At 42.0% G+C, this 105,328-nt stretch overlaps 3 protein-coding genes across 3 annotated transcripts in view; all 3 read right to left on the reverse strand.

Moving 5' to 3' along the window:
• MYH13 (myosin heavy chain 13) overlaps positions 1-1,493 on the reverse strand; it is a 49,385-nt gene extending 47,892 nt beyond the window's left edge. Inside the window, 1 exon segment of the mRNA XM_034647280.1 lies at positions 1,290-1,493. Coding sequence (XP_034503171.1) covers positions 1,290-1,493 — 204 coding nt within the window.
• A 21,096-nt stretch (positions 1,494-22,589) lies between these two features.
• LOC100483607 (myosin-8) lies at positions 22,590-51,950 on the reverse strand. Its single transcript, XM_002921186.4, is given in 41 exon segments — positions 22,590-22,836; positions 23,879-23,974; positions 24,532-24,636; positions 24,822-24,992; positions 25,083-25,208; positions 26,195-26,398; positions 27,076-27,384; positions 28,267-28,391; positions 28,489-28,654; positions 28,738-28,921; positions 30,226-30,422; positions 30,550-30,668; positions 31,010-31,136; positions 31,550-31,939; positions 32,029-32,119; positions 32,201-32,346; positions 32,423-32,599; positions 32,693-32,716; positions 32,718-32,936; positions 35,355-35,610; positions 37,044-37,180; positions 37,276-37,399; positions 37,752-37,869; positions 37,951-38,038; positions 39,652-39,719; positions 39,840-40,149; positions 41,672-41,842; positions 42,925-43,074; positions 43,165-43,283; positions 44,480-44,618; positions 44,829-44,932; positions 45,024-45,122; positions 46,021-46,084; positions 46,219-46,311; positions 46,397-46,511; positions 46,606-46,633; positions 48,772-48,928; positions 49,012-49,155; positions 49,814-50,049; positions 51,665-51,707; positions 51,913-51,950. Coding segments are annotated over 39 exon segments (5,820 nt in total). The 5' UTR covers positions 50,024-50,049; positions 51,665-51,707; positions 51,913-51,950; the 3' UTR covers positions 22,590-22,686.
• A 17,231-nt stretch (positions 51,951-69,181) lies between these two features.
• LOC100483191 (myosin-4) lies at positions 69,182-92,378 on the reverse strand. Its single transcript, XM_034647010.1, is given in 39 exon segments — positions 69,182-69,334; positions 70,118-70,213; positions 70,317-70,421; positions 70,508-70,598; positions 70,600-70,676; positions 70,767-70,892; positions 72,252-72,455; positions 73,004-73,312; positions 73,980-74,104; positions 74,206-74,371; positions 74,451-74,634; positions 75,928-76,124; positions 76,248-76,366; positions 76,824-76,950; positions 77,983-78,372; positions 78,458-78,548; positions 78,805-78,950; positions 79,183-79,359; positions 79,664-79,906; positions 80,599-80,854; positions 80,984-81,120; positions 81,211-81,334; positions 81,648-81,765; positions 81,851-81,938; positions 82,336-82,406; positions 83,222-83,531; positions 85,022-85,192; positions 85,686-85,835; positions 85,934-86,052; positions 86,634-86,772; positions 88,907-89,010; positions 89,138-89,236; positions 89,378-89,441; positions 89,596-89,688; positions 90,193-90,307; positions 90,400-90,427; positions 91,409-91,565; positions 91,943-92,086; positions 92,175-92,378. Coding segments are annotated over 39 exon segments (5,817 nt in total).
• Between the last annotated feature and the right edge of the window lie 12,950 nt (positions 92,379-105,328).

Raw genomic sequence — 105,328 nt, forward strand, 5'->3', positions numbered from 1 at the left:
CGGGTTCCTTTGTCTGGACTATCTTCACTGAAATTATGTTCAGAAACCGTCAAAGTTCAGCTCAAGTGACTCCTCTTCCATGACCCGTTTCCTGTCTCCCCGTCTTTTCAAGGCTTCCATAATTCCTTGCAGCTCTGCTCTAATAGTTACAACATTTGACTTGTAGCATGGCCTGTGGCTGTACGGTATTTCTGAGACTATTACTTGGTCTCAAACCCTCCTCTGGGTTTGCCCCTCCCCCTGCTCCCCCATCAAATATACAGCTGGCTGTGCACTCCACTACTCAGGAGAGGTAGAAAATAGGGCAGAAAAGAGAAAGAGCTTATAAGGCCTTCTGGCTTCTGTTTTCCCAAAGCCTAAGTCCTTAGAAAAGCTTTGAGGGTTGTAGTGAAAAGACAAAAGGAAGGGGATTTGTTGGTACATGCCAAATCTCTTGAGGAAAGGAAACTCTTTTGCCCCACCACCCTACACCAGAGAGACATCCAAAGTAGCAGAGGGGAGATGGAAAAGTCTGTACGTCCTGAAGCTTCAAGCCCTGGGACTCGTTTCTTAGCAGATCATTTGGGGGTAGTGGGGTGGTTGTGAGACCCTCAGTGTGGTACTGTGTAACGTCCTGAAAATGAGGCACAACCATAGGAGGGGATCCCAAGGTGAGTGAAGAAAATTTATCTCCCTCCCAGTGAAAAGAGGCTGAAACGAGAGGTTAAGTTCAATAAACAAACAAGAACTAAAAGACAGATCTGCCTCATACGCCTGAGTTTGTGAACTGAGAGTCATACCTGCCAGACACACCTTGATTCCTACACTAGGTGGTAAACTTTGGGAAAGCAGGTGCTGAGATGTGCTTCCATTTGCAAAGGGACGGATGGTAGACGTGCGTGTCCAGTAAATACTGAATTGAACGATGTATTGTAATTCTCAACATTAAGCTAGGCATCACCTCCAGTGCTTCCTCAGGAGTCACTCAGCAGCATAGGGAGGGATATTTGCCTGGCCCACCCAGCAGTGATCAGCACCAATCTCTCCTTTAAACGGTCCAGCCTCTGCCACCCACACCTTCCCTTTTCTCCAAAGGAAACATCACAAAAACTCTCAAAGCCCAAGTCCTGGAAAAGTGAAAGAAGTGGGAGTGAAGGTGTTTGCAAATAGGTGCTTTCACCAGTCACTTCACTACACAATAGGTAAGTGTACATTATGTTCCGTCTTCAGATTCCTCTGGACCAGCATGTGAATTCCTAATACGCCACTCCAAAGGCAAGTGATCGAGGACATCCGAGATCAACACTTACCTGGTCATCCAGGGTCTTGACTGTGACTTTGTCATTCTCCCTGCTCTGGATCATACCTTTCACGTACATTTCCTTATCATCCACTGCAAAGCAGGCTTTCTTAGAATCAAATGGGCGGTTTTGTGCCTCGATTCTCTCCTTCTCTGGCTTCCGCAGGTAGGGAGCTGCTTCTCCAAAAATGGCCATTTCTGCATCGGAGCTCATGACTGCAGGGGGCGCTGGGAAGACCAGGGAGATGGTTGAGTCTGGAGCTTGCATGACTCCTGAATGGGAAGGGCCCCACCTTGTTATTTCTGTGCAGATGGGGGCCAGATCAAAACCTCCTGGGATTAATTTAGGTCCTGAGGAATGTAGGACCAGGTCTAGGGGCTTAGATTGTGCAAGTGGAAGTGAGCTAAAGGAGAGACTGTACTCTCAGAAAAACATTTGAGGGCTTGGTTTCATCCCTGAGTGCTGATTTGGGGGGGATATCTGTTAGTTCAGCCCCATGCTTGGAAGGAATTCTGAACCAACTAGAGTGAGCCCATTAAAGGGGAGCCCAGTGAAGAGGGATTTGAGAAGCACTTCCTTAATTATACATCATGTTTGAGCCCCATGATCTCAGCATCATCCCCAAATCTTAAGGGCATCTGAAAAGAATTATTGGGAAGTTGATAATTCCTAGTAGAAATCTCAGACGGCACAATGAATAGTAATGACTTGAATGTAAAGTCTTGCCACCCTTCCTTAGTATATTCTAGGTAGCAAGCTGATGGGAGGCATTAGGGCCAAATGCAGTGGTTCCAAACATTAACGTACGCCAGAGTTACCTGGAGGGCTTGTTAAAACACAGATGGTCTGGGGTTTTGATTCTTAGGTCTGGGATGGGGCCCGAGAATTTGCATTTCTAGCAAGTTCCCAGGGAATGCTGATGCTGCTGGTCCAGGGACCATATCTGGGAACGGCTGACCTAGAGCCTTCCTACAAGTGTGGTCCTTGAATCTGTTTATATCGTACCGCTCAGGAGTGTGTTAGAAATGCAGCATCTCTGACCCACCCCGGATTGCCGAATCAGAAGCCACGTTTTTAATGAGATCTCCAGGGGATTACATAGCTGACTGAGAAGTATTGGGTCTGGTGCAGTGGTCTCCAAACTTCAGTTGTGTAAAGCAATGCCAGAATGTGACAGTGTTTAATTAGATTAATATCTGCCTTACAACTCACTGGCTGGTGTGTGTGTATGCATGCGTGTGTGTGTGTGTGTGTGTGTGTGTGTAAGACCCTTTCTGTCTCTGCCTCTCCCTCTCTTCCACTTTCTCCTTCCCATCCCTCCTATCATTCCCTCCCCAAACCATCCCCCCTTTTCTTCAGCCCTTCTCTATTTTTCCCTGCTTAGAAGCCAGAAAATCTGGCTTTAAAGTCCCAGTGCTGAACTCGGCCAAACCACTTAGCCTCTCTGGGCCCCTGTGTATTTCCACTTAAAATGATGTAGCAAGTTGAGCTCATTTCTAAGGCCCCTGCAGATGGTGTGCTTCTCGGATTCTGCTTGTCCAGCTCCCTCTGGGTTCTGACCCCCGGGGCCCTCCACTTCTTTTCCCCACGTCGCTTCCCTTCCTTTTTCCTCCCCTTTCCCTTCCCTCTCGTTCTTCTGTAACTGATGATAGAGTGAAGTCACACACATGTATCCCCATAGCTCTCTTAAGAAAAGTTCATATTTTTTTAATAAGGCTTTTTACGTTTCCTATTAAAAGTAGGAGAATTGAACATTTTATGGTCCTCTCTTGGAAGCTAGTCCCCAAGCTCCTCCGTTATGAAATTGCTCTTCATTTGGTAACGTGTTTTATTATTCCTGCCTGCGCTGCTGTGGGGTTTTATTCCTATAAAGAGAACCATCTGCTTCCCTCTGGACCTTCTTCGGCTAAGTTACATTGTAATTTACTTTGGCCACTGTCTCTGCTGAACCTTGGTGGTTAGATTTTCAAAGAAGGAGACTGGAAGTCAGTAGCACTCCCAGAAAGAGGGCCCCTGGCCTGTGGCCATCGTGCCGGTTCAAACTTTCTCGGTTCCTGGATAGTGGATCAAGATGGATTCGTGCAGGGGCACCTGGGGGCTCAGTCGGTTAAGCATCTGCCTTCGGCTCAGGTCATGATCCCAAGGTCCTGGGATCGAGCCCCATGTCCAGCTCCCTACTCCTCTCCCCTGCTTGTGCTCTTTCTCACTCTCTCTTGCTCTCTCTTTCTCTCAAATAAATAAATAAAATCTTAAAAAAAAAAAAAGAATTTGTGCACATAGCTTTCCCATTCCCTAACGGTGGTCCCCAGTGTTGTGCCTTAAGTGGGTTTTACAATAATGGTGGTTTTCCAGCCCTGTGTTCTCAGAATCCCTTCACACTCTCAAACATAGAGACCCCAGCAAGCTTTGCTTTGTATCGGTCATATCTACGGATATTTATCATATCAGAAATTACATTGCATGTTAACATAAATAACATATTTTTATGAAAATGACTATTTTTCGAAAATGAAAATAAATTAGTGGGAAGGGTAGCATTGTTTCTCATTTTTACGACTTCTTTATTTTTTTAAAAAGGATTTTATTTATTTATTTGAGAGAGAGAAGAGAGTGAGAGAGCACAAGCGGGAGGGGGGTGTGGGGACAGGGAGGAGCAGACTCCCAGCTGAGCAAGGAGCCCACCACTAAGAGGATCTTGATCCCAGGACCCTAGGGTCATGACCTGAGCTGATGTCAGATGTTTAACCAACTAAGCCACCCAGGCTCCCCTTTAGAGCTTTCTTTAATGCCTACTGAATAAAAGACAGCTGGATTTTCATGTCTGCTTCTGTATTCAGTCTGTTACCGTAAGGCTTTTTGTTTTTTGTTGGTGTTTTTGGTTAAAGTAAATACAGACAATCCGCCCTTACACAGTTATGTAATCTGGAAAAGGAAAGAGTATTTTCATTGTCTTTTCTTTCAAGCATGTATGTTTGTATTTATTTATGTAATCTCTGCACCCAACATGGGGCTCGACTCATGACCCCAAGACCAAGAGTCTCGTGCCTCACCGACGGAGCCAACCAAGTGTGCCCCTTTGTTGTCTTTTCAAATAATTTTGAATATTCTTCTTAGATATTATGCCAGAACTTGACAAGTGGTAGTTTCTTAAAGGCTAGTTGCAATGTGGAATAAAATCTGAAACTGTATCCATGAATATTTTGTACTCTGTTACATTATAATCCATTGGTCTGTATTTCAACTTTGGATGGATCTTTCCCCAGGTATGAACATCATACATTAGTCATTTGGAAAATATTGGTTCATGGAGTTATACAGAACTTCTGAATGTTTTAAAGAAAGGGGGGGTAATCAGAAGGGGGAATGAAGCATGAGAGACTATGGACTCTGGGAAACAAACTGAGGGCTTCAGAGGGGAGAGGGGTGGTGGAATGGGATAGGCTGGTGATGGGTAGTAAGGAAGGCACGTATTGCATGGTGCACTGGGTGTTATACGCAACTAATGAAGCATCGAACTTTACATCGGAATCCGGGGATGTACTGTATGGTGACTAACATAATACAATAAAAAATATTATTATAAAAAAAAGAACTTCTGAATGTTGACACGTTTCATTATAGAATATAAAACAATCACAATCATTAATATCTCCACTGATTTCATTAGAAAATTCTTTATTAGTCTGTTAGTCTGGTTTGGTGCCGTGCCTTGATTTATAATAAAGCATCAGAAGTTTGATTTGCCTTTACTTTGCATCATTAGGTTAACAGAGTGAAAAAAGGCAGAGGGTCTAGGTATCATTATGAAAATTGTTTGGATCTCATGTTCCTCCTGCAAAGTTCTTAGAGATCTTCAAAGATCCAGGGGGCACTCTTGAGAATGGTGGTACTATGAGGGAATCTTGTCAGGGTGTAGGTTTATTTATTTATTTATTTTTAAAGATTTTATTTATTTATTTGACAGAGAGAGAGAGAGATAGCCAGTGAGAAAGGGACCACAAGCAGGGGGAGTGGGAGAGGAAGAAGCAGGCTCCCAGCGGAGAAGCCTGATGTGGGGCTTGATCCCAGAACGCCGGGATCACGCCCTGAGCCGAAGGCAGACGCTTAACCGCTGTGCCACCCAGGCACCCCTGTGCTTCTTTCTTAATCTGACCCGCATAGCATTCTATTCCGTGAATGTACCACACTTACTGTTAACGGACATTTGGGTTTGTCCCTTGATTTCTTCTTCTTCAGTGTCTATCGACCATGACGCATTTGATTTAAACTTCCTCTCCCACTAGCTACAGAGTCCTACTCTTTCTCAGGACTGGGAAAAGTAATGCCGTTGACACCCACAGACTAGAACCCAAACTGGATTTGGTACGACGTAGTATATAGCTATGTTCAATTTAACCACTCTCCATGTGGAATTTGGGGGCTCAAGACTTTTCCAGAAATATTCCTTTGGCCCCGCCTTCAAATTCGCTCCCCAGTCCCAAATTCTTTTTTTTTCTTTTTTTTTTTTTTTTAAAGATTTTATTTATTCGACAGAGATAGAGACAGCCAGAGAGAGAGGGAACACAAGCAGGGGGAGTGGGAGAGGAAGAAGCAGGCTCCCAGCGGAGAAGCCTGAATGTGGGGCTTGATCCCAGAACGCTGGGATCACGCCCTGAGCCGAAGGCAGACGCTTAACGACTGTGCCACCCAGGCGCCCCCTAGGTTGTAGGTTTATAACCGAATATGATTTAGCATGACTTAGCATTAAGCATGTACCCAAAATGTTAAAAAAGGATCTACATACAATTCATCTGCAATAGAATCTCTGTGGCTGGGACTGGGCAATTTCCATTTTTCCAAGAGCCTCAAACCCAGTGATGTTTGGGAATCACTAGCTTAGTCATGATTTTGCTTCCTAACACCATGGCATGGTCCCGTTGGTCATGCACAAAATGACTTCAGGCAAGTATTTCTTAATTTTAATAATGATGTGTTCATTAAATCTATTATTTTATCAAAGTCGAATTGTCATCAATTGTAAGAGAAATTATGTTGAGTTTCAGAAATAAAGAAAAAATGCATCTTAAGACAGTACTCGTTTCATTGATTGTAAAACGCTCTTCAAGTTCAGAGATAATATTTTGTGAAAAATGAAAAAAAAATTAAAATTGATCACGTAGGGTAACATATGTTGTATCCGTTTATGTTGGTGATATAAGGCAGTGTTTCTCACGCATTAGTGTGCATATGAATGCAACTGGGCGTCTTTCTGAAATGCGTGTTCTAATTCAGCAGGTCTGGGGTGGGGTTGAAATTCTGAATACCTAACAAATGTCTCAGCTGATGGTCCACATTTTCATAGCAAGCGTACAGGGTGGGGTGACTTTAAAAAACAAATCTAAGGAGGGGCATCTGGGAGCCTCAGTCGGTGAAGTGTCTGCCTTCAGCTCAGGTCATGATCTCAGGGTCCTGGGATCAAGTCCTGCATGGGGAATCCCTGCTCAGCGGGGAGCCTGCTTCTCCCTCTCTCTCTGCTTCTCCTGCTTGTGCTGTCTCTCTCTCTCTCTCTCTGACAAATAAATAAATAAATAAAATCTTAAAAAAAAAAAGAGAATAAAGCCTGAAGTTGGGGGGAAACCGTAATAGCTCTTGGTCAAGTTCAATTTTAGGCATCTCCGAGAAACAAGACTCTTGTGTGGGTTTCAAGTCACGACCCGTTTGGAGGTGCAGACTTTTCTCCTTTTGGCCGCTATTCTCACCAGGACTCAGAACCCAGTATCTCCCAATCTTACTACCTAGATGAGACACGAGTCGTGTCAGCAATGTTCTCGCAAAGGCGTTATCCCGCCTACTTGAACACCTTCAGGGACAGACAGCTCTTTTCCTTTTGGGCAGTTTTCGCAGGTGGAAGATTCTTCTTGCGTGAGATTGAAATCTGGCTTCCTGGAACCTGAAGATAGTCGGTCCTCATTCCAGCTCTCGGTACCGGCAGGAGGTCAAACCGCCTTCCCACAGGACGACTCTGCTCCCATGTGATGGCTTCTCTGTGTTCTCCTTCGCTTTATTTCTCCACGCTACACAGCCCCAGCTGTATCTTCATATGCTTCTTCCGTGATGTGCTTTTCCATCTCCTTTCCTGTCGTGGTGACCTCACTCCTGTTAATCTCCCAAAGTGTGGCATCCAAACCACATGTCGCCCTCCAGCAGCCTGTGCCCTCACCTCTCTTGACCCAGGTGTAATGCCGGAGGCGGTGACTGCCTTCTGGCAGTGTCATCCCACTGCTGACTCACTGCTCACCGTCTAGCAAAGCCCCTCAATCCTCCGCCTGCGTGCGGTTGCTAAGTCAAATCTTCTCGCCATTTTATGCACCTGTGTTCTGGGACCCAACGATAAAACCATCCATTCTTGGCTGATAAGCTTTGCCTTGTTAGGTCTGATCCAACTCTCCAGGTGTGACTCATGGTGCCCCTGGACCCTACCTTCCCAAAGTCCCCTAATTAGCTTCTTCTCAGTTCCAAAAGCTCGACCTGCTTATATCGCTGCCTAGCTGTGTCCCTTCAACGACCAACTCTGTTTCTGTCTTTAGGGGTCTTCTCATTGAGACAGCCATCCCAGCTCACCTAACCTCCATTTGCCACCTTCTGAGTGCTCCCCCTTCTTCTGTTTGCTGTCAGGGCACCTGACTTTGCTCTTGACTTTTGTCCCTCCCCTGGGAATTTCTCAGCCACTCTATCTTGTCAGCAATCAGGCGTCATGTCCCAATCATACTTTGCTTTCCTTGGTCCTAATTCATCCAGAATTGTCTCTAATAAACACACATTTTGCAGGAGAGGGGGCAGCAAAGAAAGGAGTTTATTTTTATTTTTTTTTTATTACCACCCTGAGTGTAGGTTTGAACTAATTTCTCTATTCTCTCAGCATTATTTGTAAGTAAAGGCACAGCTGGGTAGTTCAAGGGTGCAGATTCCTCTGCTCAAGGAACAGCAGGTTAGCTTGTGTGTGGAAACAGAATCATGACAGTATAAGCATTATGTTCTGGGCCAACCAACTATAGTGACCTGGAACTTGCAGGTCAAAAATCTGCACTGTGTTTTATGCTTATTAGTATAAGAAGCAAATTTGGGGAACGATTCTTCTTCTGGCAAAACTTACATATTTTGAAATCTGCCTTATGAATACTTAGGTACTTGGTTTTCAATTCCCTCAATTTCCTCAAAATCCAGCTTCTCATGAATGCAGTAAGAATGAAAATATGTGAAACAATATTTGCTAATTTCAATTACTGCATTCCCTAATCTGGTTGAAATTAACTCTTACCTTCTTGGTTTCCAAAGTGATGGTCAGTTTCCTTCAGGAACAAAGTGTCTTCTTGGGAGTTATTTCAGAAACCAAAACCAAACAAAAACAAAGACCAAACGAACCACAAAAAGTTTAAATAAATAAAAAACCTGTGTTTGCTCCAAGTTCTACTTTTAATTAGGTACACAGTAGATGTGGGATGGAATCAAATTGGCCATTTCCCCCCTTTGGTTAAATGATTATTCTTTAAATAATGGGTTAAATACAACATATGATTAATATTTTTTTAACAAAGTATCTCCCGTGCGTGCAAAGTACCACGTCAGCTCCTTAAGACGAGGTGTAGAGAAGAATAAAGACTGTCTCTGCCCTACATGAAAGCAAAATTTAGTAAGGATTAAGAGAAACGCTCAAACAAATCTTCGAACAAGGAAGAGTAACACCAATTCTCAACGTGCTTAAATGAAATGTTACGGGGATATGATGTTGCTTTAGGCTGAGAGTAGGGTGCTGTGAGTGGTCAGGAAAAAAACAAAGGAGGGAAGGGGGATGATCCAAATTGTAACCTGGATGCTTGGAGCCAGTCAACAAATTCTTTTGGCAGTAAGAGAAAGTGATGAATTGTAGGAAGGCTCCTTTAAGGGGTCTAGGGAGGGCACTCCTTTAAGTATTCTAAATCCTCCTAGAGAAGATGAGGGTAGGTAAGGCAGCTGAAAATTCATCTAGGACTAAGGCATCTCCAGTCCAGGAGTTTATAACCTACATGATGATATCCAGGAGCTGTGAGACTCAGAAAAATTTCAACATCAATTTTAATTTAAAGAAACTTCCCATTTATTATGCAGTGCTTTTGTGGAACCAAGGGGAACATGTCATGAAATGCCATTTGGGCAGGAAGAGACATTTCAACACTTGGCTTACTCTACTAGTTGTCCCTTCCTTCTCTTTCTCTTATGAGTCTCTGATAATCTCCAGCTATCCCCTAAAAGTCTTACCAAATTTTTCAGGGAAAAAATGAAATGGTTACATATTATACCCCGAATCCTTAGTTTAAAAGAAGTAAGACTTGGAGACAGAATTTCAGTCTCTTAATACCGGCTCTGTTAAGAAGCTCTTGTAATTTCTTTGAACTTTGGTTTCTTCTGTAAAATGGGACAGATGGACCAGAAACAGCTCCAAGATTCCTCTTAGCCCTGTGAACGTATGAGGAAAGTACTCTGGTAGAGATGGTGGCCGGGAATCGAAACGTCACAAGCCTCCCAAGCCTGGATGTTCCTACAGTGTCAGACATAACCCAGCCCACAATTCACAAGGCATGTCGTGCAAGACCAGTCTGGAAACCAGCCAATCATGACCAGACTATGGTTAATCCTGGGATGAATCAAATGCTTGGGAGAAATTCTTCCTGCAATCATCTCCCAGAAATCCTGACATGGGGACAAAATTTTCAGTAGCCATAAAAATTTCAAATAATAGTTCAAGGCAATTGCAGAAAAGATATCACAAATTAACATGTTTGGTTGGTAACTGCATGGTATAACACTGACCTAAACCATCAGGAGAGGGGGTGTTAAACATCATATTCTGTTTTATTCTGCAGGTTATGGTTATTATTTTTTGTTGAAAGGCAATTACCTGTCTTGCTGTTCCGTCACCCATTTTGCCCTTAACACCGGAACCCACACTTAGTAGGTCTTCAATAAACACTACAGTGTGGTTGGTCCTCCTTGACCAGTAACCTGATCAGGTTTAATCACAGCTACATGGAGCAAAAAGGGGGCACTTGTGGGCACTTACCTTGAGATGCTGTAGTGAAGCAGTTTCAGGAGTGTGGGCCCCCAGCTCTCTTTATACTCCCAAATCTGCCAGCCCAGCACTCTAACTTGGCTATATTTGGGGGATCACCATTTACTTGTGAGATGTAAATGCGTCGTAGCCCTGATCTCTCACTCTTGTTAAATTACTTGGATAAATGACCAGCGGAGGCCGGATAATGCCAAGTCAGCTGTGTAGGGATTTTGACGTTGGACACAGATCTTTGAGACTTAGAGAGTCCTAGGGGCTGAATGCACTGGGGCAGAGTGTGCTAAGAAGGTCAGGGAAGGGCAGAGCCACAGGACGAATTGTCAAGCAATGGGCGATCAATAGCACGGACCGAAACTCCATCTCAACCATCTAGCACTGACGTGAGATGGTGTGCACCTGTTCTCAGAAATTTCTGGAAAATTTAACCGGGGCCATTTAACATATCCACTGTTATTTATTTATTTATACAAAAAAAATCCACTGATGAAGGAGAGCTTTCTAAAATGTATTAGATATCATCTTGTGCTCTTAGCTGTATCTTGAATAGAATTTAACTTTTTCTGGGTCACTCAGGTGTCTGGGAGATGATGGAATGTGGTCATCTGGGATATCGGTTTTTTTTTTTTTTGTGGGTTTTTTCCTGCACTGATTGTTTCTGGATTGTTATGAATTGAGTTTATTTTTTAGTTTTTTATTTCTTCACCTTCATGGCCAGCCTCTCAGGTGTGGTTAGTACGCTTGCCTCTACTAGCCTGAGTTTACTTTTTCGAATCTGCCGTAGACCGGGAAACAGATTACAAAATTCACTGGGATTAGGCTGAAGTAAGAGTCAGTAAGTTTTAAGTAACGTTTTGGAGGTCTAATGAAAATACACGGTCTTTGTGACAACTTTTATGGTTGCTTGGGGATTTTTTTGTTTTTTTGTTTTTCGTTTTTTGTTAAAACGTAAGTGATGGTCGAATGTGTAGGAACTCACAGCCACTGACAGCAGTACAGAATGACCTATTTCAATTGTATCTGAGCAGTGTTTGCTGAATCAAGATTCTCATTCAGTCCTCCTGTGGATTGTCTCATACAGGTGGGGGGATTGCCAAAGGACAATTGGTGGGAGTCAAGATAGCATTGTCAATAGAGGAGGAACGAAGGGAATAGGACCTCCGCATGGTATTTTCCGAAGCGGGTTTGACAGAATGCTGGTTCCGAGGGAAGCTGTGAAATAAAGTAGTTAACTGAGTTTAGGAAACGTGGCAAACCCTGTTCCCTGCCTCAGAGATTCACTGCAAATATTCGCGTATTCAGGGCTCGGAGCTGCCTCTCAGTGAAGAAAGAGGAGTAACTTTTTCTCAACCTCTGACTTGAGAGCCTGTGCCTATAACCTTTCACTTTTGTAAGCACATCAGTTTGGAGCGCCTGCTCGGCACGGGGCTCTGCTCTTGCAGTGGGAGATAGGGGCGTGGAGCAGGGTCGGTGCCCCAAGGAGCTGATAAAGGACGTGGAGACAGAGCCCGTGGACAGGAAATATGGATGAGCCGGTTTTTCAAGGTCAACCTAAGTGCCAAAATGAGTGGGATGCGTGGTGGACTAGATGTAGGTACAGGGCATTTGAAAACCCGAAAGCATGTTGTGTATGCAAAATCTGATCAGAATTGTTATCGATGTAGTGATACTGCTTTGGAAGAGGAAGAGATCTGGACGGGAGTGGGAGCTGCAGAAGTCACCATGACCTTCTTGTAGTACTTCGCACAGCAGTTTTGCATATTTTATTATGTTTAAGTTTCTCTACAAGCCTGAGGGGTTTATAGCATTCATATTCAGGTTATTATTCCCATTTTCCAAAAGGGGAAACTGAGGCCAAAGAGGGTTAAGGGATTGGCCAAAAGACCCCACAGTAGGTGGGCAATAGAACTAGAACTGAAATCCAGCGTTTCTGATTCCAAAGCCTTGCTTTCTCCTTTATTCTCTGTGCTATCTTTTTTTTTTAAAGATTTATTTATTTATTAGAGAGAGAGAGAGTGAGCACAAGCAGGGGAGGGGCAGAGAGAGAGGGAGAGAGGGAATCTCAAGAAGAGTCCCAGCTGAGTGTGGAGCCTGACTTGGGGCTCGATCCTACCACCCTGAGAACATGACGTGAGCTGAAATCAAGAGTTGGATGCTTAACTGACTGAGCCACCCAGGCACACCTATTCTGTGTCTTGTCTTAAAGAAGGGGGACTATTACATGGGTGAGAGGAAGAGGGAGAAGGTTCTAGGCTTAGGGATCATGGATTTGAAACAAGACTGCCCCGGGTGTGTTTCGGGAAGGTTGGTCAGGCAAGCCTAGAGCAGAGGTTTGGTGGGGGGGTGGGTAGTATGGAGGTAGAGAGCTGACAGGTGAGCTGGGCTCGTCTTTGAAGAGCTTCCAAGGCCCAATGAAGTGTCAAGACATTGTTCTGCGATCACTGCGGAACGTCTTGAGTTTCTAAGTAGAAAACTGAACATATGTGTGTATATGTATTTGAAGGTGATTCTCGAACTGATGGTAGGATTTAATGGACAGGGGAGAACCCAGGGGAGCCTCGAGCCATTTAGCAACTATTTAAAAAACCTTGTTGTAGAACTTGTACAAACGATTACACAGGCTCATCAGAGCCTGTGGGGCAGGCAGACAGTTACAGAGTTGGAATTATCCCCTGGATGTCCCTATGATCTCAGATTTGTCTGAGAACTCTCTGCAGCACTGGAGGGCTGGCTGTCACAGTGGTTGTCTCTGAATCCAACCAGCAGATTCAAGGAGAAGACCATTATGTGGATCAAAGTTTTTCTTTTCTTTTTTTTTTTTTAAAGATTTTATTTTATTTATTTATTTGACAGAGAGAGAGACAGCCAGCGAGAGAGGGAACAGAAGCAGGGGGAGTGGGAGAGGAAGAAGCAGGCTTCCAGCGGAGCAGCCTGATGTGGGGCTCGATCCCAGAAGGCTAGGATCACGCCCTGAGCCGAAGGCAGACGCTTAACGACTGAGTCACCCAGGAGCCCCGATCAAAGTTTTTCTGCCTCACTGTGCCGTGTAAGCATAGCAAGAAGAGAAAACTTTAAACCCCGGAGGTGAAAGGACATCTGTGAGCTGTAGGCTTATTTTCTGAAGCCTTCACTCCATGTTATATCAATATATTAAAATCTACTTGCATTGAATACAAAAAATGATCATGGTGTCAAAGGAAGAGGGCCTTGATTAAGTAAGATAGAAATGAGATTTAAAAGGAAATTCCCTTTCCTTTTAAAGGCACCCGGGTGGCTCAGTCAGTTAAGTGTCTGACTGTTGATCTCAGCTCAGGTCTTGATCTCAGGGTCATGAGTTCAAGCCCCACGTTGGGTTCTGTATTGGGTGTGGTGCCTATTTAAGAAAAAAAAGATGAAAGGAAAGAGAAAATGCAAGGAATACCCTGAAGGCAGGATCCACAGGATTTTGATGACTGCCAGGCACCTTTCCTGCCTTTCTTCTGGCCCTCATTTCAGCCTGGGAATCTAGGAGCTATGACCCCAGTCCAGAGGAAATACAGAAGAGGGGAAAGATGAGTTTACATTTTTGCCGTATTGAGGCTGAGATGACAGGAGGGAGAGACAAGTGTTCAAAGTTTAAAGAAGTCAAGGTTGAAGAGGTAGGTCTATGGGGAAGGGGGCAGGGGTGGGGGGCTTTCATCTGTATGGGGCGACCCTTGAACTCATTAAGGAGGTTGAGCTCTCAGAGGAAGGCTGCATGTTTAGGACATGGGAGGAAGGAATGAAGACAGGAAGAATGGGGAGAAAAAGTTATTCTGTAGATAAGCAAATAACTGAGTGAGGTCTTGTTGGAGCCAAAAGAACCCATGCGTCCATATTTTACTTCTGCCATTTATTGACTTCGGCACATCACATTACCTCTTTTAGCTACTATGTTGTTTTCCCTGTAGCTGCAAAAACATGCAGATAATTCTGTTTCTGCCCAAGCAATGAGGATGGTGTGGGGGATCAAACGAAATACTGTCATCTCCATCTAGATATGGCTGTCTCTGCATGCAGTCTGTTTCCAGCCCATGCCAAACATTATGTTTCCATCTGTGTTGTCCTTGACATAGACTGAAGCAAATAATCCTTTAGTGTCAAAATCCCAAGTGAGCAATGTGGACTTTACTGAAGGTTTTGTAGGGGAGACATGGAAGAGGGTTATACTGCATACCCTAGAGTTAAGCATTCAAAGTGTGCATCAGAAATGTCACTCTAGGGGTGCCTGGGTGGCTCAGTCAGTTAAGTGTCAGCCTTCAGCTCGGGTCATGGTCCCAGGGTCGTGGGATCGAGCCCTGTGTCAGGCTCCCTACTCAGCGGGGAGTCTGGTTCTCCCTCTCCCTCTGCTGCTCCCCCTGCTTGTGCTCTCTCTTTCTCTCTCTCAAATAAATAGATAAATAAATAAATAAATAAATAAATAAATAAATAAATAAAAAGTCTTAAAAAAAGGAAGAGAAATATCACTCTGCAAAGTCCATTTTCCTTCACACAGATGCTGGTGGTTTATTTTGTTTCTTCTCCTGGGGTGTCTCCCCCAATGACTGCTGGTACTCAGCTGTCCCTCTGTTATGAGAGTCTTTTAGCTCTGCCATCGACCTCTATTCCTATTTTATTCATCTGGTTACTAAAAAAAAAAAAATAAACGTCCTCAAGTAAAGAAGACCTCTTTTGGCCTTAGCAAGTTTGGTGACCACCTATTTTTATACTCATACGCCCTTTGGAGGGTCTTATCTTTATCCCACTGCTATCCCCCATAGTCCATAGCTCACACAGCACACCATCTTCCCATCTCTCCCACACCTTAGACGAGTTCTGTGAACAAGGGCTTTCTCCCTTCTCGTTACAAAATCAGTTTGTCCACTCGAAGACGAAGGGAGCTTTATTATTAGCGTCAAAGGAAGTCAAGGGAGGTGATATTTTCAAGAGAGAGGATCTCACGGAGAGCACTGCAGAGAAGCCAGAGAAAAACAAGACCCAAAAAGGGCATTGGATTGGTCACGGAGGTGATCTTGACATTCATGTCAGCAGGATGGTGGGGGTGGAAGCTTTGAAGGCAAGGGATTAAGGAGTGAGCAGGTGTTAAGGAGGAGGGAAAAGGTTTCCTGGTTTTTCTAGGAGCAAATCTCTCCACCAATCACTACACAAGATGCATTCAGAGGAACTGTAAATTTCGATGGTGCAAGAAGGAGAGAGAGAGCAGTAGCAGGGCCAAATAGAGAGGACTAGGAAACAAGTGTGATGAAGGTCATTCCTCAGAGGGCTACTTGAGAAGAAAGGGCAATTAATTGTGCTGATGGTGGAATCACACCTTACCCCTCACAGCTATGTAAGAGCTTATGTAACAGATGAAATTTCAAAAAGCAACAGGAAGTTTCTCAGCCAGAAACAGAAATTTCTGGGTGAATGTCGTAGAACTGGTACATTAGTGAATGACACTAATGCCCATCGGAATTGCCTAATTAAAGATCTGGGTGAGAATATTCCAGAACCAGAGGGGACCCAGAATATTATCTAATCCAACTCTGACCTTACAGAATCAGAAATTCAGGTTCTGGGCAAAGTACCTAGTTAATGCTAAAGATAGAAACAGCCCCCCTTCCCATTCTACTTCAAACCCACTAGACCTAGTTCAGAACTTGTTCAGATGCAACTTATACCCTTCTTCCCCGCTGGTGTTTATACATGGAAATTTTGCAAAACACAGTTGATAGGGGATTATCAAGAGAATCATTTAAATAGATGCTCCTTAAATCTGAACAAGGAGATAGATTGATCAGTTTTACATGTGAGAAAACTGAGGCTTTGGCAAGGTTAAGGGACTAGTCACACAGCTAGTCAGTGGCAGAGTGGGAACTAGGACAAACATCTTTGTCTCCAAGTCCGGTTTGTCTTTAGTACAAGACAGCTGCTTCTGGCTTTGTAAGATCCTGTAAGACAAGAATGCTCTCAGAATTATACATGCTTCTCAGAATTACACACAAACCAGGCATCCATCTCTGAAACAACATGGAGAGATGGTGTGGATAGCCTGGGAACATGGTGTTTGAGGAAGAAATCCTACCGGCTAGGTCTGTTCGGTAACTGGAGACTTCCCTTCCTGGCCTCATAACCTGGATCAATGCCTTCGAGTGTTAGGGTTTCTTGTTATTTGCCTGTCATTTTTGTCTATTAGTTGTGTTTGGTCAGTTTCATTGCTGAAAGCCTCATTAGAACGAGGAACAGCATGACTACTTGCTTTTAGTAACTACTGTTGGGGGTCTGAAATGACATATCCTAAAATGTATACATTCTTTGCTGGACATAGCCAAAATGTGTTAATATGGCTAAATATGGTTAAAATCTGTCTGTAAGGTAATAACTAAGAGTGGACTGTGAGAGTCAGAATACTGAAGTCCAGATCCTCATGTCGTCATTTAAACTGTGAATTTCAGCAAGTTATTTAACTTTTCTGAGCCTGTTTCTTCATCTGTAAAATGGGGGTGATAATAAAACATAACTCATGGGGTCCTTGGGACAACTGAATTAATGGATACATGGTAGGGTATGCCATCATGGAAGTGAGACGGATGGTTTGGGAAAGGGAAGAGTAGATGGGGCCATGACACAAGGACAGCCTGAGATTTAGAAACCTGGAGCTTTCTCTAGAGCTCTCTCTGTCAGTGCCAGAGGGCCCTGGAAGCCAGGACAAGGTCTTTGTTGTTATTTCATGTCTTTTATGATGCTATTTGGTGAAGCTTGCCAGCTGACCACAGCCTGACCTTTGTCCATCCACGCCTCCCATCCTTCCCACTGTGTTTAGCCAAATTCCTGTTCAGATGGCTCAGAACACCCTCAAGTCAACAGCAACCCCCTCAAACACACATTCACACACACAGCAATAACATAAAAGAAGCAAGATGGAGCCTGGATACTGGAAAGTAGGGTAAGCAACCTTCCTAGTTTGTGTGGAATTATAGAGGTTCTTGAGACTTTCAGTTTTAAAATCAGTACAGTCCTGGGTAAACCCAGATAAGTTCATCACCTTATCTGAAAGGTTGTTGGGGGTATTATGGCAAAGCCCTCAAACCTGGCTAAGTAGGGCTACGTGGAACCAGCTTGAGATCTCCCACGGAGCCAGGGTGGTGACAAAATTCATACCTGGAACTATTAATTTTGAGGCTGTAACGCGCAGAACCAGCAACATACTGAGCATGCACTTACTCAATCGTTTATTCATCAAACATTCATCGAGCCTCTACTATGCGCTGGATTTTAAGTGCTGGGGAACAAAATAGGCAAAGTCTCTACCTTCGCGGAGATTCTGTTCGAGGGCCTATGCATTGTTGTCGGGGACAGACAACAAACACCTGTCTGATGTCAATGAGTGATAAATGCTCCTAAGGACAGGAAAAGCAGGATAAGGATATAGTGGCTGTGCAGTGTCTAAACAGACTGATGGGGAAAGGTTTCTCTGAAGGAGTGGTATTCGAGCAGGCACCTATTGAAGTGAAGGAGCAAACCATCAGAACATCAAAGGGAGACTATTCCAGGCAGAGGAAACAGAAGTAAAGGCCCTGGGAGGTGAGTGTGCCTGCACAGGAAGGCAAAAAAGGCCATTAGGGCAGGCGCTAAGGGAGCCAGGGAAACCCATAGCACTGAACGAAGTGGCAGAGATGGCCAGGGGCCAGATGGTTTAGAGCCCTGCAGGCTAAGGTAAGGACTTCGGGTTTTAAATGTCAGTTGTAATTATAATGGCAGCTTTATTCTTCTTTATTGTGCTCTAAGCATCGGGGCTATTAGCATCTCTGCTTCACTCTATCTGATGGACAGGAAGAATTTGGTGTTTGTTCTCCACTCAACAAATGGCTCATGAAGACACTGTGGTAGGCATTGGGGAGAAAAAGCTGGTTTTCATTGTATAATCTAGTTGGGGTTTCGAGGCAGGATGGATGATGGGTCACGGTTTTGAAAACGTGGAAAAATACACCTGCCCTGGGCTTTGAGACACACAGCGCTTTACTGGAAACAAACAATGTTTCAATTCCCAGAGAGGGGAGGGGTCACTTCCTGTGCGCCCCAGGGCATCATGGGAGGAGCCCGGTGGCCCGGTGGCCGGATGGAAAGGCCGGAAGTGACCCACCGCCATGGTTGGGACCTGGTGGGAGGAGACAATGGCGAGATCTGGCCGGTGAGTGTGCGTGTGTCGGGGTTTGTGAGGCGGGTGGGGTTTGCGCCTCCGCATCCCCAGGACCTTTTCGTGCTGGACGTGACAGGGAATAACCCCCTGAGGCCGTGCGGCGGGGAGGGGATGAAATTAGGACTGGGGAGCGAATTTGAAGGCGGGGCCAGAGGAATATTTCTGGAAAAGTCTTGAGCCCCCAAATTCCACATGGCGAGTGGTTAAATTGAACATAGTTATATACTACGTCGTGCCAAATCCAGTTTGGGTTCTAGTCTGTGGGTGTCAACGGCATTACTTTTCCCAGTCCTGAGAAAGAGTAGGATTCTGTAGCCCAAGGCAGCACCCTGCCCAACCATGGTCTTCTTACCCTGTCACCTAGTTTGAGCCCTTGGCCTTTGAACCCTTGAAACTAGGACCTCCCTCTCTCCCGAGAGAGCGCGCCTTGAACCCTAGTGTCTGTGAGGGGCTGAGAACACAGCCCGCCCTCCTGTGAAGGTCAGGCCGCTGTAAGCTAAGAAAAACCCCTTTCTGGTGCTTTCTCCAAAAGGGGGCTGTGTGGTTTTTNGGGGTTTTTTTTTTTTTTTTTTTTTTTTTAATATCACAGACTGGGTTTTAAAAAAAATTATTTATTTATTTGACAGAGAGAGAGAGAGAGAGCGAGCGAGAGAGAGAACACAAGCGGGGAATGGGAGAGGGAGAAGCAGGCTTCCCACGGAGCATGGGCGCTGGATCCCAGGACCCTGGGATCATGACCTGAGCCCAAGGCAGATGCTTAACGACTGAGCCACCCAGGCATCCCAAGGGGACTGTTTTTCTAACCTTCAGCACCGGTCAGGCTTTGTTTTTTCTTGTGGGCTCCGGAAGCAGCATCCTGGAGGTGGCCCTGGGAGCCAGGAGGGAGGAATCAGGCTGGTAAAGTCCATCCTTTCAGTAAGGTTCTTTCCATCTGCCCACGGCTGATTCTTGGGCTTCCCACTTAGGAAAATGTGACCTGTGAAGGCCGCTGTGAAGGTGGCCGGGGACGCTGGTATGTGTGACATGGGCCCAAACCGCTGCCACAGCCAGGAGGCAGAAGTTAGGTTTGCTCCCTGACAGCTGCTGTGTTAGCCCTGGAATGTTAATCCCCACGGAAAACTTGGATGAAGGGCAGAGGCTTTTAGCAGCTGTGCTAATGGGCTCATCCATCAAATGACCCTCTCCCTCTTCACCTTTCTGTAGTCAGTTATATCCACGTCTTTGATGAGAGGTGGATGTGAAATCTCCTCAAGGAACAGGTTACTTTTATTTCTTTATTAAAAAAAAATAAGAACCTTTAAAAAAAATTCCAAAACCAGGTCTTCTGGTTGGCTCGGTCTGTGGAGCTTGCGGCTTCTGATCCTCAGGGTCATGAATTCAAGCCTCACTGTGGGTATAGAGATTGCTTAAATAAATAAACTTAAAAAAATTCTCTTATAGAAAGACCAAAAAATAGAATGAAACCTCAAAGGAAGATTTTTAAATCACTCCTAAAATTTTAGCATAGAGTTTCTGTAAATTTGGGGCTAAACTCTTTTGCATTTTTCCCCATATTTGTGAACATAGACACGATTTTTTGAAACAAGTTTTTAAGCACACAACTGGGATATCAGCCAATAGATGTGATTTTGTGCCCTGCCTTTAAAATTTAAGAGATGATGAAAAGTTTCTTGTGGTATTAACCCTTCTTCACATCATGATTTTTTTAAAAGGATTTATTTACTTGGGTGGGGGAGGGAGAGAGGGGAAGGGAGGGACAGAGGGAGAGAGAGAATCAAGCAGACAACTGAAGAACTGAAAATGACCCTGATCCAATAAGTGTTTCACAAGAAGGAGTTCAATATCAAAGGATTAGGAAGGCCCTTAAAAATACTGATAAAGCCATCATATATTTTATGCAAAAAAGGACATTCTTTATGACTGCATTGCAAAAATTCAACAGAAGGGATGTCACAGCATGTAAGGCTGCATATTACAGTTTGGCTATTACAAATAATGGTGCCGGGCACACGGGGTGGAGGGGTGTGCGTATATCTTTTCAACTTAGTGTTTTCAGTTTTTTCAGGTAAATACCCAGAAGTGGAATTGCTGGATTGTAGGGTAGTTCTATTTAAAAATTTTTGAGGAACCTGCATACTGTTTTCCATGGTGGCTGCACCAGTTTGCATTTCCGATACCAGTGCATGAGGGCTCCCTTTTTTCCACATCCTAGCCAACACTTGTTGTTTCTTTCCTGTCATTCTGTCAGGTATGAGGTGGTGAAATGTTTATTTAAATCTTTTGCCTCTTTAGAAATTGGGTGATCTGTTTTCTTTTTATTGAATTTTTAGACTTTTTCAAATCTTCTGGATACTAGTCCTTTATCAGGGAGGTAATTTGCAAATACTTTCAGTCTGTGGCTTGTCTTTTCATCCTGTTTGACAGTGTTTTCAAAGAGCAGAAACTATATTTTGATGAAGTCCAATTTATCAGTTTTTTCTTTCCTGGCTTGTACTTTTGGTGTACACAAGAAATCTTTGCCAAAACCAGGGTCACGAAGATTTACTCTCATGTTTCCTCCTCGAAGTTTTTGTGATTGTAGTTTTGTTTTTCTCTTTCATCTAAAATTTTCCTTAAGAAAATTTATTTTATTTATTTTGATTTTTTTTTCATTTTAAACTTTTGTTAGTAATCTTAGACATATTTGAGATCATGGGCTGTACAGTTTGTAGTGTAAAAGACTGAAGCTGACAGGGTTGGGAGCTAGGGGGGAGTAGATGCTGGAAGAGGGACAGGAGCCCATAAAAATACGATCTTTGCCTACGTCACTGTTTTTGCTCTACTGACTCTCCTCTTTCTGGAGACCAAACTCCTAATGTTTGCACTCCACCATTTCTTTCTTGTCTTATCCTTTGTCCCTCCTTTCTTAAAATTTTTTTCACCTTTCTTTTCCTCTCTGACTTCCTCATTCGGTTGGTCAGAATGTCCTTGTGTGCTGCCTTCATAATTCACCTAGCATCCTGCGCTCTCATCGTTTCCCAGGGCTGTTTCTCCAGTCTGAGCCACTGCCATTTGTTATCTTTTATCTTACTGTAGGCTCCTAACTAGTCTCCCAGTTTCCATCTTTGCCACCTTCAGTCTTTTTCTCAACAGGGAAGCCAGAGTAATTTTTAAAAATGTGTGTTGATATGCCTTCTCTACTTTAAACCCTCCAAAGCTTTGACATCTCACTCTAAGGACATAAATCTGTGGAAAGGCCCTCAGACCCTGCATGATATGGCCCCTGGTTCCTTTCTTATAACTCTTTATCTTGCTCATTCTCCTCCCGCCGCTGAGACATGCCAGCCTGCCCCCGCCCCAGGGCCCGTGCATTTTCTGTTTTTCCCTCTGTCTGTAAGTATTCTGACCTCACATACTCACTTGGCTTACTCTCTTGGTTCCTGCAGGTCTCTGCTCAAATGTCTTTTTTTTTTTTTTTAAAGATTTTATTTATTTGAGAGAGAGCGTGCCTGCTCCTGCATGAGCAGGGCAGAGGGAGAGGGAGAAGCAGACTCCGTGCTGAGCAGGGAGCCCGACCCTACTTCTTTATTTCCCACTAGCACTTATCATCTGACATATTACGTTCCTTTTTATTTGTTGGTTGCCTTTCTGCCCTTGTAGAATGTAAATTCCCAGAGTGCAGACACACTCTTTGCTCACTGCTGTACCCACAGAGCACAGACTAGTGCCTGGCACAGAGTGGATGCTCAATGAGTACTTGTGGAGGGCATCAGTGAATGGATCCTTAGGGAGTGTTTTCCTTAGTGATTTATAACAATCTACAGAGGTTTAATAAAATCAAGTCCAGCAAAAGATACTTGTGTGTGTGTGGGGTGGTACGGGTGGGAAAGGCGATGCTGGGTGGTGATGGAGGTACAAAATACTGAATGGTCTACAAAGCCGTATATAGTATTAAAAAAAAAGCTAGGTGAGAACTGTATTTGAGAGTAAATAATTTTGCAAATGAAAAAATGAGTTTGGTTTAATTTAGAAGTTTACTAGAGTTTTTATTTATTCAACATTAAGAGAAAAATAAACATCAGAAGTGGCCCAGAATAGCACATTTTGTGCATTTCTTCAGCCCCATTGACAGCATCAGGCAGTTGTGTTCACTCTCCACTGATTTTCGTGTGAACCTCCCGGCTCTTTACCCGCAGCTTGTTGACCTGGGACTCGGCAATGTCAGCCCGTTCCTCGGCCTCCTCCAGTTCATGCTGGAGCTTGCGGAATTTAGCAAGATTAGCGTTGGATTGTTCCTCCTAAGAGGAAAGATAAAATTGTGAGAATTAGAGTTTGTGGTTCTCACTGCACTTGTCACCAGACAGGATCATTTCCTCAACTCAGATATGCCCTTATTTTGCCATGTCTGACTTCAAATCTGGACAGAACTTGTAACTTCAATCGTGTATTTTTTTTTTTTTCATTCTGAAGAATGAAAGAAGAATACTTTTGAAATGGAAGGACAGCCTTAGTGTGTCAAACCCATGTGTATGTGAAATCTGTTTGTGATGCATGGACTGGGTGGAAAGAAGGAAGAGGGCTATGTACCCAGACAGTGTAGTAAGTAAATGCAAGGTCAAATTTCAACTTTGAGACAACCTCACTTAACAAGTTTTGTCATACATTTTGACTCTGGTATACAGAGAAAGGGAAAAAGTGGGTCTGAGAAGAAACATGCATCTGTTGGTTTTACCTATTACCATTTGAGCCTCTCCCTTCCTTCTTCCCTCTCCTGACTTCCTGTCTGCTTCGACCTACCACATTGGGTCTGGAAGAATGGGGAACGGTCAGGAAAAGTGAGGGTGGAGAATCTTCCAGCATGTCCTTATTTGCCATAGTATATGTGGAGAGATGAGCCCCTGATGATACTGGTAGTGTGCGAAGGAGTCAGCTGGGGTAAAAGATTTATGTTTGCCTCTTGAGAATGCTTGATTTTGTGCATTTCTAGAGGGAGAGGAGTATTTATCATCGACTACAGTTGTGATGGTATAGCTTTGCAGCTATCAAGGTGGGTTATTTGGAAATTTGCTTTTTTCCCCCAACCCTCACAAAATGCTTAATGATAAAAATATCTCCTCTTAAAGTCTTATTCTGTAATCAGGATTTGAGGGTAAATTCATGTTTATAATATCTCTCTTAAAATATGAGTGGTATATTAATTGAATTTAAATTAAAAAAACAATTAAAAAATATGAGTGGTATTTTCTTACTTTGCTTTTTTTCTCATTGACACATTCTCTTATTATACTTTCTACCCCAAAAGAAATTTTCTTCCTCCTTCGAGGGCTTAAAAATACTCACAGCCTCCTCAGCTTGTCTCTTGTATGATTTCACCTTTGCCTGTAATTTATCTACCAAGTCCTGCAGCCTGAGAACATTCTTGCGGTCTTCCTCAGTCTGGGGGTTTGAAAAAAACAGTCTGTATTCAGTACAATGAAATGAGCCTCGTATAGGTGGTAAGATAAACCACTTTGGTATGATGGCAGGTGGGCCTGGGGTAAACTTGGTCAACTCTGAGCCTTCGTCCGTACTATTAACAGTAGCCACTCTTGCTGAATGTCCACTCTGTGCAGGCACTGTGTTAGGGAATTCTACACATCTCTGATCCTCGCCTCCCATGCTTCTTACTCTGTTTTATAGGGAATGAAACTAAGGTTTAGAGTGTTAAGTAACCTTCCCAAGTTAAAAAATTAAGAGGGGCCAAATTAGGGCTAATACCTGGTTTATCTGGCTTTAAAACCTGTATCATTTCCTCTGGTATGCTATTTTCTAAAGGCCTCTGTGCCTTTCCTAACTTAGGAAAGGGTCTGAGATAAGCAGTTTTATCATTTGCCCCTTATATTTATATATCGAGTTCAGGTGGATCTGTTTGTGAGCACCACATAAATAGTTACCAGATTCTCAGTCTCCCTTGGGCAGGAAGTCTGGGTATTCTAGAAAGTTATTCCCTTTACCTGGTAGGTGAGTTCCTTTACTCTTCTCTCGTGTTTCCGCAAACCTTTAACAGCCTCAGCATTACGTTTCTGCTCATTTTCAACCTCTCCTTCAAGCTCACGTACCTACAACCAAGAAAGATACGTATACAGCCAGTCTTGGGGGATATTAATTAGCTCAGGACCTGCTAAAAATATTGGGCGGATGTCCTCAGCCTCAGGACAAAGATGGGCATCAATACGTAGGGAGAGAGAATGATAGAGGGAGTGTCCTTTCCCCTTTCCAGATTCAGAGAGATTGAGAGACCCACCCTGGCCTCCAGTTTCTGGATCTGCTTCTTCCCGCCCTTCAGGGCCAGCTGCTCAGCCTCGTCCAGACGGTGCTGCAGGTCCTTCACCGTCTGCTCCATGTTCTTCTTCATGCGCTCCAGGTGGGCGCTGGTGTCCTGCTCCTTCTTCAGCTCCTCGGCCATCATGGCCGCCTATTTAGCAAATACACCAAGACAGTAAGGAAACCTAGTCATGGCAGATAACACATGTGTATTAGTGAAATCAATGCTTAGCTTGCTCACATCAGTGATGGCCTTCTTGGCCTTTTCTTCCGCGTTGCGTGATTCTTGAATGACTTCTTCCACTTCACTCTGGAGTTGTGAAACGTCACTTTCCAGTTTCTTCTTGGTGTTGATGAGGCTGGTGTTCTGTTACAAGTAGTCAATGGAAATTCGTGAGACTTGATATTTGCCAGTGTGGAATTTTACAGATGCCTTACTTGTTGGCTTGTACAGGGGACCTGACAGCAACAGTTTACTCAACTTTAAATATTTGTTCCGTGCAAAATACTAACCATATGAAAGGTTGGAACAGCCCCCCCCACTGTCCCAGTGTCTATCTAATTTATGCATAAGGACTTTCGAGATTTAAGAATGCCTATGTTAATTAATTGCTCTTTCAGTTATATTTCAATCAGACATTACTAGTATTCTATCCTTAAAAGAAGTAAAAGAAAATAGGAAATAATAGAAAATAATTGATTGTTTTTGTGAGTGCCTGGCATTGTGAGGTTTCAGTTAGAAAGGATCTATTCTCTGTTAACTTTCATGGTTTGCTCCCTGGGGGAATAGTGAATTAATCTTAGGAAAACATTTTATTAAAATTTTAACCCAGTGCTTCTCAAAGGGAATCAACACTGCCTCAACGGGTATTTGGAAACGTTTGGAGGGAAGTATTTTTGCTTGTTAAAATGACCCCCTGGTGCTCCTGCATTTAATGTCCAGGCAGATCAGCAATATCCTGCATGAGGCACAGGCAGTAAACAATGCTAAATGCAGAAGGACTCCTGAAGAGAAACGCTGTGTGGCACATTTTTGGATTCTGGTGTTAACAAATCATATTTATTCAAGTTTATTCTACATCATGGTTTTCAAATCTAATGAGTCGAACCTTATTTTTAAATAAAACTCTCTCCTTTTTTGGGTAGAAAACCTTAAAAAAGATATATAGGAACAGACACCAAAAAATTGCCTCCAATCCCATCATTCCAAGATAACTGCAGTTAATATTTTAGAGCATATCCCCCATCTTTTTTTTAAAATACATGTATTTATAAAAATGGAGTATTTCCATACTATCATTCTGATCCATGACTTCACAGTACTCTGGCATTTGTCTGATGTGGAGGTCTTACCTGAGTGTGCAGGAGCTGGACGCGCTCACTGGCATCCAGGAGCTCCTGTTCTGCGATTTTCCTGCACCTCTCTGTCTGCTCCAGAGTGGCCCGCAGCTCCTCGACCTCAGCCTGCAGCAGGTTGGCTCTGCGCTCCACCATGGCCAGCTGCTCCTTCAGGTCCTCCTGGCCACGGAGGGCGTCATCCAGGTGTAGCTGGGTGTCCTGTTTAAAAAAAAAAAAAAAAGCCTTAGACACTCTGAAGAGGATGTGAACATCCCAGGAGGAGAATTGGAAGAATGTACTGGCACCAGGAGCAGGAAGTGACAGGCCTGTCATTTGATTGAGTGTGGAAATGGTGATGTCACCAGCTTAGGTAAGCAAGAATGATCAGGAGACAGAGTCTCATTCTATTTATGCCATTAGCTGGTTATTTTTTCATGTGCGAGTAACTAATGTCTGTCACTTATAGAGCATTTTCCATATGCTCTCCCTAGTACTTGACATCTGTTATCTCATTTGGTTCTCACAGGAACCCTACGAAGTGGGTAATTTCATTCTTATTTGGTAGAAGCAGCAGCAGAGGTTCTGAGAGGTTAAATCATTTGCCTAAAATCAGGCAACCGGTAAGTAAGTAACACAACTGAGGCTCAGCCTCAGGCTTATTGGTACCAAAGTCTTGTACTTTCTCTCATATCAAAGCTTATCTCTGGGCTTCTGTTTGTTCTTTCATATAGCATTTCTGTAAAAATATATTCTGTGCGTATTTAATTTAGCTGTCTCCATACTGTGAGCTGTATAATTTGTTAAAAGAAAAAACTGGGTTGTTTAGCACAAAGGTGTTTTGCTGAGTGGAGCACGGGTCACTTCCGTGACTTAGCTGTTTATGTGGACCTGTCTACCTTCAAGATGCCTTGGGTGTTCCTGTAGTTCCTCAGGGCCTCTGCAGCCTGGCGGTTGGCGTGGTTCAGCTGGATTTCCATCTCGTTGAGGTCTCCCTCCATCTTCTTCTTGACTCTGATGGCATCATTCCTGCTCCTGATCTCAGCATCCAGGGTGCTCTGCATCGACTCCACGACCCTGATGTGGTTTCTCTTCAGCTGGTCAATTTCCTCATCCTTCTCGGCAATTTTCCTGTCAACCTCAGACTTGACTTGGTTCAACTCCAGCTGGATGCGCAGGATCTTTCCCTCTTCATGTTCAAGAGATGCCTTAACAAAACAGCGATCAATTAATAATGGAAAATAAGTTGAATATTTGGAGTGTATTCCCTTGTGAGCCAAACTGTTACTAACATCAGTTTTCTGATTTTACAAAATTCAATACAACAGTTACAGAAGCCTGCTAGGTAATCGTTTTTGTTTGTTTGTTTATTCTGTCATAGATTATCTAGGGCAGCTCTTTATAAAGTATGAAGTGCTATGTATTATTCATGTGAGTACTAACAAAACTTATAGTTAAGCTCATGTAGTAATAAACACGAACTCTCAATCTGTTTTATACATTAAAATGTTTGTGTGTTTGTAGAAATTCTCAATTTAATAATATTTTTCTGATTACAAAATATATGTTCACTGTAGAACATAGGGCAATATATAAAAACAAAGAAAAACCTCCTATTGTGCCCCCCACCCAAAGATGACCATTTTAATGTGGTACATTTTCCTAGTCTTTTTTTCCTACTTATATATACTTTTGCATGATGAAATTATAATGTATATTCACGTGTCTTTGCTTTAAAATTATTGTGTACCATGAATATAATAATATTTAATGGTTGTATATAACTGCATCATATAAATGTTCCATAGTTAGCTTCATCTTGTCCTTGGATTGGATATCTGTGCGCTTAAAGATTTACCTCCATTTAAGATAATTTTCTTGAGGTAGATTCTTATACAGTTGATGGGTCATAGTACTACATTTTTAAGGCTTTTGATAACTGTTGCCAAATTGTCCTTCATAAAGGCTGTACAAGTTCATACACAAGTTCGTATACACAAGTTCGTATACAGTCCACAAGTTCGTATACAGTCCATAGACAAGTTTTCAGCCATGTCTTTGATTTTCCCTCACGACATAATAATATGTACCTCTGCCTCCTCTAAGGCAGCCTGAATGTCACACTTCTCTTGTTCCACTTGCTTCTTTATTTTCTCCAATTCATGGATTTGCTTCCCTCCCTCAGCAATCTGTTCCGTGAGGTCAGAAATCTCCTCTGTGGGTGAACAGACAAGGGAGGAGTGGTCAGTCTCATGCAACATGGAAGGGTCTTGCCAGGGCTGTTGGAGGTATGGAAGTTCAGGAGCACTCACGCTGCAAGTTCTTGTTCTCTCGCCTTAGGGTTTCCACTTGATCCAGGGATTCCTCGTAGGCATTCTTGACCTTGAACAGCTCAGTGCTGAGAGCACGGGCCTCCTTCTGGGAGGCCTCAAGTTCAGCCTGAGTTTCCTCATACTTCTGTTTCCACTCCGCCAGGACCTGAAAAGCAGCGAATTGTCAGCCGCTGCAAGGAAAAAGGGAGACCAAGTAAACACTGACAAAGTTTAAGCAGGTTGGGCCACCTTGTCGAAGTTCCTCTGCTTCTTGTCCAGGGCGGCGCAGGCCGCGTTGGTTCTCTCCACGTCCAGCATGAGGTCCTCCACCTCATTCTGGAGCCGCTGCTTCGTCTTTTCTAGAGAAGCACATTTGGCGTTCACGGCCTCCACGTGCTCCTCGGCATCCTGCAGCCGCTGAGCCAGCTTCTTTCTGAAACGTTAGCCAGGCAGTTAAGGAGAGTGGTCTGGAACAGGGGCAAGCGATAACGTCCTTTGACAGTCCTGTTTCTATAATGGCAGATAACATATGGTTATCCAGACTGTGGCAGCCAGAACTGCTTTCTCCATCAGTCTTGTATGAAAAGGTCCGAAATGGTGAGTACCTGGATTCAGTTCTTATAGGCTGCTCTTAGTGCTTCATTGTATGTGTCTTACTACGTAAGTAATTCAGGGTTTTCAGGACTTCTGATTGAGTCTGGTTGCAGAAAATGATTATTCAGGACAGTTTTATTGATTGATTTATATATCTCATCTCATTCCAAAAAGGATTTGAGGCTAACTAGGTATTTTATTGGGCAAAAATGTACTGATCATATTCATTTGCTTTCTCAGACTTCCCATTTCATTTTATGTATTTTTTCCCTAGAGAAAAATAGATAGTTTCTTTTAATATATATTTGGGAGTTCTCACTAGAGAAAGAAATTGATGGATAAATCAGGACAATTTAAGCAAGGCAGGTTTTCTTTTTTCCTTCTGAATCGCCTACATTCTTCATTCCCCATTGTGTGCCAACTCTGCATCCTTATGGTACAGAAAAGCCTTTCGCCCTGAAGCCCAGGAAGATCTACTTGCAGGGCCTCTTTGGTCTATACACAGACTAAGGCTTTATTTTGTTTAGACCAACCCTGGACATTATATACAATTTGGTGGCCTCCAGCATGAGTTTAAAGAGCTCTGTCTTCCTACTGCGGTACTTAAGAAGGTAGGCTCTGGAATCGGAAGATCTGGTTCTAATCCTAGCTGTACTGTATATTTTTTTAAAAAAGATTTTATTTATTTATTTGACAGAGAGACAGCCAGTGAGAGAGGGAACACAAGCCCGGGGAGTGGGAGAGGAAGAAGCAGGCTCATAGCAGAGGAGCCTGACGTGGGGCTCGATCCCATAACGCCGGGATCATGCCCTGAGCCGAAGGCAAACGCTAAACGACTGAGCCACCCAGGCGCCCCAGTGTACTGTCTATTAATCATGTGCCCTTGGGTTAGTTGGTTAGCCTCTCACAGCCTGTTTCCTCATCTGTAACATAGGGATAAAACATGGTTGTTGCTACGAAAACTAAATGAGCTAATGTGTATATATAGTACTTGACACATAGTGTGCGTTCAGTAAATTTAGTGTCTGCTACCACTGTTATGTTACCCCCATCAACATCATCATCATCGTGTTTCTGGGAGTTGCTGCGTTGTGCAGCTAGGAAACCATGTCATTTTCCTCCCCCAGGGTTCACAGCACGTACTTGGCCTCCTCCAGCTCCTCTGTGCGCTGGATGGCGTCCGTCTCGTATTTGGTCCTCCACTGGGCCACCTCGCTGTTGGCCTTGGACAGCGCCCTCTGCAGCTCGGCCTTGCCCTCCTGCTCCTCCTCATACTGTTCCCGCAGCAGGTCACAGTCGTGGCGGGAGGACTGCAGGGCGTGGGCCAGGGCGTTCTTGGCCTGTGGAAAGACTAGTTCAGTGACTTAAATTCGTTTATTCAGTGACACATAATTTACATATCCAGAGTAGAAGCTAACTGGACATGCTCAGATTTGCTCAGCCAAGAAGATCTTTGGTAAAACTCACTTTAGTTTCTTCTTCTAGCTGACGTTTCAGCTCCTCAATCTGCTGTGTAGATGCTTGTTTGCTTCTTGAAAGCTGAGAGACTAAAGCATCTTTCTCATCTAATTGTCGGGAATATTCACCTAAGAGTAAATGAATTGGTTAATGGCATAAACATAAGCTTAAGCTTTCAAATGTATGTATACCTATATATTTATATACATATATATCAAATATATACCATATCTGTTTCTAAATATGAGTATAGAACTGGTTAGAACAGGAGGTAAAAAGCAGAAATGCCACGGAAGTGTAGCAAGTAAACTATTCCGCTGATGCTTGCTTTGCATTCTTTCTGACCTGCTCAGCAGATTCCACCAGTTTATTTCCCTCTAAAATGGGAGGGAGTATTCCTGTTTCTCCAGAACCTCTGGAATCCCTTTTATCCAGCATGTAGTTTCAGGGCCCAGGGAAAGGTCCTTACCTGCTTCCGTCTGCAGACGTGCTCTCTGAGCCGTCAGGTCGTTGATCAGCCGCTGCTGCTCCTCTTCCTTGGTCTTAAGTTCACTCACCTGATCTTCTAGGGTGCAACACATCTTTTCAAGGTTCCCCTACAGGACATGTAGCAGTGAAAGATGAGACACTGAACGCAGTAAAAAAAGTTAAAACTTGAGTCTTCAAGTATTTTTAGAGTGAATAAATTCAAGCATGTGTAGAAAGTTATGGCACCAACTTAATGGGACTGGCTAAGATTCAAGCATGGTAAGTGTGGAATGTCCCTGAAGTGGCCATTGCTGGAGCCCGTCATTTTTTCTGATGATACTGACAGTTGCTTAAAGTGAGCTTTGAAATAGCCTTAATAGGTCATAAGCGAGCACTAACAAAAATGAAGTAGAATGGAATATATTAGAATAGGAAATATTAGATTAGTGCTATAAACTGCCAGCAGACAATGTTCACTGACAGAACAGTGAATGTTCCATCAGGTTCTTAGTTACCATCATTTAGAGATGGTATTGGGTACCTTGGCTTTGGAAATGGCCTCTGCGTTACTGGCGAGATCATCGATCTCCATCTTCAGCTCGCTCTTCTCCTTCTCCAGCTTCTGCTTGACCCTCTGCAGGTTGTCGATCTGCTCCCCGAGCTCGGCCACGCTGTCTGCGTGCTTCTTCCTCAGGGTGGCCGCCGTGGCTTCGTGCTGCAGGGTGGCCTCCTCCAGGTCCCGGCGCATTTTCTGGAACTCGGCCTCGCGCTTCTTGTTCATCTCGATCTGGGCAGAAGTGGCCCCGCCGGCTTCCTCCAGGCGCTCGCTGATCTCCTCCAGTTCCCGGGAGAGGTCAGAGCGCTGTTTCTCTGCTTTGGCCCGGGAGGCCCGCTCTGCCTCGATTTCCTCCTCCAGCTCCTCGATGCGGGCCTGGGGGTGACACATCAACATTAACATAAACTCATCTCAATCTCAGGGTTTTTGGGGTACAGAAAGAAAATGAACATGCGACGGTTCACCTGCAGCTCTTTGATCTTCTTTTGTAGTTGAATTTCTACGGCCTGCTCGTCTTCAATTTTGCTTAGCAGATTGCTGATTTCAAATTCTTTCCTGTAGACAGAAGAACAGGACATATTAGTACTCATGAATTGAAAGATGATATCACGTGGAATTTTTTTCTGGAGTTCGTACTTTTTGAGTTTCTCATCAAGTTGCTGCTTGTCGTTTTCTACATCCATTGTGGATTCCTGGGCCAGTTTTAGGTCACCCTCTAGTTTCCTCTTTGCTCTTTCTAGATCCATTCGAAGTTTCTTTTCTTGCTCTAGAGACCCTTCAAGCTAATGAGAAAGGAAAATACATTAAACATTGAAAGTGTATTTAAAAAAATCCTTCAAATGGATATCAAAAACACACATCGTCCACTTGCTGCTCTAGCTTGATTTTAGCTTTGGTCAGGGTGTTGACTTTGTCCTCTTCTGCCTGCAGGTCATCCAGGGTCTGCTGGTGGGCCTCTTGGAGGGCCTTCTTCTCCTTGGTCAGCTTTGCAATGGTTTCGTCCAGGCCTGCCATCTCTTCCGTGAGGTTTTTCACCTTGAAAAATCAGAAGGAGAAATGGTATCTGCTCTAAAGCATTTTAGTAGCGTGGCAGAACCTGTGTATGGTAGAACAGAATATGATTCATACCTTGTTCTCTGTGGCATGCTTCTCCCTTTTCAACCTTGGCCAGGGTCAGCTCAAGGTCGTCAATGTCTTTCTTGAGCTCTGAACACTCATCCTCCAGTTTCCTCTTCTTGGCCGTCAGCTCGGCATTGATCTCCTCCTCATCCTCTGCTCTCTCAGTCACCTCCTTGATCTTGGCCTCCAGCTGGATTTTGTTTTTAATCAGTTGCTCACACCTTTCCTCTGCATCAGCCAAAGCGTCAGCTTCCTGTGGAGAGATTCGTTAAGGTCTTTAGAGAGCTTGTTACGATTTTGAACTTGTTCTTTGCACAAAATAGTAGTGTTTGCTGACTTCTGGTGACTTTTTCAGTATGAATATAAATTAAACTTAATTGAACATTATTACATGGCCTGGAGATATGGAGCTAATTAAAAGTGAGACTATAGACTTAGAAGCAAATTAATCTGAAAAATGATTGGATTGAAGCAATTGACTACAAAGTAGTGTCTAGAAGAGTGATAGGCCATCGGAAGCCTGAAGTCTTGTCTCAGTTTTGTCTCCATATGGATGAATGTAGGCAAATTACTTTATGCCTTTATCCTCAGTTTTCTCATATGTAGTTGGGGTGGGGAATAAATGATTGCTAGGGAACATTTCAGCTATGATAGTCAAAGTTTTTTTTTTAAGATTTTATTTATTTGTTAGAGAAAGAGCACACAAGCAGGGGAGTGGCAGGCAGAGGGAGAAGCAGGCTCCCCACCAAGCAGGGAGCCCGACAGGGGTCTCGATCCCAGGACCCTGAGATCATGACCTGAGCCAAAGGCAGACATTTAACTGACTGAGCCACCCAGGCGTCCCCAAAGATTTTGACTTAGATTGGTTAGATTTGGTTTTGATCATTCCCTGTTCACCTTAAGCAACTAGTTGTTAGACTGAATTTAAAAAGGAAAAGAAGAAGAACTTAAATAGTTTTATGCCTGTGAATACGTTTCCATGCACCATTTGTTATATGCTCACAACCCTCCTGAGAGTCCACAACAGTGCTGTGTCCACAGTTTTCATTTGCATTTTAAGGATCACCTATTAGTCTCAACATGAATTTTAGAGTATATAAAAATGTGTAATTTTGAGGCATTACATAGCTCCATACAGTTTTTATGAATGACTGAAGAACTCAAATAAAAATCAGCTTAGCCTTATTAGATTACTCTGGCCTGGGGAATTTCTTTAACTTCTCACTCAATGTTTTGTTCATAGCTTATGTTTTTTAAATGCTTAAATGGATGATACTAGGGGACTTCCCAGGGTTCCTTTGCTTTTATTTTTAATAGTGATGTATTAAGTAAATGTTTACTCACTGACTGATGATAAGAACTGTGAAGAGACGCTAGACTGAAGCGGCTCTTGGTCCTGTTTTTGGGAAAATGTAACCTTCACGTTAGTGAAGGTATCAGAAGGGAAAGTTGAAAATCGTTTAAAGATTTTAGGAAAACTATCCTTTTCACAGGTTTCTTCACGACACTGGTGGGCTTTTTGGACCATGGAAATGGGAGGTTATGCTTGGCCAGAGCCGTGGTCCAGACTGTCTCCCACCCTGATTACGATTTCTTCCTGAGCTAGTAAACAGAAGTCTTATGAACTTGGGATGTCTGTCAAAGGAAGAATCACAGAGGGAACTTGGCTCTACCTTATGCTCTGATTGTTCAGTTCACATAACTGCAAACAGATTTATTGAGCTAAATCTCAGGGGTTAGGGATGGAGAGAAATAAGAATAAGGGGCACCTGCATCCCAGTGTTTATAGCAGCAATGTCCACAATAGCCAAACTGTAGAAAGAGCTGAGATGTCCATTTGACAGACAAATGGATAAAGAAGATGTGGTATATATGTAGTGGAATATTACTCAGCCATCAGAAAGAATGAAATTTTACCATTTACATCGATGTGGATGGAACCGGAGGGTATTATGCTGAGTGAAATAGTCAGAGAAAGACAGTTATTATATGGTTTTGCTCATATGTAGAATATAAAAAACAGTGCAGAGGATCAAAAGGAAGGAAGGGAGGGAAAACTGAATGGGAAGAAATCAGAGAGGGAGACAAACCATGAGAGATTCTTAACTATAGGAAAAAAACAGGGTTGCTGGAGGGGAGAGGGTGGAGGGATGGGGTAACTGGGTGACGGGCATTAAAGAGGGCACATGATGTGATGAGCACTGGGTGTTATATGCAACTGGTGAAGCCCTGAACTCTACCTCTGAAACTAATGAGATACTATATGTTGGCTAATTGGATTAAAAAAGAATATAATGGTCTTTAATTTCAATACAGTCTTAGACTTGTGTTCAGGGAATAGGACGATCCTTGTAAGACTGGGAGGAAGCATGCAAGGCAAACGGGTAAGATATGTGACTGCAGTCCGGGGCCTCGCCTTTAAACTGCTTCCTTCATGGCTGCTAGATTTGTGATATTATTGAATATGTTCTTCAGTCCTCCCTTTTCCATTTGTAATTCGGAAGTCATTGTGCATATCTTCCTCATAGGACTACTGAAAGATAAGTGAAATACTAAAAAAAGTAATTTGAGCTTTTTCTTTTTCAAGACAAGGCTATTTGTAAATCCGAAGTATGTACGCCTTCCAGAAACGCTTCAGTAACTTGTTGCATTCAGAATACAGAATACTCACGGATTGAACCTGGAGCTGCAGGTCATTTTTCTCTTTCAAGAGAGTGACCATTTTTTCCTCCAGTTCCTTCCTTTTCGCCTCTGACTTGGCGAGCTCATCTTTGGTCTTCTGAAACTCTTCCTTCATGGTGGCCATCTCCTTCTCGGTCTCTGCGCTCTTGAGGAGCGGCTTGATCCTGAAGAAGAGCTTCATCCAGGGCCAGTGCTTGACGTTCATGAAGGCGCGGACGTTGTACTGGATGCAGAAAACGGCTTCTCTGAAATGACATAAAAATATCAGGGGCAGTGTTATTGTTGTCAGTAATTTATTTTACACACAAGTTCCCCTAGGTGGTAGTCCCCCAGGTGTAGATGATATATCAGATTTTGTGTATGTTACATGCGGTCTTCATACAGACACAGACACACTCATAGTAGTGCTCTGTGTAACCAGTTTGCTAATGTATACTGCTCATATGGAGTAATTCTGTGTTCTCAAGAGCCTTACCACGCTAGCAAAAGAGTAGACCTTAGAGTGGGAATACTTTGCACCTATGAGAAACACATACCAATTCAAGATCATCTGAGATATTACAGTATTAGTGATTTGGGAGCAGACGTGGCATTTGTGAGTTGGTTGTGCTGCTGGGCCATTGACCTACAGAGTGAGCTGTGAGATGACACTGGGTGCTTTCTGGGTTGCCCCACTTGAGGAATTCAGGATTTAGCACGTCTTTCTTAAAGCCTTTCCTCTTATTTTGATTACCACTGAATTATCCACTCGTAAACTTTTGTTAGCTTTTTCAGATAACGTACTGGCTTTCCTCAAATTCTTTGAAATGCCTCATTCTTATCTGCTTAATTAGATTGTTAATATCTGCAGGTGATTTATCATACATTGAGCACCCAGATTTGTTTTTTAAGCACAATTTTTAAATAGTAGTAAAAGATGCCCCTTCTGCAAACTGTAGCACCAGACTAGCAAGGTTTGCTGTATGCCTTTTCAAGCTTAATAAAATGTAAATTCTGTTTCTGTATAGGTCCAAATTACAAGAACCATGACTCTGAGAAGGCAAATACCTGACACAAACCATAATACAGACACATGGGAAGGACTTGGGAGCACTTACAATGCAAATCCAAATGAGCACAGAGGAGCAAAATGAATGCAAAATGTGTGTGTGTATGGGGGGGGCAGGGAGTGCAGCCGTGCTGAGCAGATGGAGCTGGAAGAGGCTCACTGGAGAGAGGAAAAGTGCAAGTTCTGAATGGGTAAATAGGTAAATTAGGATGAGGGGGAAAGGCTGGGGCAAACATGAACAGAAGATAAGCAAATTGTTTAGGCTGGCTGGAAAAGGCTGTGTGGTTGGGAATGACAGATGTTCTGGGGGAATCCAGAGAGCCTTGACAGCCATGCAGGGCAACACGGATTTGTCATGGGAGGCCAGGGGGAGCCACAAACAGGCACGGCATGATGAAAACTGTGCTAACTGCAGATTATTCTGGCAGCTCTGTGTGAGGCGGATGGATAGGGAGAAGTCGGAGGGATTCCAGGTGTGAGGGGTTAAGCAAAGGCGGTTGTGTTGTAGGGGTGAATTCTGAACCACACGAGAAGCATGTATTAGCCACAAAATGAAAGTTAATAAATGAGAAAGGCCGAGTGATAGTCCCAAAGGGACCTTATAATTCATATAATCTGCACTGTTGTTACCTCCTTTGCAACATCTTCTGATATTCGACCCTCATTAGGAATCCCCTGCAGACGGCTTGAGTTCTTGTTATAATCTGGGCCAACTTTTCATCTCTCATTTCTTCCAGAAGACCCAGAAGGCCAGCTTTGAAGAAAACCTGGAGAGAAGGAGAATCCCGAGTCTTCCCCGTGGTACAGGAGACACAGAAATGGCAGAAGGGATGGATCAGGTAGGAATAAATGACAGCTATACCTTGGTATGTCCAAATTTATACTGGGTGTGATCAATATCAATAGAGGCAAGAAGTTTCTCAGAAGCCTTCTTGCTGTCAATGAACTGTCCTTCTGGAATAGCACTTGCATTCAGAACTTTGTATCTGTTCAGTCAAACAAAGAAAAGAATGATTAGGGAGGTATTATATGGGGAAACCAAATGACCCCAAAAATCTGAGAGAAAAAGTAAAATTAGAAAATCCAGCTGTCCTTTAAGTTCAAATAGTAAAACAGGGTGATTTTTCTGTAGTCTAATGCATGTGTCCTTCCTATTTGTAAGAAATACCACCTCTTCGAACTGTTATCCTGTCTTACTACCACCAGACAGTGTTATTTGACTTCTTAATTTTACAGTATTTACTAAGCAGGGCACAGGAAATACAATGAACAGAGGACAACAGTTAAGATGATAAAATGTTCACAACATTCAGTGAAATACAACAAAGAGAGACTGACCTTTGTTTAAAATCCCCGTAAAGGATCCTGCTTGGGAACCCCTTCCTGCAGATACGGATCCCCTCCAGCACCCCATTACACCGCAGCTGGTGCAGGACAAGTTCATGCTCCATGGCCCCTAAAAGGCAGAATACACGTGCCTTACTTCCTGGTCTCAAGCAAACAGCCTGGAGTTGTTTGGGTGTCAGATGGGTCTTACCTGGAGTCTTGGTTTCGTTGGGGATGATGCACCGTACAAAGTGGGGGTGAGTGCTCCTCAGGTTGGTCATCAGCTTATTCAAATTCTCCTGGAAAACCAGACAGAAGGGACTTTATGAGAAAGTTGTATCTCAGATTGCTTTTTTTGTAATTATTTGGAGTGAACCTAGGCACTCCCTTAACTGTTCGGTATAAGCATCCAAGGCGTCAGTTGCTCCGTATTTTTAAGGTCTCCAGAGTTCTAGCCTGCCAGATAACCACAGGGCTAAAGTTCTTGGAAGAAATGCAACTCTCCAAGGTATTCATTTATAACACCTAGGATCTGTTCTATAAACAAACTGTAAATCCTGTAGCCTTGATGCACAGGAATTGTTCTCCACTGGGAATCAGAAGACAAAAGACTGTGGTCTCATTCTGCCACTGATGAGCTGCTTGACTCTAAAATCCCATTCATGTCTCTGGGCCTTAATCTGAAAAGAGTTGAGATTACCTCTAAGGCCCCTTCCATTTGTCTCAGTGCTAATAATCTTCACAGTTCTGATTTACACTGGGAACCTAGGTTAGCCCTTATCCCACCTTTCCCGTTCCTTCCTTGAGCTTATTATTATCCTTGGGACCTGTGACTTCTTGTTTGTACTTTTTTTTTTTTTTTTGAAGAGTCTAAAATCACGCAACTATATAATCTTGTGTGGGTGGATCTTGGGTGCCAGGGAATGATCCACAGCCTGAAGCATCTGGGGGGGCGTTATTCCAGAAATAGAGTAGTTGTTCATGACCGGTGATGTTGTTTTACTCAACTATAGAAAACTCACATGTAAATATTTCTCAGTATTTCTTAGGTATAGTCTTTGAGAACGCAGAGTTGCTTTTTTTTTTTTTTTCATATCTCAGTTAACTATTAGGAAACAAAATAAGTACTGTGGGCTTCTAATCTTGAAGACATATACAAGGTTAAGTTGATGAAGCAAGAGTGTACTTGGTGAGATAATTCAAATTGGTAGCGAGAAAGAAAAAGAAGAGGCCAGTTTTCCTGTTTCAGTCATGGGTTATATCCTTTAGTTTTAAAAGGAATGAGACTTAGCCATTCAGATTCTGACAAAGCAGCCATGAGTCCAGACGTTTCACACACTTCCCTTTGGAAGAGTCAGTTGTTAAGCTGCCTAACAAAATCACGTTATTTGTGGTAAAATTATTTGTTATTTTAAACTCTAGCTTAATCATCCATCTAAATCACTAGGCTTGGCTTTAGATGATTTAGCCATTCCAGAAAGATAAATCCACCTCAGATAAAGATGTGTATTGAGGGAAGGATGTGCAAAAGAGTGTGTCTCTGGTTCATTGTCAAAGAGGATCTCAGGAGCATTCTCAAAGGGCAACATTAGTGGAATAAAGGTAACAGCTTTCCTCAGGGACAGCTTTGAAGTTCAGGTATGCTTCTTTAAAAACCAGCCTGATTACATAATGAGAAAGCTTCTAAGGCTGTTCTGGCATTCCTGAACACATCAGATGGTCGTAATGTCAGTGATCGTAATGCGGAATAATGGGGAGAGCATCTGACCCTGGAGAAGAAGTGTTGCATTGGCTCTACCATGATAAGAGTGGGCATTTGAACATTCTATTCCCTCCTAGTTTATCCTAAGCCCTATAGTTATGATAATTCAGGGAAACAGAATAGAGTTGTTGGGTGAAATTTGTACTTTACCCTGAAAAGGGCTGACACAGTCTGAAACGAAGAACCCTTCTTCTTAGCACCTTTCTTTGCGCCACTGTCTGAAGTAGAAAAAAAAAAAACACCAAAACCCATCAATTAGAGCAGAATCTAGAGCCTGGAATGTTATATGAACATTTGGTGGGAATGGGCTTGATTTAGATTGAGGGCACAGAAAGTACCTGCTTCAGCACTAGCGTAGGTTGAAAAGAGAATTGCCAGAGTCTTCATCGCGGACTTCTGGTACAGCCCAACCACAGTGTCGTTCAGGGGGTCCTTGTTCTTGTCCAGCCAGCCACCAATGTTGTAGTCCACGGTGCCGGCGTAGTGGATCAGAGAGAAGTGAGCCTCGGCCTTGCCTTTGACCACCTTGGGCTTCTGGAAGTTGGCCGACTTGCCCAGATGCTGGTCATACAGCTTGTTCTTGAAGGAGGTGTCTGTGGCCTTGGGGAACATGCACTCCTCTTCCAGGATGGAGAAGATGCCCAGTGGCTGAATTCAGAAAGGTGGACATTAGTGTCAACCCATCTTTCCCAAAAGATGCAGACATGGTGGCTGTATCTGATTGAATTATCAGCATTGCCGTGTGTGTGTGTGTGTGTGTGTGTGTGTGTGTGTGTGTGTGTATGTGTATATATATGAAATAAACCAGGGTCATAGCTCACAAAGAAATCCTTTTATCACTGGAGTGACTTTCCCACCATTTCTTGTCATCTTCAATCCATAGCGACACTTTCAGTTAAAAGAATAGTGGAATACAAACTCCAGATGTCAGTCAACACAGCATATGTGCGCAGTTTGTTAAAATGCTCTGTATTACCACACTTTTTGCCTATTTAATGAATTAATCCACTGTCAGTGTTTTATTTTGTTATGAAAAGGATTTACTGACTTAGAGTGATGTCTACTTTATATGCAGTAGTTTAGGAGTATAAATAATCCAAACCTTTTTAATTCAATCTCCTTAAAGTTGGATTCTGGAAAAGTGTAAGCAATTAGACTTCTTGACTTCCAAACAGATTATCTTTCATAGAGGCCCTATCTGGGTTATGTGCGTACTAATTTTTATCTAGAAAAAAGACTTATTTATGTTCCTGATGTCTTGGATCATAATGGAGATAGATTCGGAACTAGTGAGATGGTTCTGCTGGTGGAGCAGATCGTCTCAATGGAGTTTTCAGTGCTGCTTTAAAATCAGCTTTGAGTTGCTATTAGAACAAAACTGGTTAGAACAGAATGAAACTAAACACTCTGATCCTTCTTATGTAGAAGTTGAAAGGAGGAAGTTAGTTCTAAACAGTCATTCTGTTTGTCCTAATATCCGTCTATCTAAGATCACTGTGATACTTACTAGAATTGCTTCAGACACTCGGGAAGGTTATCCTCGCAGCCCACCTTTCTTTAGAAGTCAGACAGACCAGGGTGCCGGGATGGCTCAGTGGGTTAAGTGTCCGACTCTCGATCTCAGCTCAGGTTTTTTTTTTTTTAATGATTTTTTTATTGTATTGNACCAGGGTGCCGGGATGGCTCAGTGGGTTAAGTGTCCGACTCTCGATCTCAGCTCAGGTTTTTTTTTTTTTTAATGATTTTTTTATTATATTGTGTTAGTCACCATACAGTACATCCCCGGATTCCGATGTAAAGTTCGATGATTCATTAGTTGCGTATAACACCCAGTGCACCATGCAATACGTGCCCTCCTTACTACCCATCACCGGTCTATCCCAATCCCCCACCCCCCTCCCCTCTGAGGCCCTCAGTTTGTTTCTCAGAGTCCATAGTCTCTCATGTTTCATTCCCCCTTCTGATTACCCCCCCTTTCTTTATCCCTTTCTTCCCCTACCGATCATCCTAGTTCTTATGTTCCATAGATGAGAGAAATCATATGATAATTGTCTTTCTCTGCTTGACTTATTTCACTTTCAGCTCAGGTTTTGATCTCAGGATTGTTGAGTTCAGGCCCCAAGCTCTCATGGAGGCTACTTAACTAAACAAATAAGAAGGTCCAACAGACCTTCTCAATGAGCTCGATGCAGGCAGCCAGGTCCATCCCGAAGTCGATGAACGTCCACTCGATGCCCTCCTTCTTGTACTCCTCCTGCTCCAGCACGAACATGTGGTGGTTGAAGAACTGTTGCAGCTTCTCGTTGGTGAAGTTGATGCACAGCTGCTCGAAGCTGTTGAACTAAATGAAACAAAAATTTCAACATGAAATGGATTTTTTAGCAGTAAAATTCATTACTGAAAAATTCTTTTATTAAAAAAATATGGAATACAGTAATGAAATAAAATTCAAACTGCTTGTTCTTTCAGAAGTCCTAAGGAAAAAAAACGATCATTTTTTTTTTTTTGACATGAGCCTTTATCATGAATTCTGGGGATTATTTAAAGGCACAGGTGTCAATTATACAGCAAGATTTCTGGTGGGATTTACCTCTCCCCAGGTCTAAGATTGCAAAGCAAAAGCATACATGAAAAATACAACTGTGGTCCTATGAGTTATGGTTTGAGTTCACGGGTGAAAGTAATTTATTGGAAAGCTTTACTTCTTTTACCATTCCACTCTCCAAATCAGGATAAAGTTTACATTTTCATTCTTGGCTGTTACCTAATAAGGAAAGCTTACCCTAAGACCTTTTAGTTGATGTACAAAGTGGAATAATAGGCAATTTTTTCTCCTCTTCATATCAAACATCTGGCAGATTCCCTGCCAGGTCTGTGAAAGTAGGGACCTGATATTGTGTCGTAATTGATGATCTAAAAGAGTCTTTGTAATAATTTACACCCACGTTTTACACATAATGCAGCTGATACCCCAGAGCTGAAATAGTACGTGTCAGATGAACCTGGAACGGGCGAGTCTGTGTGCTTTCTCCTCCATGGGAGATGCCCTGTCTGCACATCTCGGTTCTTGTCGTGGCTTTGCCTTAAATGGCTGTGGGATTTTTAGCAAGGGATTTCATTTTCTTACATCTCTGTTTCTCCACATGTAATTGGTAGTAATATTCGTTACCCTTTCATGGGTTGTTTTGGAGATTAAACGAGGTAACATTTTGAAGTGCTTTGTGGAGTGCCAGAAATACCCTGACTCCTCCACAGATGCCAGTTATGGGTGTCATTACATTTCTGTTACTGCCTTGGTCTGTGGGGGTGACTCCTGTTCCAGCTGCCGTGTTGGAGGAGGGCCCTGTACACGGACAGGGGTGCCTTGGATATCAGAGCCCACATTGCTTTCTCTCACTTTTTGTTAAAATGAAGACAACTCACATCAAAGATCTCAAAGCCGGCGATGTCCAGGACCCCAATGAAGTACTGTCTGGGCTGCTTGGTGTCCAGCTGCTGGTTGATGCGGGTGACCATCCACAGAAACATCTTCTCATAGACGGCCTTGGCCAGAGCGCCCACAGCATTGTACACCTTCGTGAACAGAGTAGTGATTATTGGCGCTACTAAAGACATGCTCTGAAGGCCTGGGATGGGGGTCATTCACTGAGGTCGTGCACTCACCTGCTGGACCGTCTGGCCTTTGGTGACATACTCGTTGCCGACCTTGACCCTGGGGTAGCAGAGGGCTTTGAGCAGGTCAGCAGAGTTCAGGTTCTGGAGATAGGCTGCCTTGTCAGCAACTGCAGAGACACAATTCAAGAAATATTTAATGGTGGATATCCCCTTTAACCTAATTTTCTATTTTTCTCCAATCCATTTTCTTTATTATTTAAATAAAAAGCTTTTAGTAATTCTGTAGAAGGTCAGATGAGGTTCCCGTGTACATCAGAGCACCTACTTGCTGATAAATAGTTATACTGGTCTTTGGGGATTTATTGCAAGTAGCTTTTGAGAAATTCATCAACAATTAGCAGATGGCCAGTGTTTATGGCAACATGATGTAAGGCAAAAGCCATACTGCCTGCTGTTAAGGCAGACGCATTAGGTGTGGTTGGAGGGGAAAAATAAATACATCTTAATATTTGCCGTTAGGGAGAGATAAAAGCCCCAATATTTGGATCCTTATTTCAGTTTTGCCCTCCCAATTTAAACCCACTTGTTCAGTTTCATCATCTGAAAATGTGGGTATTATATTTCACTGTGTGCCCCGTACGGAGTCTTTCTCAAATTCTAGCAAGGACCATAACGTAAATGCCACAGCTCAGGTACCACAGTAACTGCTGAAAAGTTTAGAGGATGGAGAGAATGTGTCAGATCTTGGGGGAGGCGTCAGGAAAGGCTTCAAGGAGCAGACAACTTTAGCTTCCTTGGTAGGTCCTTTATGTTCTACACACAGAATACAAGATTTTTCTTTCTCAGTTCTTTTTTTATCTGACTGCCTAGAGTGCCTCCGGGCTTATATATAGACAACGCACACATGTGCACAGATGTCTAAGGATGTGCACAGATGTCTAGGGACATCCTTCGCCCCCAGCTCTGTGTTGGGCAGATCCTGTCTCCACCAGCCACTAGTTTACCTTGCTAGTGCTGAAGTACGCTAATAGGCCAAGCTGTCTCATGTACGTAGCCACCATTGCCATGGCAGAGCTGGAGCACTGTGCCGTCTCTTTCTCTCTCTCATGATCTGGCCCCGGTTGTGCTTTTCAGATATGTCTTTATAAGCACCTATTATGGTTCATCTTAACTTACTTGGACTGTTTAGAAATGATGGAGATATGGACACACGAGGGAGGAAAGGGGGTGAGGAGAGCGTGCAGTGTGTGTACATATGTATATGCCCTTCAGAAGTTCAGCTTAATGGAGATGTGAGTTTAGAATAGACTTTTTTTTCCTGCCATATTCTTTATTCAGACCCAGAAGGAGGTTCATCTGGTACCTTCGGTGCCATCTGGCTCGGCCTGCTCCTCCCGCTGCTTCTGCTTGAACTTCATGTTCCCATAATGCATCACGGCCCCCGTGAGCTTGTAGATGGAGACTTTCTCTTCAGGAGTGAAGCCCAGGATGTCAATGGCACTCTGCCAGGAGAAATGACAGGACAAAAGCTAGAGCAGAAGAGACTAACTTATTTTGGAGAATTTATACTGTATGCTAAGGTAACTGCACCAGAAGACACTAATTTATTTAGGGGAATTTATACCATATCCTTAACCATGCCTATAGAGGGGTGTTATTGTCATTCCCATACATAATGGATTTGAAGAAAAAAAACTATGTATGTGACTTACATCTGTGGCCATCAGCTCTTCTTGGTCATCAATGCTGGGGACGGTGATCTCCCCTTGACTGACGAAGGCATAGTCATATGGGTTGGTGGTGATCAGGAGCATTTCTGGGGACATAGAATTTGGGGTATATATTTTACATTAGAAATTGTTAATAAAAATGTTAATGTTCATCCATGAATTTAAGTTCTTCCTTACCAATCAGATCTGGTTTCTTATTGGAAGTGATCTGATAAAAAATATGGTAGCTTCTTTCTGCCTTCAGCTGGAAAGTAACCCTAGACTTTTCTAGAAGATCTGGAAATAGAAATGGATATTAAATTAGAAAAAAAATCAATGCTCCTAAAAAAAAATATATATATATTATATAAAATATTTATAAAAATAATATATATATATTTTTTAGAGGGGAGAGAGTGAGAGGGAGGGAGGGAAAGGGGTGAGGTGGGGGGAGGGGCAGAGTGAGAGAATCTTAAGCAGGTTCCACATTTAATGCAGAGCCTGTTGCAGGGCTTGATCTTACGACCCTGAGATCATGACCTGAGCCCAAATCAACAATTAGACGCTCAACCGACTGAGACAACCCCGCTCGCCAATGCTGCTGAAATATTAAATGAACCTAGTGTCTTTGCTAAAACTGGGAGCATTACGTTAGACTCCATAGAGGTTTCTACCTGATGATTCATCCTCTTGGTGCTGCCTATAAGAATTCCAAATACATACGGCAACTGCCCAAGTTTCTTACCATCTATCTGCTCTAGTAAAAATAAATTTTTAATATGGGGGACCCATGACCTCCGGATTATAATCAGTCTATAATATCCCCTCCTTCCTTATGTCACCTGAGACTTCGTGGTGAGCGGTTACTTAGAAACACCTGCTAAAGCTCAGATGGAGAGCAAATCACAGAGAAGTACTATAAACCTATAAGTAAGTCATAGGAACCTAGAAGTAGCCCTACTGTTTGCCCTGGAAAAAAATATCAAAGTTGCTTCTGTGGCAGGAATTTCAGAATGTGCTCCAGAATCATCAGTCTGCATTGAGATTGACGGAGCACACCCAGTGGATTTATGGATAAGTCTGGCATTAGCTCTTGGGCAACACTGGCAGCAGGCTCAGCACATGCCAAGTGTTCCTGAATATCCTGCCCATGAAATCACTAGTCTCTCTTGATTTTAGGTGGTCTGTTACTCACATGTTTCGATATCTGCAGAAGCCAGTTTCCCTGTAGTACCAAAGTGGATTCTAATGAATTTACCCTTGGAAAGAGAAAGACTATTTAGTATTAAAAAGCTGAAGCACACAGAAAGATGCAATTGAAATGACAATTCAGACATGCTTTCTCTGGTATGTTAAAGGGCTGCAAAGACCCCTCTGTGACCAGGAGACTTACAAAGCGAGAGGAGTTGTCATTCCTCACGGTCTTGGCGTTGCCAAAGGCCTCCAGGAGCGGGTTGGCGCTGATGATTTGATCTTCAAGGGTCCCCTGCAAAGGCAAGAGCGGTCCTCACCTCTGGGGCTCCAGACTTCCTGAGAGCCCTGAGAGTCTTTAAGTCGGACCCCAGACCCACCTGCATTTTGCCAGAAGTAGCTTCCTCCTTCTTCTTCTCCCCAGTGACTGCAATTGTCGCAAAGTACTGGATGACACGCTTGGTGTTCACGGTCTTCCCTGCACCAGATTCTCCGCTGTCAAACAGACCAGAGAAGAGATGAGAACTACTACAGCTCACGTTGTCTGTATCTAAGACCATCAAAACCAGAGAAGGGAAGAATCACGTACGTGATCAGGATGGACTGGTTCTCACGATCTGTGAAAGAGAAATCAGGACCATCAGTTAAAAAAGGAAAAGAACATTCAATGTAAAGAATATTGAGTCGGTTTAGATCAAACACAGCTTGTTCTTTTAACATTTTGAAGATGTCACCTATGATTTTGGTTTTGTGGTTAGTCCCCAGAGAGCACTTGGTTCTTGGAGTAAAATTTGTGACGATGAGAGGTAAGCTTTCATCTGTTTCCTTTTGTATCTTATTAATTTTTAAAGACTTTGTGATGATAAATTTCAAATGCATACCAAGTAGAGACAATAACATAGAGAGCTCCCCATGTCCCCATCATGCAGCTTCAACAATTATTATCACTTGGCCAATTTTATATCCTCTATACTCCCATCTCATTCTCCCTGGATTATTTTAAAGAAAATCCCAGGCAGCCTATAGTGTCATCTACCAATACTTCAGTAAGAATTATAGAATTTTGAAGTCCCAGATGAAGAAGCTGAGGCTCAGAGAGGAATCAGTGACTTTTGGAGTAATAATTACATAGCTTGCTAAGGTCAAAGATATTCGGGTCTTCTGACTTCCACTTTATATATTTTTCCGCTACCTGGCTTCCTCCCAGTTCTTGATATGACTAATTTGAGTGCTGGTAACACTAAATAGGGAAGAGATCTGGAATTGTAAATGTGTTCATTTAGTCTTATGTTCCTTTAAGTTTTATATACATTTCTAAATAATAAAAACAGACATTGTCACTAGTTGTATGACTGATATTTTGGATTCATACCAATTTTCTGATATGTCAAATCTCCAATTCTATTTGAGTATATTCTCAAATCTAAAAATCAGAGAAATAGATACAAATCTGGATGTTATTTTGATGTGGTTATAGACTTTGGAGGACTTCAGAGTTCTATTCAGAGCAGTAGATACAGATTTTAGAACATACTCAAATTGATTTTTTTTCCAATAGCAGAAAAATTATGAAAGATCGTATCACATCTCATGGTAGCACTGATAAGAAAACAAAGTTCTAGTCTCTTTTGGCAAAGCAAGAACAACATGAACCAGGTCAGATGCCACAGTTCAGCGTGGTTTTATATGCGAATCACGTTTGGGAGCCTTAAGTGATCTTGAATTTGGAGCAGCCCCAAAGCATGGGGAGTGGAGACCTTGGTGTAGGGGTTGGTGGTGTGCATGGCAGAGTAAGTGCAGCTGCTGAGTATTAAACCCTCCAAAATGAGCCAGGCTTTGGATCATTTCTGGAAGGTAGCTAGCTTCTGCTGATGACCAAAGGACAGTTTACTGGCATGAAATCCTTGTGGAATTGTTGGCCAATTTGTAATGGAAGATTCCTATTTTATTCGTTTCTTTTCTCTCTTCTCCTTTAACAGACAACTTAAAAAAGTGCTGCAAAACAAACAAAAAGCAAAAAAGAACAAAAGCCTCTCAGTTTCCAAAACCCTATGGAACAACAGGAAACTCTGGAATTCAGAGTATTTCCAAAGGCAGTACAGTTGGTGTGTGAAGATAAAAGGTTTTAATGCTGTACTTGGGCCTGTAATGCATATCAAAGCTGTTTGTTTATGCTTTGATAAGACAGGAATAACAGACTTTGATTTCAAAAATATTTTCAGAGGAAGAGGTATTTTTATTTTCTTCCAGTCTAATAGGAAAATGCTTCAGAATCATCGAGAAGAAAGTGGTAGCTCTCTCCACCTGTTCTGTCCCAAAGGCTGGCACTAATGGCTGTGTCCTTTAACAATTAAGATGAGAATTCACAAAGCTTTCCAGCTGTAGCTGGTCACTATTTTCATTGATTGCCGTGGATGTGCTTATTTTTAAAATAATTGATTTGAACTGTTCTTCTGTTGAAATCAGAAATGAAAACCTACAGGAAAGCGGCAGACACGTTTACAGAGGCCGGCTGATTGTTTCCGCCCGGCTTCCGCTTACTGGCTGGGTTAGCTTGCGCCGTTGAGGGAGCTCAGCCAGTGCTCTTTCCTCTCTCTAAAATGGGGTATGTGATACTGTAGCTCTGGAAGTTCCTCGAACACAGTGAAGCCCCATGTAGCTGCAGTGTATTATTACAGTCAGGGCCCAGACAGCCTGTTTGTTAAAGGTTCTGTTTCTACGTTTCTGCACAGAAACAGCTGCGTCACTCACTCACCCGTCAGCATGAACTGGTAGGCGTTGTCGGAGATGGAGAAGATGTGGGGCGGGGCCTCCTGGCGCTTCTTGCCTCGGTAGGCGGCCACCACCTCGGGGTTGTACACTGGCAGCCACTTGTAGGGGTTCACGGTGACGCAGAACAGGCCCGAGTAGGTCTGAGAAAACCAGAAAATGCAACATGTGGATCTTGTCTTGACTCAGAGATAGACGGAATAGGGAGACGCTGAAGGGCACTCACGTAGATCATCCAGGCTGCGTAACGCTCTTTGAGGTTGTACAGCACTCCAGGCTCGTGCAGATGGGTCATCATGGCCATGTCCTCGATCTTGTCATATTTCGGAGGGTTCATGGGGAAGACTTGGTCCTCCCTGACTGTTAGAGTCTGGCAGGTAAAGTGAGAGACCACTTTGTATTAATGGTGGGACGTACGGTTGGTTTGTCTGTTTGGTTTGCTTATAAAACTATAATTACTGACACTTTTCATTTATTTAGTATTCTTTAAATAAAGGCATGGAATTATATTTGTTTCAGAGTCTGATGCTTAGAAAATCCATCTCCTGTGATGAACTAGGATACTACCTTTTTTTAAAGTTTTTTTTTTCTTCCCACATTCCCCTGTCCCAGGTTTATTTATCAGTTTATATCTTTATTTTTCTTGGCCATTCATTACAAGAAACTTCAATCTGGGGGGAAGTAATGGGGATGCTAATACATTATTTAGCTAAGTAAATAACAATACTTAACTGACAGGAGGAGCTGCCTTCTATTTCCCCCAAGTTTAGGGGTTTAGAGTGGGAAGTGGGGAGTTGAGGGATATGGTGGCAGCTGACTGTAGTGTGATGAAGTCCTGTGGGTAGCCAGGAAGGGAGAACCTGAGGTGACTGCTGGAACCTCCTTTGCCATCCAAATCGGGCATCCATAAAGGACCAGAATAGTGTCTGGAATGGCAGGAAGCTCAGAGCTTCCCAGCAAGGAGAGCTTCACCTTGAGGAGACCGAGAAAGATGACTGGGAACGCTTTCTCCCTGTGTGTTTACTTACTGCTCCACCTTCTGTCTTCACCGTTACTTTCCCTCCTTCCTTGCTCTGTATGGTGCTCTTCACGTAGGAGGCCTTGGGCTCCGCGACAAAGACCGATGTTTTAGCATCGAAGGGCTTGTTTTGGGCCTCAATCCGTTCCTTTTCTGATTTTCGGAGGAAGGGAGCAGCTTCACCAAAAACCGCCATCTCAGTGTCCGAGCTCGCACTCATGGCTGCGGTTTGTTTAGCAGAGGATTCTGCCTTGGGGAAGAACCGGGGCAGAGGGAGAAATAGCAACCAGAAGTTATACCTGTGAGCTAGGATGTGTCATGAAAGAGGTGTTGCGCCCCCATCGCTCGGGCTGTCAGTTCTCCCCCAGGCTGTCCTTGACCGGTGTTCTTATACAGGCCAAAGGACTGGTTGGGCATGAGGTTGTGACTAGAGGCTTCATTCTTAGTACTTTGCAGATTTCCTTCTGGGATCACATATCTTGGTCCTCAGCTGAGGCCAGAGTGCCTATAGTGGATTTCCACTGTAACAATATCTACAGCTGGTGGATTGTTCTCTAGCAGCCGTCTTCCTTTAATCCCTACTTTTCCTTTTGCATGATGTTTGCACCTGCCATATACCAGGACAGCCATATCATTAGGAGAGAAAGTTTGTCTTGTGCAAAGCAAGGTTGATGTTTCCAAAGCTTTCAAAAACTTGCTTTACCTTTATCGGTGGCCATTTTTTTTTCTCTTAAGGCTCGGATTATTATTATTTTTTTAAAGATTTATTTATTTGGGGGTGGGGAGCAGAGGGAGAGAGAGAATCTCAAGCAGAATCCCCGCCGAGCACAGAGCCCGATGTGGGGATCACTCTCACAACCCTGAGATCATGACCTGAGCCGAATCAAGAGACTGAGCCACCCAGGTGCCCCAAGGCTTGTGTTATTTTTAATATCTACTTTATGTTAATATTTAGTATTAAATCTCTCAGTGGGTTGTTAAAAGAACCTCATAAAAAATTCTTAGTACTATGTGGTTTTGTCATTTGGCTTGTTACCGAGAGACAGCGTTGCCTTAATTCCAAAATCTCTTTGACACTTTCTTTTTTTGCATGAGAGATTTCAACTGCCAGGTAACAGATCTAACCACAGAGAAACGAGAGCTTCAGCATGAAGAAGGCCCTTCTTCCCACATACATTCCCCAGGCTTCTTTTCTTTCCATCAATAAAAAGAAAAGAGACAGAAGTGTAAGGGTTCATCACATGTAAACCATTGTCCTCTGGTTGATAGATACGCCTCTGCTGGGTTAGCCTCTTAGATTGGTTGAGTCTTTCCTTTCCTTTCAGGTGTAAATTACTTGGGGAATGTCTAGGACCTCTCCTAAATTAGGCACGGTATTTAGCACTCTGTGGGTGTACCACTAGGGACTTTTTAGATGAGCAATAATCAGTCTTTTTAAAAACAGATAACAATGAATCATCAAAAGTAGCTAAAACATTATGGTTGTCACAAGATGTTTGTCTTTTCATTTTTTGATAAGGATTTTTCTGGGGTGTTTAAAAAATATCTGTAAGATGTCTAAGGGTCAGTGCTTTGCAGGAGAGGGAGGTTGGCATGGAATAGTCTGTTGCCCCTGGACAGGTCCTGTCTGAATACATTCTGTCCCAAATGGTCCTTCAACCCTGGAGCTCAGGTGAGGGGAGTGTAGAGGAGAAGGCATTCTGCAGCAGCATTTCCCTCTCATTTATAAGCAGTCATTCGGAAGCACATCCTGCTGAGGCAAGAGCGGGAACATGGAAATGGCCTTCAATTAAGAGTTGTTCCCAGCTTCGTTAGCCTGAATGCCCTGTGTCATCCACCCGCCCAGAAAGCGGGGGCTTACCTCGGGAGTTCCAGATGAAACGCAGGTTCAGAAGTGGCTGACACTGTAAAACGACAGGTCTCTTATTAGTGAAGCTCCGACATTCCAGTAAAACAGTTACAGAATTATAATTGCCCTGCTCTAAAGCTCGGCTCTGCGAAAATAAAAATCAGACTGGGGAGGGACAGTTTCATGCTCAGAGGTGGGCCATGGGGTCAGCTCTTCCTGTCCCTGGGGGTCCTTCAAGCCCCAAGGCCCCCATCACTCACCTCTGGGTCCTTGGTGGAGATAAGGCAGGCAGGGTCCCCGTGCTTATATAGGCACCAGTGTGCTGACGCTGCGGCTCTCTCCTCTTTGTTAGGGCAGGACATTTGGCAACATGACCCTCGGCATAATTTGTTCTGACATTTGGCATGTTTGGATATAATTAGAAGTATTCATATCATTTTGAGTATGTGAACCAATCTCCTATAAATAATTTGACAGGGACCAATCTGCCGGCAGAGAATGCTTTTTAGTATGCTGGGAAGGTGGTCTTTGACAGTGCCTGGTGGGGCCTCAGAGTCCGTTCCCACGAGCTACATTCGATTTGGCAAACTCTTCCACACATACCTGCGGTGACCCAGTGACCCCGTTCTTAGCGGCACACTGCTGTCAGGGCCTGATCCGCTTTCTTCATTTGTTAGCACAGGAGCCCTCCACTTCGTCCCCTGGGTCACTGCCAAGGCTCACCCTTGCTGTCTGGACTTGGGCAGCAGTGCCAGGGTGAGAGGAGAGTCTCCACTGAGCCTCCGCCGTTGGCCCAGTGCCCACCCCCTCAACACTGAAACACATTATTCCAGTACGAAATAGGGATGTATTCATTGTAGGAAAAAAACCGCAGTTAAGCCGAGAGAAAAAATGTCCATAATCCCAATATGCATAGATAAAATAAAATAAAAACGTATTAAGTGGAATCATACTGCATACGTGATTATAGGACATAGATGTCTTATAATCTACTTAAAAATTATATTGTAGGTAATTTTCATATCAGTGACACAATTTGCACCCTTATTCTTTTTTTTTTTTAAAGATTTTTTTATTTATTTATTCGACAGAGACAGAGACAGCCAGCGAGAGAGGGAACACAAGCAGGGGGAGTGGGAGAGGAAAGCAGGCTCATAGCAGAGGAGCCTGAATGTGGGGCTCGATCCCACAACGCCGGGATCACGCTCTGAGCCGAAGGCAGACGCTTAACCGCTGTGCCACCCAGGCGCCCCTGCACCCTTATTCTTTAAACAGATTATATTATGATCATTCTTTTAAAATTAAAATCTTTCCTTTTTAAAAGGTCCAGTATATTGGGGTTTAAGTTATATGCTGCAAAATTCACTCTTTAGCTCTCAATTGTATGAGTTTTTTTGCTGCTATTTAAAACATTTTTGACCTTGACGGTAAAATTCCCTTTCTCTATTGCATGGTTCTAGTTTTTACATGTGAACGGATTCTTGTAGCCACCGTCACAGACAGGTTACAGAACAGTTCCATTTCTATGAGTTTTGATAAATATGTGTAGTCATGTAATCTCTTACATTCAAATTACATGAAAAATTAAAGCCTTGGAGTTGAGGCTAAAATTCCCCTTTGATGAGCTCACAATGGAGGTACCTCCCTTCTCTCCGGAGGTAACCCCTTAACACCAGTTTGGTGTGTAATATTTCAGACCTTTTCTGTGCACTTAACTAAGTTATATTTGGGAAAATACAAATTAATAAAACTGGCCTAAGAAAATTGGCCCATAGAAAATACATAATGAGATGTTTACGTTAGAGATAGTATCATACTTTACATATTTACCAACTTTTTTTTTCATTCTGTACTCTTAGATCATTTTGCATGTTAGTATATAAATTAAAATAAGCAGAAATTTAAAACATACACAAAAATAGAGAAAATACTGTATGAACCCATCATAGTCATCATCCACCATGAGTAATTATCAGTTCATAGTTAGTCTTGTTTTGTATATACCCCAACCCACTTCCTATCCCTGGATTATTTTGATACTACTCTTTTAAAAATTTCTCTGTGGAATTCTCTTTGTTCTAGATTACAGTCACTTCTTCTTTGTACAAATTCCAGAAGGTTTCTCCTGGTATAATAGTGATCTTAACTTTGTTCTGTCATCTCAGTCTTGTGGAAGTGTTAAATTTTTATGTAGTCAGAGTTACAAATACTTTTCATTTGTATTTTTGCCTTTTTGTGTGTATTATAAAAGAAGCCCTTCTCTAACTCAAGGACTCAGGGTCATAGATACGTTCTTCTATATTTCCAATCTAATGCTTTAAAAATATATACTGACATTTGTAACCTAGCTGTATTTGTGTGTGTGTGTGTGTGTGTGTGTGTGTGTGTGTGTGAATGTAATGTTTATGAATTCCATATTTGTTTGTTTTTCCTTTCCTTTTTTTTTTGTTTTTTGTTATGTTAGTCACCATACAATGCACCATTGTTTCTGAGCCAATAGCACATATGCTTTGATATGTAGGGCACATTATCCCTAATTATTCGTTCATTTTAAAGTTGTCTTGACAATTCTTACATTCTGTTGTATACATTTTATGTGTTTTGTTGCTATGGTGAATGGAATTATTCTTCTGATTATCCTTCCCACTTGGTTATTACTGGCATGTGGCAGCCAGAACCTCAGGTCTGTCTGTGGTAGTTGTATGCCACCTCTCTTCATTTCCCGGATGCCTGTGGCATAGGGCAGCCATGTGACGCTATTTTGGCTAATGATGAAGGGCAAGCAGGATTTGCTGGGTGGGGCTTCCAGAAAAGAGAGCAGACTCCACTGGTACTACCTTTCCCTTTCCATTCTTACCCCTTTATGGTGTAGAACACAGATGTAATGGCTGAACTCTAGCCTTGAAAGAAAGATCAAGAGAATTTCAGAGACAGGATTGACATCTGTGAGTTGAATTTTAATATGTGAAGAAGAAAATGAACCACTGATATTAATAAGGTACCATTTACTCAGATTTTCTGTTACATACAAACTCAGCCCTTAACAGATGTGTGGTGTTTCAGAAAGTTGGTTTTACCGGTATCTTTCATTCGGCCCCCTTGCTGAGCTTCCTTAGCACTTCTGACAATTTATGTAATTCTCTTGGGTTTTTGATGTAATATGCACAAATAATAACAATTTTTTGTCTTTCTTTTATAATTTTTTTCTTTTTCTTATTGCATTGTCTGAGACACTTAGGACAATGTTGAATAGTAACACTAGGATACTTACACCCTAGACAGGGTCAGTGATCCTTATTTTGTTCCTAACTTTGGATTGCCTCTGACGTTTCAAGTGTGATATTTACTGTATACTTTATATTTAGTTTGCCAGTGATTTTAATCATAAAAGAATTAAACTGCTTCATCCCTAGGTACATGACGAAGAGAATTGAAAACTCATGCTTATACAAAATTTCATACACAAATATTCATAGCAACATTACCCATAATAGCCAGAAAAGTAGAAACAACCCAGATGTTCATCAACAGACAAATGGATAAACAAAATGTGGTATATCCATACGTTGGAATATTCTTCAGCCATGAGAAGGAGTGAAGTACTGATACATGTCACAGCATGATGAACCTTGAACCTCAAAAATATGCTGAAGTGACATAGTGCACTTATATTTGATGATTCCATATCTATAAAATGTCAACAACAGGCAAATCCATTGAGACAGAAAGGAGATTAGTGCTTGCCAGAGAATGGTCTGGAGAGGGGAGACTGGGGAGTGAGTGCTAATGGGATTTCTTTTTGAGGTGATGAAATGTTCTGAAATTAGATAGTGGTTAAGATTGTGTAACTTTGTGAATCCCTACTAAAACCACTGAATTTACATTTAAATGCTGAATTTGTGGCATGTGAATTATATCTTTAAAAATGCATTGGATTTTTAAAAAATTTAAAAAAATGCATTGGATTTTATCAGTGTTTTTTTTCCCCTGCATTTATTGAGATTATTTTTTTCTCCTCAAATTTATTAATGTAGAGAATTATGTAGTAGATTTTCTCACTTTTACTACTGAAGTTCATGAAATGAAACCTATAGAAATAACAGTTTAATTTCCTGCTGATCAAGTATAGTAATTTTTTTTTCTAATGTGGGATTTCTGCATCTGAGTTCATTATGGGACTACGACAGGGTTTTCTCTTATGCTGTTTGTTTTGGGTTTGTTATTGGCATCATGCTAGGTCTTGTAAAGTAAGTAGCTTCCCGTTTCTGTTTTCTGCAGCATTGTGTTTAGAATGTGAGGACTGTGTTTTGCGAACATTTGGTAGAGTTCCTTCATGGAATTCTTTTGGCCTGTAGCCTCTTTGGAGGAGGAATCTTTATTTACTCTTATATTATAAGCTTTTTAAAAAATGGCTATCGATTAATCTGTTCAGAGTTTCTTTTTTTCCCATTTAAAATCATATTTTCCTAGAAAATTGCCCATTTCATGTGAGGTTTCAGATATTTTGACTTTTTTTGTGCATATCTTTTTATAGTTAAAAACCTCCTAATTAATTCCACTGTATTTTTAAATCCTTTTTATTCCTCTTCTACACAGTTTAATTTTGTTCTTTTTATTTCAAATCGTATTTGCTAAAGTTGTGTGTTTGGTGTTGGTCTTTTAAATTTAGTTTTACCAAACAACTTTTTTCCCCGTTTTTCCTATTTTCTATTTTCTATTCTGCTTTTAATCTCATCCATTCCTTTCTTTTATTTCTTTAGGTTTATTTTACTGGTCTGTGCTTATCATCTTAAATTGAAAACTTCATTTATTTTCATTCTTTCTTATGGTCTTACAGGCTTATTTGTGGTTATAAATTTTTCTTTGGTAACTACTTTGACTGAATCCCTTCCACAGGTTGATATGTGGTGGTACTCTGCTTGTCCTTCAATTATAATTACTTTAAAATTTCTGTTTCCATTTCAACCCCCAAATTATCTAAAGCATGTTTGTTTTTTAGATTTTCAGGTGAACAAATCTGGGCATTGGGGTGAGGGTTCTCTTTTAGCTACTAATTCTTTTCCTTGCATGCATGTGCGTGCTCAGTTTGTTTCCTGGTAGACCCAGTACGGGTGGGGATGTTGTTCGTGTGTGTGTGTGTGTGTGTGTGTGTGTGTGTGTGTGTAAGTAATAAGAAAATTCAGATAGCATCCGGGTAAGAATATTATCAGTGCCCCAGAAACCTCTCAGGATCCTCCTCATTATAACTCTGATTTCCCTCATGTAAAGGTAACTATGATTTTTACTTTTATGATAATCATTTCTCTGCTTTTCTCTATTGTTCCATTATTTGTGTATGCGTCTGTAAATAATACATATACATTTTTCTACCTGTTTTTGAGCTTCATATGCATACAACTTTATTCTTTAGTATCTCTCTTCTTTTACCCAGCATTATTGTGGGATTTTTTTTCCTCATGAAGTTACATGTAACCGTATTTTATTTTTATTACTGTGCCGTATTTCATTGTATGATAATATTCTGTTGTAGACAAAATTTGGGGTGGTTCCCAGATTTTTGCTATAGCTTTTTATTTTATTTATTTTTTGCAAGATGAACACTGACTGTTACTTCTGTGATATCTTATTCTAGAAATAGTTGATATTTCTTTTATGGTTTTGTACATGGGTCAGTTGTTCTCCTCCTCCTCTTCTTTAACACCTTTATTCAGGTAGAATTTTATATACCTTAAAAGTTATCCATTTTAAATATGGTTCAGTGGGTTTTTACTAAATTTATGCAGTTGTATAACGTCACCATAATCCAGTTTTATCAACACTTCCTTGTTCCCTTGTGCCCATTTGCATTCAGGTGCTCTTCCAGCCCCAGACCACAGGCAGATACTGATCTGCTTTGTCTCTGTAGTTTTGCTCTTTCTAGAAATTTCCTGTAAATGGAATCCTACAGTGTGCATTCTCTTGTGTAGGGCTCCTTTCCCTTTGCTTGTTTCGGACTTCGTGCATGTTGTTGCTTGTGTCAGTAGTTTGATCATTTTTATTGCTGAGTATGAGTCCCTCGTATGGGTATGCCACATCACGTTTATCCGTTAACCAGCTGATGGACGTTTGAATTGTTTCCAGTGTTTGGCTGTTATGAATAATGCTATGAATAATGTGCCATACAAGGCATTGTATAGACATTTGTTTTCATTTCTCTTAGGTAGATAATTAGGAGTTGACTAGCTAGGTGGTTTAACTTTTTAAGAAACTGCCAAATTCTTTTCCACAGTGACTGTACCATTTTACACTTGCACCAATAATATGAGGGTTCCAGTTTCTTTACATTCTCACCTACACTTGTGTTGTCCTTTCTTTCTGCTTATGGCCATCCTCCTGAGTGTAATGTGGTATCTCATGAGGTTTTAATTTTCATTTCCTTAATAATGATTTTGATTACTTTTTCATGTGCTTATTTGCCATTTATATATTTTCTTTAGGTGAAGTGTCTGTCTGAATCTTTAGCCTGGGTCTCCTGGCTGGCTCAGTCGATTAAGTGTCTGCCCGTGGCTCAGGTCATAATCCCAGGGTGCTGGGATCGAGTCCCGCATCAGGCTCTTTGCTCAGCAGGGAGCCTGCTTCTCCCTCTCCTGCTGTTCCCCCTGCCTGTGCATGCTCTCTCTCTGGCAAATAAATAAATAAAATCTTAAAAAAAATCTTTAGCCCATTTAAAAAATTGGGTCATTTTCGTACTGTTTCCTTAAGTTGTTGATAGATTTATCAGATGTATGACTAACAGATTTTTTTTTTCTAGACTCTGACTTGTCTTTTCATTTTCTTAATGGTTTTTTTTGAAGAGTCGGTTTTAAACTTTGATGAAGCCCAGGTATTTTAAATTTATTTTTATTTTTTATTTAAATTCAGTTAGCTAACATATAGCACATCATTAGTTTCAGATACAGTGTTCAGTAATTCATTAGTTGCATATAACATGCAGTGCTCATCACATCATGTGCCCTCCTTAAGTCCAGTTTTTTTATGAAGTCAATATTTTCTTTTAGGGATCATGCTTTTGATACATTTTACAAATATTTCCTAATGCAAAGTCACCAGTATTTTCTTTTATGTTTTTTTCTGTATATTTTATATTTATAACTCTTATGTATAGGTCTATATTCCGTTTCAGGTTAGTTTTCACGTATGGTTAAGGAAGGGTCTGGGTTCATTTGTTTTTACATATAGATATCCAGTTCTTCCACTTGCCATTTGTTGAAAAGACTGTCCCTTTCCTACTAGATTACCTTGGTACTGGTGCCGAAAATTTTTGATGATTTTTTTTTTTAGAGGTTTTATTTATTTTTTGACAGAGATAGAGACAGCCAGCGAGAGAGGGAACACAAGCAGGGGGAGTGGGAGAGGAAGAAGCAGGCTCCTAGCGGAGGAGCCTGATGTGGGGTTTGATCCCATAACGCCGAGATCACGCCCTGAGCCGAAGGCAGACGCTTAACTGCTGTGCCACCCAGGCGCCCCGATTTTTTTCTTATTTTAACTTTGAAACTATTTGCTTTTCATGTAGTTTATGCATTTACAGCTTCAGAATTCTGGAAGCACAGAAGAACATACAATGAAAATCTTTTCTTACGCTATTAGTATGAGAAAACTATGTAGTTTTCTTCCCCATTGTCAACAACAGTTATCAGATCCTGTGTGCCCTTAACAGGTATTTTATGCATATGTTAACAAATACACATTTGTTCTTTTTTTCTTTTCCCTACATGGCTCAGTTTTTGAGAATTTTTTTTTTTTTTTAGGTAGATGTGGAGTCTAATGCGGGGTTCAAACTCGCGACGATGAGATCAAGACCTGAGCTGAGATGGAGAGTCAGACACTTAACCGACTGAGCCACCCAGGTGCCCCAAGAGTGTGTTAGATCAGTGTTTTTAGCCTTTTTTTTTCATTACTCCCCTTGAAGAGAAAAATTAATTAAATTAAATTAATTAAGTTTAATTCTTGCTAAGAAATCAAACACTAAGCAATAGTATTTTAATTAAATACATTTAAATTCAATTAATTTCTCCCTAACAAGAGCAGTCAGTTTTTTTTTCAGACAGGGTTGTATTTGGCAGGGGGAGGAGAGAGGCACAAGTAATATAATGCCTAAGATTTGTTTTGCTCTTCTAAGAACTAATTTTCACTTCTTAAAGAGTGATGTCTTTTCTTTTCTTTTCTTTTTTTTTTTTTAAAGATTTTTTAAATTTATTTGACAGAGATAGAGACAGCCAGCTAGAGAGGGAACACAAGCAGGGGGGGTGGGAGAGGAAGGCAGGCTCATAGCAGAGGAGCCTGATGGTGGGGCTCGATCCCAGAACGCCGGGATCACGCCCCGAGCTGAAGGCAGACGCTTAACCGCTGTGCCACCCAGGCGCCCCAAGAGTGATGTCTTTTCTATCGAAATTGCATGTATCAGGGCGCCTGGCTGACTCGGTGGAGCATGTGACTCTTGATCTCGGGGTTGTGAGTTTGAGCCCCTGTTGGGTAAAGAGATTACCTAAAAATAAAGTCTTCAGAAAAAGAAAAAAAAGGAATGTATATATTAGATGCATTTATAGTTTCTCATTGTTGTCTCATTGTTGGCTACAAAATTTACTATTTATTCAACATGGAGGTTGGGAAGAAAAGGTTTCACAGTTAGAGCCTTAGGAGACTGGGGCTGCCACTATTGCAAACTCTAGATTTTTTTTTTTTATTGAAATGTACAAAATTTAATATTTGTCTTGACAATTGAGCTTGTTATTTGTGTTATTCAGTCATCTATGTTTTTAGTTTGTTTACTTGGTCTGTAATTTCTCCAGTAGGCCCAAGTTAAACTCCACTACTGTTCTCAGATTTTTCAGATTTTGTTTGTGTAATTCAAAGATAGCTGCTAATAATACCATAGAAATTTGTGATCATTTTATCTTTCTGGTAAATTGTGTCTTTTAAAAATAAAATATGGGGGCGCCTGGGAGGCACAGCGGTTAAGCGTCTGCCTTCGGCTCAGGGCGTGATCCTGGCGTTATGGGATCGAGCCCCACATCAGGCTCCTCCGCTGGGAGCCTGCTTCTTCCTCTCCCACTGCCCCTGCTTGTGTTCCCTCTCTCGCTGGCTGTCTCTATCTCTGTCGAATAAATAAATAAAATCTTTAAGAAAAAAAATAAAATATGAACTATCCCTGTTGCATTTAGTATTATTTTGCCTTGAATTCTATTTTTTCTAATATTTCGGTATATTTGGCTTTAGTTTTTGGTAACATATAGATGGGTGATCTTTACCTGTATCTTTACTTTTGATCTTTCTGAGTTATTTTATTTTATATCTAACTTTTAAAAAACAAGTGGTAGCTACTTTAAAAATCCAGTATGAGAGCCATTTTTAATAGGTAAGTTTTAAAGGCTGCAAACTGGCTAGCATGCTTCTTATGATGTGTACAATGTTTTAAATATCAGCTTAATCAGATGTTATTTTGTATGATTTTAGGCAAGTCACCTAATCCCTGTAAGACTCAGTTTGTTCATCTGTCAAAGGAAAATAATTTTCTACCATCTCAAAAGACTAGTGTGAGTATTCAGTGAAAAATGTATGCAGAGCATCTGGCAGCACAAAGTATTCAAAAAATACTGGCTGCTATCACTGTGTCTAAAACGGTGTAAAAAATAGGGCTCTATCGTGAGTCGTGGACTGTCACGAGTCCTAACCAAGGAACTGACATTGTAAGATTTGCGTTTTAAGCACAGTTACGGTAGCAGCATGGAAGGTGGATTGGAGGAGTGAAGCAGAGGTAAAGAACCCACTTAAACGGTGGTTGTACTATTTTAGGAGATCTGGGAACCTGCTTTAAGCCAGCAGCTCTTGGAAAAGAAAAGAAGGGGATGTAAGCAAGTACTTGGGTAGTAGACTGACTGCTGGCTGCTGATGAAGTAGAAATAATTTTAGATGTTCAGGAATCATCTGAATTTATTCTACCTCAAGACAACTAAAATTAAACTGAATTTCCTGAGATTGGGGAGGGGGTAATGTTTCTCATGGAGAAGAACAGATTTAGAAGTACAAGACAGAAGAGAGATCTAACTCCATGGAGCATGCAGTTTCCGAGTTTGTGGTGAAAGAACGCAAGTTTCTGGGAATAAGAGTGAGCTTCCACGAGACAATGAAATAATAAGCCACCCTGTCTGACATTAAACGTTATTTCAAGAATATGGTGATTAAGATAGTATATAACATTAGTGTAGGTGAAGACAAGTAGATCATTAGAACATAATATAGTCCAAAATGGGTTCTTGCATGGATGGCAATTTAAAATATGATAAAGGTGGCATTTTAATCACAGGGGGCAAAGAAGGTCTAAGCAGTAAGTGGGGTTGAGATTTATCATTTGCAGAGTAATTCCATTAGGTCCTTGCCTGACACCATTTATAAAAATAAGTTCTAGGTGAATTGGAGTCTTAAGCATTAAAACAAAGCGCAATCATAAATGTAGTAGAATCGTATACATATCCTTCAAATCAAGAAGAACGGGAGCTAACAAGCAGATAGAAAAAGCCGAGAAGATAGAAGTGGGCAGTTCATGGAAGAGGCAGTACAAATGGCCAATAAACTTGATAACACACTCAGCCTCAGGACGTGCAAGATCAAATAACAGCTAGTACATCTCCCCCATCAGCTTGACAAATAAAACAATTTTGTGGTAGCAAATGGTGGTGTTGGAGAGTGGTTGCCCTCATATGGTTTGGGTAAGGGTGTAAAATTCCAGGGCAATTTGTTGCTTCTTTTGAAATGTGAAATTGCAGCAATTTCCCCTCTTGCGCTTTTTTTCTACAGAAGCACAGGGAATGAGAAAGATATGTCAAGGTTGTAAATTTAGCACTTCTAATAACAAAACTTTGGAAACAACTTAAATGTCCATTCAGTTGCTTGTCTGTAATTTAGCTGAGTGGCCACCTGTTAAATGGTGGTGCTCTGATTATGTGGTCAGTGGTTGATACCTGACACTCACTTGAATTCGAGAATAGGATTAACATAATACATTTTCCACTTGTTTTCTTTGAGGTGTAACCCTGGAAATGGAAAACTTACTTAAAATAACAATGAAGAGTTTTAATGGGCAATATAAATAAGAAAACTGAACTGTGAGATTTTTGCTAAAGCTTATTTATTGGTATATTCCAACCCTTCTCCAATGTGCAGTTATCTCTTACCCAGTTCTTGTGACAACTCATTTAACTTAGTGTAAAAGCCCTTCCAAGGTCTGGCTCTTATTCCTTGTCCTTGCTTTTCTTGGTAGTATCTGCTTACAATTAAGCCCAGGGCCAGCATTAAATTACTCTATCTAATGATCCTTCTGCTCTAAGAGTTCATGTCAAGTTAGCTTACGATTCCTGAGATTCCCTTTGCCCTAAGGATTTATGTGTTCTCTCCATCCAGTGAGAAAAAGCAGAGGAATTACAGTCACTAAAGACATCTCTACCTTTCTATACGGAACTCTGTAATTATCTCACCTTCAAACAAAGGAAACAACTCACCTTTCATAAGACTCATGCCAAAGAGGAATATGATAGATTCATCTGTGTTCTTCTTTTTTTTTTTTTAAGATTTTATTTATTTATTTGAGAGAGAGCAAGAGAGAGAGCACAAGCAGGGGCGGGACAGAGGGAGAGGGAGAAGCAGGCTCCTGGCTGAGCAGGGAGCCTGACGTGGGGCTCGACCCCAGGACCCCAGGATCGTGACCTGAACTGAAGGCAGATGCTTAACCAACTGAAACACCCAAGAGCCCCTCATCTATGTTCTTGCATGTACTTAATTTATTTTTATTGGTGAATAGTATTTCATTGTGAGCATATAGCATATTTTGTTCATCCTTCCTTTTGCTAATGGATATTCCTATCTTTTTGTGAAGGTATCTTTCATTTTTTCTGGTTAAATTCCAAAGAGTGGCATCAACAGATCAAAAGGTGTATAGGAGTGTATTTAACTTAGAAGAAATGGCCAAACAATTTTTCAAAAATAGTTGAACCGTTTTACATTCTCACTAGTAATATACGAGAGATGTGGTTGCCCAGCATCCCTGCTAGCATTTGTCATTGTCCATCTTTATAATTTTAGTCATTCTTATGGATGTCTAGTGGAATTTCCTTGTGGTTTTTAAACTGTATCCTCAGACCAATGATGCTGAGCATCTTTTAATGTGGTTATTGGACCTTCACATACCTTCTTTTTGAAAGTGTCTTTCAAATTCTCTTGCCCATTTTTATTGGATTGTTTTCTTTTCCTTATTGTTTTGTATGTGTTCTTATAATAAAGTTCTTTGTTGCATTTATTTATTGCATATATTTTCTCCCAACTTGTGATTTGCCTTTTTGTGTTCTCAACAGTGTCTTGGTGAGCAATAGTTTTAATTTTGAAGAGGACAGTTTATCATTTTTTCCCCTTTATTTAGTACTTCTTGTGTTCTGTTTAAGAGTTTTTGCTCAAGATCACAAAGATATTTTCCACATTTTCTTTTAGAAGATTTATAATTTTAGAACTTGCATGTAGGTTTATTTTCTATATTGAGTTAATTATTCCATATTGTATGAGTTATTATTTGTTCATACAGATGTCTGATTGATCCAGTATCATTTCTAGCAGACTTTACTTTCGACATTGAATTGCATTTGCATCTTAGTAAAAAGTCATTTGATGGTATATATAGTGGATTTATTTTTAAGATCTGTATTCCTCTCTATTCTATTCCAGCAACCTATATTCTTTTCTATCCTTATGCTAGTACCATGCTGTCTTAATTAGAGTAGCTTTATTTTAAGTTTTTAAAACCATTGAGTAAGTCCTTCAACTTTGTACTTCTTTCTCAAGAGTGCTTTGACTATTCTAGATCCTTTATATTTTCATATGCATTTAATATCAGCTTGCCAATTTCTCGAAAAAAAAAATGCCTGATGGGATTTTGATTTGGGTTATGTTAAATATTTCAGTCAATTTGAGGAGAATTGACAGACTTAAGATATTGAGTCTTCCAATCCAAGAAAATGGTGTCTCTCTCCCCCCTTTTCCATGTGTATATATATATGTACATACATAAACACACACACATATATATATATATACATGTGTATAGTTTATTTAGATATTCTTTACTTTCTCTCAGCAATGCTTTATAGTTTACAACATAGAGGTTTAAAAATTTTTTAATTAAGTTTATTCCTAGAATATTTTGTGATTTCTTTGATGCTGTTGTAAATGGTATTGATTTTTAGAATTTCACTTTGTTTGCTGTCAATATAAAAATAAAACTTATTTTTATATATTTGACACATGCTCAATTTCTTGTATTAAGTAGTTTTTTATAGACTTATTTCAGTGTTCTATGCAATTTTGTCATCTGCAAATAAGGACAGTTTTACCTCTTTTTTTCCCCCAATCTCTATGTCTTTTATTTCCTTTTCTTGTCTTATTCCATTAGCTAAGACCCCCAGTGTAGTTAGCTAGACATGGTGAAAGTGGATATCATTTCCTTAATCCCAATCTTAGGTAGAAAGTCTTCACTATTTCATTGTTAAGCACAATATTTTAGCTGTGCTGTTTTTTGTAAAGATTTTTTTTATTTGAGAGAGAGAGAGCACACATGAGAAGGGGGAGGGGCAGAGGGAGAGGGAGAAGCAGACTCCCTGCTGAGCAGGGAGCCCAACGCTCCCAGGATCCCAGGACCCTGAGATCATGATCTGAGCCGAAGGCAGCCACTTAACCGACCTAGCCACCCAGATGACTCTGTGCTGTTTTTTTTTCTAATATGTGCCTGTTATGTAGATTGAGAAAGTCCTCTTTTATTGCTAGTTTGCTGAGAGTTTTTTAAAATTTATTTTATTTTGGAGAGAGAGAGTGAGAGAGCTCAAGTGGGGGGTGGGGGGCAGAGGGAGAGGGAGAAGGAGAATCCTTGAGCAGACTCTCCTCTGAGCACAGAGCCAGATGCAGGGCTTGATCCCAGGACCTTGAGATCATGACCAGAGCTGAAATCAAGGCTTGGCCACTCAACCGACTGAGCCACCCTGGTGTCCTGAGAGTTTGTTTTTTTTTTTTTTTTAAATCATGAATGGGTGCTGGCTATTGTCAAATCATTTTATTGCATCTATTGAGATGATCATATAATGTTCACTTTTATTCTGTGTATATGATGATTACATTGAGTTTTGAATGTTAAACCAACCTTGCTAGGCTGCCCATTATTTTATCCTTTGGTTAGAGAGAGTAGGCTTTTTATGGGGCTTTTTTGTCTGCATCTGTTGGTGTTTCTGTGCTTCTTCAACTCCAGGTCTGGGGCATATGCAGCAAAAAGAAAACCCAGGGAACTTACCTAGCCCATCTTCTCTCCACCATTCAGAATCTTTTGTATTAGTTTTATAGATAATGTCAGGGGTTTTAGTTGCACTTAGTGGGAGGGAAGAATAGGTCAACTTAATTTTCCTGGAAACAGAAGTCTTCTTACCGTTTTTTTTTTTTAACTCAATTACTGAGAAAAAGGTACTAAAATATCCTTTGCTGTAGGATTTATTTATTTATTTTTTGGATGATATATGTAAAATACCTACCCCAGTGCCTGGCACAGATTAAGTTCTTAAATTATTATACGTCCCAGAAATATTTCTTGAGCACTTATTACATGGCAGGCCCAGAGAGGTTTGGCTGAATTTATAGGTGTAAGTGCAGGGCTATAGACTATCATGTGAATTCCTTTTGGAAAGATTTGGTGGTTATGTAGAGCTGTTTCGTCCTGACTAGCCGCATTAGCATCACCTGGAAATGTGTTGGAAATGCAAATTCTTGGGTCCCAACCTAGACCTACTAAGTTAGAAGCTCAGGAGGTGGGGCCCCCTAATCTGTGTTTTAGCAAGCCCTCCAGATGGTTCTGACGCATGCTAAATTTGAGAGCTCCTGATGCGGAGGCTCACATAACCCCTAGCCATGAGGAAGGGTGCCGGGTGTCTTGATACCCAGAGTCAGGCCTCAGTGTACGCAAATGGCTTTTGTAGAGGCATTTTTTTACATCTCCCCCCTTCCCTCCCTTCAGGCACAGCTCAAGAGACCTCTTTCTTTAGATGCTTTCTCAGCTGATTATCCAGTAATGCTAGCTAGGGTGTTAGTGGAAATTAGTATAATTACTAGGAATTTAATAGGAGGTTAAGTAAAGTAAATATCCTTCAGGATGCTAAAGATTTCAGTCTCATAGTGGGAGATAAAAGAGAAGGGGGGTAATGTTTCAGAGGAGAGGGATCTTGAGATTTCCTTTGCTCTTGATATCTGTTTGGTTATAAATTAAGGAAAAAGATTCATGGTATTCTCAAGTATCAGTATGTGAATGGTACCAGTATTTGCTTTCAGTAACAATGGTCTTGAAGTTTTTAGAAGATAAAGAATCTGGCCTTATTACAGATTCTAGATTTTATTAGTGTAACGATGCCTGGCTGGATACCCAAAATACTAGGGCATGGCCATCTCTGCCTAGTTCCTTACTTGTATACTTTCAGTTGGTTTATCTATAGGTTATCTCAAGGTTGCCCTTTGCGACAGCCCATAGTCTCCTTCCAGTCTCAGTTTCTCCCCATCACAGTAAGTCCTAGTTACTGTCTGGGAGGAGTCAGACGTAAACTCCCTCTTTGCTCCTAACTCAGAGATGTTCTCAGAGACAGTCCTCTGCATCCTGCCTCCTCCCTCCTCCCTGCGTGCACCCCATTTGTGTCCTCATATCCAGCATCAGTAGGTTATGAACAGTTCCCGTATCTCAGTGGTCCCTCATTTCAGTGAAAGGAAAGACAAGAGTATTACAAGCATTTCTGGATTTTCATGTGTGGCTTTGTTGTGAGAGAGAAGGAAATAAGTCTATAAATCATCTTATCTGTGAGGAAGATGAGGAAGAATATTAATCAGAGTTTCTGTGACTCTAAGTCCTTGCTGCTTTAATCAGGGACCCCAGGATAATTGGCCCGTACATAATGAAATCCACTCCCAACTCTCTACATAAGCAATTATTTAAATAGTTAGGAGACAGAATAATAAAGCAATTGGCCTGTGCTTTTGAGGTCAATAGGTTAGCTCTACAGAGTTTAATTAAAATTTGATAATAAATGCCTGCCTTTGGCAGAGTATTTCATTAGTCTTCATCATGGCCTAGGTTAAATATTCCTTATTAATTATTTTTCACCCCTCTTAAATCCTCTTCTCAGGAAGGAGGCTTCTCATTACTAATTAGGATTCCCACACTGGGGAAGGAGATTCCTCGAAGCAGCTGCCTTGTTAGGAACCACTATAAAAGAATAGATTGGGATTCTGTGATCTTATTTTGAAAATATCTACATAGTGAAGCCAAATGGTAAGCTTTAAAAAAGTATCAAAGAAAAGACCACTCTGGCAATTGCTATGGTATAATCTCAGTCACATTCCTATTGATATTCATAAATAAATTCCCTTCCTGATTCCTCCTTAAAATAGGTATGGTACTAAGAAAAATCAGGTTCCTTGGGCTTGTTAAGTAGACTTGTATGTAAAAATTGAGAATTATCTAAGAAGTTCTGTGCCTTTTCGTGGAGGGATTCAGAGGAAGAGAATTTCCTGCAAAAGGAAATAAAACATACAATCATAAGGTAACTGGGAGGTTTGAAGGCCGTGAAACTGGTTTACTTCTCCTCAGGGCTCTTCCGGTCCTTTCCTTGGACCAGTATTGGAAGCTTGCTTGCATACTGCATTCTTGTTCGTTGCCATCACTGTCACTTCTAATCTGGACCATTTTTGTAGCCTCAACAGTCTCCAGGCTCTGGTCTTTCCTGTCCTGTTCTGTCCTCTGTGCTACTGGCAGAGATGGGTCAGTCGTCTTTCTCATGAAATCTGACCAGGTCCGTGCATATCCTGATTCCTTAGCACCACGCAGGAGGCCGTTCCCTTCGTAGGCAGGCCTTCCCTTCTGTCTCTGGCCTCATCTGAGGGCCTTGCTCGTGGGGCCTATGCTCAAACTACTCTGAAATCTCATGCTTGTTTTCTCCTCTTAGAATGACCAGTTCTGTTTCTCTTTCACCTGATAACTGTCTCCTCATCTTCTAGGAGCTGTTTGAATTGCTGTCTCTCCTGCTGGCTTGAGCTCCTCAAAGGCAGGGACAACTGTCCTATCCCTGGTGTCCATTTCTGTACACACTCTTGGTTCTCAGTAGAATTGGTTGAGTGGATTTGGGGGTGCACTAACCACCTTTGTATTCTCTCAGAGAAGTGAATTTCATTTGCCTTCTATTAACTTTGGTTCACTGACCACACTCCTTTTTGTCATTATGTGATTGCACAGTTAGGAGCTTCACAAGTGTTGAAGAAACGAATTAGTTCTCATAGCGCTACGGAACTTGGAATTAAGAGAGACATGCATTTTTAGATGGGAAAATTCTCTGCAGATTTTATTGCCTTGATGTTACAGTGACATGCGACAGTGACAAAGAACTTCACATTTTGCACATTTCTTTGGTCACCTTTCAGCATAAGAATGAATTACTCTTCACCTATGACTTTCGTCTGAACCTCCCGGCTCTTCACCCGCAGCTTGTTGACCTGGGACTCGGCAATGTCAGCCCGTTCCTCGGCCTCCTCCAGTTCGTGCTGGATCTTGCGAAACTTGGCAAGGTTGACATTGGATTGTTCCTCCTGAGAAAAGAAATGCATTTCAGAGAACGAGAAAAGTTGACACTTTCTGACTCTCACTGCCTTTGTTACTAGCAGCAGCTACTGGATTTACTTCATAAATGAGAAAGCAAAAGGTTCTGCTGTTTGGTCATGTACTTATTTGGGGGTGAGGCATCCCACATAGTCCCCTCTGAATGAGTGGGCTTGCAATGCCCCCTGCTCAGTCTCTCTCACTTGATTCTCTTCCTGGCAAACTTCAGATGCTACAGTGACAACAGGGAGATCAGAGTAGCAGGAATCTGCATCTACAAGACAAACTTTAGAAAGGAGGCATGGTGATAGTATTGGGTGCAGAGAACCTTAAGGAAAGTTTCTGAGTTAACAGGATGAGAGAGATGATAAGATGAGAAAGGAGCCAAATGAAAAAGAAATATTCTGATGGATTTATTGTGAAGTCATTTAACAGAGCTTAGACTTGAGAGCCCTCATTCATGCAGCCCCTGTGAGTGCTGGAGATTTCTGGGAGTGGTGGAGTGTTCTAGATAGGGAGGGAAGTGGGTTGTAACCAAAAAACCTTTCGATACTAACATGTCTGGAAAATTGCTTAAAGAGGTCTTAGGGGAAATGCACCTGAATCTCTAGGGCTTCAGTAATTACTGGTAAAATTTTTTCATTCCAAATATTCATTTTCTAATTTTGTACTTTTTTTGCCTTAAAGAAAGACTCTGAAATTCTATAAACTCCAGGCTCCACAAAACTTGGGCCTTCTCCTGAACTTTTCTCTCTCATTGTGAAGCTACTTACGGCCTCTTCAGCTTGTCTCTTGTAAGCTTTAACTTTGGTTTGTAATTTGTCCACCAAGTCCTGCAGCCTGAGGACGTTCTTGCGATCCTCCTCCGTCTGAAGTGAAAGAGGTAGCACATAGTGTTGTTACTTGAAAACGACTCATTATTTTTATTTTCTTGAGAGCAGTAGGCCTGAGAAATATGGAAAGGTGGGTCACCTGGTAAGTGAGTTCCTTCACTCTCCTCTCATGTTTGCGAAGACCCTTGACAGCCTCAACATTGCGTTTCTGTTCATTTTCCACCTCATTTTCAAGCTCCCTCACCTGGAAGAGAACAAAGGCTTTTAGCAGTTTGGCTGTAAATAGCTGTATGAGCGGGTCGGGAATTGAATGAAGTGGTGGGGACCCACTCTGGCCTCCAGTTTCTGGATCTGCTTCTTCCCGCCCTTCAGGGCCAGCTGCTCAGCCTCGTCCAGACGGTGCTGCAGGTCCTTCACCGTCTTCCATGTTCTTCTTCATGCGCTCCAGGTGGGCGCTGGTGTCCTGCTCCTTCTTCAGCTCCTCGGCCATCATGGCTGCCTGGTGAGCAGTAAAACAAAACCCGTTGAGAGAGCTGAGCGAGCACATCAGGATTCAAGTTTGACCACCACTGTGCTGCACTCTGCTCACATCAGTGATGGCCTTCTTGGCCTTCTCCTCTGCGGTGCGGGCTTCCTGGACAATGTCCTCCATCTCTCCCTGGATCTGGGAAATGTCTGTCTCCAGCTTCTTCTTGGTGTTGATCAGGCTCGTGTTCTGTTTCAAATTAATAAAAAAAGAAAGGGAAGCACATTTAATTATATTCTACTTACATTGTCATTTTGACTAGTGTATATAGGCAAAAATTCTTGACCCAGGAAAAATTCAGAATAAACACCAAATCAAAAGTTGATTCTAAGTTATGCCCTCTCTTCTTTTTATCCATAATTCTGTTAATGAACATTTTCTGAAATTCTTCCAGGCAGAATTTGATTTTTGATACCAAAGATGTTCTACTATTATCAGCGGCTGCTTGTAAGCCTGAAGCACAATCCTGACCCAAGAAAAAATTTAAAATGCTGTACCATGTAGCATCACACAGCTCATGGAAAATGGATTATTAATTTTTAGTTGTTCGTTCATGTTTGGTTGGCTTTATATTTAAAGGGCATAAGTAGCATCATTTTCAGTACAAAAAAGATCCAAGAATCTGTTACATTTTGGGAAGTTGATAGTACTTGAAATACTTAACCAGTTCAAGGATACTAAAAATGAGTAAGAAAAATGTTGTTTTTTAATTTGAATTTAAAATTATTTGTAGTATGTGATTTTAACATTTCCATGATGGCTATTCCCTTATATTGCAATTTTTAAAAAATATATAGTAATATATGTTTATTGTAAAAAATAGAATATACAAATTAGCAAAATAAGAGGTAAAGAATAATTATTGTACTTTCAGTATCCAGAGATAACCATTGGTAACACTATGTTTATCCTTCTGGATGTTTCCTATATATTTTTTAACAAAAATGATCATGCTTTATATATTATTTTTAAGTTGCTCTTTTCACGTATTGTAAACACCTTTTCGTGGCAATAAATGCATACTGTAATGGCTCCTTATTGGCCTTGTGAGGATATACCTCCATCTATTTAGCGTGTGGGTTATAAACAACAAATGCTGAGTAGCAGTAATGATGGCCTCTGTGAATTTGAGCTGAAGAGCTTCTTTCATGCAGTTAGCTTCATGTGCATACAGGGTACATAAAAATAACTTGGTAGCTTATTCTTTTTTCTCTGTTTTATTTGCTTATCTATTTGCAGCTTAGAGCTGCAAAAGACGAGATGGCCACTAGTGTCATATCTATGGTTATTAGTAGATGGCTGCCTGTGCTTTTTTATGAAAGTTTCTAGAACTCTAAATTTCTTCAAACAACATGATAATGTCAGCCCATAAATACACCCATGAACTGGCTACGCCCTAGTACGTCTTAGTAGTACACGTTTTCCAGAACCTCAGGAAAGGACCCTTGCCAAGGTTACTTTACTCCTTGCTTTATAAACAAGCTTATCCCCTCAAATTATCTTCAACTTCAGGGAATGCGTTTGCCCATCCAGAGTCCTGCTCCTCACCTGGGTGTGCAAGAGTTGCACACGCTCACTGGCATCCAGAAGCTCTTGCTCTGCCACCTTCCTGCTCCTCTCGGTCTGCTCCAAGGATGCCCTTAGCTCTTCAGTCTCAGCCTGCAGCAGGTTGGCTCTGCGCTCCACCATGGCCAGCTGCTCTTTAAGATCGTCTTGGCCTCTGATGGCGTCGTCCAAATGTAGCTGAGTGTCCTACACACAAAGAGGCAAAAACTCTTACTCATGCTTCCATTAAAGTGAGTACATGTTTGGGTCATGTGCACACTTTGTTCTCAGTAACTTGGAGTATGATTAGAGGGGGAAAATCTGCAAGTCCCTTTAATGACAAATTCTTTGTAACCTAAGGTAGCAAATCCACTCAAAAGAATAGGATGTTATATTTTAGATCCTAAATCATAAAAAAATAACCATGGCTAAAGCTACAAAATGTTGGATCAAGAAAGCATCCTCAGAGATGAGCTAGTCTAATGATGTTTTATATATATTAAACAAGTATAGATATGTATATTTAAAAAATATACATGTATACATTTATATACATGATAGAAATGAAGTGATTTGTGCAGTGTCTTCTCTTCAGTTGACAAAGTGAACTTTGTCTTAGACTTTCCAGATGGAAGCTGTTCTTTAGCTGTGTATGTAAAATTTTCAACTGATTACCATGTTATTTAGATTTATGGCATATAAATTACAGTTAACACCCAGATCGCATGACACCATGTGTGTTTATCCCGGTGTACCTTCAGTATTCCTTGTGTGTTTCTTAGATTCCTCAGGGCCTCTGCAGCCTGGCGGTTGGCGTGGTTCAGCTGGATTTCCATCTCGTTGAGGTCTCCCTCCATCTTCTTCTTGACTCTGATGGCATCATTCCTGCTCCTGATCTCAGCATCCAGGGTGCTCTGCATCGACTCCACGACCCTGATGTGGTTTCTTTTCAGCTGATCGATTTCTTCATCTTTTTCAGCAATTTTCCGGTCAGTCTCAGATTTCACCTGGTTTAACTCAAGCTGGATGCGAAGGATTTTGCCCTCTTCATGCTCAAGTGATCCCTTTTTAAAAAACAACATTTAGATGACTCTTGGCTCACGACCCTCTCGGGATCTTCCCTGGTATAATCTGAGACTGGCGCCTGTACTTGGAGGGCAGGGAGAAGACCAAAGGAAGAGGCAGGCTGCTCCAGCTTGCTGGTGGCAGCTTAATAAGAGCAAAGGGAACTACGTGAGAGGCTCGTGGCGGGAAGACGAATGGATCCCTGCATCCGCCCGCCACATTTTAAAAGTTTACAAAGAAGCCTTAAGTAGATTTAGTCACATATACTGTGTAGGTGTTCTCAACACCCCACCACTGTCTCAAGGCTAGGTCTTTGGAGCAGCCTCTGGGAGCGGGAAAGGCAAGCGGAACCTGTATTCCTAGGATAGGGGGACAGTCAGTTGGCGGTCACATCTTTGATGCTGTTTTCTGGGTTGTTACCTAAAGAGCTTGTTGTTGTTTGTTTTGCACAATATGGTGATTTCTTGAAGAAGGCATTAAGAAAATGCACAGACTTTCATACATCTTAATTTAGCTTCTTTGTTCTGCATTCCCAAGGAACAATTCAGTATTTCTCACTGAATTACACGGGTTATCCCCTGCAGCTCTGCGGCATGATAGCTGCTCTCAGTTGCTGTTATCTTTCCGTTTACTTGTGATGCATAAGTGAGCACACAGAGCGCGTACCTCCGCTTCCTCCAGAGCAGCCTGTAGTTCACTCTTCTCTTGATCTGTTTGTTTCTTCACTTTCTCCAATTCATGGATGTGCTTTCCCCCCTCTGCAATCTGCTCCGTCAGGTCTGAAATCTCCTCTGTAGGTTAATAATAAAATAAACACATTCAGTTGAGAAAAGTGAAAACTTGCAAAGATGTCTCCCCACCGTGTTGGGGTAGAATGGTTACAGAGACTCACGCTGTAAGTTCTTGTTCTCTCGCTTCAGGGTTTCAAGGTGATCCAGGGATTCCTCGTAGGCATTCTTGACCTTGAACAGCTCAGTGCTGAGAGCACGGGCCTCCTTCTGGGAGGCCTCAAGTTCAGCCTGAGTTTCCTCATACTTCTGTTTCCACTCCGCCAGGACCTGGAAGTACACCAGAACTAAGCCGCTGTCATCAAGAATCAGGCCACTTTCCCCCAGGAAGCTGGTCATCATGGGCCACCTTGTCGAAGTTTCTCTGCTTCTTGTCCAGGGCGGCGCAGGCGGCGTTGGTTCTCTCCACGTCCAGCATGAGATCCTCCACCTCATTCTGGAGCCGCTGCTTCGTCTTTTCTAGAGAAGCACATTTGGAATTCACGGCCTCCACGTGTTCCTCAGCATCCTGCAGACGCTGGGCCAGCTTCTTCCTGAAACGTTGGTCAGTGCGAGTGACCAAGAACAGATTCAGAGCTACCACAGTGAACTTTATAAAGCTCCTGACTAGGAAAGAGTGTTTTCCCCAAGGCTCTTTGCTCCTCTGTCCACAAAGTGTTAAAGTTTTCTAAAATGTCTTATCGGTACCCATTTTGTCTCTTTGGTTTTCCCTAGTGAATTCTTATCTTTATGTTGGGTTATTAAACATACTCACGAGGCCTTTTTGTATGCGTGGTGGTGGTGGTGGTGTGTGCATGCATGAGAGAAAGAGAGACAGAGAGAGAGAGAATGAATGAGCCTGTCTGGTTATACAGTGGTAGAAACCACCATCTTTTCCTTACAGACCAGTGCCTGTCCATTGAAGAACAGGCAGGACCACAGCCCTCCCCACATCAGCTGAGCGAACAATATGAGGACATGACAGCCATGAACTGGAAGTGTATCACCAAAGCATTCTACCACTGGATAGTGTCATTAAGCATTTTTTAACATTTTTGGTCCCCTGCATAAATGAAATTGTGGCCCAAAGTGACGTGTATGAGGTCATATGAGTAATCACGAACTTTCTGGGTCTGCTGCCCCAGGCAGCAAATATTATTCCAGAATTTTATTTCCCAAATACCCTCCAAAGCCTTACTGCTTTCTTCACCAGTTCACACTTACCTGGAGGGTTCCCTATGGAAATGCTTGCCACATCCCCTTATTCCGTTTAATTCTAGGAACTACTGAGATAAATGCAATTTAGAGAAGCTTCCTTCACTGGGAGAACATAATGATTATTTTTCTTCCATGTGACACTTGATGAGTTTTATGCCACAAGTGTGTGTAAGTAGCGAATCAGTTTATTGATACTGGTTGTTAGTTAAATGACAGAGTATGATAGTCTTATTCTGAACTTCTAGATAGGGATAAACTGACTATTGTTAATTGTAATACTCATAATAATGTACCAGATAGTCTCACTGTCTCCACTTTTCCTTATATTGAAGGTACTTAATTCTACTTAATTCATAAAGGGTATGGTGATAATTTTTAACTCATTTTGGTGGAAAGAAATTTAAGATATTTTTGTAATAGACCAACATGCAGGGAGAGCTGTGGTCTTGGCCCATTCTTCAGTGAACATGACTGGTCTGTAAGGAGAAGATGGTGGTTTCCACCACCGTATAATCAGATAGGCTGAAATTTTCCTCCTATTTTCATGCCTGAAATATTCCTTCTTCTTCTTATTTTTCCTTCACTGCTTTTAAACTTTTCTTTCTACCTCCATCATTAAGAGCCCATACTTGGCCTCCTCCAGCTCTTCCGTGCGCTGAATGGCATCTGTTTCATATTTGGTCCTCCACTGGGCGACCTCACTGTTGGCCTTGGACAGCGCCCTCTGCAGCTCTGCCTTTGCCTCCTGCTCCTCCTCATACTGTTCCCGCAGCAGGTCACAGTCGTGGTGGGAGGACTGCAGGGCGTGGGCCAGGGTGTTCTTGGCCTGGACCAACCAAAAAGTGTTCGTTGTACATTTATGTTCTGGTCATTGATATTCCGTAAGTGAAGTTTAATAGTGTGTCATGCTGCAAAGTTCAAGTGATTGAAAGTCTCAGAGAATTCTCACCTTAGACTCCTCTTCCAGCTGCCTCTTTAATTCCTCAATCTGTTGTGTAAATGCTTGTTTGCCTCGTGATAGCTGAGACACCAGAGCTTCTTTCTCATCTAGCTGTCGTGAAAATTCACCTGTGAAAGACAAAACATGAATGATTTAGTTCTGTCGTCTAGACGAAGACTAATTTAAAGAATGCAATAACATTAGAACTCTTCTTACTCCATGATGAAAAGAACAGCTCAAAAACTTTGGTGTGGTTGAAAGGGTTGTTTCTTGCTTTTTCAAAAATGTAAGCTTTCTTTGATATTTTACAATTTTCTTTCTTTTTTTTTCTTTTTTTTTTTTTTTTTTTTTTTTTTTTTTGAGTAATGCTGAGGCAGCCAAAATCTCAGCCCAGGAAGCTTAATTTTCTTCCAGTTATAGCTTATAATCATCCTTTTTACCATTTCCCAATAAAAAGGAGAAGGAATGACGAATGATAAATGGGCAGGTGTGGCTTAAATGATGGGTGTTCAAGAGGTGTTCACAAGTGGAGGCTCGCCTTTCGTTCATTGGCTCTCTGCGTGTTGGCTGCGTGCGCCCACTGACCTGATTCTGTGTGTAAACGAGCCTTCTGGGCTGACAGCTCATTGATGAGGCGTTGTTGTTCCTCTTCCTTCGTTTTCACTTCACTAAGCTGGTCCTCCAGGGTGTGGCACGTTTTCTCGAGGTTTGCCTGTGGTGGGAAGTAGAAAACAGGGAAAGATGTACGTTTTTATCTGAAGTCTGGTTTTGGAGATAATTACTTGTGGAAAGGAGCTGAGTTGTATATTCTTTTCTATCCACTCCAAAGCCCTGCATGGTACCTTGAATGTAGAGACACGTAATTTGGGCTACATGAATAAATAAATGCTTATGAAAACTAGATTGTTGTCTTTGGAAAACATGACCATCATTTAAATTCTGCATCATATGGAGTATGGTTTTTAGAGAATTTTTTTTTCTGGAATTGCACTCTTTCATGGTCATAGTGATAAAAGTTAATGTGATTTCTGCAAATCACATAGGAAGACTGGAATGATTCATTTCAATATAGTGATGCTTAATAAGCATAACAGGAATAATTTTAAAGTGAGATAACATTATAGCAGCAATGTCCACAATAGCCAAACTATGGAAAGAACCCAAATGTCTATTGACAGATGAATGGATAAAGATGTGGTGTGTACACACACACACACACACACACACACACACAGGAATACTACTCAGCCATCAAAAAATTGAAATCTTGCCATTTGCAGTGACGTGGTTGGAAGTAGAGGGTATTATGCTAGGTGAAATAAGTCAATCAGAGAAAGAGAATTACCATATGATCTTGCTCCTATGTGGAATTTAAGAAAACAGAGGATCACGGGGGAAGGTAGGGAAAAATAAAACAACATGAAATCAGAGAGGGAGACAAACCATAAGAGTCTCTTAATCATAGGAAACAAACTGAAGGTGGCTGGAGGGGAGGAGGTAGCAGATGGAGTAACTGGGTGATGGGCATTAAGGAGGGCACGTGGTGTAATGAGCATTGGGTGTTGTATAAGACTGATGAAACACTAAACTCTACCTCTGAAACTAATAATACACTATGTTAATTAATGGAATTTAAATTAAAAAAATAACATTTAAAGTTTGTACAATTAGATATATTCATATATAAACTCTATCATTTTGAATCGTTGCGAATAAAATGAAAAGGGGACAAGTTCATAAAAACCTTGGCTTTGGAGACTGTCTCCATGTTACTGGCGAGATCATCGATCTCCATCTTCAGCTCGCTCTTCTCCTTCTCCAGCTTCTGCTTGACCCTCTGCAGGTTGTCGATCTGCTCCCCGAGCTCGGCCACGCTGTCTGCGTGCTTCTTCCTCAGGGTGGCCGCCGTGGCTTCGTGCTGCAGGGTGGCCTCCTCCAGGTCCCGGCGCATTTTCTGGAACTCGGCCTCGCGCTTCTTGTTCATCTCGATCTGGGCAGAAGTGGCCCCGCCGGCTTCCTCCAGGCGCTCGCTGATCTCCTCCAGTTCCCGGGAGAGGTCAGAGCGCTGTTTCTCTGCTTTGGCCCGGGAGGCCCGCTCTGCCTCGATTTCCTCCTCCAGCTCCTCAATGCGGGCCTGGGGGTGACACATCAACGTGAATGCCAGCTCCTGGCCGTTGTGATTCCTGGAATGTGCAGAAGAGGTGGGGGGTCCGACTCACCTGTAATTCCTTGATCTTCTTCTGTAGCTGCATTGCGAGGGCCTGCTCGTCTTCAATCTTGCTTTGCAGATTGCTCATTTCAAACTCTTTCCTGTTAGGGGAGCAATGCATAAGCTCTCCATCAATTCTCTTACCAGTTTTCTTTCCCAGGTAGGGTGGAATGCCTTTATACTGCTGTGTTGAGGACGTGAGTAGTACATGTTTTTACAAGTCAGTAACGTACCATTTTCGTTAAATAAAAAAATCAAAGATGTCTTTTTTTTCCTTGTGTGCTCTGAAGTAATATTTTAGAGATCTTTAAAACATCTATTTCACCTTAATTGACAGACAACAAATAGGTTACTCACTTTTTGAATTTCTCATCGAGTTGCTGCTTGTCATTTTCTACATCCATTGTGGATTCTTGGGCCAACTTTAGGTCTCCCTCTAGTTTCCTCTTTGCTCTTTCTAGATCCATTCGGATTTTCTTTTCTTGTTCCAGAGATCCTTCAAGCTAAATATATAGTGGTCTTTATTTATTTCAGTCCTAAGGCACTGAGCCATATGTTACTAGCCATCAAAGATACACAGGAGAATTTTAAAAGATACACCAATCAGCATGGGAATTTTTATTATTATTTTCAAAGCCACAGTGAAAGGCTTGTGAGCATTATAGACAATTGCATGTCACAACTGTTTTTTTTTTTTAATATTGAGAGGAAATACTGTATTTTTCACACACTTACATCATCCACTTGCTGCTCTAGCTTGGTTTTAGCCTTGGTCAGGGTGTTGACTTTGTCCTCTTCTGCCTGCAGGTCATCCAGGGTCTGCTGGTGGGCCTCTTGGAGGGCCTTCTTCTCCTTGGTCAGCTTTGCAATGGTTTCGTCCAGGCCTGCCATCTCTTCCGTGAGGTTTTTCACCTTAGATTTGAACAGATTATAGAAATGTTAGTGACATCTATCATCTTGATGAAAAACAAGCTTAGGACAGGGTTAGCCTGAGATGGAAAATGGAGAGAAGATGCTAAGTCAGGCTCACCTCACTGAAAAGTATGGGGGATAAAGGTCAAGGTAAATAGAAATGGTGAAGACTAAGGAGATGACATAAATCTGACAGTACTTTCCTTTCATATTCAGTGACTATAGGATTAATCTTTCAATTAAAGTACTTCAGTAACAAACAAGCTACTACTTGTAAACACTCTAAAATGGGTCATGATGGTACCTTGTTCTCTGTGGCATGCTTCTCTTTTTCAACCTTGGCCAGGGTCAGTTCAAGGTCATCGATGTCTTTCTTGAGCTCTGAACACTCATCCTCCAGTTTCCTTTTCGTGGCCGTTAGCTCGGCGTTGATCTCTTCCTCATCCTCCGCTCTTTCAGTTAGCTCCTTGATCTTGGCCTCCAGCTGGATTTTGGTTTTTATCAGTTGATCACATCTTTCCTCTGCATCAGCCAAGCCATCTGCTTCCTAACGGGAGAAATGAAACAATTTCACTTGTCTAAGCTGTATCTGCAAACACACAATAATTTATTAAAAGGTGGATACTTCAATGATTCAACCAGTTTGGTCAACACATAGGCCAACTTTTAAAAAGTCTAATGGACAAAATGTTAGTAATTTTAATGCACTGATTATAATAACAGATTTCCTCCAGCTATCCGTGTGTGGAAGGTCAGATCAGGGAATCTAGCCTTTTGGTAAAATCTGTCCCAGTGCTACTTTGGAATAGTCACGTATTAATTCTAGGACTCTGTTTCCTCACATTGGAGGGGGTTAGTTAATTTAGCCTTTTCGCTGACATCGTAAGAACAACACAACTTCTATTTATGTACAGAGATATTCACTAAGCAAAGAACCGTTTCATCTAAGAGAAGGTTCTATAAAGGAAGGAAAATGTCTGTGGACATCTTTATGACTGTGCTCACTGATGACCATACTGCATATGAATGTGCGTAGGAACATACACAGCATAATCGATGACTTTGCATCTGTTGCCTCTTTAGGTCTGAGTCTGAGTATTTTTGAATGACAGACAATTACAGCACATGTTTTAGTGGAAACCATTCATTCAAAAACCCTAAGCTAAAACTTTTTCATATCCACTCCCACAGTGTGTGAAGGATAAGAAGTGTCTGAGCTGTGCAGTGGATGACACTCACAGATTGAACTTGGAGCTGCAGGTCATTTTTCTCTTGCATCAAAGCTACCATCTTCTCTTCAAGCTCTTTCCTTTTTGCCTCTGACTTAGCCAGCTCTTCTTTGGTCTTCTCAAACTCTTCCTTCATGTTGGCCATCTCCTTTTCTGTCTCCGCACTCTTGAGGAGGGGCTTGATCTTGAAATACAGCTTCATCCAGGGCCAGTGCTTGACGTTCATGAAGGCGCGGACGTTGTACTGGATGCAGAAGATGGACTCTCTGTAGAAGAGAACAAAGACGCAAATAAGGAACAGCGTGGACAGTGACCATCACTCAACAGAAGTAATGACTGTGTCGGATTCAACCATGACAACGCAGAGAACGAGGACTTTTGACTTGGTCCCTCACCTCCTCTCCATCATCTTCTTGAATTCCACCCTCATCAGGTACCCTCTGCACACAGCTTGGGTGCGTATGATGAGTTGAGCCAGCTTTTCATCTCTCATCTCCTCTAGAGTTCCCAGCAGGCCAGCTTTAAAGAAAACCTTGGCAAATAACAAGCTAAATATGTTATTTCCACTCGTGAGAAAGTCCAAAGGTAATGAAATGATGACAGAGATTTAGGTTGGTGGTACCTTGGTATGACCGAATTTGTACTGGTTGTGGTCGATGTCAATAGACCCTAGAAGTTTCTCAGAAGCCTTCTTACTGTCAATGAACTGACCCTCTGGGATGGCACTCGCATTTAGAACCTTGTATCTATCAGAATGCAAAGAATATAAAAGTGTGGTTTTTCTTCTTACTGGAACTGTTAGTAGCTATCATTGAGAAAATGATAGACTGAGTTTTGGAGAAAACAAATTCCATTAAAATAATCCAACAGTGCTTTAGGTGAACCTTGGGAAAATATGTTTAAAAACTTATGGCAATATAAAGCAAGCCTTCATTCTTTTATGATCATCTTTCAAATGACTGCATTTCAGTTTCAAGGAAAAGTTAAAAGATGTTTGAGCTGCGTGGCGATAGTGCTCTAGGCTAGCACTTTGAAAGGAAGGAATAATGAGACACAAACCTCTGTTTGAAGTCTGCATAAAGGATCCTGCTTGGGAACCCCTTCCTGCAGATGCGAATACCTTCCAGCACCCCGTTACACCGCAGCTGGTGCAGGACAAGTTCATGCTCCATGGCCCCTTAAAAAAAAAAAGTGTATTTTCTTTATAATAGTCTAATGAGAAGTCACACTGGAGTCTTACTTGGATGTCACAAATGTCTTACCAGGAGTTTTAGTTTCATTGGGGATGATGCACCGTACAAAGTGGGGGTGAGTGCTCCTCAGGTTGGTCATCAGCTTATTTAAATTTTCCTGTAAACCATATTCAAAGTTCTGAAGTCACTTTTTGTTGCATGAGAGTCCCTGTCAATGATCTGTAGTGAATGTGCCCCATTTCACGAATAAAGTAAATGTAACTGATGAGAGTGGTTGCCTTTAAGAGAGGGTTTGATTTCATGTGAAATGTGTTCCCCTCTAGATCTTTTAGATTTGGAGTTTTAAGAGTAACTGGTTCATTTATTGTAAAGTTTGAACCCACATTATGGGTTTTCTTTTGGTTAAATTTCTCCTAATGTGTTTTTCATTTCCCTTTGTACAACACTGCTTTTATTCAGTTTCACCATAGATTTCTTTCAAAAAGGTTTTAAAAGTTATGATAATTTAATTTTGTTACAGAAGTAATCTTTTGGCATTCAAGAATATACTGTACCCTGAAAAGGGCTGACACTGTCTGGAAAGAAGAACCCTTCTTTTTGGCACCTTTTTTTCCACCGCCACTTTCTGAAAAATAAAATAGAAAAATTAAAACTATTTGCAACAGCTTCGGAAATACTATCGATAGGTACGAGGACTGCCAAAATTCCTTCTGGAATTTAAATTTGCACTTGTTCACTTGTATCATTCCTGTTTTTCTTTCTGTATCTTTCTGCTGGCTATAGATAAGGAAAATCATGGGCTCACATTTATAGGTATTCAAGAAAACAACAACAGTAAAAGAACTGTGGATGAAAAGGGTAGATGTGGGGAAGGGATGGGATTCCTTTCCTTCAAATTAGCAATGTGCGTCCCCTGAAGGAAGTGCCCAGGAGACAGAGTAGTACTGCTGCCTTAGTGCACACAGGTCCCAGAGAACAGGCAAGTTGCGTGCTTGCTACCAGGTGGGTGAGCCTCTACTAACCTGCAGGGAAGTCCCACTTCCTGTTTGCTTGTGCTTCTATACTGTTAACTGCACATCTGGTCTTAGAGGACTTGGGAGAACAGAATTTCAGTTCCTCAAGCACTAGTGCCTTGACAAAGGATTTCCTCATCTCCAGCTTAGCTGAATCCTTGAAGGGACCAATACTATTAAAATAGTAGAAATGAACTGTATGATCTTGAGCAAGTCACTTAGCCTCTGAGTTTGTGTTTCCTCATTGGTGAAATGAGGCCATGGACAAAATGATCCATAGTGTCATTTTAGCTCTGAAAGCTTATGACCATAAGACTAAATACACTTCCTTTTTTTTTTCCTACACACTAAATACACTTCCTTTTATTAAGTCTATATTGTATAGTTCAGTTCACTCTGTGAACATACTAATGATATTAAGAATGACCTGCTTCAGCACTTTGTCCCCCAGCAAAGAGAAGAGCCAGGGTCTTCATTCCAGACTTCTGGTACAGCCCGACCACGGTCTCGTTCAGGGGGTCCTTGTTCTTGTCCAGCCAGCCGGCGATGTTATAGTCCACAGTGCCAGCATAGTGGATCAGAGAGAAGTGTGCCTCGGCCTTGCCTTTGGCAGGCTTGGGCTTCTGGAAGTTGGCCGACTTCCCAAGGTGCTGCTCATACAGCTTGTTCTTGAAGGAGGTGTCTGTGGCCTTGGGGAACATGCACTCCTCTTCCAGGATGGAGAAGATGCCCATGGGCTGAGAGTAGGAAAAAAGGGATGATAATAATGAGTTCCTCAGAAAAATATGCTCCAATACTTTATGTTCTTGGTGGAAACCTGAAAATGTTCCGGAAGAAGGGATGATAAGAAATTAAATAAGCATGATTCTACTTTATTGCCTCTTCTCTGCTACTGAGATGTGAAACAGTCATGTACCATGGACATATGGGACATATGTTTTCTAGAAAGTCTCCGTTAAGAAAAAAAAAAAAGAAGCCCATATGTGCCATTTGGCAATTTTTATGTTCAGAGTATAAAATTAAATTCCAAAACTACCATTCCAAAGCTGAATTCTTTATCCCATAAATGTATAGATCTAAATACTTTCTTCCGTCCTGACAATGTAACTTCCTTACCTCAAATCCAGACAAGACAAAAGTATGAAGAGGAGAGAAATACAGATAATGATTAAAAATTATCCATTCCCAGGAGGAAAGAGCGTCTTGTGTTGTATCATTAGAACCCTTTGTACTCTGAGCTGTGTTCCCCCCATGGTGGAGTTAAGTGATGATAATTTGTTTTTGCTTTGTAAGCAGGTTGACTCCTTTCAGTGGAAAGTTTGATAGGAAAGACTGATAGAAAATCCAATGTCGATGATTTTGCTTCAGTCACAAATTGTCTCCCCAAAACTGTTTCAATGTTCCAGGAACTGAGTACCGTGTCATTTTCGTGAATAGCAGAGATAGTATATCACCGAATTAAAATTGTTTTCCTTAAATTGGGTAGACCTAGTCTGGTGTGACACTCTCATCTTTTCATATTTTTATGGATTTTGGCATGAGTGTCTGAAGTTTTCATAGAAGGCAGTTGTGTTTGCTTTTCCTTTCCCACTGCTTAGGGTAGTGTTCACATATAACCATATACTTCATTGGTATCTGTAGGTACACGATGAGTTCCCAATACACATTTGAAAGCATTTAATGATTGCTTGATGAGTTTTAACATGTTCAACACTGATAGATTTATTGCCCCACCTCCTTGATAGAGGAAAATCGGGTTCATTTTCCAGGGAAGACTGTATAGAGGTTTGGTGTTTATTCAGTAGTTATCAGAGCCTTAATGCCTGCGACTACTGAAGAGCTACCTTCCATCCTGCCTTGATACCCATGAAGGATGATCCGTGCATGACACACCGTCATGGAATTGCCAGGATCAATGACAGTACTCAGAGGACTAGCTGCAATTTCATTCCTTTCTTCTGTGCACGTGAGGGAGAGTGAAGCTATAAGAGGGAGAAATGTGCATCCCTGTGTCTGTGTACATGTTTGTAGCACTGAAGTCATTTTTCTATGAAAAACTATTCATGAGTAACAACACATCCTTGAGACACACCAGACAACTGATCAGATTACACGAGCCTGTTGTCAAACACCACTGCTTGTTCTTTGAGAGTTGGGATTGCAGTTAAGCATGAGGAGGCGGACAATTTGTTTTTCATGTCCTGAAGGCTGGAAAAGTCTTACGGACCTTCTCGATGAGCTCGATGCAGGCGGCCAGGTCCATCCCGAAGTCGATGAACGTCCACTCGATGCCCTCCTTCTTGTACTCCTCCTGCTCCAGCACGAACATGTGGTGGTTGAAGAACTGTTGCAGCTTCTCGTTGGTGAAGTTGATGCACAGCTGCTCCAGGCTGTTGAACTACAGAAAAAGAGAAATGTAGGGAGTTACTCATGACTTAAGTGCTTCTTCTGTGTTTAAGGTATTTTGGTTTATTAAATTACAAACGTTCAGATTGTTTTTTTACCATATGACATGGTTCTCAGTGTCATGACTCCTCAAATACTATGCTTTTTGCATGAAATCATTAGGCCAAATGCTGTTAAATAAGGACATCTTTTAAATATTTCCTTAGAGTAATTTAAGAAAGCGTTTCCATTTGGATCCAGGATAGATGTTGAATATTTATTAACCTTTCACAGACCATTCTCTGAGACTTCTAGACTCGAAAGAATAAAATGCTCTCTCTTTTCCTCTTTATACTAATTTACTTGTTTCACATCTCTCCAGGGACCTTTCTTTCCCACAAATTCCATTTTGTACTTTTTGTAAAGATAATTTTGAATGCTCTAACAAGCTGGATCAAATGACTGGGAATATGCATTTGCTCATTTTCTGTCAGCTCATTACTCACATCAAAGATCTCAAAGCCGGCGATGTCCAAGACCCCGATGAAGTACTGTCTGGGCTGCTTGGTGTCCAGCTGCTGGTTGATGCGGGTGACCATCCACAGAAACATCTTCTCGTAGACGGCCTTGGCCAGAGCGCCCACCGAGTTGTATACCTTTAGGAACAGTGGTAGTTTGGTTTCGAATTGAACACAGTGACGGAGCCTTGGGTCTCTGGTGGCTCAAACAAATCACGGGTTTAAGTCATGCTTACCTGCTGCACCGTCTGGCCTTTGGTGACGTACTCATTGCCGACTTTGACCCTGGGGTAGCAGAGGGCTTTGAGCAGGTCAGCAGAGTTCAGGCTCTGGAGATAGGCCGCCTTGTCAGCAACTGCGTGAACGAGGCGAGAATGGTGAAACTGACCACAGCTTATACAGTTTAAGGTGTTGAAGGGTAATGACAGAGAAAAAAAAGTTTTGCTTGAAGAGGAATATGTGCAAATGTGACAAAACCATTTGTCACCACGCTAATTTTAGTCTTTTTTTTTTTTTTTGAGAGGATAATTTGGAACATGGGGAATTGATGCTCCGTGCGATACTTAAAATACAGCTAAAGTAGACCACAGATAAAAATAATTTGAAAAATTCTAACCTAGAGGAGGAGTGACAGGAAAATTCTGATCTGTTTTTTTTTTTCTTACAGTGCATGTGGGCACGTAAATTATTGACCGGAATAAAAAAGGTCTTAATCAGATTGTAAATACTAGCTTATAGTAAGTCAGTGAAAATTGGAATGGGCAGAAATCACACCTCCACAAATCTCAGTCCTGTAAAACATGCAGTGTGTCATTTCTGTCTCCTTATACTTCTCCCCGCCATCAGATAGGTGAAGAAAGTGAAAACTTGGCCTCTGCCCTTGAGGACTTGATCGTGTCAGCTCTGTCAACCGAAGGATGTGAGCGGGGGCGGTACCTTCGGTGCCGTCGGGCTCGGCCTGCTCCTCCCGCTGCTTCTGCTTGAACTTCATGTTCCCATAATGCATCACGGCCCCCGTGAGCTTGTAGATAGCCGCCTTTTCGTCAGTGCTGAAACCCAGGATGTCCACAGCACTCTGTGGAAAGGGTTGAATTTAAATCAGTTCCCAGTCATCACCGTGGCAGACGCCCTCAGGACACTGGGGCCTGCCTTCCTCCCTTCTCATGATGTCTTGACTAACACTTTGCTGGTTTCAAAAGGCAGTCCTGTTCTTCGGCACTTTATTCCACAAAGCAGCATCAGTAGGTGTGTGTCAGTTTCCCACTGAGTCATGTGGACAGTGAAGATCTTATGTGACCTGTCCACACTCAGCTAGCCAAGACTCAGAGCCTGGGCTTTGGATGCCAAGGCCAACACTCTTCCTATTTCTCCACATTAGCCGGGCCTTGCTCCACAGGTTTCTTATCTCATGGCTTTCCTTTGCTTCATAAATCTGTTTGCTCCTTTTCCTCCTATGTTGACCTAGCCTCATCGTAGCCTGCCTCCCCGGATATGATGGATGCGGTTGGGAAGAGGGGAAGAGCAGTGGCCCTTGAGTCTTCCCTCTCTCTTTTTTTTTTTTTTTTAAAGATTTTATTTATTTATGTGACAGACAGCCAGCGAGAGAGGGAACACAGCAGGGGGAGTGGGAGAGGAAGAAGCAGGCTCCCAGTGGAAGAGCCCGATGTGGGACTCGATCCTGGAACACCGGGATCACGCCCTGAGCCAAAGGCAGATGCTTAACGACTGCGCTACCCAGGCGCCCCGAGTTTTCCCTCTCTCGTATCAGGTCACAGCTCAGCAGCCATGAGAGTCCTGGCAGTGAACTTCACCTGATCGTTACTCATGCAGGGAAGAGACATTTATGAAAAGAACTTCTTTTATTGAAGTATTGTGTGTCATTTTTCTCTATTAGATTTTGATCACCTTCTTAGTTGCCCGTGCTAGGCTTTGCAAAGGCTTATGCAGTGGAGGCAGGGCATCAGACAAGGTGGGGGAGTTTGCTTATATAACTCTTTCTCCAGATTATTTACCCTCAGTTCCAGCTCACTGACTCGACCTATTTAAAATGCCTAGATATTATTAAAGTCTTGGAGCAAGACTACAGTGTTTTTTTTTTTAACCTCCAACACTAGAGGTTATTTCTCAACTCCCTAACCCCTTTTGGACATATGAATAATATTGAGGTAAAGGGGCGCCTGGGTGGCACAGCGGTTAAGCGTCTGCCTTCGGCTCAGGGCGTGATCCCGGGGTTCTGGGATCGAGCCCCACATCAGGCTCTTCCGCTATGAGCCTGCTTCTTCCTCTCCCACTCCCCCTGCTTGTGTTCCCTCTCTCACTGGCTGTCTCTATCTCTGTCGAATAAATAAATAAAATCTTTAAAAAAAAATAATGAGGTAAAGCCGGTAAAAGCTGATATTTATTAGATGAAGGCACACAGCTTATAGACTTTTCGAAAATTATATTTTAAGAGAAGAGGTGTTTTTGTAAGCAACTCTTAATCCCATTTTGGGAATGTTGGGATATTCCTACCGGTATTAAAGTAAAGAATAATCAAAGAAGGTTGACTGTTCAGAAAAGTGAAAAAACCCCATGAACTATGTATAAAGTATATGTATAAAGAAAATAAGCCAAAGATTAATGATCCTTAAAAAAAAAAAGAGGAGAGAGAAAGAATCTTTAATTCCAAAAATAAAAGTAAAGACTCGCAGAGGCCAAAAAGAGAATTTTTTGAGGTTAGAGAATCCATTTCTTCAAATGCTTCATAGAGGGGGGAGGGGAATACTGTTAGCCCCCAGAGTGACATTTGAAACAAAATTTGTGTTTACATCTGACTATAGAGGAGCTGGAAATAATCATGTTCTCTTATAAAAAACCTAAAAATGTTGTAGGTCCTTTCCCCAGGTTATTGGATGTAGGGTCTGATATAAAATAAGAGAAACATCACTATTGGAGTACAAAAATTGACCCAAAGGACGAATGAGGAAAAAAAAAAAGCCAACTAGCCAAGGAATGCCTAAGACCTAACATTTATTACAGACATTTAAAGCTTTCTGATACATAGGGTGGGGGCATTAAAATATTCTGTAATTTAATTCCAAGAGTAAGGAAGCCTGAAAGGCAATATTGCCTATTTATTGTCTTTCCGCTAATGCTGTTGACTCTGTAGAGGGGAGTGTTGTATACTGCAAAATGAGTTTGCTTCTTCCTGTTCTGCACCTGTTACTTACATCTGTGGCTAGCAGCTCTTCCTGGTCATCAATGCTGGGCACTGTAATTTCACCTTGACTGACAAAGGCAAAGTCATATGGGTTGGTGGTGATCAGAAGCATTTCTGTACACGTGAAAAAGAACAAGTATAGATAGAATTACTTTGGTCATCAAAAACATTTTAGAGGGACTTCTTAGAATAAAGGGCTTTTATTCTTCCTTGGTAGAAAAAAATCACAGGTACTTCTTACCAATGAGCTCTGGTTTCTTGTTGGACATGATTTGATAAAAGATGTGGTAGCTTCTTTCAGCCTTTAGTTGGAAAGTAACGCGGGACTTCTCCAGCAGATCTAGAAGGTCAGATTGAGCACACTTGAGAGGCCACAGTGGAAAATTAAGCATTTGAAAAGTTCACACCACATAGATAACGAGATTTTCAGTATATAGCCCCAAAGAAAAGTATTTTTAATCACTAATATTCATTAACTTACATGTTTCAATATCGGCAGAAGCCAGTTTGCCTGTTGCCCCAAAATGGATCCTGATGAATTTACCCTTAAAAAGGCAAAGGAAGACTTTTTGTACATATTCAAAGGCAGACAAATATTCTCTTTAGCTCTGGACCGAACAGATGGGAAAGATACTGAGACCACATGCACAGAAGTGTCCGTGCTGACCCTCACGTGCAAAGGAAGACCTGGAGACTTACAAAGCGAGAGGAGTTGTCATTCCTCACGGTCTTGGCATTGCCAAAGGCCTCCAGGAGCGGGTTGGCACTGATGATTTGATCTTCAAGGGTCCCCTTAAGAGCAATGAATAAGACAGATAAAGAGACCCGCAGAAAAGGTGAGTTGCAGTCTCCTGAAATAACTTTCCATCAGCTTCGTCCCCTGCCTCCCTTTCCCCTTCTCAGTATTCTGTAAATTTTGGGTGAGGCTGGCTGGCTTTCTCTTTCTTTCTTTCTTAACACATTTTTTTTTTTAAAGATGTATTTATTTGGGAAAGAGGGAGTTTGTGAGCGGGGCTTACTAAAGTGAGTAGAAGAAAGACAAATTGGGGGAGGGGGTACTCTAGTGACATGGTATTGATTTCTGTATTCCTCAAGCCCATTGCTTCCCTCCTAATAAATGGTTGTGAGAACCTCTATCTATTGCACCTGGCAGCACTTCTCTTCTCACAGCCCACCCAAGGGTTGTCTTCCAAATTTTGGCATCACCTGCAATTGGTTGCTATGGCTCTGAAGTACCTTAGCTCAATTTTTACAAGCCTAGGATTTCTTCCATCCTGGGATGAATATTATACCCACCTGCATTTTGCCAGGAGTAGGTTCCTCTTTTTTCTTCTCTCCAGTAATTGCAATTGTCGCAAAGTACTGGATGACACGCTTAGTGTTCACGGTCTTCCCCGCACCGGATTCTCCGCTGTCGAGTCCACACAGAGGAAGAAGTCAGAATCTAAGTAATCACTACAATGATAAAAATTCAGTAGAAAGAAAGGAATGAAATCTACATACGTAATCAGGATTGACTGGTTCTCACGATCTGTGAAAGAGAAATTGGAGATAATGTTGAAAAATATACTTAGCTTGTAAGTTTTGTAAACTCAAAATGGTCTTTTAAAGCTCCCCACTCTCACACACACACACACACACACACCCTATATCAATTGTTAGTTTGCTTTTTTCACAATATTTTTAAAATAAGTAGCAAATATGGGCTGATTAGTCAGTGTGTTACACTCCTGTTACCTTTGGTGTGACAGAATATGTAATGAGTGCACTGTTTCACCGTACTACAGATGGGAATTTATCAGTATCAGATGAGAACTAGCTCCATGCTTCACTTAGTCACTTGGTTCATAGTTCAAAATCATGTTATTAACGGCCAGTCCAGAGTTTTGTGTAGTAATTGGGATAACTTGTACTCTGAGCTTTCAAAGCTTACTTTTTAGGAGAGGTGATATACTAGCTATAATTAAAATGCATAGTTCATTCCTAATTTTGGTTAATTTTGATCTGGAATTAGCATTAGTTTGGGTTGTAGCATAGAAATCTAAGCAAAATTCTCTATGCTTTTGAAACTGGCCCATTTCATTCTTTTTTTTTTTTTTAAAGATTTTATTTATTTTAGAGAAAGAGTGTGCATAGGGGGTGGGAGGATCAGAAGGAGAGGGAGTGGGGGGAGGAAGGAATCTCTAGAAGACTCCACACTGAGTGTGGAGCCTGACTCAGGGCTCGACTCCAAGATCCTGAGATCACAATCTGAGCTAAAACCAAGAGTCAGACTCCCAGCGGACTGAGCCATCCAGGCACCCCTGGTCCCTTTCATTTTAAATATATTTCCCCAATTTTATTATATTATACTACTACTAATCATATTGGATTACTGTTGTTATACTGTTGTTATTACTATTATGTTTGTGCTGAACATTTTATTCTCCAAGTCCCGCCTGTGTCTTCTATGTTATCACTGTACATGTGCTTTATAAATGGCTCTACAGGTTGTAATTATGGACTCACTCACCCGTCAGCATGAACTGGTAGGCATTGTCGGAGATGGAGAAGATGTGGGGCGGGGCCTCCTGGCGCTTCTTGCCTCGGTAGGCGGCCACCACCTCGGGGTTGTACACTGGCAGCCACTTGTAGGGGTTCACGGTGACGCAGAACAGGCCCGAGTAGGTCTGTGGGAAATGACACGGTTGCTGTGTCTGCGGTCACCTCATTCATCTGCCTTGGAAATAACTGCTTTATGTGCCAAGTGAGAGGGACCCAAGTACTGTGTCAGTTCTCCCAGGGCTTAAGGGTCTCATTCCCTGGCTGCCTCCCGCCCACTCGGGCCCTACACAGTATGTTTCCTTCCGTCTGCCCATGAATTCAGCACGAAGTAGATGGCTTGTCACAAGCACGGTGTCAAATACATCAGAATTCACAACACTAACCAAATATTAGTCTTAAAATTGTAGTAACCAAATTGGAAACTAGTCTTTAATTGGGTTTGGCTAACATAGTTCATGGACTTAAGTTAGTGAAAAGTGAGAAGAGAAAAGGGGGCGCTCACGTAGATCATCCAGGCTGCGTAACGCTCTTTGAGGTTGTACAGCACCGCGGGCTCGTGCAGATGGGTCATCATGGCCATGTCCTCGATCTTGTCGTACTTGGGAGGGTTCATGGAGAAGACTTGGTCTTCCTTAACTGTGACAGTCTGTTAAGAAAAGAAGGAGCCAGTGCATATCAGCTGAGTAGCAGAAAAGGATCAATTATGCCTTCCCACCCTCCTTTGTGTTACTTACAGCCCCGGCATCAGTCTTCACTGTCACCTTTCCCCCTTCCCTGCTCTGCACTGTACTTTTCACGTAGGACTCCTTAGCATCCACCACAAAGACAGAATTCTTGGCATCAAAGGGCCTATTCTGGGCCTCAATGCGCTCCTTTTCAGACTTCCGGAGGTACGGAGCAGCCTCCCCGAAAACGGCCATCTCAGCGTCGGAGCTCATAGCTGGAGGTTATTGGTGGCAGCACAGCACCGGGGTACCTGGAGGGCAGAGACAGAGCTGGACAGTGTCCCAGGGTGAGGGTGGACGTTGTCCTGTTGGTTTCACACTTCTGCGCCTCATTGGCCTGGCCTATTTCCTCAGCCCCGCCTGTAGGGATCACGCCTGTGTCCTGTGCAAAGGCGCTGAGAGATCCGATCATGGACTTGAAAGCCTTATGTTGGGAGCTTACTTCTTGTGATGTTGTAAGCCTCTGTTCCATCCTCTGTGCTGTGAGCCTTTGTAGACGAATATGGAGGAGTTCGTGTTGTAGTCAGCAGCGTTCGGCATGCCCCGGTGTGCTCAGAATCTTTTTTTCTACTTGCTTTGCTTTGCTTTCTTTCTCTACTCCCCCTTCCCACATTATTATTATTATTATTATTATTTTTTTTTTGGCATTGCGGTGATACAAAGAAATGCAGAATAACTGTTTCCAGTGGGTTTACAACCTGAACCTATTTTAAAAACTCAAATATTTAGTATAATTTTCCTCCTGGCCCAAATTACTAAAATCAGATGGATACACTGGACGCAAATATTATTAAAATCGGATGGATGAAAAGGTGCCTTTGTTCGTTCAGGACACAGCCCAGATTGAAAACACTAAATAGGCACAGATAATCCCCCGTTTAGGAGTAAATTATTTAGGTATCACGTAATAAAGGAAAAAGGAAATGCAACAGAAGTTGAAAATCCAACAAATGGTTTGTCCTAAGTCAAAGTTAAGTCGCATTTATTCTTAAACTGTGTGAAAGAAGTATTATCAAAACAAAAGATAACTTTCAAAGGTTCTTGGAGAAAAACCTTTGAATGAAAACATATCATAGTGTTTGTATATTTTTAGTTAAATTGTTTTTAGTTGGATTTCAGGATAGTGGTTGTTTTTATTTGATTCTTACTATTTCACATCTCTCTCTCTTTCTTCCTCCTTTTTAAAAAAAGTACCAATTCTGGGGCGCCTGGGTGGCACAGCGGTTAAGCGTCTGCATTTGGCTCAGGGCGTGATCCCGGCGTTATGGGATCGAGCCCCACATCAGGCTCTTCCGCTATGAGCCTGCTTCTTCCTCTCCCACTCCCCCTGCTTGTGTTCCCTCTCTCGCTGGCTGTCTCTATCTCTGTCAAATAAATAAATAAAATCTTAAAAAAAAATAAAAAAATAAAAAAAGTACCAATTCTCTAAATATCTGTTTTGAAGTCAATAGCCAGTTTAAAATTTCAAGCCAAGATGAACTTTAAAATTATTTCCTGAATTACGAGAAAATAAGTCCTCATGCTCTGATGGCAAGGGCAGGGTGAGTGACCAGTGACAGAAGGTGACTTCTGTGGTGGGGAAGGGAGGCTGGATTGTGGAAAGCAGTGACTCTATTGTCACAGCAGTGAGAACAGCAGCCTCAACCTCAGGCTTTTCAGAAGGAGTCTTGGTATTTTGTCATCAGCATTAAGCTTCCTCTTGACTGTTAGATATGGAATTTGCCACATGTTCTGTCTCTAAAATCAATGTAGTTCACACCTATGAAAACCTCTTGATGATACAGTGCAATTTAGACATACTTTCAGGGGGCAAATATTGTATATTTAACCTTAGGTTTTTCTTCTTCAAAGGAAAAATATTACCCTGTTAACATTATTTTTTGTTTCTGTGTTTTTACACGAGGCCATTTTGCATTAACAACTTAGTATTATGGAGAGATTACTGTAATACAGTGCATTCACCAAACACAGAAAGGATGCCACCCTTCCCACCTCGTGTCTGAGATCATTGGTTTCCCCCACCTGTGGGTCACAAGCCCCTAAAGATCCTCAGGGTTGTTGCAGGGGTTCCCTAATCTACCTGCCTCAAGCTTGAGTAAGCCACCACCCTCAAACAAAAAATATGTTTTCTGTTAGGAAATCTAAATCACTATAGCTTCTTTACTAAATATAAACTAATTAGGAAATTATCAAAAGAGTAGCAGGTTTTCTTCATTATGTATATTTTTAACAGGATACTAAAAGTACAGGTCCCAACATGTGGAGTTGGGGAGGCGGTCCGTTGGATGTTTTGATTGCGTGGAGGAGGGCTTGGAAGCCGCCATCTGAGGTTACAGATACAAGAGCTGTAGGTACCTTAGCCACCATCTAGAGTGCTGCCTCCTCATTTTACTGACAGGAAAACTAAGGCCCAGAAAGGTGACGGGTCATGCAGTGTGACCCAAGTGTAAGTGGTGGGTCATGAACCCTGTTCTCCCAAGCCCAGGTTCAGTGCTGATTCCACTGCAAGATCCGGAAAGCCACCTGGCTTCCCTCAGGTGGCCAGAGTCCATGGAAAGCCTGGGTTGACACCTGGAAATGTTGACCTCCAGATCAACACACTGTTGATTTTACTGAACAGTCTCTGTAATACATCTCCACTGGTCAAGCTGGACTAGCGGTTCACACTGAATATTACATTGGAATTGTTGGATTGCTTCTGAAGTGCTAAAAACATGTGGAAGAGATGAGTCATTCAATTTTGTGTGGTTAAATGGTCTGAAAAGCCAGTATTTATGAGAAGCCATTTTTAAAGAAAAGCTGCTCCTTGTATTACCTTATTCCTATGACTAGCCCAGGAAATAATAAGATGGTAGCTTTTTAAGACTTAGCAGTACAGATCCCTTTGTTCTTGAGTGTAGTAATAAATCACTCTTACCTCTCTTGTTACTGGAAGAAGAAGGTGGCGGGCCCGAAGCAGACAGCTACTGTTGAAAGAAAAAAAACAAAACAAAAACAAGAGAGTGCAGATTCTTCTCTTTCCCATTTAGTCGCAAAATCCTAGTAACTATATCGTGTACCATGTCATCCTTAGGAACGATGGAAAGAAAAATCAAAATTTGGGAAATAGTAGCCATCTCCCTTAAGTTGAACGATCATTATCAGCAGGAATGTACAACTAGCCAAGTGTTCATCATGGATACGTACCTTGAATTTTGAGGAAGGACAGGACGGAGGCATGTGGGCTCCGCTTTTATAGAGACCGTTGTGCAAGCACAGCAGCCACCTCAGCTGTCCTAGCTGGAACCTACTTGGCAAAACCTTTTTTGGCAATCTCTTTGCACAATATTCACTGACTGGGGCTGTGAATGGATATAATTAGAAATATTTCTTGTCACCTATAAATAATTTGACAGAGGATAATCTCGGGTTCTTTATAGGCATTTGATAGGGGATGTGGATTCAGGGCTTCTAAGGCTGTTTCGCCAGCTTTGCTGTTACATCATTCACCACGGAATTCAAAGCCAGGTTCCCACTTACTCTCCTGCCTGTAAAGTTGGTCCGACAGAACGAGCCGGACACGAAGAGTTCAGGACTAATTGATGTGTTAGCACTCAAAGCCATTAAGGAGCTGGGATGAATTTTAGATCTGACACTATGATTGGAAGCAGCTAGTGATGGGTATTAAGGCAGAAAATTCCTAGCCAGGGTCCAGACTTTACAAACACTGGCGATAGATTCTTCTAAAGTCTGAAAAGGTAAACATGATGGAGAAAGTGAGTTGTGAGGGTAGGCAGTGGTGGTAGACCAGTGGGGGAGTCGGAAGGAATTTGGGACAGATTTAAACACTTGTTTTCCTTTGCTGAAGGACTTGCCATGGATATCTCCAGCTCATTTGTTTTCACAGAGGGGCCCTGGGATGCTGTGTGTTGCTCCATGCATGTTTCCACTGCATAATGGACGGAGACTCAGACATGTATTCCTAGCTCATGGGCAAATCCTCATGACTAGCTGTAGCTCTAATGAGGTGGGTACTACATACTTTTGTTTAAGGTGGGAGGAAAGATGTGGTATCCACAAAACCGTTGTGGTTGGAGAAGATGAGTGGGGCATCACATGTGCCCATGATACTTGTCAGTTGGGTTTTGGTGGCTTTACCACATACACAGCCATTGGTGAATATGATGGGAAATCTGTCTAAGTGTGTCCCTAAGACCTGATGTGATATTTTTTACTGTCATCTACCAACTTAAATCATGATTAATGTGATCACTTTTTGTATTATCCTCTTGACTTAGAATTTTCTCCTTAATGCATTAACAGATTGAATTTTTTATCCTTTTTTACTTCTTTTGATACAATACTATGGAACAGGCAGACATTATTTTTATTTTTCTTAAGTCTCTGTGGAAATGAGTCTCAGAAAGTTAGTGATTTATGCAAAATGCTGGGCTCTAAGCCAGAAAGAAGAAGGGTCTTCTGATTTTTCTCTATGTTAAGATTTTCACAACTCATTTATTTTACTTCTTTTGGAGCTTGATATCTAAATTATAGACGTAATAAATATTATCAAACACACATACTACTTTTAGAACTGAAAGATAAAGACATTTATGGATAAGCCCAAAACACACAGGCTGAGTTACACAGCTGTGGCTAGTGAGGACCGTACCTAAAACTCAGAGCTTTGACCATTGCAGAGCCCGACTGATCATCTTGAAAGCTCTAAAATAGGGAGCAGTGTTCTGGTGGAGACTGGCACGGACCACCAGGAGTGGGTCCGAGAACCTTGCAGAGCTTGAACAAGGACAGAAGAGCAGCGGCGCTGAATGAGGGAGAGGTATTTCCCTCACACCTGCTTCTCTAAGGACTGTCTGAGTAGGAAAGCACACTTAACCGTCTTGTATTTGTGTGGCTCTTTAGGGTTTGGACGCTGTGCTTATGCAGTCTGGGTGAAAGCTTCTCTCTAGCCTTTTCCCCCACTATCCTTGCAGATTTGGAAATGTCGTAGGCCTTGGTGATCTTGCACTTCATCTACGAGAACATAACTTTAGTGAAAACCTGATATTCCCTTTACCTTGCAGAGTTGAGTGAATTAAATTAGGCTATCCAAATAATTGTAGTATAAAATGCCTTTATAAGTAATAGATAAATTATAGATGATTATTGGAGATTATATATAGTCAATTCATATATATATACACAAATGTACATATATGTACATATACATAAGATAAGAAGAGTGTCACCAGGGACTGGTGACGTTTTGTAATTACAGAGAAAGGTCACAAAAGTATGCTAACACTTCTGAATATACACAGGGTGTCAAAATGGTAGTAAGGGCTGCAGAGAGATGGTGGTTAGGAAATGTCAGTGAACAAGATTATTTTTGTTGTTATGTTTTTTAATTTTTTTTTTAAGTAGGCTCCACGCTCAGCATGGAGCCCACCATGGGGCTTGATCTCACGACCATGAGAGTCAAGATCAAGAGTCAGACCAGGTGCCCCTGTTCTGTTTTTATTGGATAAACTTTGTTCAAAAAATATAATTGGAATCCAGTTTAGAGATGTTCGTGTCCTAGCTTCTGTGGTGTCCAGCATAGCAACACAACCTCAGTAAAACCCCTTGAGATGTGGCAAGTCAGATTGTTGTCTTTTTTTTAATTTCTCCACGATGCCAGTGGGTGGTCAGTGCTTTTGAAAAGAAGTTGCATATTCATTTTAAGTCATTTGTTTATTACACGCTGCAGAATTCTCATCCCAGTGTGTGGGTATATTCACTCACTCACTTTTCTAGTCTGTATGTACTTATGAAATGTCCGCTGTGTGTTGGCCACTGATGTAGCTCAGGAGTTACCCCCCAAACTGGCCAAGACCATGACAATCGCGGTCCGTGGGGGTGGACGTAAACAGATGAACAAGTCAACATGTGATATGCCCGACAGTACTACATGTTTCACAGAACAATGAAGCTAAGTAAGGGGGAGAGGGAGCATTGTAGCAAGCTGGTAGGTCTCCGAAGATTTTCACAACAATGTGACATTTGAGGAGAAGCTTGAGGGAAGTGAAGGAGCAAGTGATGTGGGTATCTAGAAGAGTATTTCAGACAGCGGGAACAGAGAGTGTAAAGGTCCTGAGCCTGGAGTCCCCCTAAAGTGTTGAAGGAGCAGTAAAGAAGCCTGAAACAGGAGCAAAATGGACAAGAGGAAGAGTGACAAGAGATGGGGTAGGGTGGGTCAGTTAATGTAGGAGCTTGTGGGATAATGCAGGAACTTTGGTTTTCAATCTGAATGGGATGGAAAGCCAGAGGAGAATTTTAGGAAGGGGAGAAATGTAATCAGACTGAAGATTTAAAAGAACCACTCTGGATTCCTGTGTTGAATATAGATTGTAGGGCAGCAAGGGGAGGCCAGGCAGAGGCAGCAGGCCACTGGAACAGTGTAGGTAGAATATAATGGTAGCTTGGGCCATGTTCCAGTTAGTGTTGCTGACATAGCATATTGCCCCAGACATAGTGGCTTAAAACAACCATATTATTATGCCCATGGGTTTTGAGGGTCAGGAATGTAGATTCTGGAAGGAACACAGCAGTCTCTGTTCTGCAAAACTTGGGTCCTCTGAGAACAAAGCCTGGGGGTGATTCAACAGCTAGGGGCAAATATTAGGTCTCATAATAAATGTCAGAGAAAAAAAGTTTTGTTGAGAAGGGTAGCTACAGTTGTTAAGCGTCTGCCTTCGGCTCAGGTCATGATCCCAGGGTCCTGGGATCGAGCTCCACATCGGGCTCCCTGCTCAGTGAGGAGCCTGCTTCTTCCTCTCCCACTCCCCCTGCTTGTGTTCCCTCTCTTGCTGTGTCTCTCTGTCAAATAAAAAAAATCTATAAAAAAAGAGAGAGAAGGGTAGCTAATAAATGAAGTGGTATCTGGAGGCAGACATGGGGTCAAGGGAAGGTTCGTTACAAGAGGGGAGAGACTAAGCATATTTGTGTTGATGAGAAGGGTTCTGGAGAGTTAAGACAAATTGATGACACAAGAGAAGGAGGGGATTATTGTGGGAGACAGGGCAAGAGGGGCTGGAGTCCAGAGGCCAAGTGACAGGTTTAGACTCTGAGGGGAGCATGGGCACCTCACATATTAGGAAAGAAGACAGAGAGTGAGGACAAGATGCAGGTTAGTTGATAGATTTGATGGTGGGAAAAATGAGGGAGTTCCTATTCACTTCTATTTTCTCAGTGAAGTATGAGTTGGGGTCATTGGCTGAGTGTGAGGACAGTGCAGGAGATGTAGTGGGTATACAGAGAGAAGGCGTGAAGTGTTCGTTTTGGAGAGCGAGAGTCTTGAGTTATTGAGTGAAAGTCATATAGTTAAAGTGAGACCAGTGTAGCAGATGTGTTTTTCTCCAGCAAATTCAGTTGCTTGGATGTGGCCATAGAAAGGCTGAGTTTAACCAAGGTGAGAGTTTGTCAGTCAAGAAAAACATAGGCACAGGGCCAATGGAGTTAAGAATCTTTTCAAGTGAGTTATTATAATATTGGACCATGACATTTAAGCTTGGACAAGGAAGAAAAGGAGAAGACATATCAGAACAAAGAAAAAGTGTGATCAATGAATAGGAGGTCTTGATGATGTCAGAGAATTGCAGGGATGAAATATCTAGAGCAGGTGAGCTGGAAGAAGAGCAGGTTGTGGATAGAGATTGATTGGAATAAATCCTGCTTGGTGGGACATGTCACTATTTTATATGCGGTTGGATTTGATTTGCTAATATCTTGTTGGGGAGTTTTGCATCTATGTTCATAAGAGACACTGGTCAGTAGTTTTTCTTTCTTGTAATGTCTTTATCCCGCTTTGATATTAGGGTCATTCTGGCCTCATAGAATGAGTTAGAAAATTTTCCCTCTGCTTTTTTCTTGAAGACATTGTAGAGAATTGATGTTCTTTCTCCTTAAATGTTTGGTAGAATTCACCACTGAAATTATCTGGACCCGATGCTTTCTTTTTTGGAAGCTTATTAATTATTGATTTAATTTCTTTAATAGATGTAGGCCTATTCAGATTCTCTGTTTCTCCTTGTATGCTTTGGTTGGTTGTGCAGAGGCCGAATGGGGTGCTCGAGATTGTGATTTTGTGAAAGTACAGATCCCGATCATGGCAAGGTCAGTGATGACTGTATGCTCAGCAACCTCAGACTACTTTCTAGGGCATGATTTTCTGCACGTACAAGTATGTAGTACATATAGTGGTATTCATTCATTTAATTGGTTTTTATTGGGCAGATATACAAGAGTTTAAAAGAAAGAAACCCCTGCTCTCTTGGAATTGGCATTTTGATGGAAGGGGGTGGTGGAGACAACAAACTCATAAAAAAAAGTTTAAGATATATTTCTTATTCTACGTGATATGCTATGGGATGTATAAGTTAGAGTCACGAGGTAGTAATTACTGTAGCAGGGCGCCACATTTGGTATGGCAGGCAGGATTGGCTTCTTTGAACCGAGACTTGAATAATGCAAAAGAATGACCTCTGCAGACATCTGAATGAGGAACATTCTAAGCAGGGAAAATTGTGGGGAGGTGAATGAGGGAAAAATAGGTCTGTATTTTGAGTGCCTACCAAGAGCCATGTGTGTATTCTTTTTTTTTTTTTAAGATTTTATTTACTTATTCATTCGACAGAGAGAGAGACAGCCAGCGAGAGAGGGAACACAAGCAGGGGGAGTGGGAGAGGAAGAAGCAGGCCCACAGCGGAGGAGCCTGATGTGGGGCTCGATCCCAGAATGCTGGGACCACGCCCTGAGCCGAAGGCAGACGCTTAATCGCTGCGCCACCCAGGCGCCCCTTAAAATTCTTTTTCCTTCTTAGTTCCAGTTAGACAACAAGACACACTGTTGGGATCTTTTTTCTGGTCAAATCTTAGGTATGGTGCCAAATTCCCTTTATTTCAGAAGAGAAGTCCAGTACATCGCTGCATCCGTGCTGACAGTTGGTGTCCTCTACAGAAGTGGAGGTAGAGGTGGGAAGAGGGTTTATTACATTCCCACATGGCAGGGTGTCAACAAGAGGTAACTCAGGAAGTAAGACGCACCTGTGAGGGGAAACGGGAGTACATGCTTTCGTGTTCCTGTGCTGGTTGGTGGATATTTGGCATTTTTGTAAAGGTCAGTGTGTGTTCTGAAGTTGTTGAAAGTAAGAGAAAAGATTTATAAAATGATTTTTTTTCTTAAATATATGTTGTAGTCGGGGACAATTCAGAAGTAAACTGAATAAATGCAACTATTTTTCTTTAAACAAGTAAAATGGACTAGTCAATCTAAAATCTGGACTCTCCTTGAGTACCAGGAGAGGCCAGCAGGACGAATTAACCAAGCAGGAGGCATAAGCAGGATAGAATACCTGAACAGAAGAGCTAAGGCGAAGTGCAGGAATTGAAGGGGACAGACAGGGAAGCGTGCAATTATTGAAAGGGGGAGAGAAGGCGGGATGCAAGAACTGAGTGGGAAAGATAAGACACGAAGGAATCATGGAACAGGAGAAGGTATAGGTAATTGCTCTAGAGAGATTCTCCCTCCTACTAGGGAAGGTTGCTTGGAACCAGTGCCCTTGAAGGATGAGGAGGGTGGACTCACAAAGAGGAGGGAAGAGTACTATGGTCAGAGGCGGCAGAAGCAAGGAGAACATGACAGTGATATTAAAATACAGGAAAGGAACATGTAAGTCTACCTGGGTGTCCTAGAACATTAAGAGTGGATGCTTTGGCCCCTGAGGAAGGCATTAAAGGGAGCCATGTATAAGCAGAGACTTGAGGAATGGGTAAACGTTAGCCAGATGGGGAAGGGTTGGAGGGCATGGAGGCAGCAAATTCGAAGGTAGGGAAACATTCATTGATTCATTCATTCATTCATTCATTCATTCATTCATTCATTCATTCATACTTTTGAACGTAATAATAGAGCACACACACTGTATTCAAGGCACTATGCCAAGTGGAGGGATATAGGGATGAACAAGTAAGACCCCAAACCTATATATACTTCATGTGGCTTACATGTTAATGAGGGAGATAAGGAACGAGAGCCTGTAACAGGGAAATCGGACCTATTCTGAAGGGTTCAGGTCTTTTTCTTAAAGTAGTGAAATTGAACCTGAGATTTAGAGGAAGAATAGGCCTTAGCTAGTCTAAGTATAGAGATGAGAAATGAGAGAGTCCTTGAAGCCGAGGCAGCAACAGTGCTAAGTCCTGATGTGAGAAGGCTCACAGTATGTTCCTGGAACTGAAAGGAAGTCAGTGAGGCTGAGACGGACAGAGGGAGGAAGAGAGTATCACAAGGTGGAGCTCGTAAGGTGGACAAGGGCCATCTTCAGGATTTTAGTCTGTATGCTAAGAGCAAACGGGGGTGATTTTAAGCTGGACAGTGATGCGATCAGTCTATTTTTGGAAAGATTTATCTGGCTACAGTTTAGATTCTATTAGAATGGGTTCGACTCAGGACAGAAGAGTAGATGTGTGGGAGTCCAGGCAGTAGATGATGGCTATTTGGGTGGGGGATATGGTGGAAAAGACAGAGAAGTTGATGGTTTTGAAAGATATTTACGAGTAGTAAAGAAAAGAAACCACAATGACTGATTGGATATGGGTGAGTAAGGCTACGTCAGTTTCAAGGCTGATTTCCTGAGTATTTAGCTTGAACCACTGGATTATCTCTGTTGCCATATACACTGTGATGAGGAACAGTATAGGAATAAAAGAGAGGCTTAAGAATTGGAGACTACAGTCATGAATTAATTTTGACCATGCTGGGTTTAAATTCTCTCTTAGTAGAGACATCAAGCTTGGAGCTCAGAGGAGAGAACTGGAGTTGGGATATAAATTTGGAGTTCCTAGGTTATGGATGGTAATAGAAACCAACGGAGTGGACGAGATCCTCCAAGGAGGAAATGTCAGCTAAGGGGAGAAGGGGCCTAAGATGGAGATGTGGACCCCATCGCACTGAGCTCACAGAAACATCTGATGGTTAGGCAGAGGCAGATGAACTGATGGAGGAGAAAAAGAGAGAGAGGCTGGAGAGCCGCAGCTATGATGAACACCAAAGCAGGTCGGAGTTTTGGAAATCAAGGGACAGGAACATCTCTACTAAGAGAGAATGGTCAGGCATAACATGCAGTTGGAAGGTCGAGTTGAATAAAGATTGGGAAGTGTCCATTTGATTTAGCAATGAAGAAGTCACTGAGGATCGTATGAGATCCGTTTAGGTGGAGTGGAGGGAACGAAAGCCAGACTGGAGGGAGTTGAGTAGGTGGGAGGTGAGGAGATGGAGACAGTGTGTATATGCAACACTTCGAGAAATTTTGCTGGAGAGGGAAGTGGAGAAGTGAGAAGGAAGGAAATACGGTCAAGAGAGAGTTTTAAGGAACGATGCAATAGAGTGGGAGATATTGGGGATAAAGTGGGAGAAAAGGAGAGTCCACTGTATAACCACTCTAAGAAGGGAGGGGATGAGATTTAGAGCTGGGCTGAGGAGGTGGCCCTGAAATTAAATTGGAGGAGCAACCTCTACACTGGAAGGATGAATATGGCTTGGCGTCAGGAATGGGAGGATTCCATCTGATGGCATCCAGTTTTTCTTTTAAGCAGGATGTGGGATGATCTTCTGGGGCCAAAGGCGGGAAATGGAGATTTGAGGAGAGCTTAGAAGATTTGAAATGGAGAGAAACAGAGGGAGTGAGCAAGTTGACTGCTAACTCCATCACCAAAGGCCCAGTGGGGTTCGTGGTTGGGAGCTTTTGTGGTTCCGTTTTCTTGCAAGTGCGGAGTAGTGAATTGTTGGATTCATTCAGGTTTAGTTTCTTTTCACTCAGGTGTGATGGGGGATAGGAGATGGCAAAGAAGTTTAGGGTGTTGTGAAGAGTGTGGCCAAAAAGATAGATTATGAATTTTTGCTTCCTTGGGAGAGAAATAGGGGCTGATGAATATGGAAGAAATAAAAGATCAGGGTACTAGAGGTCCCATACGGTTAAATAAGAACTGTTAGGTTGGGGATAGTGCAACATGCAAGCTGGAAGATCAGAAAGGAGTTGCTTGACTTGGTGAGTGAGTGTGAGGTTTGGGCATTTTCCAGAGTGAGGCCGTGGACGAGGTGGAGGGAGGAGAGGGCACCAGGGAATGGGAGTCCGTGTGTCGGAAGCATCATCTGTGTGGACATTGACATCTCGCAGAAATGTGGTAAGAACTGGGTGCACAGAGAAGAGGTGCCAGGATCATAATGAAAGAAGTCGAGGACAGCTGCAGGTGTAGGGAATAGCAGAAGAGCATGAATCTCAAAGAAGAAGAGCTTTCTACAGGAGGATAAGCAGCAGAACTTAAGTTCTGAAAGCCTGCAAGAGTAAAGGTCACCTCTCAAGAGAGCTTCCCGGGAAGCGCTGTGATCAGGGAGGGTTAGATGTCGGTTTAAAGTACAGGTCCAGATGTTGCATTAGAATAAACACTTGTGTCCAAGAATCGACAAAACGTAAGTGGAGGTGCCTAACAACCCACTGGGATCTTCCCCAGGAGCCGAGGTCTGGACGAGTGCAGCTGTATAATTTAACCACTAGATAGTACAATTTAAAACATGTAATCTTAGATTGTTCTTTTGAAATAGGTGTACGGTTCCTGTAAGAACTTTGTTACCTTGCTAGCTGACGAGATACTTGCTGTTTTGTCTGTGCCCTATTAAAAATGAGGTTAGCAAAAGGCCTGGGCTACCCTCAGCCATGTTGCTCTGCAGTAGTGAGACCAGTTATAATCATGACGGTGGTGTTGCTGCAGCTCGAAAAAGGCACAGTGTCTCAGTCCAGAGAGCAAATACTGAGAGCTGGGAACTGACAGGGAAATAATTAAGTGGCCGTCCACTGCTGTCAGAGCACTGGGAGAAAGCCACACAGTGTCTTGTAAGACACACACAGAACTTCCAGGGAGCACAGATACTCTAAATATATTCATTCTTAACTCCCTCCCATTTTCTATTCTAAAGTGACAGCAAGGGAGGACGGCCAGGAAAACCACTTAAACCTGTTGCAGGGAGCAAAACACTAAAAATCTCTTACACTTAGAAAGGACTAGAAAATCCCCAGAATGTATTTCCCTCTCAAGAGATGCTAATCCCGACTTAATAGTTCATGTAGTTATAGTGGAGAGTTTGCATTTGGA

This window comes from Ailuropoda melanoleuca, chromosome 17 (assembly GCF_002007445.2).
Source record: "Ailuropoda melanoleuca isolate Jingjing chromosome 17, ASM200744v2, whole genome shotgun sequence".
In the NCBI taxonomy this organism is placed as follows: Eukaryota; Metazoa; Chordata; class Mammalia; order Carnivora; family Ursidae; genus Ailuropoda; species Ailuropoda melanoleuca.